We start from the raw sequence: 144,179 nt of genomic DNA, 5'->3' as shown, positions 1-144,179 counted from the left end.
GCAACAAGGGCATACTGCTGACTCATATCCAACTTCTCACCCACTGTAATCCCTAGGTCCTTTTCTGCAGAACTGCTGCTTAGCCAGTTGGTCCCCAGCCTGTAGCAGTGCATGGGATTCTTCTGTCCTAAGTGCAGGACTCTGCACTTGTCCTTGTTGAACCTCAGATTTCTTTTGGCCCAATCCTCCAATTTATCTAGGTCACTCTGGACCCTATCCCTACCCTCCAGCATATCTACATCTCCCCCCAGCTTAGTGTCATCTGTGAACTTGCTGAGGGTGCAATCCATCCCATCATCTAGATCATTAATAAAGATGTTGAACAAAACCGGCCCCAGGACCAAACCCTGAGGCACTCTGCTTGATACCGGCTGCCAACTAGACATCGAGCCATTGATCACTACCTGTTGAGCCCGACAATCTAGCCAGCTTTCTATCCACCTTATAGTCCATTCATCCAATCCATACCTTTTTAACTTGCTGGCAAGAATACTGTGGGAGACTATATCAAAAGCTTTGCTCAGGTCAAGATATATCATGTCCACTGCTTTCCATTTTTGCTGAATATTGGTTTGGGTGGGAGGTGTGTGTGTGTAGGGAGAACAGAAAGATAGCTGAAGGAGGAGCTGCAAGCAGGATGGCTGACCCTGGAAGAAACTTGGGAAGAAGTATTTGGGTCACGGGTGCAGACTGAAGTGAATGTTCTTGATGCTGTGAGCAAAAGAAGCTGTTTCCTACCAGGGCCGGCTCTGGCTATTTTGCCGCCCCAGGCAAAAAAGCCAACCCCCGCCCCCCGGCGGGGAGCGTGGCAGGGGAGGGCGCCGAGCCTGGCCGCGGCCCTGCTCTCCCCAACCGGCCGGAGCGCTGGGAGGAGGGCGGTCCCGCTCTCCCCGGCCGGCCAGAGCGCCGGGGGGAGGGCGGAGAGCCCGGCCACGGCTCCGCTCTCCCCGACCGGCCGGAGCGCCGGGAGGAGGGCGGAGAGCCCGGCCGGGGCCCCGCTCTCCCCGACCGGCCAGAGCGCCGGGGGGAGGGCGGAGAGCCCGGCCGGGGCCCCGCTCTCCCCGACCGGCCGGAGTGAGGGCGGAGAGCCCGACCGCGGCCCCGCTCTCCCCGGCCGGCCAGAGCGCCGGGGGGAGGGCGGAGAGCCCGGCCACGGCCCCGCTCTCCCCGCCCGGCCGGGAGAGGGCGGCCCCGCTCTTCCCGGCTGGCTGGAGCGCCGGGGGGAGGGCGGAGAGCCTGGCCGGGGCCCCGCTCTCCCCAACCGGCCGGAGCGCCGGGAGGAGGGCGTAGAGCCCGGCCACAGCCCCGCTCTCCCCGCCCGGCCAGGAGAGGGCGGCCCCACTCTTCTCGGCCGGAGCGCCGGGGGGAGGGTGGCGAGCCCGGTGTGTCACACCGGCCGCGGCCCCGCTCTCCCCGACTGGCCGGAGCGCCGAGGGAGGGCGGCGAGCCCGCTGCGGCTCCGCTCTCCCCGGTGAGCGCCGCCCCCCTCCAGGTGCCGCCCCAAGCACATGCTTGGTATGCTGGTGCCTGGAGCCGGCCCTGTTTCCTACTAATTGATTCCTTCTGCATTCAGAGACACAGGACTTTGTACATTCTTTGTGAATAAACAAAACTGCAGCAAAAAACCAACCAAACAAAAAAACCCGATCACCAATTTCCACTCCCAACTGGAACACCCACAGAGCCCCAAACATTGACTAGCCACTCAGGGAAAAAGGGGCAACAATATTAAATACATGGAGGAACATTCCATGACTTGCCAGAGGTTAGCATCTAAAATTACATCTACTCTCATCATGTTTCAGCCCACGGCAGCAGGAGCAAAGCTGGACGTTCCCTCCGTGACATTGTCTAATTAAAATATAACCATGCAAATCATTATTGCTACCATTGTTATATAATTGCAACAAATCTTATACAAAGTGTAACACATGGCCAGAAAGGGTTAAACAGTTTGCAGGCTAACTAATCCAAAGCCGACCTTTAAAGACATGTTAGAAAGGTATGCGAATGATAATTAGGGCCATTGCATGCTAAATAGGCTAGAACTTTGAAATGCAAACCTATATTGTTAGAAATGATTCTAACTGTGTACTCACGAATGTTATCCATGTAAACAGACAGTTCCTGTCTGCCACTATAACTATTGATTCAGAGATCAAAAGGGAATATTAACATGTAGATAAATCTTGGGTGAAATAATGTCATTGTCTATGTGTCTCTTTGAAGTTTGCGATACACTGCCTAATGGATAAATTGCCCTATCTTAATTTGTGTAACTAATTACTGGTGATGATTAGAAAACAGAAGGTTAAATCAAAAGCCTATTGTTTTCCAAAGACTGCAGGATCAAGTGGATGCTAGAACACTGTATAAAAAGACCCTTGGGTCCTGATCCTGTTTATCTCAGATCGGCTTAAGCTTCATCAGGGGAAGTTTGAGTCGCAAGATGAGATCGCCATTAAGCTGGTACACCCTGGATGTGATATTGGACATTGACTATAACCTATGAACTAAATTCTAAAGAAACTTTGCAACTACAAAGCTCACCATCGCTGCTATGTATCTGAACCACATGAATTGAACTCATGTCTGTATGCATATTGATCTTTTAACCATATTCTCTCTCTTTTCTTTTTAAATAAATTTTAGTTTAGTTAATAGGAATTGGCTGTAGCGTGTACTTGGGTAAAATCTGAAATATTCATTAACCTGAGAGGTAATGTGTCCGATCCTTTGGGATTGGCAGAATCTTCTCTTTTATATGATGAAATAAGATTTTCAGAAATCTTCATCATATTTGACTTGGGTACCTGGATGGAGGCCTGAGGCTGGGTTACTTTAAGGGGACTGTGTTGTTGGTTTCTGAACAACCAGTGAGGTAATAAAGAAGCTGTTTTATACTAGCTTGGTAAATTTAAGTACACCTCTACCCCGATATAACGCGACCCGATATAACATGAATTCAGATACAATGCGGTAAAGCAGTGCTCTGGGGGGGCAGGGCTGCGCACTCCGACGGATCAAAGCAAGTTCGATATAACGCGGTTTCACCTATAACGCAGTAAGATTTTTTGGCTCCCGAGGACAGCGTTATATCGGGGTAGAGGTGTACTGAAAATATCCCCCAGTTTTGGGGATTATCTGCCCCATTCTTTTCAGTTCACCCTAATTGAGTGACCTCAGCTGGCCCCTACTGGGACCCCGGTCACACCCTGCATTTGCAGCTCCCAGTTGCTGTGCAGCGTCAAGTCTTAGGCACAAAAAGTGAGAGCAAAGAGACTTGGACTGAATTAGAATGGTGGGAAGACTGGGATTGATTGGCCAAGGAGATTGGACTGGAAACCAGGAGGTGTGTGGGGGCTAGCCAATGGGTGGTTAGGTGGAGACAGATTGGATGAGTAGACTGAAAAAGATTGGACTGGTTGGGCATAGACTGGGAATAAGTGGGAAGGAGGTGGAAGAGGAGGGAAGCCAGATCTGACAAGTAATTAGGCTGTGGGGAGTAAGAGGACTGGGACAAGGATGCACAATGGTTTACATGATAATCCAGAATTCATAGAATAGGAGCTAAATTGCTCTGCTCCCTCATCCCTCTATCATCCCATCACCTAATCTCAGATCTTGTTTTCAGTAATTCAGACCTTTCAGAAAGATTCACCTTTGAGCAGCGGCAGCTCCAGGCACCAGCGCTCCAAGCGCGTGCCTGGGGCAGCAAGCCGCAGGGGGTGCCCTGCCAGTCCCTGCTAGGGCGGCAGTCAGGCAGCCTTCGGCAGCATGCCTGTGGGAGGTCCGCCGGTCCTGTGGCTTCGGCAGCAATTCCGCGGCAGGTACGCCGAAGCCGCGGGACCAGCAGACCTCCCGCAGGCATGCCGCCGAATCCGCGGGACCTCCCGCAGGCAAGCCGCCAAAGGCGGCCTGCCTGCCATGCTTGGGGCGGCAAAAAAGCTAGAGCCGTCCCTGCCTTTGAGGCCGACTGTCTGAGGTCTCTGTCTGAAGGTCAATTTTTTTAAAAAAAATTAAGCAAACAGTGTCTCAATTGTTTGATTATAAAAAGAATGAAAAAAAATCCCATTATAAATTTGTTTTGTGGCCTTTATTTAGAATATCTTCATGGCTGAAACAGTTGGAGATAGAAAGTTGAAGTTTGAGAGGAAAACAACCCTTATTGAGAAGTACCTTTGAGCATTCAGGTAAAATATGATTTTAATTTGACTTAGTTATGAGTCTTTGAAGAGGATAATTTAAGAGGTTATGGGATTCGAGGATAGTTTAATTAGCTGCCTCTTGGTTTCAGCCCAGCTCTCTATTGGAGAGCAGATAGAGCTAGCAAAGTGCAGATGTTACTAGAAAATCCTTTCTTGATGCTTTTGCAATGATTACAAATGATGAAGTAATTGTGGACAGAGTCCTTTTTACACAGCAAGCAATAACTGGAACTGTATGGAAATTTTGTGAGGGGAAACCTCACTTGGTTTTGTTGCAAACATGGATTAGGTTTGTCAAGGCTAATGACATTTTCTGTGAATTTGAGCTAAGTTTTAAACATGCCTGATCAGAGCTGGGTTTGAGAAGAAACCAGGAAAAGCTTGCCAGCTTGACAGCTTATTTGAACCCAAAGATCAGGGTTCCTAACCTCACATAGATCAAAATGTGATTTGGGGAATGTGATGGGAAAAAAGTGAACATGTTACTGTTCTCTTCCATAGCATCTTTCACATGAGAATCTCAGTGATTTGAAAGCCTTAATGAATCCTCATAATGTGCAGTTCCTGTAAGGAACCTGGTAGCTTTATCCCCATTTTATACATGGATAACCTGAAGCAGAGAGTGAACTGCCAAAAACCAGGGAGAGCCACATAATAGTAACATATACTTGTCAGTGTTTCCTTTATTTATAAATAACCTGGCTGTGGTTTTTTGCGTTTGTTTATATCCTTTGCTTGTAAACCAAGTGCTACTTTTACAAGTTCAGCTAGGTAAAAATCCTCCTCTCTCAAGACTAAAGCTGAGTGAAGAATGGATTTTTTGGTTTGCGGGCTAAACCAAAAATAGTCTGGAAGAAAAAAAGAATCTTGCTCCATTTCAACTGAAACAATTTTTTTCATCAAATTTAAAAAAAAATAAAAATAAAGAAACCCAAAGAAGTTTGTTTTGAATCAACCGAAATGTTATGGTCAGCTCAAAAAGATTTCCCCCCATAATTCTTCAATTTGATTTGGCAGTTGTTTTTGTTTTTTTAAACTGGCCACATTTGAAATCAAAACACTATTTCAAATTGAAAAGTAAAAAGAAAAATGTTTTTAAATGAAGTGGTCTACGGGGAAGGTCCCAAAAAGAATTTTCCATCTGAAACTATTTGTTGAATGTGACCCGATAGCGTGGTACGCAGCTTCACGGAAAAAAAACCCAAAACAGTTTGTCAAAAATGTTTTAGCTGGCTCCACTCAAGATTGCTTTTAGATTCTGTGACAAAGCTTCAAGCCTGTATTGGTGGGTCCCGCACTTCCGGGCAGATTCAGTGGCCTCAGAAGCTCGCTAAGGCCCTCAATGGGACCTCCCTTTCCCAGTGAAGTGGCAAAAGTCACAGCTTATTGAGCTACTTTCATCCCAGGCCAGTATGGGAGGTGGAAAGGGATGCCCCGCAGTCTCTGTTGCTCCTTAGAGCTCAGTAGGCGCAGTCCGGCCTCTTGCCTGGACCGAGGCCTGCTTCCCCTCTCAAGGGGGTTTCTGTGGGCGGGGGGGAAGAACCCAGGCCCACCACTCCGGGTTCCAGTCCAGTGACCCTAATGGTAGCAGCTGTTGGCGGCTTTGCCTTCACCAATGGAGCTGCTTTGATTCCCTGGGCCACTTCCCCGTGGTCCCCTTCGCCTGGCTTCACCCTTACCTCAGGATTCAGCAACGCTTCCTCTCCTCCAGCTCCTTTCACCTAGGCTCTCCTCAGAGAACTGGAAGAAGAGCTTTTAAGCAATATGAGTAGGACCTTGATTAGTTCCAGCTGTCTCTATTAGCCTAACAGCCTTAACTGACCCTTTGCTGGTTAATTGGAGTCATGTGCTTGCATTAGCCTAATGCCTTTAACTGGTTAATTGGCGTCAGGTGTCTTGATTGGCCTGGAGTAGCCTTTGTTTGGCTACCCAGGGAACAGGGACCTGCTCATCCTGAGGCTGATAGATTTGCCTTCCACTATTCTTTTATAGCCTTCTGGTCTGAGTCCACCACAATTCCTTCTTCATTTGGGCTGCCAGACTGCAGGTCTGATCCATTCATTATGAAGCATGCAAATGCTAGAAAGCAAGTCAATTCCCTCGATAAAAGATCTTAAAGACCTTAATAGTCTTGGTCTACACACAATTTATGTACTAGTATAAGTATTCAAGTTAGGGGTATGATTTTTTTAAGGAAATAGTTATAAGAATTAAATTCCCTAATGCAAACATAATTATACTGGTATAAATATGTATTATACCAGTAGGCCTTATTCCTCTTCCTAGGCAGGAATAGCTGTAATGCATAAAGGTGTGGTATGCCTAAACGCAGTCACATTAAGTAGGGGATGCCACTTCAACTTTACTTGTATAATTAAAGCAATACAACTTGGACGCAGACAAGACCAAAGATTGAAGGGGTTGAGTGTGGAGGGAGATGCTGGCACAGTAAAAAATCACCAGCCCACACAATTTAAATTTTATAAGCAGGCTTCAAATAGCTGATACAAAATTTTTCCACCCTGCAGAGTCAATCTGAAGAGAATGAACTAGGTTGCAGAAGATAGCGCGGAGGCAGACAACTTCTTTTTCTGCTCATGATCAAACTGAAATGGAAAATTTATATGGCAAATTAATGCCATGGGAGTGTAATGAGATTTTATCAGTGGAAACGCTAGTCAAAGGAAAAACAACGGTACGCACCAAACTTTATTACTGATTACTTGTCAGTTCCTAAAATGAATGTGAACTTTCATTGGGTGCACCCACCAACTTGTATTGCAGTGGCTGATCTTAATTTTTTAAAATCACCTTTGCAATTAAACAATGTCAGTTTTCAAGGGATAAAAAATACCACAATAATGTTATCTAGTTTGTGACAAAGTTCCTCCTCTATCTTGGTGGGTCCTGCGCTTATTGGCGGATTTTCTTGCCTCAAAGATTCACCATGTGGGTTGGGAAACAGCCCAGAGACCTTCCCCTCTGGAAGAACCCACAGTCCAGGTCAATTGGGAGGTTTGGGGGGAACCCGGGCCCGCCCTCTACTCCGGGTTCCAGTCCAGGGCCCTGTGGACTGCAGCTGTCTATAGTGCCTCCTGTAACAGCTGCATGACAGCTACAACTCCCTGGGCTACTTCCCCATGGCCTCCTCCAAACACCTTCCTTATTCTCACCACAGGGCCTTCCTCCTGGTGTCTGATAACGCTTGTGCTCCTCAGTCCTCCAGCAGCACACCCTCCCACTCTCAGCTCCTTGCGCCTCTTGCTCCCAGCTCCTCACACTCGCACCACAAACTGAAGTGAGCTCCTTTTAAAACCCAGGTGCCCTGATTAGCCTGCCTTAATTGATTCTAGCAGCTTCTTCTTAATTGGCTCCAGGTGTCCTAATTAGCCTGCCTGCCTTAACTGGTTTTAGCAGGTTCCTGATTACTCTAGTGCAGCCCCTGCTCTGGTCACTCAGGGAACAGAAAACTACTCATCCAGTGACCAGTATATTTGCCTTCTACCAGACTCCTGTACCCCACTGGTCTGGGTTTGTCACAAGTTATAAAAGGCAATGCTAGCATGTTTAACAGTAACCACTGTGCCTGCTGCCGGTACAAGCATAGATGAAGTTAAATATTTAGGCTGGATAATGGTATGGCCAACAACATTGGTAGATAGGAAAGCTGATCACATAGTGGGTCAGAAGGAAACCACCTTCTATCATATACAACAATGGGGGAGAGAAAGGTATGAGTGGGCTTTATATCATGTCTTTTAGGGCCCATCCGCATAGGTCGTCTTGAACTTCAGCATTCTAGGACATGTAGTTGGCAAAGGGCAGCGTGAACACTGTACTGTATTACCATCTATGTAATATTATACTAAATCATGGATGCTGGATCTGGGAGTAATAACTCCACGGATATTAGTGGGATCATAACCACTCTGTCCTTCGTATGAGGCTATAGGGAAGGGGAACTCCACTATGGAAAATGTTGAGAGCCACTGCACTTGACAATGGCAACCACACACTTCATATTATGTGTTTATAGCCTGAAGAGCATGGTGTAGCTCGAAAGCTTGTATCTTTCACCAGCAGAAGTTGGTCCAATAAAAGATACTACCTCACCCACCTTGTCTCTCTTATTACATGGTAAGTTATAAATAGCCATTCTCATGCTAGCTAGATCATTTCATTTTGAGCCCTTCTGAAGATGAAGACACCACTGAACCACTGAGCAGAGATCAGTTTCCAAGTAATTATACAAGAAAGCTCTTCTTAGTATGTCATCTGCAAAGATACAAAGGAACTAGAGGGGGAAAAAGCTGATAGTTGGATGCTTTGGAAATGGATATTAAAGAAGAAAGAACAATTCAAAATCTTTATGTATTTAAATGACTTCCACTGGATCATCTCTGAACTGTCATTCAGTAACTGCTAGTTATAGTGGTAAAATATTGATTATGGCAAGAAAGAGGTTATGCAGTCTATTCTAGGTTGGTCCACAACTCTCGGCCTTCTGAGGCCCAAAACCAGGACTTTATTGTTGATGTAATAGACTGGCTAGTATGTGTGCCACTGCCCTCTACTGGATAGAATCAGAGGTGTTCAACTATACGTCATAAGCCCCATGCTCCACAAGCTGAGACGCTCTTTTAGCTCAAGAGGTAGGGGCCTGTGATTTTTGGAATAGGGCGATAAGATTGTGATCTCTGCTGCCCCTGGTTAGATACTAGTGACCATGGCATGCAGCATAGTGACAACTACCTGTCCAGAAATTCATCTTACATACAGGAGACAAATCCTGACTGTTTGTTAGCTGAGAAAACAATCATGCAATGAGTCATCACATTTATGTTTACCTCACACATTTAGATTAAGGCTTGGGGCAAAGTTACCAGTTCAATAGTATATCCGTTCCCTCTCATAGGAGAGGTTTTGAGGCATGTTGACTGACAAGGCACATGGTCTTCCAGCCCTGTCTCCAGGGACCCTGAGATACACCCCAATTTTTAGCTCAGTAAGTGAAGACCACAGCTTAGGTGTCAGCACCAATGCAGCTACACCTCATGCTGGCTGTGAGTGGCTGAGCTGAGTGTGAAGTTGAATGGTACCTGGAGGTTAAATAAGTAATCTAATCAATAGTGTGGTATCTGACTGCATTGTCAATTGTGGACTGACGTGTTGTTGCAACAGTGTTGGTCCCAAGATATTAGAGAGACAAGACCTGAAGAAGAGCTCTGTGTAAGCTCGAAAGCTTGTTTTTCACCAACAGAAGTTGGTCCAATAAAAGATATTTCCTCACCCATCTTGCCTACTGTGATATTATCAATTATCTTTGGCCAAGATATATGGTATTCTCTAGTCTTCTAGAATGTTGAGGGATTAGTTTGTTTGCTTGCAAACAGACTATGGTTAGGATCATATAGTTAAATGACAGGGTTGCCTGCAGTAGCAGGGGACAGGACTCAATTACCCAGGAATTACTCAGTTCCACTCCTACAACTCTATTAGTACACATGGACTCCGTTTCTTAAAGGAAAGTTAAGAGCACAAACAAGAGAACAGCAAAGCTGCTAATGTACAAGAACAAGAAACTGCAATGAAGACATGTAATTCCATTGTCTTTGCAGAATGAAATGCTGAGAGTTATAGCATTTATGCTTTATGGTAAAGAGTCAATTTTAACGAACTCTTTCCATTAACAATCCTAGGTGGCATTAGTGACCAATAGGAGTTCAGAAATATTTTTTTATCTCAGTGTCTATAACTAGAATGTCATTGGCACCATATTGACCAACAGCCTTTAATTAAATTCAAGCAAAGCAGCAGAGCCTCTAATTGAAGTTTAAAAGGGAAAGTGCTTTATGGACAGATGATATCGCATGACTGCATTTTTCAGTCTTGGAGGACAACATTCGAAGGATCAGCACATTTCAAGCTGAGCCAATCAGACAAGACTCCTAAAGTGACAAACTTCCATGGAGTTATTGACACCAACCAATCACATTTTCATTCAGCTAATTCATTTAAGGGCCCATTCAAAAACTCCATCTTTAAAGGGCAATTATCTTTTTAATCTGTGAACAGTGTAACAAGCTTCTGGGTTATTTTAAAACCAGTTCATTTCAAGGACAGGTTTCCTACCCCAATCTGTTGTATTTAACCATAGTAGACTCAGAAAGGAAAGGTTGGAAAAACTGTTACAAGAGTTTAAAAAAGAATCATCCCAAAATTATAATCTTCAGTTTTAAGCCTTTGGATGTAAAGTGTTGCAGGGCAATTGTGGTCCAGCATCTTGTGGACCCTGCATATATCTGACAGAAAGTAGGCTAGGGAGAGCCATGGAGAGAGAGTGTTTATGGACTGAGAGACACTGAATCAAATTTCATTCATTATTTAACAAATACCTAAACAACCTAAAAAAGCATTTAACTGAAACCTAAGGCTTCCTGCTTCCTCAAGAATACCACAGTGATATCTGTGCCTAATTGGTACTGTGCCTTTAAATTAGGACATGGGCTAGAACCGCTGCATTCAGAACCAGGCCAGAACTTGACCAATTTTGCAACCCAGGTTCTTAAGTCTGGCCAAATGTGAAGACAGATCCAAAGTCTGTAGACATCTAGATGTTGGTTTCCCCCCCCTTTACTCTAATGTAAGTTTCCAGCACCATGTAGTGAGGATCTACTGGGAAATCAGTGATTTGTCTGTAGAGGGGAAAGCCAGGAAAATCTTCCCCAACAGGTATCACATTATCATTAGTAGGTCAGATATGCTCCTGGGCTAAAATGTCCAATAGCATCCCAGCCAGGAATTGTTTTTCCTCACTCCACAGTCTTCCTCTCAATGTTTTTCTGTGGTTTGCATCATTCACTAACTATTACTATGTGTACAGTGTTGCTATGAAACCTGGGCATGGCTTCTCTCCTGCTACTGACATCACCCAGAAATCCCTGGGAATAAGTCAAGAAGAATCAGAAGCTTCACGAAAGGGTGGAGAAAAAGCAAACAGCTGAAGAGAAATAAGAGATGGGCTGAATGAGTCCGGCGGACTGCAAGGGATCTCTTTCCAGCATCTGCTTTTACATTCTTATGGGGCATGACAGCTATACATGGACGAAAAGGCTAACTTTCTAGACTAATGTTGTCAACTTCCCACATTCGGTCTTTTGGGAGGGAAGGGTCCAAAGAATGTATATGGTAAAAAATGGTCTTCTTGCCAGTCCCTTTGTTTGCTATTTTTTAGTTGGAGATCCAGGAGATTAGGGACCAGTTGGAAGAGGGTAGCATCAACTCCATCTTCCTCACCCGCACGGACATTGTTACTTATGTAACCCTTCTGCCCATCTAAGTTGGCAGCAACAAGGGCCGGGTTCTGTATCTAGGGGTTCCGTTTCAATAACGCAATGCAAAACCGGCTCGAGCCCCCACCCAGTGACCTGGGACAATTACATACCACCCCCTGGGTACCTCTAAGAGGCAATACTTCCCCTCTCGCAAGCACGGAGTCTGAGTGTAGCAAAAAATGTTTAATAACATGAGGTAAACGACATCAGCATAAAATTGGAAAAACACCACAAACAGGATTCATAACACAAACCATGAGCAAAACCCACCCCAGCAAATTGGGCTGTGTCCTTTCCCTTTGGTTCTTGAATCCAGCAACCCAGAAATCACCCAGAGTCCCCAAAGTCCAACACCCCCAAAGTCTCTTGGGTCCAGCAACCACCCAAAGTCCCAAAAAGTCCAACAACCCCCAAAGTCTCTGTCCCTGGTCAGTGCAGCCCCAGAGTAAAAGGGGGGGGCACGCAGGGTGTTAAGGGGCACCTTACGTGATCCGAGGCTGGCCAGCCGTCTGTTTCCCCGTGGGGGTTCCGCCGCAGCCTTCACCACGAGCCAGTTCACTTTCCTGCCATCCCACGAACTGCTCCGCTCTACAAGCTGCTCCGCTCCACTGCACTCCGCTCCGCTCCGCTCCCCGACCTGTGAGCCATTCCAGCCGTCCCCACAAACAACTCCGCTTGCCGTTCCTTGGGCCACTCCAACCGGCCCCGCAAGGCTACGCGCCGCTCCTCCAGTCATCCCCACAAATTGCTCCGCCAGCTGCTGAGCAATATAGCTTCAGGCTCCCCCACTAGTTAACACAGCACTCAGTGATCTCAGCTCTTAATAACTTTAGCTCTTTTGTGATTTCAGCTCTTAGCAATTTCAGCTCATAGTATAGTAGGGGAGCCCCAGTGCAGGTGCACCATTGGCCCAAAGTGAATTCAGCTCAGCAGTCTGTAACTAGACTCCTAATGGAATCAAAGTTAGCTCTGACATTCAACAGTGGAGAGAGGAGGTAGTGCAATTGGTGTTTCAAACCCTCAGAGGGGGCCCATATCATCAGATACAAATACCTGTCCCCATCCTCTCTCAATTCACTGGGTTTTGTAACCCATGCCCCTTGTCAAGCAAGTGCTACTTAGGTAATGGTGAAGGACTCACTCAGTCCTTCTGTCATACAACAGTTCCACTGGCCTTGATTCACAGAATCAGGGTAACAAAACTTTATTCTTCCTGCCCCAATAACAGAGAAACTGGGGATCCCACACCAGCCAAAGTAACCACTTTCAGTTGCTGTTGTTTCATGCCAGGCGAGTGGGTGTGCCTATGCAAACAAGATTAGCCCCTGGAGTTCTTTTCCACACTCGCCATAATTCACCACCAGATGTCAGGGTAGAGCTCATCCTGACTCTGCTTACACTTAATCTGTCCTACTCTAAGAGCCTTTTCTCATCTGAGCAAGTGACAGAAGTGAATTGTAAGTGGTACACACCAGCCCTTCCTTTCTCTCTCCCTGCTCATCTCCCCCAGTTCAGAGCCACATTTGGATTTCCCTTCATTTCTTCCCAAGAGCAGCCCCTTCCACCTATTTAAATGGCCATTATTACTCAAAAGAAATAGGACCAGCTTCTTCTCTTCAGTTCTTCTCCACAGAGTTTGGCTAGGTTATGTGTTTAGCCACGGCCTGATGATGGATGTGCTGAGCTGAGACTAAATGAGCCACAGCTAAGTCAAAGAGTTTCGGGGGTGGAATTAGTAGCTACCAAGAGATCCTGTAGAAATATTGTGCATTCTGAATTCTGACTGGAGACAGACTGGTTCACCACAGTCTTCAAGCTGAGATGGGCAACCCCACTGCCAGCTCAGAGCTCATAAGTGTAAAATGCAGTGCAGATGGTTTTTGTTTAGAGCTGGTGAATAAAATACGTTTCCATGAAATTTGGTGCAAATTTTTTTGTTTTTGAAAACAAAAATATTTCTGATTTTGATTCACTCTCCATTTCCGGGGGGAAAGGGATGAAAGGGAAGGGAAGCCCCCCAAAACACCCCCCAACCCCAAAAACGTGTTGAGATGTTTGAAAATTGAAATCAAATAGCATTTTAGTTTGAAATAAAACTTTTCATTTTGATTCAAATGTTTTTCATCAAGAAACTGACAAAAAAAAGTTACCTATCATTTAAGTCAGCAAACAATTTTGAATATACATATGGGGTCACTCTACTCAGTAAGAAGGTGTCTTTTTTTAACTAGAGTCACCATAATAAAGACCCTAATCCTAAAATGAGCTCCCAGCAGCTGGAATCTTGTGTCTGCATAGAGCCCATTAATTTAATTGAGGTTCTGCCTCTACAGAGTTTATTGCAGGATTGGGACGTACATGATTGCAAGCAGAATTAAGCCCCATAATTGGAACGTAGTTACCAATTCTGTGACACCTCCTTCAGTCATTTTTCTATCACTTAATCACCAGCTGTCCTCTTTCTTCACATCCCCATGTCCTCAAGCAGTGTATGAACACACATATATTACTCTGCCAACAAAGTACCCCAGCCTTTTTTCCCCTATGTCTAAACTTGTGATTTATATAGATACATTAGGTGACTAGTTACTGCTGCAGAAAATTTAGGAATTCAGTTCAACATCAGTGGATCAACATTGTATTATATGCTATGTTTTTAAATTGATTTTTTAAAGACACTATCAATCTACTCATTTGGGGGAAGCTTCATAATACATATTATGTACAAAATATAAACCTGTACAAAAGATAAACATGTACAAAAGATAAACCTGGTGTAATTACCTATGAAACACTATCAAAGTGCTCACCTCCACTACTACAAAGTTGCCTGTCTTAAGGTATTATAATAGTCTTGCACGAGAAGATTTGAATGCTTGTTCAAAGCTCCAGTGTCAATTTTATTCTGCTCAGATTTTATACTGTGCTCATCACTGTTGTATCTGAGCTCATCAATGGCACTCCACACAAGTGCAAGGATTCACCCACACCTATCCAATTGCAGGACTATGAACTAGAAGTATTTCTTAAGCCTTTAAACCGTAAATATTTCTTTGATAGATTCCGGATTTTTAAATAAGGCTCTTTAGCATACTGTGAAATTTGAATGCCTCAAAACTAAATTTTTTTGCATTTTGTATTGAATTTAAAAAAAAGTGTCTAATTTGGTAGAATGCTTGAGATTTTGGCTGTTTTATTCCAAAGGAGGATCATTTGGAAAGAAAGTGAGCCATTTAAAATTTCTATTGAATTCAGATGAACATCAATTTATTTTCATCCCTGGCTGGGATGATTTAGTTCAGTGGTTCTCAAACTTTTGTACTGGTGACCCACCCCTTTCAAATAGCAAGCCTATGAGTGTGACTCCCCCTTATAAATTAAAAACACTTTCTTATATATTTAACACCATTATAAATGCTGGAGGCAAAGTGGGGTTTGGGTTGGAGGCTGACAGCTTGCGACCCCCCATCTAATAACCTCGTGACCCCCTGAGGGGTCCCGACCCCCAGTTTGAGAACCCCTGATTTAGTTGGGGATTGGTCCTGCTTTGAGCAGGGGGTTGGACTAGATGACCTCCTGAGGTCTCTTCCAACCCTGATAGTCTATGATTCTATGATATGAAAAATATTTGCAATCTCTCATTGTTTCATGTGAGGGTATCCATTTTATGAAAATTCTGTGAAAATTGACATTTGAGGGCTATGCAGTGGCCTAGGTCAGTGGCTCTCAACCTTTCCAGACTAATGCACCCCTTTCAGGAGTCTGATTTGTCTTGCGTACCCGCAAGTTACACCTCGTTTAAGAACTACTTGTTTACAAAATCAGACATAAAAATACAAGTGTCACAGCACACTGTTACTGAAAAATTGCTGACTTTCTCATTTTTACCATATAATATTATAATAAATCAATTGGAATATAAATATTGTACTTACATTTCAGTGTAAGCAGTATAAGCAAGTCACTGTCTGTATGAAATTTAGTTTGTACTGACTTCGCTAGTGCTTTTTATGTAGCCTATTGTAAAACTAGGCAAATATCTAGATGAGTTGATGTACCCCCTGGGAGACCTCTGTGTACCCCAGCGGTACACATACCCTTGGTTGAGAACCCCTGGCTTAAAACAACTGTGTGTGTTTGGTTAGGTATTAAGTCCTAGTCCTATATACGAAAGTACAATGAAATCATTCTAGTGCCTCCAATGACCTAGCATGGAGTTAGAGGGTGTTGTGCTGCTGGGGTACCATCTTCTGCAGGAGGTTTAAAATGAAGGCTCTCACCACTTTTGATCATTGATGATTCCAAGAAACCTTTCTGCAAGAGGTGTACTAATCAGAGAGTTCTATCTAAATTCCAAATTACATTCATGGTCGGTTATCATCTGCTCTCTTCACTTTTATCACAGGATATGGCATGCTTCACTTCCTGTCCTAACTGGTTCTTAGTGCTGCTGCATCTTCCTATACAGCTGCTTCATTCCAGCCCAGAGGTGGCTGCACTTCAGTGATCTCTAAGCACCAGCATGGCAAGTTCTTTGGGATCCTTTGCAATTAAAGGCACAACATGAATCCAAGACGTTGTTATCCATAATTATTAATCAGCCAAAAAGAGAACCAAAGGAAGAACCAACACACCAGCTCCCATCCTCCTTCCAAGCCTGTTGTGGAACCTATGATGGTAGTTTCTATAGCCAATGCCTTCCTGGACTCTCAGGCAAAGTGACTGGAGCTGCTGCAGTGGGGTAGGAAAAGCCCTGATTGTAACTGATAGCATTAGTATCAAAGTGCATAAGGACCTTCTGGGAGTGTTCTGAATGTTTTGCACCACCAGAGGCTCTCAGCATCTTGCAGGATCAGGTCCTCAGTATGAAGGGGAGGGGGGGAGGGAAATCACACATTTCAGAGGAGAAGTCCTGAATGGTGCTGAATACAAATACACCCTGGAGCTAGTCCCATTGAAGTAATTTTGATTTCAGTGGGAGCAGGCCCATAGCACTGATAGGTATTGAGCACCTCCCTACGGCCCTGATCAAATGTATCTGTATTCATAAAGCATGTCAGTACATGCTTAAAGTTATGCTTTCCTGGATAGGGATAGGCTCAAACATCAGCTGAAGTGCTTTGGGGCCCAGAATTAGCCCATACAGTAAATGCCAGAAGCATTTTACTTTTTTACTTATCAGTTTAAGTAATGAGAAAGGCATGTGTTGGGAAAAAAAGTCCTATTACCGGACACATGACAAGGAGCTGACTCATGGGACAGACGACAAGCAGATGTCCTCGATAACCTTATTTCGGAGACGGCTGTTTAAAGCACTGATTTTGCACAACCACGCTCGTGAATTAGCTCTACTGCCCACCAGAGATGTTAAAAAAAAAGACTTCCCGTGAACAACATTGCTGAGAATGGTTACCATAGTGGCATTTCAGTTAACGGAGAAAACTTCAATTAACAGGCAGCTGGGTTTATGCTATGAAGATTTATGCTTCTTTATTGGATAATAAGGCCAATTTCCCCCTTTTTAAAGCAATTTAAAGTTATGAGGTTTCAAGGTCTGCCCCCGCCCAAGAAGAGTGACTTTGCCTTTGCCTTTCTATAGTACTTTTCATCCAGGGATCACAAGGTGCTTTATAATGTTATTGAATTCTACCACAAGCCCCCATAATATAGACCAGGTCCAATAATATTTCCAGGTCCAATAAGTGGATGCTGCTCCATTGAAATCAATGAAATGGCACCCACCTACACACACTCTGAGTTTGAAGCCAGGTGTATACCTCTCATCCCTGCTCTCTTTATGTCTCTTTATTCTCTAAAGCAGTGTTTCTCAATGACCAGTCTGCGGACCGGCATTAGTCCCTGAGATCTCCCTGATACAGATTAGGAAGGCAGCAAGCCGGTTGAGAAACACTGCTTTAAAGGACTAGAACATGCCATCTCCTCAGGGAAAGGAAAAATGGAGAAAAACATAACTGACTTAGTTCCCAAATGTTACACTTTTGTCTTGGGAGCTTAGTTTGTGGTTTGGAACCAGTGGGGCTGGAAATCATTAATCCTGAATGGACCTAGATCAAGTGAGGAAGAAGAGAGCTGCTAGTAAGTCCAGACGGCTTAATAATGTCATTTACTTTTGATTTCCAACCAGAGCGAGGTGAATAACTGATTCCTCCAGTTCGCTGGCAGCTCTGAAAAATTAACCAACCAGTCTGTTTGGATTCAAGGAAACATTTACTTTTCAGACACTTTTTAACATAAGAGTAAAGGACATGAAGTGCTAGATTGGTGAAAAAGCAGCGACCACCATATCTCCTTTCCAACCTTTAGGGCTGGTCTACACTGCGGGGGGGGGGGGGGTCGATCTAAGATACGCAACTTCAGCTACGAGAATAGTGTAGCTGAAGTCGACGTATCTTAGATCGACTTACCTCCCCCGTCCTCACGGTGCGGGATTGATGGCTGCAGCTCCCCCGTCGACTCCGCTTCCGCCTCTTGCCCTGGTGGAGTTCCGGAGTCGACGGGGAGCACATTCGGGGATCGATTTATCGCGTCTAGACGAGACGCGATAACTCAATCCCCGATAGATCGATTGCTACCTGCCGATCCAGCGGGTAGTGAAGACATACCCTTTGCCCCGTAGTTAAGGGCACTTTCCTGGGATGTGGAAGATTTGGGTTCAATTCTCAGGTGAGTACCCTACCCGCTCAGCTAAAATCCTTCAGAGTGGCGCTTCCTCCTCTGGTGGTTTTGTGAATGGCGCTTAAGCCCTCACAACATTTTTGGGCCCAAACTATGTGGTGATTTCATGTCAAATTTGTCACTAGTTTCAGGTCAATCAAAACTATGCTTTTCAAGAAACAAACATTTAGTGCAAAGTTTCACGCAGCTCCCTTTCCAAGTGGGATTTCAACTTCACCTTGTATGTCAGAGTCTTGAAATCAAAGTCTAATTTTTTTTAGCCACTGTGACTTGGGGATCATAGGACTGGGAGTAAGATCCACAAATGGGCAAAGCTGCCTATGCTGAGAATCTGTGCAAATCCTGTATCTCAGGAAGCTTCCTTAGAGACTTGTGCTATGGTGTTCCACCCAAATGACAGCTCTACCTATCAACAAAATCAGTTGGGACAAAATCAGTACTTGGTCCTGCTAGTGAATGCAGGGGGCTGGACTCGGGGACCCTTCCAGTTCTATGAGATAGGTATATCTCCATATATTATTATTATTATTATTAACATCTGGAGGGATCTGTCGCGAAACCTATGCCACAATACATAGCTTCCTGCAACTTTGAGGGAACATGACAGAGATGGATGTGTGGGCAGAGGTGTTGAAAAAATATATTGCTCCTTATAGAAGTACAATTCCTAATTCGTGCCTTTGATGATGTTGTTCACTCTGTTACCAACCACATTCTGCCATGCTCAGGAAATCCATGAAATGGACAAACACTCCTCTGATCTACGCAAGGTACAACATGGGGAGGATGCTGTATTTTATACAGAAAACAGTATTGGCATCTTCAAAGAGCCTTGCAAACATTAAGTAACCCCACCAGATTTACAATTTCTCAAAGCAATACTCCAGTCTTTTCCCATCCAAAACACTTGCTTAAAGTATTTCCTTTCGGCACAATCACAAACAAAGGAAGTCACCACTTCCTCTGGCAAAATTACCATCCAGCCTACATACAAATCAGATGCCTTACCAACCAGCCAGCTTAACACCCAAACACACGGCTTATCTCCAACAGGCTTCCTCTCATATCCAGCGTACAATTGCACTTCTTTAATTCAGATCTCAGGCTTTTAAGATACAATTATAATTATTTGTATTCCTGTCGCACGTAGGAGCCCCCGTTATGAACCAGGCCGCCATTATGGTAGGTGCCGTAAACACGCAGAGAACAAAAAGACGGTCCCTACCCCAAAGAACTAGTAGCAGTAACAAGACTCCTCTTAGGTACACGTCTGTAGGTACCACGACTCTTAACTCTAACCTTCGCAGGGCGCATTTGAGTTTGTTGTGGATGGCTGTCATGTCAGAGGCAGAAGGGAGTTTGCTGTGGATGGCACGAGTGCACATGGGTGTCCTGGTGGATGGAAAGAGGTGTGAGTTTTGGCTGGTCTGGACAGAGCTGCATACGGTAGGGAGAATGACTTCTCCTCTGACCCCTAGACATGCTCCGTCCGGGGCTGAGCGGTGACTCAGTAGCAGGGCAGTGAGGGAAGCCGGTGCGGACGCTGCCTGTACTGCACACAGATAAAGGCCCTTGCCCTCCAGGGCTGTCTAGTCTGGCACCAAGTCTGTGGCGAGGGCTCAGAGGTGCTATGGGGTAATAACGACAAACAAGAACCTTCATAAACATGGACCCTTGGAAGGATTTTAAATCAGTTCTCCAGCCTCTGCTTGCTGTCCCCTCTCCGATTTCTTGGCAGTGCTGCCACCCTGTGGTACAAGTGAAAGAGCAGCACTTGCTTGAGAGCTGAAGCAGCTGCAGACTTGGCAGCAATAGCCTGTGCCAGGCCCGGGGCGTGTGAAAGCCAATCCGGAACCCTCTGCCCTCACGTATCCTGCTTTTCAGGAAGAGGGCTAACCAACGTGGGGCTGAGGCACCCGGTAGGGGGCCCTCCCCCTTCCCCTTTATTGTTGTTTGCTTAAGCCATCAGCATGTTGCTTTCACTTGAACTTCAGACTTGCTGGGGGATGGATTGGCTCCTGCGCCACTGAATGTATATGAAGTGAATTGCAGTGGGGGTTGTTTGTTACATTACCATAGTGCCTAGAAGCCCAAGGCATGGACCAGCACCCCATTGTGTTAGGTGCTGTACAAAACACAGAACAAGATAACAATCCCTCCTTTCCCCCCACCCATTGCAGGTCTCTTACCACCGGGCACCATGTCCCCTCATGGCCAGGTGTGGCACTGCAGCAACTCCATCTTAGTTTCCCTCACCACACAGCTGTGTGTGGCCCTCAGGACTCCAGCCTTCCAGCCAGGTCATTGATAATCTCACTCCTTCCAGGGTAATACATAGTCCCATGGGCCAAAAGTCTAATGACCCTGTATAGGGTCATCAGTCCCAGCCCCAGCCTGGACTGCTTGCCCCCTCTGGGAGGCTTTCCTACCTCCTTTTCTGGGGATGGTAGGGGACCTAGGCCTGCCTTTTGCTGTGGGTTACAGTCAGGGACACTGTGTTTAAGCAGCCAGGACCTGCTCTTTAGAATCCCTTGCTGCTTTCTCCTGTCTGTCCCCAGGCTTCTGTCCTAGGACGACTCCTCCAGTTCCCTCTCTCTGGAACTCCCACTCCTTGTGTAACTTCCTGCCTATCTTCTATAGGGGAGACTCCTCTCATTAGTTCTCTTTGGCAATCACCCCCATCCCCCAGCCTTCTTATCCCAACTCTCAATGACCCAGCAATTAGCCACAGTGAAGGCGGTAGGTAGCTAGCCTACCTGTTAATCCCTTAGGGTATGTCTACACTGCATTGTAAACCTGGGACTGTGGGACTCGGGCTTGTGGACTCAGTGTTTCCAAGCCTGTGGTTGAACATCCACATTGCACTGTAAACCTGGGTTTACAATTGCTGGACCCGGGTCTCACAGCCGTGATAATGCGTCCGTACTGCACTACACAGACCTTCTGACTCGGGTCTGAAGCTTGAGTTGCATCCACACTGTCCACTCAGCTGACCCACACCCCTTAGCAGCGTCTTAGGACCTGCATCCTGAGTTCTTGCTGGCCTGAGTCAGACTGATTTGTGTGTGGACAGAAAGGGGGCTTGGACTCAGACCTGAGTCAGAGCCTGGGCTCTGAGTGTAGTGTTGGAGAATAACACAGTTCTTACTTTTTTGTTTGGGTACAGCAAGTTACTTTATTTTCTCTCTATTAATTGCATAGAGTGAGAGAGGACACAGGGTTTTTCCTTTCTAGGCAGGTCTCTTAACAGGTAAACAATTACAGCAAGCATTTATACCTTTTGTTACAGACAATGAAAAGCAACAGCTGCATTTTATTTATACATTGGTCATTCTGATATCTTGTTTTTCTCACTTATGTAGACTCTTAGTCTACATTCCATATTGTCTGCACATTATCTACACAAGGTCGCAACAACTTCTCACACAGTTTTTTCCCACTCGCCTCACACAATTCTTGCTTCTACAAATCTCGCGTTATTAAAATTACAATTAGCCTAACTCTTGCTAACAAACTGTCATGCATTGCAAGACGTTTCGGAGTCTTTTTATATCCCAGGTTGGCCTCCCTTGGAAAATAAGGGGCATGTGTGTCTGTAGTTCTGAACATCTCTGTACCATATGCTCTGCCCTGTCACGATAGCACCTGACTACACCACGTTCAATAATCAGTTTATCCAAACATCTCTCCATGGTAGGGAAAAAATCTCATCCTCATTTTACAGAGGGGGAGCTGAGGTGGATAATGGTTGAGATGTGGTCAAGGTAACACAATGGAGTCTGTGGTGCAGCCAGGAATTCCCAATGCAGGTACCTTAACCACAAGACCATTCTGATGGTCTGAAGACAGAGTACAAGCAGGGACAGAGCACTAGACTGGGACCAGGAAATCTGGCTTCTCCTTCTGCTTCTGACACTGTGTGACATTTAGCAATTTGCTTCACATTTCTGTGCCAGCTATAGAATGGGGATGAGACTTGCCTTCTTTTGCAAAGCACTTAGCTCTCTATGGGTGGATTTCAATGCAGGAAGCCTATTAATATCTCTCTGCATGAGGACATTCTTCCTGATACTCAGCCTAAGTTTTCTTTCACTCAGTTTCATCCCATTAATCTTATTTACACCTCCCTGTTGCATCCAAGCTGATTCTTCACCCTCTTTGGGGCTTACTCATTTCAAAACACTTGCACATGATTATCCTATTCCCATTATTCACTGCCTCTTCGTTCAAGGCAGTATTTCTACCCCGAGGGGGGGGGGGGGCTGATTGACATGTTCACTAAAACAGAAAACATCCTCAGGACACCTGAGAAGTCTTGGTTAAGAGGGGATTGGAATGCAGAGTTGGACAGATGCCTGGAATGATCAAGCCCTGTTAAACAACTTCGGACTGGCATTTGGCACACACCTGCAACCAGCTGCAGTGTCTTGACACTCAGGGCCTGGTAATTGATACTTAGAGTGAATTGTCCAAACAGCTGACTGTCCAAACAGCTAAGTTCAATGTGTATCAGAATGCTGAGTTTACAGTATCTTTCATCTTGAGACTGACCTTCCCCCAGCTCTACTATCCACAGCAACACTTCATAGGCACTATGAATTAGAAGATCCATTGGACATCTGTTCCATTAACTGGCTCATGCCAAGAGACCTCTCTACAGAATGTTCTCTAGTGTGTTTTTCTCCCCAGTCCAATATTAATTGGGGCTTCTATCAATTCCCATGGGTTCACTTTCCACCACTCATGATTTGAACTAACTGGCCAGATTCTTGCCTCTGTTTCATAGGTTTAAACCTGGAGTAACGGAACTGAAGCCAGTGGAGTTACACTTGTGTAGAACCGGTGTCAGTGAGAAGTCCCCCTCTGGACTTAAAACTGGTCTATCTGTGAAAGGAACGTGAACCATAACCTTTGCAACATCAGGCAAATCCCCATGGCTACACATTCTCCTGGGAAGTGAAAAGTGACTGCACTTATAATGGATAAAGGATAAAAATCTTCAAAATTAGCCATTGCTTCTTGGTGTCCAATCCGAGATGCCTAATCTTGCAGAAGTGCTGAGCAACTTGTAGTTGCGTGGTCTGGGAGCTTAGCACCCAAATCAGGCCCTTTAAGGTGTCTCAAGTTGGGTTACCAAAACTGGAGGCACACAAAACACTGCCTTAGTTTTAAACTCTCTGCCTCTCTCTTCCCCTTCTTTAGAGAAATCTCACCTACCTGAAGGGGTTAATGTTTGCTAGCACTTCGTGCAAGTAAAGCGCTATATAAATGTCATGTATTAATTATTATAGCTTCCCCTGATTAAAATGTTCATCATTCGGGTTCAACTACTGTACACGGTCTTCACTAACAGAAGCGATCTGTGAAATGGTTACTGTCACAGAAATAGATTTGCACTGGAGCAAAATATGAGAAACCAACATGACGGGTAATATAAATAACACCAATGAATGTAATTGCCTCTGTGTACGATAACAGACGGATATCAAAATGGCCTTGGCTGGTCATTGAGCCAAGACGGCTGGCAACAAATAAATTAAACTACGCTCCTGATATTGCAGCACATTTGGTTGCAAGTATTTCAAGCAACGAAGTGATACCTTTAAAAAAAAAAAAGATGCACTCTTGATCAGAACATGATTGGGACCTGGACAACATGAAATAGACAACAAGAATGGAATTGGTATTCAGTATCCCTTTCTTAAAAAATAAGGCACTAATAACTCAAAGCACTGTAGATGCACTATGTAAATTGCAAGGGATGGCTATAGGGAAGAAGAAAAGAGGTGTACTAGTAAGAAAGCAAAGATTTAGGAGTGCCCAAGTCCTAATCCCAATTTAACACCGCCCTGCTCTGAACTAAATCAAAATTTTCACAAGTATCTGTCCACTAGCTTTGGTTGCCCAACTTGAAACACCGAGGGCTTGCTTTTTCCAAGGCGCTGAGCACCCATAGCTCCCAATGACTTCAGTTGACGTGGCAGGTGCTTGGCAACTAAAAATCAGGCTGTAGATGCCTCAGTTTAGGCACTGGAAAAATGACACCCACAACTAGTGGATACTCGGGATGATGTCAGCCTTTATGTCCCTGTGCATCAATTTACTCACTGATAAAACTGGGAAAATGTGAAGACAGGTTAATATTTGTAAAGTGCTTTGAAGGTGAAAAGTATTCAGCAGTATATCCATATTTGAACAGTATAAAAGCAGCTATTTGCAGTTCACTCAGCATATGAAAGGCTTCTTTCAGAGCAGCTACCTAGCATAAACCTTTAACAAATGACAGAGGGCTTATGCAATGAATGACTTGTCAGACCTTAGTTAGAGTTGCGCTAGGAGATGCTGTTGTAATGTTAATTTGATTTCTGCTTTTGATGCGTTCTACTTGGATAGGTCCACTGTAAAGTGCTACTTTGAGAGATGTTTGGTGTGTGGTAGAATCTAATCTTTAATTGCTGCATTTAGCAATGGTATCATGGTTGGATATTCCTATTGTAGTCCTCAGGGCAGATATGCTTTGAGCAGAGCATTTTTTGTATACTACCATCATTTAAAAACCCCCAAGTACTTAATGACTCTTTCTGTTGCTTTCTGAGGACAACTGTAAAGCATAAACTGTCTACAATGAACAAATACGTCAGACCAGATCAGATTTGTGTGGTATCCCAAATATGACAGCTTAGTTTTGCATTGGGGAGGAAAGAGTTAATGTTGAGGTTCCCATTACATATTGCCACGTGTGACACAACAGTTCTTAGGCAAAGGGTCCCCTGTTCTTTGCAAACTCCTCTAACCTCAGACCTGACAAACTCACTACATCAAACACGTCTTACAGGATATTTATCCATAAAAAGTAACATCTAAGGTATCTACAGAAAGCTCATAACTTGTTAAGATTCATAATCATTACGAGATGTACGTATGGGTTACATTTAAGGAATAATGTATTTATACTGAAAGTATGCGTTATGGACTTGGAGTAAAAATTAGTCACCAGGGGAGACTATGTCTCAATTATGTCCCATTCAGGAAGGAGAGAGTTGTCACCCTGTCCTGTTTAGTTGGTGATGCAACACAATGCTCAACTCAATTGTTTAGCCTTTTCCAATCCCAAGACTTTCAATGGAAATCCATCAGAGGAAATTGAAAACAATTGATATCTCCTGAAGATAAAAAAGGAACATTACATCAAGACTGGAGTTTGTGCTGTCTATGCTTAGAAACAAAAGACTGTTTCAGTATAACAGAGGAGGGAGAGAGACTCTGAATCCTTTCACTGAGGAGACACCTTGAGAAGTAAGGTGTGCTCATGAAAAATTGGATCCTTGTTCCTGTGAAGCCAACCAGCTTTGCAACTGAATGAACTTTGGTGGAGAAAGCCTACTTTATTAGACAGGAAATGTGACTATTAATAAGTGTAGGCCCAGGTTCACATTTCACGATTTTGTTTTGTATTGTAAACTTTTGTTTCCATCCTCTCTAGATTCTAGCAGAAACTCCCTATTCTTTCTTAAATAAACCTTCTTTTGTTTTATTATAAATGCTCACAAGTGCTGAGGCTTGCATGGGAGTGAGGGTTTAAAGGTAAAACTAGTAAACTGGGATACACTGCTCCTTTGGGGTCACAGGTTCTGGGGTTTCTGTGGGTAAACAGTCTCCAGGGCTGTATATCACAAGAGAACAGTTCAAAGGGACTCCTTTCTTGTTAAAGAGCAGTGGTATATTTTCTATATGCATGGGGTATATAAACCACAAACACAATAAGTCAGTGTCGGCCATGTAGAAAAATCTGTAAAAACTCTTCAAGAATCTCTGTGCAGAAAAAGGCTGCTTTCAAATGGGTCTGTTTTCTATAAATTGATCAAGTACTGGAGGCAGCAAAGGTATCTTATATTGCTGTGAGCTACAAGTTAATCCAGTAATACACTCCAAATACTATTTGCTACTGTAGCTCTAATTCTGGTTAGGAATTCAGAGTAAAATCTGAACTAGGAGTCTTACAATTAAACACTATATTTTAAACTGCAGGTGACTATTTAAAATTACTTAAATGAAACAAGGTTTGAGCTAACGTATTATCATGCTTACTAATGAATAGCCAGTATATTGAAAAACCATGTTGGGGACACAAAATGTACCTGGGATTTACATTAGTGCCTGATACTGCAATTATTATTATTAATAAGTTCTTTTCATCTATACATTTCAAAGTGCTTTAATACCATTCTCATTTTACAGATGGGGAAACTGAAGTTCAGGACAGTGACATGACCTGCCCACGGTCACCCAAAAAGCCAGAGCCCGGAATTAAACACCGGTCTCCTGAGTCCCAGTTTGGTGTCCTAGACATTAAACCACACTACTTCCTTTAACACATATATGCTTTGCTGAATTAGAGTCTAAGTTCTAATAAAGCACATGTCTAAAGTTAAGTACATGCTTAACTTATTATAGATCCTATTCAGCCATCTCACTGACTTCAACTGTACAAGTTCGATGAGTAATGATTTGCCAAATCTGCCAGCAGAACTATATCAGTATAATTATACCAGTGTAGTTCTGCTGGTAAATTTTCCCATTTAGACAAGCTCTAAATGGCTCAGGATTATAGATCTTAATGGCCGATTGAATTTCCACATAAACAGATAACAATTCAGAGTACAAACCACAGTAAAAAGGAAGCAATTGCCTCTGATGCAGATGTATCAATGTGTTTTGTTTACAACCACATTAGCGGACAAAAAAAAAAGGATAATGTGCTGAAAAGGCTGTAAGGGAAGATCGGCATAAAGGAATCCAGATAATATGCTTTTTAAAAAACTACTTTTATTTTTAGTAACTATGAGCAGGTAACATTCAATACATAAAAATCCAAGTGCAATCATAATCGAAGTCTGCCCCGAGCCACATTCCTGTCATCGGGCTGAGATGGTTAAGGCATGGGGGGTGAGGGAATAGCTTTTATTGGACCAACTTCTGTGGATGAGAGAGACAACTTTTGAGTTACACAGAGGTCTTCCTCGGGTCTTATGTTGCTCTGGGTAAGCTTGAAAGCTTGTCTCTCTCACCTCCAGAAGTTGGTCCAGTAAAAGATATTACATCACCCACCTTGTCTCTCTAATATCCTGGGACCGACACGGCTATGACAATACCGTAAACAACATTGCTGGGACATGTCAGTTTCCATAGCCAACAGTACAAAAGGGAGCAATGGAGCTAGCACAACATCTGTCTGCCTTTGATCACTCTAACCCCATGCAGCAGGTACCCATTCGCCACTGGCTGCCATGGAAGCAGTCCTTCTGTGTGAGATGGAGCAAGTTTTGAACCCATCATGTCTGGGATTGTAGTCAACAGGGGCGGCTCTATGTATTTTGCCGCCCCAAGCACGGCAGTGAGGCAGGCTTTGACGGCATGCCTGCGGGAGGTCCGCTGGTCCCACGCCTTCGGCGTACCCGCCGCCGAATTGCCGCCGAAGCCGCGGGACCGGAGGATCTCCCGCAGGCATGCCGCCAAAGGCAGTTTGACTGCCGCCCTCACGGCGACCAGCAGGCTGCCCCCCGCGGCTTGCCGCCCCAGGCACACGCTTGGTGCACTGGTGCCTGGAGCCGCCCCTGGTAGTCAAACACCTCAATCACTCTGACCCCACAATACTTCAGCATAACTTGCATGTCAGCTCACAGCAGATTTCTAACAGTCACGCTTTAATCGGACAATAAGCTGGCTGTTTTTTCTACAGGGCCAGCTTACTCATCACTCACACGGAAGAGTGCCTTACACGGCAACTAGTCAGTCCCACTGAACTCAGTGGCAGAATTTGTGGAGTGAGGTATTACTCTGAGAAAGGGTATCAGAACATAGATCATAGAGCCAGTTTCTCCCCTCCTGCCCTGGTGTCAACCAGGAGTAACTCCATCTCACGCAATGGCACTACACCAGTGTAAGGCCAGCATAAGTGAGAAGAGAATCAGGCCCCCTAGAGTGATTCCAGATGCACACTGGTGTAATTGGGATCAAAATGAGGCCGAGAAGAACTAACAAATAGTGAGCTGATATAGAATATTGTGATTTCTTTGTTATTTCAGGCTCTGAAGCTTCTTTATGATGGATTTAAAGGTAAGAGAAGAAAAAAAGTGTTGATTTTTAAATCATCCTATACTCTGTTGGTCAAAGCATGTCTACAATTGCTTCCAGAAGAGGATTTGTAGTGGCTTTTTAATGGATCATGACAGTAATGAATTAACAATGACTTGGTTTCTCAGTATCGCTTCATTCCCTACCAGCTTTAAAGAACAACCTGTTAGAAATACACTGCTAGTGTTAATGCAAAGCTGAATGCACTTGTTAAATCCAAGAGCAGCCCTTACAAATGTAAAATCATATATTAGCTGGGCTTGTTTTAAAAACATGGATATCGCATTCTCCTCCCCACTGATATCCGTGTGTGTTGTCTGGGCTGGTCTAAACACTATTTTTGCACTGATTTCACTTATCTGTTTAGAAACTGATATAGTTACATTGGTACAAAACTGTGTATAGATAAGGCCTGACTGTGATTGCTGTAGCCTGACCCAAAGTTGGGTATATATAATTGTAACTTGAGGATTAACAGGTTCTTGTCCCAAGATCAGGCCCAGTAAGATTATTGTAAAATTGTCATATAATTTGGGAACCCCAATGTGTACATGTGCAACACTCACACCACAGGAACTCTCTCTATATATTTACAAATATATGATTTATTAATAATTTAGCAAAGTTATACACACACTTAAGCTCAACAAGGCAGATAGAGATATACAGAAAGTACATTTGGACGTCCATATTTACACCCTTATCTTTCTTAACCTACTTAACCATTATCTTTCTCATCACCGCCATCGTCCTCATCTTCCCCTGAGGCCATCATGCTGGCCCCTCCCAAGGTCTACATCTCTCCACCCTCCTGCTGCCCCTGGGATGTTACTTTTATAGTAGGTTACGCTGACGCTATCATTTCCTATGCATATTTAATAGAGGTCCTTATTTGTATTTCCTCCCCTTAAGGTGTCCGTTTTCTACAGGTTAGTCTATGTATGATGTTACCCTATTAGCATACACATCAATTTGTTGTCATGGCACCTTTGCGGTCGGACGTTCTGTCCGGAACCTTCCGGATGCTGGTGTCAGCTATGTTCTATGGGTGGCTGGACAAAATTCCCCCTCTTCCATGCTACTTTCAGTTCCCTATAACTTATGAGTTACTTAAGTTTATCTATATCAAAGGTTATAAACATCAAGAGCCTCACACTATCTACTAAAGCCAAATCTTACAGGATAAAAGCCTGTAGGTTCTTTGCATTACTACTAAATATAATAAAGCAGAATAACAAAGCAATTAATATAATACAGGTAAGCTGGCCCACTGGGCTACATTGCTGAGAGACTGGGGAAATCATCAAAGACAGTCTGGGTGCAGCTTGGCTGCTGTGTATTTTATACACATCTCTATGGAGTGCCTGGCTTGTTGAAAATTGACTATTTTCTCTAGTGACTTCAGTACTTGATAGGCTGGTTTGGCATCTCCGGAGCCGGTGAGCAAAATGCCACCCTGGTGGAATTCTACCTGCTTACATCAGGCTTGAATTCCCCCCAAATCTTCTATTTACTTGGGGGCACATCAGAGGCAGTGTAAGCTACCCCACACTACCCTACTCAGTGCACCTGGATCCTGAGCTGCCTCTACATTAGTGATGGCAAACTGAGGCTTCTAATGAGGGGAACAATGCTAAGGACACTTCTCCACTGTGAACATCTCACACAGGCCACCAAACAGCTGTCTGATGATAACAGCTGGACATCACCATATGATGTGAGCCAGATTCACACTAGTTGGAAAAGTTCCCCATTAAGTATCCTTTGCCATCGCAGTGCTTCTGGTACAAGGGCCTGGAGCAGGGGTGATAAGGGTCTGCTGCCATAGGCACAGCTGGTGAGTTCAACAAGCATCCATACCCATACGGGCAATGTCTAGCTGCAAGCTTCCCCCATCACACCCAGGTATGTGGCCTAGACCAGGCAGCATCAAAGCAGATACAGAAAGGGTCACTCATGTAAAATACCAGGGCAAATCTCCAGATAACTCCAGCAGACTCGGGGAAAATTTGGATCAGAGTCGTAGCTGAAGCCAATCTACATTATATACCCAAGTGGGTGGCAAGGTAGAGGGAGGGCACAACAGAAAGGTGTTTATGGTACATCCTCCATAGCATGGCACTGGGCAAGCAACACAAGCAAAGGTCCTATCGAAAACACCGAAAGCCTAAATTTGGTCCATTAAAACCAGTTGCACATGAGGAAAAGCTGCAGAATCTGTGCGTGCATCTAAAGTGTGGGTTGCAGCCCACAGATGCGTGTACATTAACAACTGTCAGTTGGGGAGAGTAACAACACCCTTGCAGAAGCTCTGCACAGGAGTGCAACACGCCCAATCACCTGCACACCGGGCACGTACAATGTCCATTCCTAGAATCAAGACCCCCATACAGGGGGGAGGGATAGCTCAGTGGTTTGAGCATTGGCCTGCTAAACCCAGGGTTGTGAGCTCAATCCTTGAGGGGGCCACTTAGGGATCTGGGGCAAAAATCTGTCTGGGGATTGGTCCTGCTTTGAGCAGGGGGTGGGACTAGATGACCTCCTGAGGTCCCTTCCAACTCTGATATTCTATGAACTATGGAATGATACAGATCAAGCAGTGATGCATGTGCAATCCCCACTGGGCAGTAGGTTATGTGGGCTACAGCCACTCTTGGAATTCTACCTACTCCCCAGAGAGTCAAATGTCCACTGCCAGAATCACAAAGGAGTCCCAGATGACAATTTAGTCTGCAGAAGAGAAAAATGAGGGGGGATTTGATAGCTGCTTTAAACTACGTGAAAGGGGGTTCCAAAGAGGATGGATCTAGACTGTTCTCGGTGGTACCAGATGACAGAACAAGGAGTAACGGTCTCAAGTTGCAGTGGGGGAGGTCTAGGTTGGATATTAGGAAACACTATTTCACTAGGAGGGTGGTGAAGCACTGGAATGGGTTCCCTAGGGAGGTGGTGGAATCTCCTTCCTTAGAGATTTTTAAGGTCAGGCTTGACAAAGCCCTTGCTGGGATGATTTAATTAGGGGTTGGTCCTGCTTTGAGCAGGGGGTTGGACTAGATGACCTCCTAAGGTCCCTTCCAACCCTGATATTCTATGATTCTATGACTCTGAGACCGGCATGCTGCTGAGATATCCAGGTGCACAACCTATCTCCGCTGGACACAGTGCAAAGAGAAGCACTTGCCCAGGCAGCCACCAGACAGGGACACCATGTGCCCTACCCAGACCCCTCCTTTGGGGGACAGATTGATGCACAAAGCTCACTCCCTGCAAACCTCCCACCCAGCCTGCACAGAGATGAATGCAGGAAGCTCCCCTCCCCACACACACTGTGCACAGAATAACCGATATATGTGCACGTCTCCCTCGCCCCCCAGGGCACAGGGAATCTCTCCCTCCACTCCCCTCACCCCCAAGCCGCATGTGTCCATTATTGGCCCCTTGCAATGGCATTTTCCAAACTGAGCTGGGAAAAGTCAGCTCCGGGAAGTGTCAGCAGGAGAACAAGGCGGAAAAGCTGCCTGTTGTCTGTATTGGGTGGGTGGTGGTGGGGAGTTATTTCCCTGTTAGGCAGGCTCAGGCACCTCCAGCCCAGACACTGCCAGTTCCAGAGCGGCAGCCTCCGCTTCTGTCCCCCCAGCCACGAGATCAACCTGGGAGGGTCCCGCCTGCCAGGGCTGCCCGTGGCGGTCACATCTGGCCAGCTGTTGCACCGCTGAATACTGCTACCCCGGAGAGGGTGGCACGGGCAGGGACCAGATTTAGGCACCAGCAGCCACCTCTGTCCAGCTGCTGCAGCACGAGGCTGAACCCGGTCTCTTCCTCCAAGGATTAGCCGGAGGAAGGAACCGATTTCAGCCTCCCGAAGCCAGCTGCCTCCAAACTGCATCGAAACCACCCAGCCCAAGCGCTGCAAGAACCGGCTCCGCGGCACCCCGATTCAGCCACACTCGGGTCCCGGGTCCCCAGATCCTGACGCCTCCAGCAGGATCCTGGTCGAGCGAGCTTTTCCCCTTGTCCCTGGCTGGTTGCGGGGAAGGTCCCCTCCAGAGGTGATGCCCGCGCGGCCACATCTGCCCAGCTGCTGCGCCGCAGCTGGGAGGGAGGGTTCTGAGCGCCGGCTCTGCCCAGCTCCCCTGACGTGTCAGCGGTGCCTATATAAAACCCCTCTCAAGCCCAGCCCGGCGCTGGGACTCGGAGGGAGAGGGGATGAGAAGCGAGGAGATCTCCCGATCTGCGCCTGGGGTCACCTTGGGCTGACAGCTGCTGCGCGGGCTGTGATCGGTGCAGAGAAGTTTACACCGGGGTGGCTTTACTTTCTCCCCGAAAGGCTGGGGGGAGGGAGGGGAGAAACAACTCCACCACCTCTCCCTGCACATAGCTGTAGCTTGAGCAGTGACTAATATAGCTGTCCGGTTTCCTTTGAAGAACAATCGGGCCACGGAGGCAGGCTCCAGAGACAGAATTTACAGATGTGCCCCACAATTACAGATGTGCCACAGCTGTAGACGACTCCCCCTCGCCCTACCTAACCCAAACCTTCATGACCAGTCGCCACCTGGCTCTAGCATTGCTGGCCGAGGAGGACTCTCCCCCACACACCGCATTTTCTTGGAGCGGAGGAGAGAGGGGAAGATGGATGATGACTTGTACGCTGAGGAGAACATAGACTATCTGTTGTCCCACAACAGGTCTGCCAATGAATCCGATGCCAACCAGTTCGCGCAGCCCGCTTGGCAGATCACCCTCTGGGCTGTCGCCTACTCTCTCATTGTGATCGTGGCGGTGGTGGGGAATATCGTGGTGATGTGGATCATCCTAGCCCACAAGAGGATGAGGACGGTGACCAATTATTTCCTGGTGAACCTGGCTTTTGCAGAAGCCTCCATGGCCGCCTTTAACACCGTCGTCAATTTCACCTATGCCATCCACAACGAGTGGTACTATGGGCTGGTCTACTGCAAGTTCCACAACTTCTTCCCCATCGCCGCCGTGTTTGCCAGCATCTACTCCATGACGGCCATCGCCGTGGACAGGTGAGGCCAGTTGGGAGCATGAGCCAGAAGGGCTGCGTGAGTGGGGTGGTGGTAGGAACGGGCCCAGGAGTTGCACTGGTGGGGTTCCCAACTACAGGCAACAGTCACCACCACATCTGTTTTCAGAGCATGGGTGGATTTTTTTTTAACCTGGTCCTTGCTCCTCTTTAGTCAACAGGTCATAAAACATAAGGCTGCAGGCACTAGACTATAAAGACCCCAGTCCAACCTGCCTGGCTATAATTCTGCAGCAATCCAGTTTTGAGGCTCTGGATGGATCTGGGAGAGGGGGGACATCAGGGTATGCAAAAGAGCTGGCCCATGGGGCATGAAAAAAATAAGAGTATTTTTTATTCAGTTTCCTAGCGTTTGGGGCTCTCACACTTTATATGATAAAGTTCTGTAGTTCAGTAGCTCTCAACCTTTCAGGAGTCTGATTTGTCTTGTGTACTCCACCTTTCACCTCACTTAAAAACGACTTGCTTACAAAATCAGAGCTAAAAATACAAAAGTGTGACAGCCACAGTGTTACTGAAAAATTGCGGACTGTTACCATATAATTATAAACTAAATCAACTGGAATATAAATATTGTACTTACATTTCAATGCATAGGATATAGAGCAGTATAAACAAGTCGTTGTATGACATTTTACTTTTGTACTGATTTCCCTAGTGCATTTTCTGTAGCCTGTTGTAAAACTAGGCAAGTATCTAGATGAGTTGATGGAAGACCTCTGCATACGCCCAGGGGTACAGGTACCTCAATTGAGAACCACGGCTGGAGTTCCTTCTGCTGCCTTAGCATTCTGTTGATCTCTTCCCCCCTCCCCCCCACCCAAATATTGCAAGAGAGATAATGGCCCGTTTTTAAAAAGAGCACTCGAGATACCTCCCTCCCCCACCCCGGCCGATAATTCTCTTCAGGAAAATGCTGTTAGCTTAATGAAAAGGGTCTGTTTTAATTGTGCCCCAGAGAAGCCTGGGGCTAGTTTCTTTTTTTTTAATCAGAGGAAATCTATAGTCTTGCCCTCTACAATTTCACTCACTGTCTAAATTAATTTTCCTGATTTCCTCATTTTAGACTAAAATCTATATTTAAAACAGCATGGTAAAATCCAATTACATGAGATATATTTATAGTTGAACATGCATGAGATATCTATGGGCCAGATACGTTAGATCTTAACCATTTTCCTGATTTCAGTTGGAGATAGCCTGTGTAAAGACCTCCAGCATTTAACCCTCTGTCTGGAAAAGGTTCTGTTCAATATTTGCTGCTTTATATTGTTCTGAGACGGACTTGTGCAAATTTTAGAGCTGGGTACAAATGTGTTGACTGAAGGCAACTGGGTTGTTGAAATAATGTTACTTTTATTACAAAGTTGGGGATGGAAAATGCTATTATCTATCACTGTTCTGTTTGTCCTGTGATTTGTACAGCTTATAGTGAGTGATGGATACACCTGTTTTCTCTGTGGCTTGCCAGCACATACCAGCATCTCGCTTACATTTTGTTCTCAGAACACAAATTCAGCAACCAGCCAATGTGGTGCTGAGGCAAGGAAGCAAATGTCCAGACTGGCACTTGGGGTTTAAACACAGGTCAGTGGAGGGATGAATTGTGATCTAGTGGTCAAAGAAAAGGACTAGAGGTTAGGACTTCTGGGGCTGAATTGGGTTTTGCTGCTCTTTAGCAGATCTTTTCACTGACTTGCTCTGTGACTGAGGGCAAATCAGAGCCTTTCTCTGCCTCAGTTTACTCCTTTCTAAAAGGATGATACATTTTATTTGTTGGTACCTCCTAGAAAATGTCGTGGTTCTTTGCTGACACTCGGTATCTAAAATTCAAAATATATATAGAGTGATGTTCTAGAATTTCCCTCTTTCTGTTCTTTTTCCTCATCTGCATGTTCTGCAGTAATTAGAAATGAGATCGAGTAAGATCATTTTTTTGCTGAGGGCATGTTGGCTAACGTATTAGAATTAGACTGACTTGAAAAGTGAAATGCAAACTGTTAATGGAAATTTCTGAAGGCAGTTGACAGTGATGTCATTACTCATTCATCTACAGCTTGTGAAATGTAGTTTAAGATTTGTTAGCTTGTTTTTAATGACGAGGGGATGGGAAGTCATTGACAAGTTTAATCTCTTTATCATGCCGGGCTTGAGAGAGTGAGCCTGATTCTCCTCTCACTTACCCTGGAGTAAATCCAAAGTAACTCCGCTGAACTCAATGGAGTTACGCTGGTGGAAATAAGAGAATCAAACCCCAAATGGTAACGCCACCTGCAATTAGGAAAACATTATCCTAAGGCAGTGGTTTTCAATCTTTTTTCATTTGCAGACAGCTAAAAAATTTTGAATGGCGGTGTGGACCCTTTGGAAATCTTAGTCTGTGGACCTTTAGGGGTCCATGCATCACATGTTGAAAAATCACCCATCTATGGTAATGGCAACCATAGTCTGTGCCCCCCCCCCCCCCGCGTCTGTGGACCACAGGCTGAAAAGCACTGTCTTAAGATCATAGTTGCTCTGCATTGAAAATGAAGATCCCATCACATTTTCCGTAAAAGTAGATGGGTTTTGTTTGCTCTGAGATCTTTGCCCAAATTCCTCCATCCCCAAATATTATGTAGTTCGTGGTTCCCCTCCATCCCAGAAGTATCTGTATTTCAGGGGTGTTGTACCTACTCAGCATCACTGTGGAAAGAGATCCTTTGGGCTGCAAAGCATTATAAATGTGATGCTCTATTAGTAGCTTGATTTTTCAGTTAGTGCAAGGTTCTCAAATACCCATTGACTGCAAGGATAACTAGTTTGTAAAGAGAACCTTCCTAAAGAAAACTGGAAAATCCGCACTACTTGCCAATGAGTATTTTCAGTTAATGGAACACAAGTAGGTTATCGGAGGCCTGGGGCTGAACATCTGATGAATTAACATTCCAGACTTTCATACACACAAATACTATAGAATTATTTCTGGACCCACTTTTGTTGGTGAAAGACAAGTTTTGGAGCTCCGCAGAGCTCATGTTCACATCCTGAAGAAGAGCGTGTCTCTGCCACCCACAGAAGTTGGTCCAATAAAAGATATCACCTCACCCACCTTGTCTCTTTCATATCCTGGGACCAACACGGCTACAACAATACTGTAAACAATCATGGGGTCTTGTCAGTTGCTTAATCTAGCACTCAGACAGTGGATCTAAATTTCAAGAGCTCCTAAGTGACTTAGCAGCCTGCATCCCATTGACTTGTAATGAGACTCAGGCGATGTCTACACTTGAGAACTCAGAGCAGCACAGCTGTACTGATACATCTGTGCCAGGAGCGGATTTACCATGAAACAAACTGTGGGGTGGCACGGGCCCCCCAAAATGCAGGACAAATATCTGACACCCTGCCCCCGAGTCCCGGCCGGCAGTACAGCAGGGCTCAGACAGACAGGCAGGCTGCCTGCATGCCGTGGCTGGTGGCCCCACGCTGCTCCCGGAAGTGGCTGGCAGCTGGCACATCTCTGTGCGCCCCTGGCGGGGGTGGGAGGCAGTGTACGGAGCAGTGCACCGAGACCCGCTGCCCCCTCCACATAAGGGGTGAGCAGAGACTGCCATCAGCAGGGCTAAGGCGGTTTCCTGCCCGCTCTGCCTCCCTCCCTCTGTGCTGCTTCGCTCCCGGAAACAGCTGGCATGTCCCTGCGGCCCCTGTGTGTGTGTGTGTGTGTGTGTGTGTGTGTGTGTGTGTGTGTGTGTATGTGTCCGCGTGCTGCCCCCACCCCTAGCACCGACTCCGCAGTTCCCATTGGCCGGGAACTGCAGCCAATGGGAGCTGCGGGGGTGGTGCCTGCAGGCAGCGGCACGTGGAGACCCCTTGGACTCCCCCCTGCCTAGGAGCCGCTGCTGGAGGGGTGTGTTTGCTGATCGCTTTGGGAGCTGCGCCACCCGAAGTAAGTGCCGCTCCCCTGCCCCCTCCAGCACCCCAACCCCCTGCCCCAGCCCAGAGCCCACACCCAAACTTCCTCCCAGAGCCCGCATCCGCTTCTGCACCTCAATCCCCTGCCCTAATCAAGGTACCTCGCTTTATTTTCTATTACTTCCCATTACTTATAATATAGGAGGAGGATGAAGAAAAAAAGAATGAAAAATAGGGTGGGGGGGGAGAGAGGAGAGAATGTTCTTTTTCTTGGCTGGGTCCTGGGTGGGGAGGGGGCAAAAACGAAGCTGCGCACAGGGCCCCACTAACTCTAAATCCGCCACTGCTCTGTGCCATGTAAGATCTCCCGTGTAGCCGGTCTATGCCGACAGGAAAGAGCTCTCCCATCGATGCAATTAAACCACTCCCAATGAGTGGTGGTAGCTATGTCAGCAGGAGAGCGTCTGCTGCTGACTTAATGCTGTCCACTCCGGCGCTTTTGTCAGGGTAACTTATGTCGCTCAGGGGTGTGTTTTTTCACACCCTGCTCTGAGCAACATAATTTATACCGACAAAAGTGTTAGTCACCTTAGGCTCTCAAGTACCTAAATCACTTTCCAAAAAGGCTCTTGGGCTCTTAAGGTGCTGTTGAAAATTGTACCTTGTAGCTTGCTAAATAACAAATTAAATTTAATGTACAGAAAATCTAGTGCATGTGGCATCAGTATGTATGTTCTTAGGTGCTGCATCTCACAAGAATTGGGCTCAGGCAGTTCAAAGATAACGTCTGAGTTGAGGGAAAAAGAGATACTGATCAAGGAAATCTGCAATGACGATAGGCAAATATAGTAAAGGCCGCAGTATTACGGAATAAGATGCTGAGGGCAGTGAATTATCTGATTCGTTTATTGATGCCAAATCTCACATGAGTTATTGTTCTTTGGAATGTGGATTCAGGGTAGCCTCTGTTTCTTTTTTCCCTTTGGTAGAGAAACATGGATAACGCTGTAAAATCACTTGTTATCTTGCTCTTGGATCTAACATCAGTAATTAGATGAAATGGTGGGTGGATGAAAACATTCAACTACTTTAGCCAGGTATTTCACTCCAGAATTGGGTGCTTGAGGAATCAATTTTGAGTGTTGTGTGGTGTTTCAAGACAAGAGCTTATAGCATGGGTTAAATTAAGTATCTCATTCCAGTAAGGGCTAGGACAAATGCTTCCCATTCAAACCGCAAACATAAAGATAGCCCATGCATCAAGGGTGAAAACATTTACTGGAATTCCACATACCCTATAAGATCGACACAATCAGTGACAGCTATGTAGTCTCAGCAAAGCAGGGGCTGGTTTACAGCTAGGAAAACACACTTGAAATCAACTTATTTTCAGTAGATGCAGGGGGGGAAATAAATACATACAGAATTGAATATGGTTTATATTCCCCAAGTGGAGTGATTCATCTCTGTCAGTAACTTGGATATGTAATCTAAAGGATGCTTGGCGTATTAGCCATCAAGTTGTTCACAAGAACATTGCTTTACAAAAAGCTGTTCAATCTATTTCAAAATGTGCCCTCCGTAAATAATTTCTATAACACACTTGCCAGAGGATGCGAAATTGCCTTCTAAAGAATGAACAAACCCTATGTGACAATCAATCAGCAAACATTTTACAAGCTAAGATGTTTATGTAAAATTCACACATAATAGAACTTAGGTATACAGAATCTGAAACTGGATTGTGCAAGTCGCTTTAAAAAAATTCTTTTACTTGCAAATACACCTCTATCTCGATATAACGCTGTCCTCGGGAGCCAAAAAATCTTACCGCGTTATATCGAACTTGCTTTGATCCACTGGAGTGTGCAGCCCCGCCCCCCCGGAGCACTGCTTTACCGTGTTATATCCAAATTCGTGTTATATCGTGTCACGTTATATCGGGGTAGAGGTGTATAGTGCCTGTTTTTTTCAGAGCTGCCAAATTTCTAGTATAAGTTAACGGGAGCTGCAGGTGCTCTGAAAAAAATCAGGCTGATTATCATCTCCTGTGGAAAATATCTTCCAGTGCCACAGCGTTACAGCAAGGCTTGGAGCTAATTGTTACAGCAGATAGGGGGCCTGCTCCTGAAAGGGAATGAGTGCATTCTTAACCACTGACAAATTTAAGGGAATTGAGACCACTCAGCACTACATAGGATTGGGCAGAAGCATTGCAAGGGCTCCACAGCTACCTCCCTTTAGATTTTTGGTAAGAACCTGCTGCACAAGTCTGATGCTGTGCAGCATTTCATTTCTATGCAACTGGGAGCACAGTAGCACTTGCTATCTGCAGGGTCGTTTCCCAGATTCCAGTTTCAAATTCTTCCAGTGACGGAATTCAATACCAGGTAAATCAGTTGAAATGATAATTACAGACAGAATTATAAACCCCGAGCTAGGAAAGGACAAGCCAGCATGGCTCCTGCCTAGAAAAATCATGCCTCTTTAATCTACTACATGAGCTAAGAAAACCCTGGTTCTCCTTTACTCACTAGTTAATACAGTTTATTTGGTCTTTTTAAAAGTCTTTGACAAAGTCCCTCAGAAATAACTATTAAGGAAATGACATCAGAAGGTGAGAAGTAAACTACCACCATGAACTAGAAACTGGCTGAGACGAAAGGAAAGAGTAGGAATAAGTATGTGGCGTCAATGGACAGTTTTCAGCACGGCTACAGGTTTGTAGCCGGGAGTCTCCAGGCTCTGAACTCAGATCAGTGTTTTGGTTTATTGGTCTGGAAAAGAGGAGAGGTGGCAATGATTGTATGTGACAATAATTTGGATTCTAATTCTGGTGTGTTGAAAACAGTGTTAAAATTCTCATGGGTTTTCCTGGGCCTGCTTGCAGGCTAGGGGACTTTATACAGAAGTGTGCAATCTAGGTCTTCAGCAGTCAGTTTGCAAAGAGCCAGCCTAGTTCGCCAGTGGAGGAAGGCAGGGAGGTAGGTTTCCCCTCCCCTCACTTAACTTCCAGATACTCTACAAGGAAGAACCCGCAATGGGAGGAAAATGGCACATTGCCAATATCACTGCTAGCTCTTCCTCTGACTGCACCTGTGGGGGTCCTGGCCAGACAGGCTTCCTGACTCTGGAGGTTTCTGCCCAGGTCCTTGTTTCGACTTGCTGGGAATGCAACCTGCATGCCCCCACCAATGAAAGCCAGGCTGGGGGAACCATCTCGTGAGAAAGGTAAGAGCTGCAGGAGGAGGTCGCTCATCTGTGTAGCCTCCAGGAGAGTGAGGATTTTATTGGCAAGATGCACCTGTAAACATCTGGGATAGAGGATGCTAGCTAACCACAGATGGACTACAGTGGCACCGGAGGAGGCAGGAGAATCGGTTGCTCTATGGGGAGGAAACTGGCTGCTGGCTCACTCGGGCAGTAGACAGTGCTGCCCCCCACCATCAGGTTCCCTGTACTGGCAACAGGAGGACAGGAGCAGACCCCAGTGGCTGAGTAGGAGCTGCCACCTGGCCCCAAGGCTGGAAGATCATGACCACCACACCCAACAGGAGGCAATGTAGGGTGCTGGTGGTCAGGGACTCCCTTCTGAGGTGGTCAGAGGCATCCATCTGCTGACCTGACATCCTGGGAGATGTGTGCTTACCTGGAGCCCATGGCTGAGACATTACAGAAAGGTTGCTGAGGTTCATCCATCCCTGTAGCCACTACTCCATGCTACACATCCACATGGGCACTGATGATACTGCCTGCTATGACCCTGAGCCAATCAGCTGTGACTACAAGGCTCTGGGAGTGAGCATGAAAGGGTTGGGGGTGCAGGTGGCTTACCCAGTTGAGGGTAAGGGTCCAAGCAGGGACACACGGCTGCAAGATGGTGTTGATGGGAGGGCTTTGGCTTCCTGAACCATGGGATGCTGTTTTGGGAAGGAGGTCTGCTAGAAGAGATGGGGTCCACGTAGTGCTTAATTTGTAATGAAAGAGGTGCCAGGGCTCAAGCAATTTTTTTTGCATTCATAGCTGATGAAGCAAGCCCAATTTGTAAGCACCTAGAGTATAATAGGGTTATAAGTAATAGCCAACATGTATTTGCTAAGAGCAAACCATGGCAAAACAACTTAACCTAACAAATTTCTGTGTATTTGTACGCAACTGATGCACTTTGCTTGCTCCTGTAGTTCTTTCTTGTGACACTCTTTGTGCTGAAGTTTTTGTACCCCTCAAAGACAAGGTATATACCACCTGCTGCTAGCAGGTGTTCAATGAGACTCTGAAATTGGTCACAAATTCCTTGACGATACTATGTACTAGCCAATGTACTATCCAAAGAACTGCAGATCCATCAATGACTGTGCAGGTAACTTCTTGTGAAGTATGTATACTTGACACCTCTGTCTGCAGCTGCTTCTTTAGGTTTAGGTTAGTGGTTCTTCTTTGACCGGGCCACTGGCTTAGTGGATTGGGGGAAGTTGTAGATGTGATGTATCTTGATTTTAGTAAGGCTTTTGACACAGTCCCATGTGACATTCTCATAAGCAAACTAGGGAAATATGGTCTAGATGAAATTACTATGAGGTAGATGCAAAACTGGTTGAAAGACTGCACTCATAAAGCAGTTATCAATGGTTCGCTGTCAGATTGGAGGGATCATCTAGTGGGGTTCCATAGGGGTCTGTCACTATTCAATATTTTCAATTACTTGGATAATGGAGTGGAGAGTACGTTTATAAAATTTGCAGATGATGCCAAGCTGGGAGGGGTTGCAAGCACTTTGGAGGACAGGATTAGAATTCAAAAGGACCTTGACAAATTGGAGAATTGGACTGAAATCAACAAGATGAAAGTCAATAAAGACAAATGCAAAGTACTACCTCTAGGAAGGAAAAATCAAATGCACAACTACAAAATGGGGAATAACTGGCTAGGGGGCAGTATTGCTGAATAGGACTTGGGGGTTACAGTGGATCACAAATTGAATACGAGTCAACAGTGTGAAGTAGTTGTGAAAAGGCTGATGTCACTCCAGGCTGTATTAACCAGAAACTGCTGAACTTGAATTAATATGCAAATTAGACACTATCAATTTAGGCTTGAATAGAGACTGGGAATGGCTGAGCCATTACACACATTGAATCTATTTCCCCATGTTAAGTATTCTCACACCTCTTGTCAAACTGTCTGTAATGGGCTATCTTGATTATCACTACAAAAGTTTTTTCTCTTAATTAATTAGCCTCTTAGAGTTGGTAGGACAACTCCCACCTTTTCATGTTCTCTGTATGTGTATATATATCTCCTCACTATATGTTCCATTCTGTGCATCCGATGAAGTGGGCTGTAGCCCATGAAAGCTTATGCTCAAATAAATTTGTTAGTCTCTAAGGTGCCACAAGTACTCCTGTTCTTTTTTTGTATTAACAGGAGTGTTGTATGTAAGAGATGGGAAGTAATTGTCTCTTTCTACTAGGCACTGTGAGGAATCAGCTGGAGTACAGGGTCCGGTTCTGGGTGCCACACTTTAAGAAAGATGTGGAAAAAATTGGAGAGAGTCCAGAGGAGAGCAACAAAAATGTAAAAAACAAACAAACAAAAAAGTTGAAAACCTGACCTGTAAGGAAAAGTTTTAAAAAAATAAAATCCTGCAGTTCCTTCTGTTGTTGCTGTACTGGCTCTGCAGGACTAAGGGTACGTTTACATTACCTGCCGGATCGGCGGGTAGTGATCGATCTATCGGGGATCGATTTATCGTGTCTAGTATAGACACGATAAATAGATCCCCGATCGCTCTGCCGTCGACTCCTGTACTCCACCGTGGTGAGAGGCGGAAGCGGAGTCGATGGGGGAGCGGCAGCAGTCGACCCCGCGCTGTGAGGACGCGAGGTAAGTCAACCTAAGATACGTCGACTTCAACTATGCTGAAGTTGTGTATCTTAGGTCGATCCCTCCCCCCGCACCCAGTGTAGACCAGGCCTAAATGAAGGGAAAAAAGACACTTATTTCTGTCAGTGAAGTAGCCGGCTCTGACTCTGAATACATATGGGGTGCAATTCCCCCCTGTGCAGAGAGCCAATATAAGACCTATGCACCACTGAAGTTCTATTTTGAGGACTTAGGTGGTGCAAATTTGTGCTGGCCCTGTGCACAGGGGTAAATTTCACCTAGGGAGCATATTTGAGTAGGATTTCCAATAATTTTTCTGAATATTTTGAGGTTTATTAACCTTAGCTCTGTTCCAACTCCTTTGTCCACCCACCCGCACACCCTGCTGTCACACCCGCTTTCAGTTTGACCCCCCTGCTGTCATGGGATGTGCTGGAATTCAGCAAGCAAAATGAGAGGGCCATCAAGCTAAGTGAGAAGTTTAAAGACTCTTCAATGTGCAAACAGCAATCATAGAGGAAACAGTAAATCTGGATAAACCTTTATTCCTCCCATATGGCTAATAAAACTGTTACTGCCTGCAATCGGGAACTGAGGCTACATTTTTTTGTTTGCATTGTTTGAACCAAAATGCACAAATACAGACTGGGGGATAACTGGCTCAGCAGCAGCACTGCTGAGAAGGATCTTGGAGTAGTGGTGGATCACAATCGCTACATGAGTCAGCAATGCGGTGCTATTGAAAAAAGCAAATGAAATGTCGGGTTGCATTCACAGAGGTATAGCATGCAAGTCATGGGAGATGATAGTACCGCTCAACTCGGCACTTCGTTAGGCCTCAGCTGTGTCCAATTTTAGTCACCAATGTATAGAAAGGATGTAGAGAAACTGGAAAGGATCCAGAGGCGAGCGACAAAGATGATCAAAGGGATGGAACGCAAGCCATATGAGCAAAGGCTGAAGGAACTGGGCATGTTTAGTTTGGAAAAGAGGAGATTATGGGTGGACACAATAGCGATCTTCAAATACTTTAAAGGCTGCCATAAAAAAGTTGTTCTCTCTTGCCACAGAGGGCAAAACAAGAGGCAATGGGTTCAAACTACAGCAGAGCAGATTTAGATTAAAACTCAGGAAAAACTTCCTAACTGTAAGAACAGTAGGACAAGGGAACAAACTGCCTAGGGAAGTCATGGAAGCTCTTTCATTGGAGGTTTTCAAAAAGAGGCTGGGTAGCCATCTGTCTTGGATGGTTTAGACACAACAAACCCTGCATCTTGGCGGGGGGTTAGACTAGATGACCCTTGCGGTCCCTTCTAACTCTATGGTTCTATTATTCTATGACTGACTATGCAATTAAGTCAGTAACTGACTGCACCTTTGAAATCCCTCTTCTGAATCCTTATACACTTTTAAATCGGTGTGTGACACATCACTTTTTCTTAGCCATAAAGCCCCCTCTTTTGACTGTTTGGCTTTTAAAAGCACTTTAACAAGGTACGTTTGAGTCATGTAGCAACGTGGGCTTTATTAGGCCTCTCTCTAAAATGCAACACGCCATCTGCACACAAGTAGCTGGGATAATCTTGTGAATCATCTGAATGTCAAATGTGTAATAATGAATTCATGGATGATCTTGCAGATTCTTTGAAAGGCGATAGATTCATCTGGCTGTAATTTGACGTAATTTGTCACCCTTGACATGTTTAATTAGTCATTGTAAGCCTCTGTGTAGCTCCTTTATCATCATGTCTTCATCAGTTTTTATTGTCAATCTGAACACCATGTAGAGCAAAAGATAGCAGTTGCATAGGTGCTGGAACTAGGGGTGCTGGAGGTGCTTCTGCACCCTCTGGCTTGAAGTTATTTCCATCAGATCTAGGGTTTGTAGTTTGGTTCAATGGCTCTCAGCACCCCCACTATACAAATTGTTCCAGCACCATTGAGCACTTGTTCTACAAGCATGTAACACAAAGTGTGTAAAGGCCATGGATGGAGAGGATGGAGTTAAAAGAATCCAAAGAGGTATTAGTAGGGGTAACAGAATTAAACTGATCATAGGACAGAAGGGGCCATATGTTCTAGCTGCTTTGTGCCATTTGCCGTATGGAGCAGCTGTAAACACGGTTTAACCTGCTGGAGCATTGCAAAGTAGCCAGAGGCTACTGGTGAATCTGGACTAAGGGCCATAGGAGAATTCCTAACTTTACAGTAATGTCTACACTGCAACGTAAGCCCAGGATTAGTGGGACTCGAGTCAGCTGGTCTGTGTTAGGGAACCCTGGATTTGAGCGTCTACATTGTATTTTAATCCAAGGTTAAACATTTTCTGACCCGTGCTTAAACCTAGGGCTCCGGTATCCACACTTGCAGTGTGCAGACCCGAGTCAAAGTAACCATATCCCTGAGGCCTGAGCGCCCCACCCCTCCGACATGTGGCCACTCTAGCCGTAGGAACATGGTGCACTGTGGGAAGATTTTACTGCCCGCCCTGCACATTACCAGGAAGCACCTCGCTTTGCAAAAGGCTTGATGGGTTCACTCTCCATTGCAGACCCAGCGTGCTTACAGATTGGTGATCAGGAGAGAATGGGTTAAATGCTCACCTGAGCTGCTGCTGTTTGCCAAGTGTGTGTGCGGGGGGCTTCCATTTTCAATAGTGTAGATTGCAGATTGTTGGGCTAGAGAGGACGACAGAAGTTGTCCCATGGAATCGTGGGGTACTTCCAGATGGCTCCAGGAACTTGAGTCAAGCAGGGCTGCGGCTACACTGCTAAGCAACAGGGCTCGGACCCCAGGTCCTGGCCTGACTTCAGAATGGATCCCCCAGCCCTGCAAGGTCCTGGAACCCTGAGTCCAAATCCAGGGTTAGCGCAACTGTAGTATAGATGCAATGGGGGGGCGGGGGAGAGATGTAGCCTTGAGCCCAGGCTCAAGCATGGGCTTACACTGCAGCAAAGACTTACACTTAGGATAATGGAGTTGAGATTTGCGAGAGAAACAAAGCTGTGTTGGCTGGGGGCTGGAGAAGGTCACTTAACCAGGCTTTCTTCTAAGCTCTGTGGTTCAGCAGGCACCCACAGCAGCCCACCGACCAGAACATCCACACATCACAGAACTAGCTGGGAGTCAAAAAGGGCCCAGCAGGATTACAGCAGCTAGACACTCAGTCTACAGGGCTACAGGATACAGACTAGAAAGGGCAGGGGATAGGGCCAGCTCACTCTGCTAAGTGAAGCTTCTCTCCGCTCTAATCAAGGTTCTGCTATGCTGATTCCTCATCCAGCTCCCCTTCTGCTTTCTGAGCAGAGTCACCCCTCCTCTTTTTGGGGAAGGGGGTCAGCACTGGGAAGAAGGAATCCCTAGATCCTGGCCTTGGCTGGGCACTGCCAGAGGACTTTGCTTCTGAAGCCAGATCACCCGCAGTGGTGCAGCTGCAGTGCACTGTGTCGCACCAGCCCACTGGTATAATTTGGCTGAGAAGCCAACCTCGCTGGCCCAGGGAGAGTCATCCCAATTCCAGAGTGTTTCTGTACTCCAGTAGAGCTGCTATAAGGGTTCAGATGCATCCTACCCTTCCCTGCTGCCAGCGTTGCAAGAAAAGAAAAAAAGGAGGCAAGGCCAGGATGTGTCCCTACTTCACACTGATCCTAGGCTGCATCTTCTACCCCTGGCGGCTATCACGGTATGTCTACAATGCAGCTGGGGGCAAGCCACCCAGCCTGGATAGACAGAGTGGCAATAGCTTGGCTTGAGCTAGTGTGGTAAAAATAGCAGCATGGGCATTGTGACACGGGTGGAGGCTTGGGCTAGCCACCTGAGCCCAAGCCCACCTGAGCCCCTGGGTCTGAGCTTGGATGGCTAGCCTAAGCCACTGCCCATGTTGCAATGTTCATGCTGCTATTTTGAGCAGGTTAGCTTGAGTGGAGCTAGTGCAAATCTCCCTACCTAGGCTGGGAGGCTTGCATCCAACTCCACTGGAGATATACCGTTAATGGCCGGCATAAATTAAAGCCACCTTCCTTGTGATTTTTGGGGAAAATCTAGTTAGGAATTATTTACCAAAAGCAATCTGTTTTCTCCTGGCCACTCTCATCAATCCAGGTAAAAGTGATCTTCTGCAAAAGAAATGGGTTTTAAGAGTCATACTTATATGTTACCACACCATTACCATGGTATCTGAGCATCTCACAATCATTACTGTAGTTATCCTCACAATGTAGTTGTAATGCAAGGAAATGCTATTATCCTCATTTTACAGATAAGAATACTGAGGCACAGATTTATTAAGGTATTTAGGTACTTAACCCCTGGCCTACAGACAGGGCCGGCTCCAGGGTTTTGGCCGCCCCAAGCAGCCAAAACCAAAAAAAAAAAAAAAAAAAGCCGCGATCGCGATCTGCGGCGGCAGTTCCTTCACTCCCAGGCGGAGTGAGGGACCGTCCGCCGAATTGCCGCCGAATACCTGGACCTGCCGCCCCTCTCCGGAGCGGCCGCCCCAAGCACCTGCTTGAGAAGCTGGTGCCTGGAGCCGGCCCTGCCTACAGAGTCTGGGAGTTGCCCAAAGTCACACAGTCAATGACAAATCGGACTTGAACCTGGGTCTCGCGTGACCGACGTTAGTGCCCACCATCTGAACCATCCTTCCCCTCAAATTCTGACGGCAAATCCTTTAATATGTCAAGATGGGTTGAAATTTTAGTCCTACCAAAGCTGACAGCATCCTCCAAGAAAAAAAGAACAATAAATGCCCACTCCCCAAAAATCACTACACCCCAAGCAGAGACGCCTAGAAACGGAGATGAGATGATGCTTCTGTGGCGATCACCAAGGACTTTCATTTTGGCAGTCAGATTCCTAGGGATTTTAAAGTATCACATCAAAGGGAAGAGGACACATGGGACATCATCAGAAGGGGTGGAGAATTAGAGGACAGTGCTGGCATTACAGCAAGATGTGGAAATGCATCAACAAACTCTCTGAAAGCAGGGCTGAGAGAATTAAAGCCTTTCTGCAGAGCTGTCAATTCAAAGAAATCCCTGTGAATGAGGAAGTTACCTGGGCAAACATTACCCCTTGTAAAGGAATTGACGGATGACCTGGGAAAGCGTGAGGTCTGTTTTGTCTGATAGCAGCTGTGAGGAGGGGACTAAATGTTATTTTCAAAGGTGGAATGGAGGAACATGGAGTGAATCTATCAGGCTTCCAGGCTGTCTGCCAGTGATGATCTCCTTCTCCTTGGACTCTCTGATGTAGCTATGAGCCAGCAAACAGCACGTAAACAGTGGAACATTTCACAGAGTAATGAGTAGAGGCAGAAGGTTCTCTACAGCCCAGGGAGGCAGGAAGTTGAATTCCAATTCTGGTTGTGACACTGATCCCCATAGGGCCTGATAGAATGTTGGCTTAAGTGACTTGCCAAAAGCCATAAGTGGCCGCTAAATTCTGAGTTCTGCCAACTGTTGGGTGCCCAACTTGGGACATCTAGGGGCTGATTTTCAGAGGTGTTCCGCATCGGTAGGTACCATTGACTTCAGCTGAAGCCATATGCATTTAGCACTTCTGAGAATCAGGCTCCAAGTATCTGGGTTTAAATACCCAAAAGTATAAGGCCACTTGGAAAAACTTGGCCTAAAACTCTACCTCCATTTTCCTGTCTATAAAATGGGGCTGTTACTAATTGCCTACCTCAAATAAGAACAGCTAATCCTCACTTTTTCTACCAGTATAATTAACTATGATGGGAAAATTAACAGGCTAGGTTTAAAAACCCTGGCTCAAGAACTGAAGCAGAGCAAGGGCAGGAAACTCAAAACTCTGGACAGAATATTTCCAAACAAAAAAAGTGTCTGACTGCAATAATTGAACAGCATGATCAGCAGATGAGCATGAACTTGTTAGGGATCAGCTGTGGGCTGCAGCTTCTTTATACAAATGAGTTAGATAATAGTATTTGCACAGAAGATCTTGAGTTGTAGATGATATAGGAACCATGATGCAAAACAAACAAAAATCCATAATTAAATGGGTACACAATCGGACTGTATTATCACATACGTGTTTTGGGGCTAAAGTGAATCCTCTTATACTAACTGCTTTACTTAGCTCCTGCCCACAAATCTGATCCACTGAATAGGCATGAAATTTTGGCAGTAAAAATCTGTTATAGTTAGTACAGTACAGTGTGCCGCTGCTGAAAATAACCTTTTTAATCTTGTTAAAGCTGTATCTGTCACATATCACTTTAAAATTGTCCGTGGCTTCTGTACACCTGTGTAATACGTTGCACTGCAGCATGTAAGTGCTGTGACAGAAAGTGATGTGTAAAATTGAAAGCAAAAACACTTCATTTTCTTTTCTTTCCCCCCTCTAAAATAACCTCTAGTGATATGCCTTGCATCTACTCAGTTGGGATTTATTTTAACAGTCAGAATCTTTTAAAGACAAAAATGCCTGCAGGGGCATTCAGTACAGCTAATATTCTGAGTGCAAAAAAACAGAGATGTTTGCAAACTTTTCAGAAAAATCTCAGGTCATTTTTGCTGGTATATAACATATTCATTTCTGTAGGGAGGTCAGGAGAACATCCCTGAAAGCAATGGCAAATTGCTGTTGAACGGAAAATGCGGCAACATATTGGCTAGGGAAGAGGTTTGGGGAAACAGCACAAATATCCCCTACAGCCTTCTGCTCTATGAATCAGCTTCAATGAAAGCTCAGTATCAGTCAGATCTCATTGCTTGAGGAAGAAACTAGAAATGAAAGCAGGCAGCATTGATGTTACTTCAGAGAGCAGCTGTACTGTCATTAGCGCTGGCTTTGAAAATGCTATTTCACGTATTTCAGATTGTGTGCCTTGCAGAGACACACAGAGCAGAAGAATGGAATTACACCAAGAATAGGAAGGCCATCCTTAATTAAAAAGCAAACAAGGCTCTAAATTAAGTATGGAGTAGGGATTTATACAGCTGGGAGGAGGGATAGCTCAGTGGTTTGAGCATTAGCCTACTATACCCAGGGTTGTGAGCTCAATTCTTGAGGGGGCCATTTGGGGGACTGAGTTGGGGATTAGTCCTGCTTTGAGTAGGGGGTTGAACTAAATGATCTCCTGAGGTCTCTTCCAACCCTGATATTCTATGACTTTGACAGGCTTCAAGACCCTTATTCTCACCTGTAGCTTCAGCAGCTATATCCCTTTGATAACCACCTTAAGGTGGCTGAGAGATGGAACAATAGGGCCATACTTTGAGGATATGGAAATCAAACAGGGGCAATCTGTTGTGAGTTCTTTGAACCTTAAGATAATGGGTGGCAAAGAGACCAGCAGAATGCAAGAGTTTTGGGGCAACCCCAGTCTTAAACTTATTCTGTTAAATACTAACTATGGAAGTTGTAAAGTGTCAACAGGCCATGCTGTAGTCAGGGATGAGGCTTGTGGTCTAGTCCCTGGGATTATGTATGGTGGGGAGATGTGTATAGATGGCACTTGCAGGCTTCTATAGAGGCCCTTACATGTTTCTGAACTCTGGCTAGATGACATTCCTGGGTTGACTTTGGCACAGTTGGTACCAGCTGATTGTAAGCATTCAACATCCATGTGGACGCTAAAGTCATCAAGCGCTATATCAGGCGCTATCGGCTTTGGAGTCTCTAATGTCACCTCCGTCATCAGAACCAGATGTCGCAACCTAGCCCCATTCTGAGACTTTCATGAGACAAATGCAATGAATTCCATTCCAGTTCTGGGGTAGGAGCATTATGCACCAGAAACGAGTAGAAAGAAGAAAAATGTGAATGGTGCAAAAATCTCAAAAACTAAATCACATCCTCTTTATGTTTGGATGCCAACAATGCATAGCTATCACCTCTACTGTGTGCATGTACTCTTCCCCTGCCTCGTTCTAGAATTACAAACCCATTCAAGGAGCACAGGGTAAGAACTCCAGCTGAAAATAAAGAGATTAGAAGGATAACGCAATTGACACAGAAAAAGAGCTGGAATGTGTGATCTGCATAAGACCTAGGTTACTAATTGAATCTAATGAGAAGACCTAGTTTCTCAATAAAGAAATGTGTCAGGGAGAATAGGAAATGTGTGGGGATTGTTTTGACTCACTGAAGCTTATCTCCAGTAGTGTAAATACCGTGCAAAGAATTCATAGAAAAATTCATTCACAGTCTTGGTGGGAACATGTCCACAGTCACTCTCTGGTTAAAGGTTTTCTCTTTTCCTTTACATGCATATTTATAAAGATCCATGTTAATAAGCGTGACATCTTTTTCGTATTTGCCTGTGGCTCAGAATGCACTGTAGGCTGATAATCCAAAAGGTCTTTTGTGAATCCAGATGAGGCTATGAAGGTACTTTGTCAAAGTAATGAAAATTCTCATTTTTCTCCTTTCTACCCTTTACTGGTGTATAATACAGTCTTCTTTATTGTGGCACAAAAGTCTGGAAAACTAAATCACTGCAGAGAAGAGGGACCAGGCTTGTCGATACAGATAGTTGCTCCAGGGTGGAAATTGGATCCAAGTTCTGCTCTCTAGCTACTGAAGATACGACACTAGGTCTGTTGCATCCATTTTAAACACTTGGTTCAAGAAGAATAAGTAGCTCAGTTGCTAGCAAGGATGAAACTGGCTCCTTACATGCTTTCTTTCAAAGGTATTCCAAATCTTTCATTTCCACTGTAAAAATGTGTATAGGGTACCATGGACAGGGGAAAGTAAAAAGTTTTCCAGAGTTAGAAGGGCCCAAATCAGACCCACTGAGCAGGATTCCTTCAAACTTTGGATCTAATGTTTGGCTCTTAGGTAGCCCTTGGAGATCTACTGTTGAAAAGGAAAGTCTGTAAAATGAGGAGTGTGATACTGATCGGGAAACTGAGCCACCAAGAGAAAGTGTCTTCCTCAAGATCATGCAGCAGGTCACTGGCCAAACTAGCACTGAACCCAGGTCAATGCCATCTTGACTGACTCCTGCTGACTTACTAGTCAGTCTTCAAGTTTGTCCCATGATGAAGCAGCAGCCAGTTATGAACATTTGAGCTGATGGCTCTGACCAATCCCGTGTTATGGCCAAAACCTTCTAGAGAGTGGCCACTGATTTTGAATGCCTCAACTTTTAGGAGCCCTGGGGCTCATCTGCAGAAGTGTTGATTAGCCACAGCTGCCAATGACTTCGGTTAGAGTGGTGGCTGCTCAGTTCTCCTGAAAAAATCAGGCCTATGGTGTCTCAAGCTAGGCACCTAAAAAGCTGTAGCACCTAAAATCTCTAGCCACTCTAGGAAACGTTGGCCTATGACCTTTGGAAATGATACTAGAAAAATCTGAGTGCAACAGATGAGCTGCATGTCGGCAAGCAGAAACTAAGATGCATACACAGACCTCCATGATCATGTGACGCCTGGAGTGCTTGGCATCAAAAAGCCCATTTTGTAATCACACATGTAGAAAAGAAAGCCCCTGTTTCTCATCTGAACATGTGCATTCATAACAAACAATACTGCATAGCATCCATACAGTGCTTTTTCACACCCAGATCTTAACGTGCTTTATAAGGGGGGGATGTGAATATTTGTGAAGGGAGTTAAGGTTACTGTGGTTGCAAAGCAAGTCAATGGGAGAGTTGGAAAGAGAACCCGGGAATCCTGATTCTTGGCTTTAGTCTCAATTGCCATCCTGTCCATATTCACTCTCCAGCAAATGTTTGAAATGTTAGCCTATGTTTTAACAATTGGTGGTTTTGCGGGGTGGTATTTTGTGGGGGGAGAGGAAGAGAATGGTAGTGGTATCTTGTTTTTTCCCCCTCATTGGAATATAGGGGAGTAATAGTATCAGTGCTCCTTATTAATTTATGGCTTGGACACTGGTCCACGTATTTTTAGATTGTAAGCCAGGGGTAGGCAACCTATGGCACACGTGCCGAAGGCAGCATGTGAGCTGATTTTCAGTGGCACTCACACCGTCCTGGCCACCGGTCCAGGGAGCTCTGCATTTTAATTTAATTTTAAATGAAGCTTCTTAAACATTTTAAAAACCTTATTTACTTTACATACAACAATAGTTTAGGTATATATTATAGACATATAGAAAGAGACCTTCTAAAAACGTTAAAATGTATGACTGGCACGCGAAACCTTAAATTAGAGTGAATAAATGAAGACTCGGCACACCACTTCTGAAAGGCTGCCGACCTTTGCTGTAAGCTCTTTGGGTCAGAGGCTGTCACTTTCTATATGTCTGTAGAGCACCCAATACAACAGAAGCTATGCTGTTTTACAATAGCTAGAGGATCTGGTCCTCTCTCTCTCTCTCGGGGCAGGGTTGTCCTGTGTCAAAGCAATATGCACAAACAAGCAGCGGCGTGTCTTGCCTCACTGTCACTGTTATGTTCAGAGGATACAGAGGTCAGCAATCCTTCTAGGCTGTAATCCAGACATTTGGTGAGCAGATATTAAGGGGCTAGAGGGGGGTCAGCTTTGCTATTAAACATCTGTTTCGGTGAAGATATATTACACCTAGCAGTTGCCTCCTGTCTGACACTGGAGTTGCTAGCTGTAGCAGCTGAGTATTTGTTGTCTGGTCCCTTCCTCATGTGCCATAGCGTCACTTGGCTTTGACGATCCACTTTCATTTGTGCTTTTCTCTGAAGGCCCTACTTTTGCTTTGCCAAACTTCAAGCCTTTCCTTGCTCCCTTCCCCCAGAGCTGGTCAGTAAAGACTTCTCTGAGCATGACAGGACACTGAAGTTCTACTAGATTTGCTCTTTTCCTTTTCTCTGCAAGGGGGGATATGATAGAGGTATATAAAATCATGAGTGGTGTGGAGAAAGTGAATAAGGAAAAGTTATTTACTTGTTCCCATAATATAAGAACTAGGGGCCACCAAATGAAATTAATGGGCAGCAGGTTTAAAACAAATAAAAGGAAGTTCTACTTCACACAGCGCACAGTCAATCTGTGGAACTCCTTGCCTGAGGAGGTTGTGAAGGCTAGGACTATAACAGGATTTAAAAGAGAACTAGATACATTCATGGTGGTTAAGTCCATTAATGGCTATTAGCCAGGATGGGTAAGGAATGCTGTCCGTAGCCTCTGTTTGTCAGAGGGTGGAGATGGACGGCAGGAGAGAGATCACTTGATCATTGCCTGTTAGGTTCACTCCCTGTGGGGCACTTGGCATTGGCCACTGTCGGTAGACAGGATACTGGGCTGGATGGACTTTTGGTCTGACCCGGTACGGCCGTTCTTATGTTCTTCTTTCCATTGCAAGTCAGTCAGGCTGTCTGTGTCCTGGTCCCCTTGCCACTAGGGCTTCCCTTTGCCTTCTGTTTAAACTCTCATCTCCACTGGAGACTCTGTGGTCCCCCAGATGTACATCCATGCAGCAGATGGCTCACACAGCTTCAGATATACTATTCATTTCCTTATTCAGGATCAAAAGAAAAACTCCCTTATAGTGCACTGGTTTTATGGGTATCACAAGTATTTGCTGAATAAATAACGTAGCACTTATCACCCATTAATGTCAAAGAATTTTGCAAAGAAGGGAATAAGTATCATTGGGCCCATTTTACATATAGGGGAAATTGAGGCATGACAGTGAAAGGCTCTGGCAGGAGGGAGGCAGTGGGGAAAGGCTCCGGCAGCAGGGAGACCCTGCTAAAAATAGGAGGGCAGACCGGGGAGGCACTGCTTGGATGCGTAGTGAGCCGGGCAGGATACATACCCATAGGTTCATGGCTTTACTTACCTAAGCAGTGTCTCATCGTCTACACTGCTATTTATACCTGTGCTAGGTATAAATACCTGCTGTGTACGTACTCTACACACTGCCGTAAGGAGCATACAGTGTTGACATACCCGGGTTTACACCTACATAACTAAGATAAGAAACCAGCCCTTAGTCTTCTGTCTTGATTTCTACGGGTCCTTGATGTGCTGCTCTTTCGTAGGACTTTACTCATGAAGCTTTTATTTACTTCAGTTGGCAGCTCTCTTGTTTCTATAACAGAAATGAACCATTCCCCTAGCATGGTGTTAAGGTGGCTCTGTGCTGCTGGCGGTCTTTCAGATGAAACCTACAACTGCTTGCAGTCCAATCCCATAATAACAACAATACCTAGTCTTATTTATAACACCTTTTTTGTCTGTGCAGGCATGCAAGATTATTGTTGTTCATCTCCCTGTTTCAGTCCAAATTCCATTTGGGGGCAATGGCATCCTGCTGAACTGAAATTCCCCCTTGAGTTTTATTTGGATACAACATTCTTCTTTGTTTCCTGTCCTAAACTGTTGTACATTGTCGCCGTATGCTGCTAAACAGCTGCTGTATTTCAATGGTTGGTGCAATCATCCTTTATATATAGCATGTGTATTAGTGTGTGAAGCACTTCAGGAGCCTTTGGGATGAAAGATGCTTCATAAATGAAGATTTTATTATTAGATTCATCTTGCCTCCATAGGGGTGAAGATAACTGCCTTCTGTTAGTTATCCAGGAATGCTCTTGATTTCTAGACACAAGGAATACATAACTATACCACCCTGAACTTTATTTTTATTTAATAACCAAATGTACTCTCAGCTGTCCGGATACTCCAGGAATATTTTATCATCATGGTAACAACTGAAAAAAAAACCCCAATAAAATATTTCAATAATGGAAAACAGCATTGCTGACGTAATTTTTTTTAAAGCAGGAAAATATCTGGTCTGATAGGCTGTGCACCTAGTGTCAGTCCAGTCCAATTTAATATGGCAGACATAGGTGAATCCACTCTGGCTGCAGCTAGCGCCAGTGCATGTCTCTATGTGAGGATGGATTTCTATGCAGCAGACTCCAGCCAGGATGCTGATGGCCAGAGAGTGGTAACATCAGCTTGTGAACTGCTAGGTAGCCATTCCTCTGGACTAGAGTATAGGATTCTTGCTAAGCTTTTTAAAAAGTCATGCTTCAGTAGTGTATAGGCTGTGCACTGGTTCTCTGCACAGGAGGAATTTCACCCTAGGTAAACAGTAGGGTTACCACCCTTCCAGGATTGTCCTGGAGTCTCCAGAAATTAAAGATTAATCTTTAATTAAAGATGTCGTGTGATCAAACCTCCAGGAATATGGCCAACCAAAACTGGCAGCACTAGTAAACAGCTGATCAGAATTGTGGGCAGGTCTTGAATTTTTCTTGACCCATCTGGTATAACTGAGATAAATGAACTTTACACCGTAATAAAAATTTTCTCTCTTTACTTTGATATAATCATTACTCAGACCATCTGATTTGGGGGCTTGTGAATATAGCATTTTGAATATAACGAGTTTCAACAACACCCTGTATAAATACAGTGCAAGTTGATAGCAATTAGAACGAAAACAGCTCAGATTTTGTCCTTTTGTATTGAAAGAGAGGATGAGATGTAATTTTCCAGACGCGGTTGAAGAAAAACATACAATCCCCACCCCGTGACATGCACCCTTTCTCTCTGTTTAGTTGCCAAAGCAAATATTAAGTACAGTCAAGGGAGACACAGCCAAGACAGACTATAATAAGCAGTTTTCAAATATGCTGTTTTGGTTCTGGATTCATAGCATCTCTCTTCCCCCATCTGTGGCTGGTAACATTCCCAGAGAAAACAACTGAATTTCCAATTACACACCATACATCATTGGCAGCCTTTGGGATGAGATTTCGCCCTCAGCCAAATGCCAGCAAGTACCTGGGAACTTCCAGTGGAGACAGGGGTTGTTTGGCAGAGGAGGAATCTGTTAGCAAAGAAGCTGATGTGCTGCAGAATTTGTCTTGAGCTGCTTGCTCCTTTCATGGTTCGGTCATGGGATGGGATAAGCAGAGACTAACACAGCTGTGAAACATACTCCTGTAATGTCTTTGAGGTGAGCAGGGTTCAGGGTGTTATTGACAGATTTGTGTGAATAGCTATCTGATTTTTCAGTTCACCGGCCAAACCGAAAAAAATCAGGAAAGAAAATTCAGGGTCGACCTGAAATGAAAAGTTTTGGAATTTTTCAGAAAACCAAAAAAGGTGAAAAAAATTTAACTTCAGATAGAACAAAACATTTTGTTCTCACTTTTTTTTTCACTCTAAATTTTTTTAAATGAAATTGAAGTACATTTCAAAATGAAAAGCATCAACAAATGTAAATGCTTTGTTTAAAAAGATCAATTAAATATTTAGATTTTTTCAGGGAGAGGGAGCTGGATTTCCTGACCAAAACAATTCAATGAATTCAACACAAATTTGTGAAATGCTTCAGTCGACCCAAATCTGCATTTTCAGGGAGGAGGAAAAAAGTTTAGTCCAAAAGATTTTGCCCAGCTCTAATTATTGATCAAGAGGGTTCCCAAGCAACCTTGTAGAAAAAGCCCTGGGGGCCTGATTCTGCTCTGAAACTGCTGTAAATTCAGTAACTCCACTGAAGTTAGTGAGACTGATTTACACCTGTCTCGCCCAACGTGTAGCAAAATGGATGTGAAATGCTCCTGAATCAGAATTCTCCACTGCCTCACATGGAGGGTAGCATTTTACACCTCACTTTGTACAGGTGGAAACAGCTCCTCAAGGGGGAAGGCAGGGGTGAATCGATTTACATTGCTATAAGTGAGAGAAGACACCAGCCCTGCACAGAGCAGGTAACTTCTCATGCAACAGGAAGAGAGTATAACTAGTAACACAGGTTTCACAGGGGATTTTGGAAAGTCATGTAGAGTTCAACTGCTGGTGTGGTTTGCAGAGAGGGGTTGAAATATTCATGCTAATACAACAGATGCAGGAGCCTTCCCCATAACTATACTGAGAGAGGACCATGCTACACTGATTTTTCTCCCTTCCAAGCTGCTTTTAGAGCAATATGCCAAATAGAGCAAAACCCTCTCTACTAAAATACAGCATCCTCAGGACACACAGGGAGCTCAGTATCCTGGTACCGCAATCTGCAGATTTACCTAAACCAAACAGTGCTGCACAAAGGTGTATGTTGGTTTTTAAACAAGCCTGATTGAACATAGTGTTTTACCCGCTGACAGGTTCTCTTCCCTTAAGGTGAAACTAAGGAAATCATTGGAATACGTAACAAAGAGTCTCAACTGTACATCCCTTTAATAGGGCAGTCTCTTAGAGCAAACCAACAGGGCTGTGCACACAGAATTTAATGGGCTGGGACATGAACTAATAGTAGAATCATTAGCCTCCTTCTTAAATAATATTCTTCCTTATCAGAGACTGGAACTTGTATTGTTGAGCTCAATAAAAGGGCTGGTTCAGTTTAAATTCTGGTTTCTGTCTTTGATCATGGCTTGACTTCCATCATAAACCCAGCCTTGTGAATAATGTTTAAATGCTGTTTTGTGCACGACAGCAAAGCCCCCTCTTGCCATGTGCTCTCCATGTAGGAAGGCTCAGGCTGAGACCCATCTCCATTGGAAGCAAGTTGGACGGCTGTGGACCTGTTCACGGAGAGGCCTATATCCTGGCTCCCACAAGCTCCATCCTAGAGTTTGTCAACTGAGGAGACTCACACCCCTTTATCCCTCTTCTCTGACCTGGAGTGACTCCCCTCTCTTGAGGTGAGGGTATTTCAGCCTCCCTACTCTCCCCTCTCTCAATAGGTCACTCCGAGGTCACTTGTTCACTGACAACTGGAGGGAACCCACTAAGGGCTAGATTGAGAAGGAGCCTGGGCTCCTAGCTTGGGGTCATGAATTCCACTGGCCAGCAGGGCACCTAGGAGTTAGGCATTACAATGCTGAACCCTACACGCCCATTATGAATCTATCTTACCACAGAACACCAAGCTTCCTCCAGATACAAACCTGGGCTGGATTCAGACTGGGGAGCAACAGGTGAAAGGCTCCGTATCCTTTTATCCTCCCCTGAGCAGCAGCCCTTTCTCAAAGTCTGCTAGGCTAGAGCTGTGCTTTTCACACACAAACACCTTTGTGGTCCCTTGCGTACACACCAGCAAGGAAGCGATCCTGTTCACTTCCATAGCGGGCTGGGGCACTGGTGCATTCAGACCTCACATTCACCCCCGGGGAGGTGTGCTTAGCCTCATTTTACAGTGGAGTAACTGCGGAAGTGCGCGGGGATTAATGGCCTGTTTTCCAGAGTGGCCGAGTACCCCCAACTCCCATTGAACGCAGTGAGTGCTGGGGATGCTCAACATGTTGGAAAACAAGCCCTGTAACATGCTGATAGTCTGTAGCAGAGCCAGCACTCAGATCACTCAGGCCTGTGCCTTTACCATATGACTTCCTCCTCCTCCTTTGTGCGGACAAGTGAAATGCAGGATCTGGCTGTGACTTATTCTTTCTTTTACTGTTTGTCTAGATATTTATGGCCATCACCAGCACGGTATCTGAGCACCTCACAACCATTAACACAGTCACGTTCACCACCCTCCTATGCACCAGGAACACATTTTATAGATGGGGAAACTGAGGCACAGAACCCATAAAGGTTTGTCTACACTATTTTGGAGTGAGCCTTCCAGACTGGTGGACAGACAGATGGTCTAACAGGACTCATGCTGGTGCTCCATAAAAAGCTGTGTAGCCAGCGATTTGAAGTTAGGGCGTGGGCTCTGAAACCTAGGGAGGGGGATGGGCTTCAGAGGCTCACTCCAAAATGCTGTGTAGACATACCCACTCTGAATTCCATCCAGTGCCTTTCCCACAAGGCTGTCCTTCTGAATCTGCCCTAACTACTTCAACCTCCTTTTTGCTTTCCTGCACTTGCCACCAGGTCATATCTATCCACCCAAGTCCTGCACACCACAGATGTGCTGTACCCTGCCTGTGAAATCTAATTTCCATTTTAATGGAAACGTGCTCATTTTAAAAAAAAGCTGCAGAGATTTTTTTTAAAGCAAAATTGCAATTGACGTGTTTTTTTCCCCCAGTAATAAATTATTGACATTGATTTGGTTTCAGTACATGCCACAATCAGTTATCTGACATCTAATCTTTAGATGGCGGGGAGAGTTGGTCTCTCTTTTCCCTTTGAATCAGATGTTTTCATGTCAGCTGGACTTGAAAATAAATTTAAAATTCATGTCCCTCCTCCCAAGGGAGCCTCTGGAAAAACATAAACCATCAACTGTGCAGGAAGGAGCTTTTCAGGTGAACTCTGCCCCCAAACAACCCACTGTTCATTAGCGAAGGGTGAACATTAACAAAAATTTCACATACAAGTTACAGAAAGGGTACAAACCATCATGCTTCAGGGCATACGTCAACCTCTAACTAACGGGGGTCAGGAGGAAACTTTCTTTGGGGCCAAGTTATTCTAAACTGCCTATTGCAGAGTATCTTGCATCTTTCTTCAAAGTGGCTGGTATTGGCCAAACCAGGGATGGTGCTAGTTATGGCGGAGCCCATACAACTGACTTTGTACAATAGGATGGGTGCCCTCCATGCCTCATGCAACCTAGACATCCTACCTCAGCTCCTGCAGCTCAGAGTGCTTTGTTAAAGCAAAGAGATGGGAGTCCCAGCCCGTGTTTGGTGCCAAGCCTCACTCCCTCACAGCTGGCCTCAAGTCCGATCCCCACTCATCACTCTTTGGAGCAGGGTCCTTGTTTTCCTACACATGTTAGATGCTTTATCAGATGGCTGGTACTATATAAATAACCCTCCTCTGGGAGTGAACACTTTGCCATAGAGAGGGAGAGAGTCAGCTAGTGTTTTAGAGCCAAAAAGACAGGGAGACAATGTTTTGGGTTCTATCCTTGCTTTGGGAGGAAGTGTGGTCTCAGTGATTAAATCAGGTTGTCTGGGAGTCAGGAGTCCTGAATTTCAATCCCTTGAGTCATTGTACAGCACTGGGCAAGTCACCCAACTCCACTGTTCCTCAGTTAGCCATTCAGTAAAATGGGCATAGCAGCACCTACCTTAAAGGGTGTTCTGAGGCTTAATATTTTCTGTGAGGCCCTTGAACAAAATGCACAATAGCAGCGCTAAATATTATTAGATGGTTCTATTGAGTCACCGCAGCCAGAGCGTGCTCAGGCAGGTGTAAACGCGAAGGTAAATGGCTCAAGGAGAAGCGAAATCTGGGCAAGGCTGTGGAAATGGAGGGAATAAAACGTTCGTTCTAGTCCCTTTAATCCCTTCCTGTATGATGTGTTAAACAACAGATGAGAACAAAACGGGACGAGGGAGAGGGAAAGCAGTTAGTGCAGAAGAGAGTTGGCCTTTTTCTTGAAAACTTTGTCCGTATTTTTCAACTCTCATTGAAATGTCAGTTTTTTGACCAGCTCTAATAAAGAATCATACTGAGGGGCTTATTTAAGATTCTCCTTGCCAAGAGATCACAGCCATAGACAGAAGCCATGATGTCACTACTGTAAGATATAGGATCTGAACACTAACAACATTAATAATTAGCATCTTGCGTTGTAGGGTCTGAGAACGCCCTTCCTGTGGTGTTTTATCCCCATTTTAAAGAAGAAACTGAACCATGTGTCAGGGAAGTGAGTTACAAGAGGTCATCCCCTAGAACCACGGTTATCAAACTTTTTGAGCGGAAGCCCCCGCTTTGAGTTACAATTTTTGGTTGAGCCCCCCAACCCAGACAAAAATAAACACACTACCTGCCCCTCCCCCCTCAGGCTTTCAGGGTGGGGGAAGGCGCGTGCGACACTTTCTGGGGGAGGAGGCTGCCAGGAGCGGAAATCAATGTGGCCACGGTGGATGTGGACACTGACTCCCAGCGGTGGAGATGGTACTCCCTCCCTGAGCCCGAGCCGCCTGGTATTGCAGCTCAACGACACCCCCCCCCCAAACGTTCCTCCGTGCCCCCATAGGAGGGCACACCCCACCGTTTGAAAACCTCTGCCTTAATTACTTATGCTAAACGATCTGTTCGACCTTGTCATTAGCTGTGACACTCTGAGTACCTTTCCCAGACCTGAGGAAGAACTCTGTGTAGCTCGAAAGCTTTTCTCTCGTTCCAACAGAAGCTGGTCCAATAAAAGATATCACCTCAGCCACCTTGTCTCTCTACTATCCTGGGACCGCCATGGCGATAACCAAACTGCATACGAAGCCAGTCACTCCGTGGCAGACCTGGGATAGAATGCTCCGGAATTCCCTGCTCTGAGTCCTACATGACACCTCCAGTTTGCGTTTTTCTCCCTGAAATATATTTTGGTTAAGCTCAGTAAATCCCCAAAGCAGAAAAGTGTTGGAAAAGAATATTTTACTTAAAAAAAAAAAATTTAGCATTTGTGGAGTGCTGAAAATTATTTGAGATAGGTGGTGGCTTTTCTGCAACCTCATCCCTGGGAGAAAGAGGTGCAAGAGAGACTGAGATTTAACAAAAACAACGAGGAGTCCAGTGGCACCTTAAAGACTAACAGATTTATTTGGGCATAAGCTTTCGTGGATAAAAACCCCACTTCTTCAGATGCATAAGCTTTCGTGGGTTAAAAAAACCCACTTCTGCATCTGAAGAAGTGGGTTTTTTACCCATGAAAGCTTATGCCCAAATAAATCTGTTCGTCTTTAAGGTGCCACCGGACTCCTCATTGTTTTTGTGGATACAGACTAACCGGCTACCCCTCTGATACAAGATTTAACAGAAGTCCAGAAAAACTAATTTTTGAAAATACCAATAAAACCCAATTTTGATTCCCAGGGGGGAAAAAAGAGCCATCATGTTCCAAAAGCAAACACTGAAAATCAGAAATAATCATAAGAACAAACACCACTCAGAACATACCCAGGAACTGTGTTGATGTTGAATTGCTGTCTCTTGGCAACTCCGGGTGTGAATATCTATATGTACCTATCTATTGCACATTCCACGGCAACGAGCTGCAAGCACAGGATTAGTACTGCTCTGGGTCGTGTCCCTTGGGTCAGAGAAGAGACAGATGCAGTTTGCTATGAATACACAGACGCAGACCAACCGTGTGGTTCTTTCTGGGTCTGTAACTCCCAGAGTAAGAGCTTGTGCTACCTAATGTCACCAAACAGGGTCTTCCCTAAATCCTGGCTTGGGCAAAGTTGGTAAAGAGAAGGGACTGCTAACTGCACTATGCAAGGCAGAGCTGAGATGAAGGAGAAGCAAGGCTAGGAGACAGGAAATTCCCATTCAGATACACACAGATGGAAACTACTGTATAGAGATGGGCCTAACCCATAAAAGCCTGGATTCCCTTCCTGTAGTTCAGGAGTGTCCAGCTCTGGGGTTTTGCTTCAGACCCATCTCTGAGTGCTGCAGGAAAAAAAAAATACTGGCGTGTTCAACAGTTTTCATATAGAAACAGAGAAAGCCTGGTTTACCTCCCACTCACATTGGTGTAAATCAGGAGTAGCTCCACTGAAGTCAACGGGGTTAACGAGGTGTGAGGAGCATCTAGGCGAGAAGATGAGAAAGGGCTGTGCATGTCACACACTGTATTGCAAGGACCTGCCCAGGTGAGACTCAGATACCTGATTCTAAGGGTACAAGGCACCCTGTGATTACAGCTCAAACTGCCATAGCTGAGGTAACTTTAATCTCTTCTAGCTCTGGTCCCAGAGCAGCGAAGCTGCGGCAGCCTGGAACCCTGGGTAATCACTCAAGGAACTAGCCTGTGCTATCAGTACCCGAGTTAGTTAGATTAAAGCTAGCTCAAGTATGTCTACTCCAGCTGTGAAACACACCCCTGATTACAGTATAGACATATCCTTATACATAAGAGCAGGTGAGCGCTTCAGAAGAAGCTATATACCCCCTCCCAATATGTTTCTATAGACGTTTATCTTTAAACACTGTAGAATTTAATCTCTAGAAGTTGTGAGCCGCCCTCCAGAATTCTACCTCCGGGATACAATTCTCTAGGAATGAGTTCACTGACTACTAAATTCAATAGTCCTGCTCCAGAACTTGCCAGAATGTCTGGTGCATGGGCAGGGAGTGGTCAGCTGTGAAGCTGGTAGGGAGAATGTGATACTTTTCTCTCACAAACGCAAGCGAGCTGATAGCCCTGGTTCTACGCTCTTATCGTGGAGTTAAGGAGGTTGCAGGATGACATTGTATTTCTCGTCACATGTTCATGTCAAGAAGGGAAAAAAAGAGGCGGTTGTGATAATTATATCATTATTCTCTGCACAGTGATACAGTTATTTATATAATTACAAGATACTTTAATATGAAATAGTGGTATAATTTTTCTCATCATATCTTTAGACATTTCCATCTAACTGAAATGCTTTCATGGCCCCCATTACCATAGTATTGGAGCACCTCCTAAGCCTTTTATTGTATTTATACGCTCAACACCCATGTGCAGGGAAATATCTCAATTTTCTTTCCGATGGGTTGTTGAGGCCCAGAGACGCTAAGGGTAAAAAAAAATACCTGACTGACGTAGGCTCCTAAATCCCATTTTAAAAAGTGACTTACGGCCAGGTTTTCTAAGGTATTTAGGTGCCTAAAGGTACAGGAAGGCGCCTGGTGGGATTTTCAAACTCACCTAAGCAGGTTTGGCTTCCTTACCTGCTTAGGCAGCAGCGTAAGTCCTCCTAAGCACATACCTGCATCTTGGGTGTTTAAATACCTTTGAAAACCTGGCCCTTAGGCTCCCAGCTGTCTAAGTCCCATTGACATGCCACAAGACTTAAGCCGTAGGAGCCTAAGGGAATGTCCACACTAGAAACGTTACAGTGGCACAACTGTGCCGCTGGGGTTCTTGTTGCTATAGTAAATCCACCTCTCCAAGAGATGGTAGCTAGGTTGATCACAGAATCATACAATATCAGGATTGGAAGAGACATCAGGAGGTCATCTTGTCCAATCCCCTGCTCAAAGCAGGACTAAGACCAACTAAACCATCCCAGCCAGGGCTTTGTCAAGCCAGGCCCTAAAAACCTCTAAGGATGGAGATTCCACCACCTCCCTAGGAAACCCATTCCAGTGCTTCATCCCCCTCCTAGTGAAATAGTGTTTCCTAATATCCAACCTAGACCTCCCCCACTGCAACTTGAGACCATTGCTCCTTGTTCTGTCATCTGCCACCACTGAGAACAGCCGAGCTCCATCCCCTTTGGAACCCCCCTTTAGGTAGTTGAAGGCTGCTATCAAATCCCCCCTCACTCTTCTCTTCTGCAAACTAAACAACCCCAGTTCCCTCAGCCTCTCCTCGTAGGTCATGTGCCCCAGCCCCCTGATCATTTTCATTGCCCTCCGCTGGACTCTCTCCAATTTGTCCACATCCTTTCTGTAGTGGGGGGGCCCAAAACTGGACACAATACTCCAGATGTGGCCTCACCGGTGCTGAATAGAGGGGAATAATCACTTCCCACAATTTGCTGGCAATGCTCCTACTAATGCAGCCCAATATGTCGTTAGCCTTCTTGGCAACAAGGGCACACTGCTGACTCCTATCCAGCTTGTCATCCACTGTAATCCTCAGGTCCTTTTCTGCAGAACTGCTGCTTAGCCAGTCAGTCTCCAGCCTGTAGCAGTGCATGCAATTCTTCCATCCTAAGCGCAGGACTCTGCACTGGTCCTTATTGAACCTCATCAGCTTTCTTTTGGCCCAATCCTTGAATTAGTCTAGGTCACTCTGGACCCTATCCCTACCCTCCAGTGTATCTACCTCTCCCCCCAACTTAGTGTCATCTGCGAACTTGCTGAGGGTGCAGTCCATCCCATCATCCAGATTATTAATAAAGATGTTGAACAAAACCGGCCCCAGGAAAAATTCTTCCATTGACCTAGTGCTGTCTATATTGAGGCTTAGGTTGGTTTAACTACATCTCTGAAGGATGTGCATTTTCACACCCTGGAGTGACGCAGCTAGCTGGACCTAACTTTCTAGCGTAGGCCAGCCCTGAGTGACGGCCTAAGGACCTTGCCCAGAGCAAGGAGTTGAACCTGGAGTCTCCTAAGTCCCAAGGCTATCCCCTAACCATCCTTTCTCCTGCCTGTATTGCTTTTCCTCATCAGTATGCCTATGTGGTATTGCAGAATTACCTCTTTCCCCCACGCTCTCTTTTCCCTCTGTCTCTCACACTCTCTCTGTGTCTTTTCCTCCTCTGTATGACTTGCCACATTTATTCCGGTGTCTTGCCGCCATCAGGAGCACTACAGCAGCCAGTGTCATAGACAAATAGATGACAATTAAAGGGATCTCTTGGCTATTTGGCTGGATTTTATTTAATCATAATGACAATTATTTGCCCATTTCATCATCTGGAAGGTTTTCACAGCTGCGAAGCACTTTAATTGAGGAGGAAAGTTCTCTAGAGTGTGTTGCCAGAAATTCGATTTGAGATGTAAACATGGTTAGTTACGTCTGATTGCAATCAGCTATTAATGAATGAAACTGCATAGCCCAGCAAACAATGGGTCTGCTTTACGTCATGACTTCAAATCCTTTAAAGTTGCACTTGAGCACTGAGTAAGGGAAGTAAATGCCCAATTTTCAAACTCCAAGCCAAAATTTTCATACTTGGATGAACCCACAATAAATCCATAGCTGGGCACCTAAATGAAGAAAGCCTCACCTTCAGAGGGGCTGAATATCCTTCTCTTGCATTAAAAAAAAAATCAATAGGAACTTTTGCTCTAGGAATTATCTTAGGAAGTTCTCTGGCCTGTGTTATGGAGGAGGTCAGACTAGATGATCATAATGGTCCCTTCTGTTCCTGGAATCTATGAAAATGGCAGGTGCTCAACACTTTTGAAAATCAGGTCACTTAAGTGCCTACATTTTGGCACCCAAGTTTCAAATTTTTTGGCTTGAAAGCCAAAAGTATGTAGGTAACCACATTTCAATGGAAATCAGGAGCCTAAATTCCCTTTGAGGATCTGGGACTCAAGTCCTAAATTTTCAAAAGCAACTAAGGATTCCAGGCACCTTCATTCTTGTCTGCCAACTCCAAAGGCCTTAAAAGGGGCCCAATTTTCAGAAATGCTGAGCATCCATTCTCAAATCCGGCCCTTTTAATGCATCTCATGTCGGGCAACTGCAAGCTGGGGCAACCAAGTCCAGGGACACTTTTGACAAAGTCGGCGCTAAAGGGTGGGAAGCTTCTTGAAGCGCCTCCGTGACTCTGAAGCGCCAGTCCCATTGACTGTCAATGGTATTTGTGATGGTGAATCACTTGGATGGCTTCAGAAAAATCTCTTCCTTAAGGTAGATGGAACTTGATAAGTTTATGAGGGGGATAGAATGGTGGGGTTGCCTGTGGTAGCAGGGACTGAACTCAATGACCCAGGAGCTCACTTGCAGTCCAATGTTATGATTTTCCAAAAGTGCTGAGGGATCTGCAGGTCATATTGAAGCTGAAGATGCTCGCCATCTTTCCAAATCAGGCCATTGAGTGCCCAACTTTAGGCGCCCAGGCATAGATTAGCCAGGTGCCTAACTCACATTGGAAGTCAAGGGGAGTTAGGCCCCTAATTCTAAGAGAGCAGAAGGAGTGAGGGAGCTGCCTGCAGGAGACTCGAAGCCTGGAGCTGGCTTGCTGTATGAGCCATTCAGAAACATATGGCGCAGGGAAGGAACCTTGAGCAGCTGGCTCCTTATTAAGGGAGCTGAAGCAGTTCTTGTGGGGTGCTGACTCCAGCAAATCTGTGAGGGAGTAATCAGCCCTGAGCAGGGCTGCTGCAAGCCCAACCCCAAAGCAGGTCACCTCTTAGGAACTGATAAAGAGACTTTTCCTCTCATCCAGGCTCTGAGGTAAGAGCCAGGCCCTGGAACAGACTGTTGGGCCTGAGTTTTCCCTCTGGAGTTTGTTTTATTTGAGTCAACCCAGACCCCAATAAGGGCGTTGTCTGGATGAGCAACACGTGAAGTCTGGGTAAAAGGGCCTAGAAGAGGGAAAATAAAGAGTGGGGCAAGGCAGAGGCACCCCAGTCATGAGGGGGCACACAGGTGGTGGCCAACTTGTTTACAGAGCCTTAAAAAATACCTCCTCTCCCCCATGTGGCTGAAAACAGAGTCCTAGGGTCCAAATTTTCAAAAGTGGCCACTGATTTTGACTGCCTCAATTTTAGGTGTCCAGTTTGAGCAACCACGGGCCTGATTTTCAGAGGTGCTGAGAACCGGTAGCTCCAGGGCCGGTGCTACCATTAAGGCAAACTAGGCGGTTGCCTAGGGCACCAAGATTTGGTGGCGCCAAAAAGCGGTGCCCCTAATTTTTTTTTATGGTGTTTCTGGCCTGGGCTGCCGGCGGCGCGCTGACACGTGCGGCTCAGACTCCCCCTCCCAGCGCAGCGGCCGCTCCATGCAATTATTGTCATTGCCGGCGGGGGCGGCGTGCTCGGGGAGGGGGCGTAGCAGAGGTGAGCTGGGGTGGGGAGCCCTGCGGCAGCTCCCCTCCCTCCCTGAGGCACACCCCCCCCCCGCGGCAGCTCCCCACCCCCCCGGCCCGCCGTGCGGCAGCTCCCCACCCCAGCTCATCTCTGCTACGCCCCCTCCCCGAGCGCAAGGTCGCCACTCCACTTCTCCTGCCTCCCAGGCTTGCAGCACCAATCAGCTGTTTGGCGCCGCAAGCCTGGGAGGGGAGGAGAATTAGAGCGGAGGCGGCGTGCTCGGGGAGGAGGCGGAGCAGAGGTGAGCTGGGGTGGGGAGCTGCCGCACGGCTCCTGGGGGGGCGCCTCAGGGTGGAGGAGGGGGCGGGGAGCTGCCGCAGGGCTGGGGGGCGGGGCGCAAGGTGGAAGTTTCGCCTAGGGCGCGAAACTTCCTTGCACCGGCCCTGGGTAGCTCCTGTCAGCTTCAGGTGAGATTATGGGAGTTCGGTCCTCTTGCAAATCAAACCTCCGGTGTCTCAAACTGGTGCCATAAATACTGAGACACTCTGAATCAATGGCCCCAACAAAAAGTGGGAATAACGTATAGCGTAGCTTGGCTGGCTGATGACAGAGGGACGTAACGGTCAACAAGAATTCAAAAGGCATCCAGAAGGAAGAGGAATTCTTTTGGAGTGGCCCCAGCAAACAAAGCTAGGAATAATGAGGTGAAAATAAGAAAAGGCAAATTTCAGCTGTGTAGGTGGAAAAATTCCTTCCCAGTGAGATTCATTAGATTGTTAAATATTCTGCCCAGGGCAGCCCTGGAAGCCCCACCTACTTGCATCTTTAGAACTAGATTTGAATTCAGGTACCAAATGGCTGACTGAGACTTCAGATGGATAATTATCAGGCTGGATAAACTGTGAGAGACTGATAAGACTTTGTGGTACCCGTGGGCAGAGGTACATAGCTGGCAAGGTGCGTCTCCTGCATGTTTCTACATAAATCTCTCTCTTTATTTTTCCCGCCACTGCGGGTCAATTTCTCGTGGAAGGGCAATACATTGTCCATTTTAATTTTGCAAAAGAAAACTCAACTCCTGCCCATCAAACACCAAATGCAGCAGCTCGGACTATTTGTGAGCTGATGGGCTGGAAGAATTCAGCTCTGACTGCCAGCTTGGGGGGTAGGATCAGCAGCAGTAGGGCTGACAGACCACATAGTAATGCAGGGAATTTATTACAAAAAGCTCCACGTTGCTGTGCCTGTATTTCTGCAGCTGTGAATAATTCCAGTGTAATCCCTTTCCCATGATTCCTCCTCTGTGATGGGATTCTTTACCCTTCCGAGCTGTCTCGGATTCATTTTCATAAACACAGAATTTTGTCTCAGGACCTGAGTCCTGAAAGGTGTGGACTGTTCTTATAGGACACTGACTGCCCTCAATTCTCTACCATCAGTGGGAGTTGAGGGTGCTCAGCACCTAACAGATGTGCTCAGGACCTTGCAGCGTCAAACCCTAAATGTGTTTACAAAGGAGACCAGTGCTAAGCCATCTCAGACGTGGCATGTGCTACCATGCAGTGGGGTCACAGCTCATTTCAGTCCATTAAAACACGACAGCCCCCTGTGGTAATAGCAACCTTAAGTGGTAGCAACCATATAGTAAGCACTAATGTTTTGAGCCATTACTGCAAACTCGAGGTGAGCTCAAAGCAAACTCCTAGATCCAATTTTTTTTGGGGGGGGGGAGGGAAGGGAGGCATTTGCATCAGAACTTGCCTTCATACACAGAGGGTGAAGAATGGCCCCTATCTTCAGAAAGGCCTGACCCCAAACTCCAGATCTGAATCCACCTCCAAATTTGGGGTGGTCAAAGTCTGGATCCAAGTGTTATGGCTTGAGCCTATCTCTGCTGTCAAATGCTGCCAGGTCCATTTTACAGGGGAGTTCATGGACCATCAAGGAGGCAGTGCTTCTTGTTTCTCTCTGACACCTCCTCCTCCCTGCTTTGGGAAACTTAAATGTTGAACAAGGGCTTTGGAGGCGAACACATCCAGTCCGTAGAGAGACAAGGAGAGTATTGTAAGCTCCTTGGGGCAGGGGCTGTCTTTGTTCTGTGTTTACACAACACCTAACACAACACCTAGCACAACGGAGCCCAGGTCCATGATTGGGGCTTCTAGGAGCTGTGATACAAATAATAGATAGTAATACAGATGCAGCCACATAGGGCCTGGGAGTGCATGTGAGGCATGAACACGGGGGCAGAATAAAGAAAAGGAAACCTTGAAACTTGAGCTGTTCTACATTCCAATCCCATAGGGAGGAAAACCAAAAACAAAGGAGAACGGGGGATGGGCGGTGGGGGGAAAGAGATAAACATCACAGCCTTAAAATGGCCAGAACAACAATAGAAGGTAACTTTGCCCAAGGCGTCATTGAAGCGTTGAATAGAAAGGGCCAAGTTTTCCTCTTGGTTATGCTGCTGCGATTCCATTGCAGCCGTTGGGGCAGCGCTACTGGAGAAGAGGGGAGTTTGGCTCAGCCTGGAATGCAGAAGTTGAGGCTCCGACCAGTAAACGAGAGAAACATTTCCCATCTGGGAGGAAAGGGAGAGTTTCTCTTTCCTCCATTTGACACAAGACGTGTGTTGTTTAATAACTTCTTGTTTTACATTGATCAGCCTGTCCCTTCTGCATAACTCATGAATTCCTATGGAGACAGTGGCTTCTCCTGAGGCTGTTTAGTAGCTAGAGAGATTCAAGGCAACTCAGGGTCCATAATACAGAAAATAGAGACTGTGCCTATCTCCTGTTTTATTCTGGGAGGGGTTAAAAGCCCACACTGAGCTACAGAAATATTTACATTTGACTTGTGATATAAGAGAGCTACTTTTACTTGTAGGCAAGTGAAGTGGCAGGAAGCAGAAATCTGGCAGAGTACAGAGTTACTGGATGTACAGATGGTGAGACTCCTCTGCACGTGTCTTTCATTCTCCAAGTATGAGATGACATATGCACCAGTATGCATGCTGAAACCAAGAGTCACTTTCCTTGGACCAGAAAATGACATATTTTCCCCAAGCACTTGAGGCAAGAGGGAATTTTTGCCATGCCCAATTAACCCTTCCAAAATGGCTGGCTAGCAACTACGTTGCAAAATCAGATTTTAGAAAGGAATTTCACCCTCTGGTTTTGTCACAGTAAAAACACCCTGCCTTATGTATTACAGTTAGTTAGTTGTATTACAATATCACTAACCAAGACCAGGCACAACTGCTGGGCAGTGGACTAACATTTACAAGAGATAGTCTATGCCCCAAAGAGATTACAATCTAAATAGACAGGACATTTTTTCTCTCTTTTTCATGGATGAGAAACTAAGACACAGTGAAGTTAAGTGATTTACCCAAGATCACATGGGGAATCTGCGACGGAGCCAGGATTTGAATCCGAGTCTCCTAAGCCCCATTCCAGCCTTAATGCCACCTTTTCCTTTCCCAGAGCTTTCTCGTTTTGCAACACATAACTGAAGCTTTACCTTTTTCATTGCATTTGAGAAAACAGATCATGTGACCTAAAAGATCCCCCTTCAACCCAGCACTCTCATTTTAGACATTCACCTTCTATAAAAGTGGTTCTCAGCCAGGGGTATGTGTACCCCTGGGGGTATACAGAGGTCTTCCAGGGGGTATATCAACTCATTTAGATATGTCTAGTTTTACAGCAAGCAGCTACATAAAAAGTACTGGCAAAGTCAGTACACATTAAAATTTCATACAATGACTTGTTTATACTGCTCTATATACTATACACTGAAATGTAAGTATCAAATAAATCAATTGGAAAATAAATATTGTAATTATATGGTAAAAATGAGAAAGACAGCAATTTTTCAGTAATAGTGTGCTGTGATACTTGTATTTTTTATGTCTGGTTTTGTAAGCAAGTAGTTTTTAAGTGAGGTGAAACTTGGGGTTCACAAGACAAAAACCAGACTCCTGAAAGGGGTACAGTAGTCTGGAAAGGCGGAGAACGACTGTTCTATAAGACTTCACAGTAATATCCACAATATACAATATTTCCTGTTATGGCAGGTATCACCAGTGGCACCATTACACACAGTTTTACACAATATTTCCCTTAGCCTACGTGCACTGATCAGCCTTTGAAGAAATGTTGCACTGTTGTTTTGTGATGTTGTTCCATTTCAAGGGAGCTGTGGCAAACAGACAGAGAAGTTGCTCTCTGCCTTAATCTTGCTAACTAAAGTCAATTCTTGCCCCGAGGACGTGGGCATTAGAGTTTTGGCTGAGATTCCTGAAAAAAGGATTGCCTGCATGCTGTTTGCGACTACTTCTGTTCAAGGACTGGTGTATATTGCATAAACAAACAGTTGCATTAACAATACACCCAGACACTGCATCACTGATTTCTCCTCTAACAGGAAGCCAACCTGCAAGGCATCAGCATCTGCTACTTCAGGGCAGCTAGCAGCAACACTATTTTTTCCTTCAATATTATTTATCTTTACCAGTGATGAGCCCTTTCGCATATTATCCCTGCTTTTTGAGCTCTTATGAAATCATTTATTATTGTAATTATTTAAAGAAAACCACCAAAAACATCTACGAGATATATAGATTTTCCCCCTTTCCTCCTATTTGGCTTTATTCTAAAGAAAAAATAAATAATCAGCAAGTTCCTGGAACAAAACTCTGGGAAATTGCAACCTGCCTAGAGGTATTAATGTTGATTACAAAATATACATTCAAGTAACAGAGGTTTTCAGACACAGAAAGGAGTAATGGCTCTGGCGGCAATTTAGCACCACATTTAACATGAACACATGCTTGACCAGCTCAGCAGACACAAATTATTATTATGGGATTAGGCACAAAATAACCCCTCTTTTTGTATGGCGAAAGTATCAGATGCACTGAGGTTCGGGCTTGACAAAAATTGAATACCTGAAGTCAGGAAAAGGAATTAGCACTATATGATAACATAAATGGCATGTAATTATATACTCACAATGACCAAGGAAGTAAGGGAAATGAACAATTAAAACAGTCAGATCAGCAGCACTCAGCCTATTTCCCCCCTAAACTCCTTGCAGCATGAATCCTCCAAGGAAAACCATGTGATTATTACTTATATACCCTGGGAGACACCTCAAAATTGTCAGTGATATCTGTAACCCATGCCTATGAATTGCAGCCACAGGAAGGGCTGAGACAGTTACCCTATTCCTATTCCCAGGGGGGCATTTGAAGAGGAAGGATGGTCCAGTGGTTAAGGCAACAGGCTATAACTCAGACCATGTTGGTTCAATTCCCAGCTTTGCCATAGTCTTCCTGCTAGAATCTCAGGGTTGGAAGAGACCTCAGGAGGTCATTTAGTCCAACCCCCTGCTCAAAGCAGGACCCATCCCCAACTGAATCATGCCCTAGGTCTGGCTTGTTAAAGGGATTTAATTACCTCACTGCCATTGATTTCAATGGGAGTTAGGTACCTCAATACCTTTTAAAATCTGGCTCCTTCTCACTATGGTGTCTCTGTGCCTCAGTTCACTATCTGTACAATGGGGATAACAACATATCCCTACCTCACAGAGTTGCAGTGTGGATAGAAATTATTAGGTGCTCCAATACTACATTGATGGGGGTCTTAAAGTACCTACAGATTCATCCCTTTGTCTCTCTGCTGAGTTTACTCATTACTGCCAGTTGGAAAGATAACTATATGACATGTTAGGAACTGGATTAAGCAATCACTTTGTACTGGTCACCAAACAGCTGCCAGATGTAGTGCTGGGTGCACCATTTGTTGAATGTCGCCTCTGTTCCAACTGTGTTGCAGTGGTTGTCACATTTATTCCTCACTCAAAATTATGCAAAGAACTTCTGCAAATCATTCTTCATCCCAAACTGGCTAGAACTAGAAAGGGAAATCAAGCTCTATGCGCTTCCGTGGGAAAGAGCCTCCCCAAAATGGTAAAAAGCTATTAAAGGAGGAGTTTGAAAAAAAAAGACGTGAGAAAACACCAGTTAATTGAGAAACCACCAACTTTATGCCATCAAATCACTATCAAACAAGCCAAGAAGCAGTACTCTTTTGGTGGTGGGGGGGGTTGTATTATGGGGGTGTCTAACATGTGTGTATTGCATCCTCCCTCTGCTGCTTGGTCCATATAGAGGCTAACAGAGATAGTATTTCAGCTCAAATAGTGCTTTAATGCTGCAGGTCATGGGTTCAAACCCTATGAGTAGAGATCATTACAAAATAAACAGATCTCAGCTATTCTTGTTCTGCCAGATTCTGCTACCTGTAATCCATGGAGAAGATTCTTTACTATGTTAACAGTCTCATTGAATAAGAATCCATGTTTTTTACGTCCCATATTGCGTGGCTACATTTTTAAAGCCCTTCTCTCTCTCTCTATGTTACAGGTACATGGCTATTATCCATCCATTGCAACCCAGATTGTCAGCCACAGCCACCAAGGTGGTCGTCACCGTTATTTGGTTCCTGGCTTTATTGCTGGCGTTCCCGCAGGGTTATTACTCGATGACAGCAGAGCTTCCCAACAGGGTGGTGTGTCTGGTGGACTGGCCAGAGTATGACACCAGGGCGTATGAAAAAACGTGAGTCTTTCCTTTTCCTACAGTGAAAAGCAAGGCAGAGAGGGAGGCTACACAGTATAGAAAGGATGCATTCCACAGAGGGAAAAAACAATGTGAAATATACAGGCACAGAAGCAGGTGGGGAGAGATGGTAAGGGGTGCAGGCTCCTGGCAATCACAGGACATTTGGTTGGGGGGGATAAACCCATCTGATTTCAATGCATGCCACCTACTCAGTGCTGTGGGAGGGTTCCTACCTTCCCATAAAAATATTCCCACTATTATTTTCCATGATGAAAATGTCTTCCTGCTCCTAAGTTTGCTGAGCCCCTGAAGCACGATTCAGTATCATGGCAATATTTTAGCCCGTATACACTGTAGCTCTTCCTTTACTTGAGAATCTCAGAACGCATCAAGGAGGTTATCATCTTCACCAGCTGAGGAAACGGGCACAGAGAACTGAGGGGACTTGCCCCAGAGGCAGAATGGTGGAGCCATGAACAAAACTCAGGTCTCTTGACTCTGCATCTATTGACTTAACCACTGGACCATACAGCCTCTGATATAACACAAGCCTCCAATTCCATTTACAACCCAGCATATAAGTGTACAAGTAGTTACCAATTTTCTTTTTTTAATTCTAGAAAGGATGTAAGTAAACCCTAAGAAATCCCATGGTACTGCATCCATTGTATGTTTACTTTACACAACAATAGATTTATTATCTCTTTCAGACAAGGTACAGGCACTTAAGGTCAAGAACTTTTAAATATTCTCTCTCATGGACCCATTCTTAGGCAGTTGAATAGGAGGGAGGGAAATGAGGTCAGTACAGAACAATAGGTTGGTTTTCTCTGAAGGCCTTCCATACAAATATTGACCACGCTTGTCCGCAAAAGAAAGTCTCATTTGCTGATCATGACGAAGATGCTGTTGCTGGTAATGTATTTTATCCCCGTTGAACTAATTGGGCCACAGTTATCCATGCTCTAATTCCAGAGCTACACCAAAGACAAATTTGGCTCATTGCACCAATCTGCAATTCAGTAGTCCTATGCAGGAACAGTAAATTTCCATTTTGCAGAGAAATTCCCCACTTTTGAAATGTGCTTTTGTTGTGATTCAGAATGAAACCTCAAATTTCAAAGAATCCATGAAATGATTTTTTTTAAACTGCTTCAGGTTAATTGAAAAACGTCATTTTTATTTAGATTTTTTGGAATGTTATATTATTTTACATTATATTATAAATTATAAAAATACCTTTTGAAACAAATGTTTCAAAATGAAAAATCAAAATGTTCCATTTGGCTGAGATCAAAATGTTCTGTATGCTTCATTTAGATTTCCCCCCCCCCCAAACAAAATTTTAATTGGAATGGACACATTCCCACAGAACATTTAGACAAAGCAACATTTTCCAATGGAAAAATTCTGTTGGAATTTTTTTAATTAATTTTCTACAATTTAACTTGTATGATCATCTTGGGAAGAACAACCAACTAAATGGAGATAAAAACAAAAATAAATAAAACCAACGTGGATTATTGGTGGCCAGATTCTGATAACTCATGGGTAAAGTGCTATTCAGAGCGAGGAAGGTTCTCATTGATTGCATTTGTGGATTAAGGAACTGTTCAGCATAAGGTCCCTAGGTAACTAAATCCTATTGTGTGTCATCTTGGAATACATGGAAATATAAATTAAACTGGATGTGGTACTACCGATGATCAAAATGCTACACCAGAGCCATTGCTGTGCCTGGCTGCTTTCTATCCTCTAAAGCTAGTTCTTGATGGAAATTTCATTGAAGGGATGATAGGACACGATATTCTGTCTCTATGGATGCAGATGGATTCTGCATTGCTCTTAAGGCATTATTTATGCTTGCAGTTTAATACAGCTTTGTTTTGTATGGCACCTTTCATGTGAACTGTGTCTTAAAATGCTTCACAGAGTGAGTACACTTCCAGAATGAAATGGCAAAATGGAGCTATGTCAGAAAGATGCTGACAAAATGGAGGAAATTCAGGGACAAGTAACTAAAATGATTAAGGGTTTGGATTGAAGGAGGAGAGATGAAAAGAGTTTGGTATGGATGGCTTGGCTAAGCAATGACTGAAAGGGGCTCACGCTGAGGTAAATACTGAGGCGGTAGAAGAATTGGCGAAGGTGGGCCAAGGGTGGAAAGCTAGGAGTAATGGCACAAAGTTAGGAAAAGGAAATACTTCATTGTCATGAGGAATGTTAGACTGTGGAAAAGCCTCGCAAAGAAGGCCATGCAAACTTGGCAAAGAACCTAAAAGCGTACAGTGCTGTATAGAAGAGTTCTGCGTTGGCTGGGAGGGATGGAACAGCTGACTGAAAAGGTCCTTTCCAGTGCTCATGTCCATGATTATGTGGCAACAGCAGCCATTTCCCCAATATACCTGACCCTCTCCTATTTTGTAATGCAGATATGCTCCCTTGTAGTGCATGGGCTCCTCCAGGATGCTATTGTGGCATTATGACCTTGCCCTGCAGGGTTTAAGACCTGCTGAAACTAAGCTCACAGAAATTCAGATTCATAGGACACCTAAAAGAGCTGGATTTGCTTATAAAACAAAAATTCTGTGGAGGAGCCAATAGGTTTATATTAAAAACGACTCTGAAAATCCTATAGAATTCAATAGCGAATGAAATCCTTCTTAAGGGTGTTTTGAACCATCTTGTAAAATTTTATAGCAGGGATAGGATTCTCTTTTAAATTCGCCAGCATGGGTAAGAGAAAGGAGATGGCTCCCTATATAAACTTCTGCAGGAATTTTCCATAAGGCTTGAGCAATCTATTTCTAAACCATCAACCCAGCCCTAATTAGTACAAATCAGCCCTTTGGCCTTACGCTGCCCCATCCTTGGGACCAATCCTGAAGAGGGTCAGACTCAAGGTCAGAAGGGACCATTGTGATCATCTAGTCCAGGGGTTCTCAACCTTTTTTTTTTTTTTCTGAGGCCCCCCACAACATGCTAAAAAAATGCCATGGCCCACCTGTGCCACAAAAACTCTTTTTCTGCATATCCAGTAGATTAAAAGCCAGGGCTGGTGTTAGGTGGTAACAAGCAGCGCAATTGCCCAGGGCCCCACACCTCAGAACTAAGTTGCTCTGGCTTTGGCTTTCAGCCCTCGGTGGGGCTCGGGCTTCAGCTTTTTCCCCTGGGCCCCAGCAAGTCTAATGCTGGCCCTGTTCTCTAGTTTATTTTGGTGTACCCCCTGAAACCTACTCATAGCCCCCTAGTAGGCCCCAGGCCCCTGGTTGAGAACCACTTATCTAGTCTGACCTCGTGAATAATACAGGCCAAAGAACTTCCTCCAACTAATTCCTAGAGCAGAGATTTTAGAAAATCATCCAATCTTGATTTAAAAGTTGTCAGTGATGGAGAATCCACCATGACCCTTGGTAAATCGTTCCAATGGTTAATTACTCTCACTGTTAAATCGTTCCAGTGGTTAATTACTCTCACCTTATTTTCAGTGTGAATTCGTCTAGCTTCAAATTCCAGCCATTGGCTCGTGTTAGACCTTCCTCTGCTAGATTGAAGAACCCATTATTAAATACTTATTCCATATGTAGATGCTAATAGACTAATCAAGTCACCCCTTAACCTTCTTTTTGTTAAGCTAAATAGATTGAGCTCTTTGAGTCTATCACTATAAGGGATGTTTTCTGTGTTTTCTTTAACCATTCTCGTGGGTCTTCTCTGAACCCTCTCCACTTTATCAATCTCCTTCTTGAATTGCGGACTCCAGAACTGGACACAGTATTCCAGCAGTGCCAAATACAGAGGCAAAATAATCTCTCTGCTCCTACTCGAGATTCCCCTTTTTATACCCCCCAGGATCATATTAACTCTTTTAGCCACTTGGTCACACAGAGCTCCAGACTGCCTCCTTAATTTTCACTTAAGCCACTTGTTTGAGTGCGTAATATAACCATCCCAAACTCACGCCAAAAAACAAACACTTTAACATCAAATCACCCAAGTGCTCTCTATACCTGTGTGTATTATAAAGCCTGAGCAAGACTGGCAGATGAAAGATCTGGTAGGAGTTTTTCTAGCATGAATATATTTTCCTCCCACTGAGGTTCCTTCTAATTATTTCTAGCATTTCAAAAGGTTTTGGGTGACCCCACTGCTTTGACAGTGCTACAGCCGTTTTTGTTTTGCCCTTTGATGTCAGGGAGGCTGGCTGTTTCACTTCCCTTCTGTAGAAGCTTAATCAGAGGGTGAGTAAAATGTCACGAGTTCAAAAAGACACTAGCAATCTAAAATCCAGAGGAATGATCAGCTAGGTTTCAGGTTGCTAAACTCATTATCAAACTGGTTGGTTGGCTGAAGCCAAAGCAACTATTTCTCTAAGAGCCATTTAAAGGGTATCAAATCCTGATGCAGCACCCCAAATCAGAGACAGGTAATGACGCAGAGTTCATAGTAGAGATGATCTAGTCAATTATAGTGGCTGGGGAACGTCAAACGTTGGGAGGTTCAGATAATTAGTATTATTTATTATTTGTTTTTATGCACCTAGAGTCCTGATTTAGGCCCCTTGTGTAGGCACTGTGCAAATACATAGCGAGACAGTCATTGCTGAGAGAGCTTGTGGTCTAAATAGACAAAATGGAATGGGTGGGAGGCAAAGGGACTCGCCCAAGGTTAATGGCAGAACTGGGACTAGAATCCAGATGTCCTGACTCCCAGCCCAATGCCCTATCTACTTGACAACACTATCTCATGCTAGTTCACTGACTGAATCCTTTGAGAAGTGCCACTGTGAGGCAGATTAATCTATCGATGTGCTATATGAGCTAACGTATCTATATTATTGCCATTGCATAGATTATATTACACATGCAGCTCCTTACACATCATAATCTCTGGATTTGTGACAGTGAAAAGTTTGGGGAAGCCATGAAGCTTTTGGGTGGATTGTCTTGGATGGCTGGAATTACATGTGGCCTCAGCGTACAATTCATGCAGAAAAATAAATTAAGCATAGCTCTCAATATTTCCTTAGCTACATTCTTTCGGCTCTACAAGCCGCAGACAAGTACTACAAATAGGTGAATTTATCTGGTCATGGTTCTATAAAGAGAGACAATGTCTCTCGCTCTGAATGCCAGACACTGGGAAATTTGTTCTCTTGTCAATCTGTCAACCGGAAGGCTCAATGTGCCCCCTGTGTTTCATCCCCTAATTGCATTTTGTTAGTTACAGTGACAACACACTGGCTTAGAGGCCCTGGGCAATTTTCTTATGAGGATGGTGAGTAGCAAACAAGTTACTAAGGAGGAGAATGTTAATTACGCCTTTCATGATAAAATTAGCCACTGCTAAGATGAAAATGCTCTGAAATCCCAAGCACAGCTATTCACAGTTATACCAGCTTTGGCTCTACCTGCTACAGCAGAACTTGGTTGCATAATGTATAACAAGCTGTGAAATTATTATTATTATTATATATTCGTATTACCGTAGCACCTAGCAGTTGTAGTCATGGACCAGGACCCCATTGTGCTAGGTGCAGTACGAACACAGAACAAAAAGACGGTCCCTTGCCCCTACAGCTTCTGATCTAAGTACAAGACAAAAGACAACAGGAGACAATAGGATAGACATGGAAGCACAAGGAAAGAATGCTGGTCAGCCCAATAGGCGGTGGTCTCACCACCGCAGCTTCCTAACCTTCGTCAAGCTTTTTGTAGGTATCACAGCAAAGAAGAGTTTTAAGGAGGGGTTTGCAGGGGGATCATGAGGCGCTTTATGGGGAGCTCCTCCCAAGCATGAGGGGCAGCATGGGAGAAAGCAGGAAGGTGTAACATGTGGGAGCTGGAGGCTGGCATTGTGGGCTGAGAGGTGGGAGTCAACATCTCAATAGCAAATGCAGGATGATACGTAGAGTGTCTCTCTCTCTCGCACATGTGCTACAGCATCTGTAGAGCAACATTCTCTAGAAACAGTTGTAGGGCCACAAGCCATTTCAAGGCTTCCTCTGTGACATTGGGGATATCATCCAATTCACTTTTGGATCCATATTTGGGGCACTGCGTTGATGTGTTTGATGGTTTGGATGATCTCACCATAGTCGCACGAAGGGGAGTCTTTGATCTTCAACTGGTGCATCAAGTAGTTGCATCTTCCATGGCTTGTTCAGACCCAGCTCAACCCAGTCCAAGTCTGCGTGGCGGGTCGAAACTGGGAGGGTGGCTTGTTGGGACAGTAATAGTGTGCTTGTTTTGGCCTGGTAGATGAGATGTCAGGCATTGTTGGGTACGTTATCCATAACATGTTGGATGGGAAGTTCTGGGTCGGCTTTGGCGTGTTTTAAGTTCTCGTGCTGTGGTTATATCTCGACAGATAATAGGTAAAAGGATAGAGTCCCCTATCCTGTAATTATGGCCTACATTAAAAAAAATAATAGGTAGGGTGGGGATAGCTCTGTGAACACTTGCTGGAATTGGGCAGTATTTGGTGACTTCACTTCATGGGATTATGGCCCTGATATGTCAAGGGAGCCTAAGGCAGTGAGGTTCCCAAATCCTTTAGGCTCCTTTCAAAAACCCAGCCTAAATACACAGTATCCCTGGCATAGAGTAATGAAGGGAAGCAGAGGCAATGCATGGGGGGCAGGCGGGATCACATCCCCCTGCCCCCACATTTGATGCTTGGCTTGAACTGACATGAACACTGCTGAAGCCGGTTGCCCTCACCCTTCCCCCCAACTATTCTCAGGCTTGGGTTGTGTCTGCAGGGAAGCTTGCCCTGCCACTGCCCACACTATACACTCTTTGTGCAAAGTCGAGGAGCTCAGGCTCTGATCACAAACTCATCTGATGGGGGCGGGAGGAAGAAATTGAAAGCAAAGATCAGCTTCCTATGAAACGCCGCCATATTCACCTCCAGCCTGTCGTACATTTTCAGTGACTGACTTATTGGCAGGCGGCACATAGCTGGCTTGTTACTTTATTCAGGAGCACGCACAGTAGTCTAATTACGCCAATGGGTTTTCAGAATTTGGCAGGTCATTAACTTAAGTCTTCAGACTCAGCTTGGAGGCAGAGTGAGGATCCAATACTTGTTAACAGCTTGGGGGCCTTAATCACCACATCACTGAACAGATTATTTCTTGCATTAATAAATACCAAGAGCGAGGGAGCCTGGACTCAGAACAGCCTCATTTCTCCATGAATCCTTTGCCTTTGATGAAACAAAGCGCTTCCACAGGTTACAGCTGGGACAAAATCCTGACTTCTGTTACACAGGCAAGTGTCCATTGACTGCCCTTAGGAACGGGGACAAGGCAGTAGCAGCCTTGGATACTGCTTGCCCGACACTCCACTCCCTTTTTAATATCATGGTGTAGGTAATAGAGCAGAGGTTCTCAAACTGGGGTACATGGTAGAATGTAGTCTGGGGGGGATGCATGAGATGCATTAGGGAAGGGGGGGAACAACTTACTGCGCGCATTCAGAGCTGGGTGGCTGGAGAGCAGTGACTGCTGTCTGGGTGCCCAGCTCTGAGGGTAGCATCGCCAGCAACATGCCACTCTTACTTCTCCGCTGCTGCTGCTGCTGACGGCAGCGCTGCCTTCAGAACTAGGTGCCCAGCCAGCAGCTGCCGCTCTCCACTCTGCCTTCAGAGCTGGGCAACCAAGAGTGGCAGCTGATGGCTGGGTGCCCGGGGAAGATGAACTACTACAGACACAAAGGGGGGGGGAGGGGAGAGCAATCAAATACGTTTGAAAACCACGGTATTAGAGGATAAGGGAAGTCTCAAAGGTCCAGAGACTTAGATAAACCCCAAAATATAGGTGCCAGTCTAAAATGAATGAGGATTTTATGCTTCTAGGTGCACAATGATTGATTCTGTTGCTCTTTCTAATGCATGGTGAGAGACGCTGCACAATGCATTGTTTTAATACAGGTCATACACCTAGAAGCAAAGAATGTATGCGATAATTACAGGATAGGGGACTCTCTCCTGGGAAGCAGTGTAGCCTGACTTAGGGTGCACTAATAATATTAATTTGGATAATATGGGAATTTAATTTATTAATTTTATTATTAATAATAATTAATTATTAATATTAATAGTATGGGTTTTAGGCTCACCAATCTGTTTAATCAGAAGATAAAGGTTCTTGTCCCGAATCAGGCTCCACAGAATTTACAAAGGACCCTCGGGGGTATGACAGGAAGCTCACACTGTGACAAATATAGCCTTAAAGACTTTTTAGTAAAATCAATAATAGTAAGTAAATGGTAAAATACTCAGAGTTACAAAGTTACAATTGCATTACTGCTATTTAAAAGATACATATGATAATATAGTATTATATGCAACAAAGCTTTGGTTAATATACTCACACCCTTCCTTGATAACCTGGTGGTAAGAGACACAAGACCAGCCTTGCAGTTCAGGTTTCTCAATTCTTGAGTGAGGGATGCAGTGCTTAGAAAAAGCTAATGCTACTTAGGGTTTACTTGACTAACAAATTTAAAATCAAAACCTAATAAACAAAACTAAGAATAAAACTTAGGGAAACCAAGCTTAGCCTAGTTCCCTTGAAACTTAAAGTTTAAGAATCAGGGGATAGCCATGTTAGTCTGTATCCACAAAAACAACAAGGAGTCTGGTGGCACCTTAAAGACTAACAGATTTATTTGGGCATAAGCTTTTGTGGGTAAAAACCCCACTTCTTCAGATGCATGGCAAAGTTTAAGAAGAACAAGTATAGCCTACTAATAGTAGTAGTCATCGTAAATAGATAGAATAGATAGAGAGATAGAGTAGAAATAGAATGTAAGTGAGATCGATAGAGCAGAGTGCTCTAGCGAGGTGGGTCACCTCTTTTATAGGGCACAAGTGCCGGAAATCCTTCCTCCTATGCTTCATTCCTCACCCACAAAATGTTAGGGTACGCGTACCCCATAGGCTAGTATGTTTGTGCGTATTGATGACATGTACATACGCACATAAGTTTCCTTATGGTGTACCTGTTAAGTCTGTGGGTACAACATTGAAAAAACCCCTATGCCATTCTCTATTGTCTATTGGTCTAGATAAAAGGTCATAGACATAGGCATGGGTACTTATCTATTTAGGTAACAAGGTATAGGTCAACTTTACTTTCTGGGTAAAAGGTCTTAATATAGATATGCTAACTTTGCCTTAGCTTAACATACAGGATATGGCCTGTAGGTCTCCTGCATTACAGCCAAACTTACTTTAATATAAATTTATAAACCTATTACAATAAACCAAATACTTAAACGATAAGAAAAGATATATATAGGCAAGCAAGCAGGTTAGTCCTATAAACTACAGCAGTGACTCTGAAAAAGACCAGGGGCTATAGTGGATAATCAACTGAACATACGCCCCCAGTGCGACGCTGTGACCAAAGGGGCTAATGCAATCTTTGGTTGTATAAGCAGGGGAGCAGAGAAGGTATATTACGTCTGTGTTTGGCATTGGTGCGACTGCTACTGGAGCCAGTTCTGGTGTCCACAATTCAAGAAGGATGTTAATTGGAGAGGGTTCAGAGAACAGCCATGAGAATGATTAAAGGATTGGAAAACCTGACTTATGAGAGATTTAAGGAGTTCCATCTGCTTAGTTTAGCAAGGAGAAGGCTAAGGAGTGATTTGATCACAGTCGAGAAGTTCCTGTATGGGGAACAGAAATTTGATAATTGAGGGCTCTTCAATCTAGCAGAGAAAGGTAAACAAGATCCAATAGCTGGAAATTGAAGCTAGACAAATTCAGACTAGCAATAAGGTGCAAATTTTTAACAGTTAGAGTAATTAACCATTAGAACAATTTACCAAGGGTTTGTGGTAGACATTTTTTAAATCAAGACTGATGTTTTTCTAAACTATAAATTCAAGTTCAAAACAGGAATTGAGGGAAGTTCTATGACCTATGTTTATTCAGGAGGTCAGACTAGATGATCAACGTGGTCCTTTCTGGCCTTATAAACTATGAATCTTTCCACAAAACACGCTGCATGTGTTAGTGTGACAGCAAAAAGCACATGCTTTGCTCTTGCACCTGTGACTCTGCATTGTTACCTCTCAGCTTGGACACAGAGTGAATTCTTTGATAATCTCTGCAGAGAGGTGTCAGAATATAAATACCCCATGTGTGCTAATCTCTACCAGAGACTTCAGAGTAACAGAACACTTTCTCCAGTCTGCCTCAATTCCTCGCATGGTAACCACTTTGGATATCGTCAGCTTACAGCGTGGTGATCTTATCCAACTAGGCCCAGGGTCATGCACACACTTCCTTTCCGCCTCCCCACTCAACTTCAGTTATCAGCACAGGACATGCACAAGTGTACAATAGTCTGTCTTCTGGGGGCGAAATGATGGAGTACTGTTTAAAAGGAAGCAATCAAGGCAGTATCTTGGGGCTTGTCTACATGGAGAAATTGACCAGCATAGCTATTCCATAATAATTATTCTGCTATAGCCATCCCAGAATAGCTCCCCTTGTGGACACTACTTCAGAATAATAACGTCACTTTGGTGGCAGAGTGATTATTCCAGAATAAAATCTCTTTTTCCAGAATAGCGTCCACACAGGGGAGCTACACTGGAATAGCTACAGCAGAATAGCTATTCTGGAGTAGTTATGCCAGTCAGTTTCCTCTGTGTAGACAAGGCCTTGGTGCTAAAAGCAGAGGATGGAGTCAGGACTTCTGGGTTCTTTTCCTGGCTCAGCTAAAAGGACTTCCCTCAGAACTCATCCATGACTCAGCTTCTTCTGTAAAATGGGAATATTAATTAACATATAAGTGTTGGGGAGTTTAACACCCTCAGATGAAAGGTATTGCGTAAGACACTATGCAGTTACCTGCTGTGGAGCCAGCTCAGTAGCTGTGCTTGGAATTGCTACATAATTGAGGCCCTAATCCAAGCCCTGAATCTAAATTATCCTCTCAGTTGGGCCATTAAAAATGCATCGACTCAAATAGAATTAAACTAGCGTTACAGAAGAATGTATTTCAGTGACTCTCTTGCATCTCAGCCTGGGAGTGCTGCTATACCAGTGTTCTCTAGTTATGAAGGAGGGGCAAGGATGCGAGTGAAACAAGACTTTGGATGATTAAGGAGCCATGTTGACTGGTTCCAACATGAGTCCTATTGAGCCGAGAGATTTTGCTACATAGCTTGAATGGGAGATCCTCAGGATTCCAGTAAAGATACAGAGGACACCCTGTCTTTGGGTGGAAAAAAAATCTGTCGGGGAGCAATCCGCATATCTCCAGGTTGAACTACAATCAAATGCAGGCTGCTGTCATCAGAGGCTTCCTACACACTGCTCTGAGTGCTCGCAAACAAAATGAGACTTCCCAATTATGTGTTGTTCATACTACAATGTCATAAGAACGGCCATACTAGGTCAGACCAATGGTCCATCTAGCCCAGTATCCTGTTTTCCAACAATGACTGGTGTGTCAGAGGGAGAGAACAGAACAGGGTAATTTATCGAGTGATCCATACCTTGTTGTCCAGTCCCAGCTGCTGGAGGACAAGTTTGGGCTGCTTTTCCGTGCAGATTCTTTGCAACTCTGTTTTCCTGGGAGAATTGGGAAAATTTGAGCATCCTTTTCAGGGGCTGGCTAAATCCATTCTCCCCACTATTTCTTTCAAACAAAAGCCTTTCTGATCCTGTTTAGAATTCATTCCAGGCACTCTGGCACTCTTGATGGTTGTCTAGCGTCTCGTCAGCTGAAGAAAAATATCCAGCTAAGCGCTCTAGGCCTCTGGCTTTGAATTGGCAGAACCATCTTGCCTGGCATTGGGATCACCCCCGTTTAAAACCTAAGTATCTTCACTGAGGCTGTCAGGAAATCAGTGACGTTTTGCGAACGTGTCACATTTTTCTATCAATTCCTTGTACAAATATCTAGGGTTGATATTGCAGAAAATACAAGTCCTAGGACAGCAGATTAACCTGCTGGGAAGGGCTCTCTGGGTCCTCTGCCCAGGCTAGTGCACCCTGTGATGGCGGAGCAGATGGAATCTAGCTACCAGTGTTTTGGTGAATCCTGCTGTACGTCCAAGCAGCTTTAAGAGGCTGGTTTGTACAAGCCATTTGTCCTGCAGCCCACCATGCAATTGCACTGAAAGGTTCTTCTCCGAAGCACTGCTGTTCATCTCAAACTGAACTAAGTGCATTTCGGTGTATTACCCTAATGGGGCAGCAAACAGCAAATCACTCCAGCGTGATTCAGTGCACGATGGAGCAGCATTTTCCCCTGAATGAGGCAAACCTTTGAGTCTCCTCAGCTGCAGGAAATCAACCAGGTGGCTGGAAAGGCATTAGAAGCAAATTAATTGGCACAGCTAGATAATAATTGGGATAGATAATAAAACAGAAAATATCATAATGCCACTATACAAATCCATGGTACACCCACACCTGGAATACTGCATGCAGTTCTGGTCACCCCATCTCAAAAAAGATACATCAGAATTGGAAAAGGTACAGAGAAGAGCAACAAAAATGATCAGGGATATGGTCAGGGATCAGCTTCTATATGAGGAGAGATTTAAAAGACTGGGATTGTTCAACTTAGAAAAGAGACAACTAAGGAGGGGTATGGTAGAGGTCTGTAAAAATCATGAATGGTGTGGAGTATTCCGCCATTCACATAACACAAGAACCAGGGGTCACTCGATGAAATTAACAGGCAGCAGGTTTAAAACAAACATAAGGAAGTACTTCTTCACACAACGCACAGTCTACCTGTGGTACTTGGTACCAGGGGTTCATGTGAAGGCCAAAAGTATAACTGGGTTAAAAAAAGAATTAGATATCTTCTTGGAGGATAGGTCCATCAATGGCTATTGGCCAAGAAGTATGCAGTGTAGTTGTGTTGGACAATGTGGGTCTTTCTCTCACCAACAGAAGTTTGTCCAATAAAAGATATTACCTCATCCACCTTCTCTCTCTGATTAGCTAAGATGATCAGGGATGCCATCTCATGTTCTGGGTATCCCTAAATCTCTGACTGCCAGAAGCTGGGACTGGAGGACAGGGGATGGATCACTCAATAATTGCCCTGTTCATTCCCTTTGAAGGATCTGGCACCGGCCACTTTTTAAAGACAGGATACTGGGCTAGATGGACCATGGGTCTGACACAGTATGGCTGTTCTTATGTTCTTACCAGGGTCTCCAGGTTGGCATGCCGAGCACCGAATATTTCATTCCATTTCATTGTCAGTTTACACCCTCTGCCAAAACTAGAGCTGCACTGAAAGCTGGACTGGGAAATCCCAAGCTTCCTCATACCAGAGCTGATCACTCTTGCACCTCTGTGAAGGATCTCTGGTTCATCTAAGCCAGCATTCTGCCGCCAACAGTGGTCAGCGCTGGATTCCTTTGAAGGTGGCATATAAATTATACAATGAACCTAATTGCAACACTACACCATGGGGGGGAAGCGTGGGTGAGGGGGCAGATTTCTCCCTGAGCCCAGATGGTGATCTGTGCCCTCAGATTATACCTTGGAAATGTAAGGCTTGATGACAAGTGCCATTGCAGATGCTACTCTGACTCATACAGGGTGAAACTAATCTCTGGTGCACAGTATTGATAATTTGCCGATAATTAATAATGAATTGATAACCAATAATTGATTACAAATTTTAACTGTGATTAGAGGTTTAAGGAGAGGGGTTCTCTCAAGTGTGGATTAGTTCATCAACAACAACAAACCTTGGATAAATCCATTTTGATTGGATTTATTGATTTAACAGCAAAGCCAACTCACACACAGAGAGGCATACAGTTACCAACAGCTCCTGTAGCTCTCTGAAAGCCTACGTCCAGGCTGCATGGTTCTATTTCCTCGTGAGGTTTTAGGGTAAGTATAACCTTTCTTTCCCTTCTTATTTATCACTCTAACCCTTAACCAGTTCCTTCTTTGGGCACATACTTCTTATCTTAGGTTATTTCCTCCAGATAGTTATTCATTGTTTATCCCCGTATTTGGGCAATTTTATCCGTTGCATCTTTCACACACATCTGGCGGTTAATATAGCAAAAATATCCGCACAGCTATTTTTAACAATACGCCACAGATTACTGCTCAGCAAAACTTCAGTTCTTACAGTTACCTTTACTACAAGCCAGCTTGGGACTTCTGCTCCTGGGCAAGCCTTAAATTCTATCTTAAATGTCAACAGAAGGCTGGCAGTACTAGGTCCTCCACCCCACGGAAGCCTCACATAAAGCTTCATGCATCTTCCCCAGGCTCTGCATGCTGCCAAACTAGTCCCTTGGCCTGCTCATGCTGGGGCAGAGCAGGTCACCTTGACAGTGGCCTTGGGAGTGGCTACAGACTGTTGTTATGTGGATCTACTAGCCCCAAGTCCATGTGCAACCAAGACAGGGAAATGTGACTACTATCAAGTTCTTAGACTGAAAAAAAAACCTGAAATGGGGGGGGGGCGGCAATGAGAGGAGGTGGTATACAGGGGGTGAGGGGTCACATGGCAACCTGATGTAAGCAGAGTCAGGATGAGCTCTACCCTGACATCTGGTGGTGAATTACGGTGAGTGTGGAAAAGAACTTCAGGGGCTGACCTTGTTTGCATAGGCATGCCCATCCCGCCTAGCATGAGCCCACAGCAGCCCAAAATGGTCACTTTGGCTGCTGTGGGATCCCCAGTTTCTCTGTTATTGGGGCAGGAGGAATAAAGTGTTGTTACCCTGATTATGTGAATCAAGGACAATGAAACTGTTTTATGACAGAGGGTCTCACCATCACCTAAGTAGCACTCGCTAGACAAGGGACATGGTTTCCAAAACCCAGTGAATTAAGAGAGGCTAGGGACAGGTATTTGTACCTGATGGTATGGGCCCCTTTTGAGGGTCTGAAACATCAATTGCACCATCTTTTCTCTCCACTGTTGAATAGCAGAGCTAATTTTGATTCCATTAAAAGTCTAGTTACAGGCTGCTATATTGAATTCACTTTGGGCCAATGGTGCACCAGCACTGGGGTTCCCCTACTACAAGCTGAAATCACTGAGTGCTGTGTTAACTAGTGGGGGAGCCTGAAGATTTATTGCTAAGCGGTTGGCAGAGTAGAGCAGTTTGTGGGACGGTTGGCGCAGCCCACGGGACGATAAGCAAAGCAGAGCAGTTTGTGGGACGGCTGGAGTGGCTCATGGGACAGCTGGAGGAGCGAAGCGGCTGGTGGAGTGGAGCGGAGCGGCTCGTGGTGAAGGCTGCAGCAGAACCCCATGGAGAGGTGAGGCAGTCTGCCTCAGACCATGTAAGGTGCCCCTTAATACCCCGCGTGCCCCTTCTTCCCCCCGCATTTCCACCCAGGCTGGCAGGGGGTAAGACTCTGCAGATAAACTTTTGAACTCTGGGGCTGCATTGACCAGGGACAGAGACTTTTGGGTGATTCTTGGGTTGCTGGACTCAAGAGACTTTTGGGGTTTTGGACTTTTGGGATTTTGGGGGTGGGTCTTTTGCTCATGGATTGTGTTACGAATCCTGTTTGTGGTGTTTTCCCAATTTAATGCTGATGTCGTTTACCTCATGTTATTAAACATTTTCTGCTACACTCAGTCTCCGTGCTTGCGAGAGGGGAAGTATTGCCTCTTAGAGGCACCCAGGGGGTGGTATGTAATTGTCCCAGGTCAATGGGTGGGGGCTCAAGCCGGTTTTGCATTGCGTTATTGAAACAGAACCCCTAGATATTGAACCCGGCCCTTGTTGCTGCCAACTCAGATGGGCAGAAGGGTTACACTAGTGTCCTGGTTCTTGACGGGGGGGGGAGCCTGAACTTTGCCTCCCTCCAGTGGCATAGAGCCCTGATGGAATGAATAAGGTTTAATCTGCAGTTCACCTGGATGTGAATGAGTGGTGAGGATTTCAGCACCTGTCCTTGGAAGACAGTTTTGCTGGTCATAGATTCTAAGGCCAGATCGGCCCATAGTCTGACCTCCCGCATAACACAGACCAGAAGACTTCCCTGAAGTAATTCCCATTTGAACAAGCGCAGATCTTTTAGAAAAACAGCAAGTCATGATTGAATTAAAAACCTTCAATGAAGGAGAATCCACTACAACCCCTGGTAAATTATTTCAATGGTTAATTACCCTCACTGTTAAAATTTGCACCTTCTTTCTAGTCTGGAGTCGTCTAGCTTTGTCTTCCACCATTGGACCTTTCTCTGCTAGACTGAAGAGATGTCTGATCAAATTTCTGTTCCCCAGATAGGAGCTTATGGTGATCAAGTCACCCCTTAACCTTCTCTTTGTTAAAGAAAACAGATGGAACCCCTTGAGCCTGTCATAAGTCAGGTTTTCCAATCCTTTAACCTTTCCCATGGCTGCTCCCTGAACTCTCTCCATTTCCCCCTGCACTGGAAGGTCTATATGTGGTGATTGTGAACTGTTAAGTTTTGATGCCTGTATAATTAGAATTATTATTCTGCTCCCTGGTGTATTGGATACAGCTTTCTATAAACATGAAGGAATAGGCATTATCTTTGGGTACTGCTGCTCTTTGTTAGTTCATTTATGTATAAAATAGACCTAAAACCTGCCTCCTAGAGGGATGCACTAAATGATTAATACTGATTGATCTTGGCCAAATGCTCCAATTGCTTGCATGAACGATCTGTAGGAATGCAAAGCAATTTGCAATGGCACATGCTGCTCAGAGCAAAAAGGCACCTCCTTAGTTCCACACAGGCCTGTCACTATTGCAGAGATGCGGATACATCAGGGAACAGTGCTCATTTAAAATATTGTCTTAATACGTTAAAGATTTTAAGTCTAATTCTCCCCTGGAAATCATTGCTGTTATAGTGGCGTGGATCTGAAATAATGTAGCAAAAGAATCAGGACCATTCATCCCCTGCTGGTTTTAAGTTCCCTGCACTGTTACCATCTTGTGTCCCTGATCTCCCTTGGAATTGGAGGGAGGGATAGCTCAGTGGTTTGAGCATTGGCCTGCTAAACTCCGAGTCATGAGTTCAATCCTTGAGGGGGTCATTTAGGGATCTAGGGCAAAAATCTGTCTGGAGATTGGCCCTGCTTTAAGCAGGGGCTTGGACTAGATGACCTCCTGAGGTCCCTTCCAACCCTGATATTCTATGAGTTGGGTTTTGGCAGGCTGCAAGGCCTGTGGGTCCCAGTTCTAACACTGCCCTAGTAATGGGAAGCCAGTGTTAATTCTAGATGCTGTTTTGCTTTTCCTAAAATAACTTTGAAGAGGCAGGTGGCTGGGCTGGTGTCAAATGCCACTCTGACACTGTGGAATGACTTGGGTTTCTTTAAGGAAGGAAATGCTGTCACTGCTAGCTTGTTTGCAGTCCCAGGGCCGAGATAATGGGCAGAGAGCTTGAAATGAGGAGGAGAGAGAAAGTAAGGAGAGGAAGAAAGACAGAGGCAAGACAGGTGGGGACAGAGCTCCAGTACTGCCATACTGGAGCACTCTTGATCATAACAAGTCACAGATACTACATCATTTAGTCTTGCCGTGTTCATGGCACTGAACCATGGCTACAGAGTATTCTTGAATCATGCTTTGGTCTTTTTTGGCCCAAACCGGGTGCTTAGTTGGAATGCGATTTGGTCCTCTCTCCACTGAAAGATCCAGCCATGTACTCCCCAAGACTGGGGTGACTGTCTTGTAACCAGGTTCCCCGTTATGGAAGAAATTGAAAGAATAATTGGAACCAAAGAGATATCCGATGCCTTGCATTGGTAGCTGGAAGCACTCTCTCCAACAGAGCAGAGTTACAGCAGGTCTGAATTTGGCCTTTTGTGCCTGACAGTTTTCATTTCTCAGAATCCAATTTAGAGACAAATCCAGATAAACAGACTTTGGGCTGAGGCTCTCTGTTTGGGCACAGAATCTTCCTGGCATAGACCACACAGCATCTTTGTCAACGTACTCTCCTCTGCTGCAGGTAGTATTGGCCAGTGGCTCTGCGTAGCCATGGAGATGCCTTGTTAATGCACAACATGAGCCATTAAATTTTATGGTGCATTTGCTAGGATAACTGCAAGAGAGCATGAATCATAGTTACGTACCATGACCACAAAGAAGGCTATCAAAAATCAATACGTTATTTGCTTTAAATTAAATGATCTGTTTGGTTTTTTCCCCCTCCCCATTAATAGTCATTTTTCTTGTTCTTTGGGTTTGTATATTCTGAGCACACAGAAAATCTGAAAAGGGAAAACAGCTAGCAATGCAATTTCATTCTAGCCAGAACTAGTCTACAACATAGACTGTTAGGGCATAGTCCTGTCAAGACTTTCTTACAGACCTTTACTCAAAGGAGAAATCCCATTAACTCCAGTGGGACTACTGATGTCAGTGAGTTTGCAGGATAGGGCTTCTATAAGGCACTATTCATCTCAGAAGTAACTCAGGAGGAAGTTAAACAGCAGCTACTAAAGTCAGACATTTTAAAATCAGCATCTGAGAGTTTTAAAAGAGCTGGCTGAGGAGGAATCTGGACTGTTAAAGTGACTTTCAATACATCTTGGAGTGCTGGGGAAGTTCCAGAAGACTAGAAGAAAGCTAATGTTGTGCCAGTATTTAAACAGGATGATGTTTTTCTAAAAGAGCATTCCTGTTTGAACTAGAGCATAATTCATAGATGTTCTTTACAGGACTGTCTTATGCAGGAGGTCAGACTAGAGGATCACAACAGCCCCTTATGAATCTACTTTTCTTTTGCTTTTGTTAGATTTGGTGATATTTATCCTTATTGAAAGGAAGCTGCATTAGGGTAGATGAAATATTCTTTGGGCCACAGAACAAGAAAGGCTGACCGGTGGTTAGTGCACTCAGATGAAAGACTCTGCTCTGAGACACAGTAGGGACTTGAAGGTGAGCTCCTACATACCAGGTGCTCTAAACATGGGACTATTTGGGGGTGGGTCTCTCTCCTTCCCTACCACCTGGGTTTTTCCAGGAAAAGGTCTCAGTTTCATCCCAGTGCAGAGAGAGTGAGTGTGTGTGTGTAAATGCACACCTCTCTCATTGAGGGCCAGGATGGTCTAGAGCAGTGGTTCTCAAACTTTTTCTTTTGCGGACCACTTGAAAATTGGTGAGGGTCTCGGACCACTTAATGATCTTTCCAAATGTTGTTTGTACCGTTAGCTAACTATTGTAAAGCGCTTTGGTTAAAAGCGCTATATAAAAAAACCACAACAATAATTAACTTTTTTTGTTCTACAAATAAAAGCACACAACTCATATTTTAATATCAGTAGTCTTACCTTTCTAATGCGATGGATGTGCCCCTCTCCCCCGCCGCAGCAGCCTCCAAGCTGGGGCTGGGAAGGAGGGGGGTCTCTCCCGCACCACAGCAGCCCCTGAGCTGGGGCTGGGAAGGAGGGCCATCTCTCCCCGGCAGCTACAGCCCTGAGCTGGGGAAAGCCACCTCTTTCTCTGGTCACCGCAGCCCTGCACGTCCCTAATTCCCCCCACCCCCTCTTCTCACCCCACTGCCCCCTCCCACCTACCCCCTATTCCCCCCAAGGCCACCACCTCACCTTACATGTGCGTCTTCTCCAGGGTCCAGGCACCTAATTAGTGGAGCTGCCCAAGCGTGGCTCCATTAATTAGGTGGGTAGCCCTTTATTTGCTTGTGTGTGGCCACCCAGGTGCGCAACTTAGAGGGAACTATCCAAGGACCACCTGAATGGAACTCGCAGACTGCCACAGTTTGAGAATGTCTGGTCTAAGGCAGTGGGCATGGAAAGCTTAGCTTGACTCAAAGACCAGGGGCCTACATTTCCAGAGGCGACTAGTGATTTTGGTTGGCACCGTTTCTGTGCGCTCTGCTTCAGACACCTTAAAAGGGACCTCATTTGCAGAGGGTAGATGCTCACCTCTCTGGAAAATTGGGCCTCTCTCAAGTTAAGCAACCAAAAAGTGAGCCGCCTAAACTCACTAATTGAATTCTAAAAATTTAGGCCTGGCTGTATCTATAGCTGTGATGGAGAGGCAGCTGGGCCAAACCTGAATGGAGCTGTGACCCTGCATACCAGGTCACAACACCTGGAGTGGGGAGCTGAGCCCAGGCCTACGGGCCAAGAGCTGCCATAGGAAATAGGGGTGCTGCCACGCCTCCTGCCTTGAAGTAGTAACAACAACTCAAACACATGGTTTCTGCCTTCAGCACCCCCACTATAAAAACTGTTCCCGCATCCCTGGGAGCAGCCGCTGTAGGATGAGTGCAAGGTGGGCTCACTGTCCAACCATCAAATGCCTCCCTCAGTGATCATTTTTCGAAGGGTGGGGGGGCCCTCAGTTTCAGATTTTGCCCCAATCCTGAAAAACCTCTGTGCAGCCCCAGCTATCAGCTAATACAGCCCTCAGCTGCAGAGCCCTGGCACTTTAACTCATGCTTTTAGCTGCAAAGGTCCCCAGTTCAATGCCCAGTCTGTCAGCTAAGAAGACAGCCGTCACACCAGTATTCTTAAAAAACGGCAATTGGGATTTGTTTGTGCCTTTGAAAATAGCTGCTTCCTGAGATAACGACACAGCTAAAAGAGGCTAAACCTGGCATTTTTATGAATGAAAATTCACATCTGTGCAGCATGTGCACGCTATAAAACCATCACAATGCAATTCCTGTGGAAACAAAAAAAGAGCTCTGCTCTCTGGATCCCAAATCCATTGTAGACAGGTTTTTTCAACCCGCCTCACTCAACCAGGCTTAATATTTGCCTCCAAGAAAGGAAGGAGGGAGAGACAGAGCAAGTGCACTCACTAACTCTCAGGCGAACTGAATGATTCTTCTCTGATGAATAGAGCCCTGGAATAATTTTCTGTGAATGCACATGCTGTTCCACTTGCTATTTTTTTTTTTTAAGATAATAGCAATATAGAAAGAGTCCCATGTTAATTTCTAGCAGTGGCTAAGTAAACACCAAATAGCTGAATCTCCAAGCTGAAATGCAATCTGCATGCTGGCCTGTGCATGCAGAAAGAGATGGAGGGCCACTGCGGGCTTTTTTATAGGACTTTTGCTGGAACAATAAAGACATTCAAGTACTGCAACTGAAATCCTTCTCATCTTTGCCCAGTGCCGTATTTCCTCACTATCATGACTGTGCATTAGCGTCATGGGGTTCCTTTCACTGGTCAGTGTATTTTTTAGCTTCTGTGTTGACGAAGGGTGCCTGGCTTCCTACTCATCACCCTCGGAACTCTGCTTAAACTCAGACCTGGCTGCTAGAGAGGACAGTTCAATTTCCTTAGATTCTCTGCTGAGAAATTCACCAAGCGAGTTTCACCCAGGTCTAGTCATTTACACTAGTCCCCATTCCTCAAAAGCAACGTAACATTCAGAGAAAAGACGCAGGAAATTTCAAATGGCTACCTGTTGTCAATCCTGAGTAACATGGATCTGAAAACTCACGACGCTCTTGCTCCAAAAGGAGCCAATTCCCCCCCACACACACACACACTCCTTCTATGGCTCCTTTTTAAAAGGGACACCTCATTTGTCTGACGTCACTCATAGAGTCAAGTGCATCCTCCCTTGTTGCACTGGGATATTTCTGCTGCCACTGAGCAATTGGATTCAGCAATTTGAGACTGCTTTAGACCCTGCATTTAAAGGGGAACGCAACACAACCATAATTGTGGTGCCGCGAAGACGCTTCTGTAATGAACCAAATAGAAAACAGCCCTACAAAATCCAATGTAAATTGGATTAGTACTTCATGGAGATGAGGCCAAATGAGATTCCACATACAAAATGAGTAGAAAATGGTCCTCTAATTGATACTGCACCAAACCTATCCCTGGAGCAGCTCCGCTGGAGCTAGTGAAGGTACACCAGGGATGAATCTGACCCAGTAATTACGTGCTAAACCCTGGAGTTATTATTCAGTCAAAGCTCCCATTAAGGCTTAACAAGAGTCTTGTCCAAGCAAGAATTGAATATGGCTTACAGTGTTTGGCCTAAAAATACTTAGACAGTGATACAGCACCTTCTGTCTGAGGAGCTCTGATTGAGGTCTATAAAATCATGACTGGTGTAAAGAAAGTAGATAAGGAAGTGTTGTTTACTACTTCTCATAACACAAGAACTAGGGATCACCAAATGAAATTAATAGGCAGCAAGTTTAAAACAAGTAAAAGGAAGTATTTCTTCACACAACGCACAGTCAACCTGTGGAACTCCTTGACAGAGGATGTTGTGAAGGCCAAGACCATAACAGGGTTCAAAAAAGAACTAGATAAATTCAGGGAGGATAGGTCCATCAATGGCTATTAGCCAGGATGGGCAGGAATGGTGTCCCTAGCCTCTGTTTGCCTGAAGCAGGGAATGAGCGACAGGGGATGGATCACTTGATGATTACCTGTTCTGTTCATTCCCTCTGGGACACCTGGCACTGGCCACTGTCGGAAGATAGGACACTGGGCTAGATGGACCTTTGGTCTGACCCAGTAAGGCTATTCTTACGTTCTTATGAGCTCAGAGTACTTTGTAGACACTTAAATCTCCCCCACGAGGCAAGTGAGCATTCTACTCAGAGGTGGAGAGACTATGGTGCACAGGTTAATGGGAAGATTGTGTGCTCCCCTCACTGCTCTCCAGATACGCCGTGCTGAGGGGCAGTAGGCAAGGGCTCCACCCACAGTTTCTGAGGCACTGATCACAGCCCCACAGTGGATACAGTACTAACAATTCTAGGGTTACGCGCTAGCTAACAATCTTGATGTATGACGTCACAAGCTGCACAGGGTTAAAGAGGAGCAACATCTAGTTTGTGGCAGTGGAGAAAAGCAGGTGTTACTCTAAAACACGTAGCAAGCGACATCGGTCATTCTCTCCCTGAGCAGGTGGGGAGGGGAATCAGCCGACCTCCGTAGTGTACAGTCACCCCTGCTCAGAGCCAGCACGAGGTCTATTCACCATTTAAGCCCTCATGGCCTTCTGAACAGGGATGAATTTCACCCAGGCTGAATGCTGGGAAGAAAGTTTGCCCTAAGTGAATTGTTGAAGGACATGTAACACATAGGCAGGGACAGACCCCAGGGACCCAATGACTAAAGACAATGAGAAATTTGGCAGAAAGATGCCATATATGGAGTGGAGGGTGACTGGATATGTTTTCAAATGACGGCTTGTGATTAGAACACGAGGATGGATCTGCAGGAGTGTTGTACTAAAAAAAGCAAATGGCACATGCTGCCTAGCTACAATGGGCTGATCAAAAACGTGTTTGTAAAGGCTTGGATGAGCACACAGCGAAGAGACTCTGCTTTACTGATGCATTGCCAGTTTAGCTGAATCTTTGCATGCTTGATTTGCGTGGCTGTTCATTAAACACCAACACAGTCATAGCAGAGGGTTAGCGACCACCTGGGAGAGTCGATTAACCCTAGCTAGTGGTTCGTGCCCCCAGAAATGCCCTGTGTCAAGATCATGGGTGCTATTTTGCTAGCCCGGGTCTTTTTAAGAAACAAAGTGCTTTGCAGCCGCTCCCTGTTGCTCCTTCTTGTTAGTTTCATTCCTTCACACAAACAGGACCAGGCTACGTTTTTGCAGCACTGCCTTTGCTAGTCCACTCCCATGTGGTGAGAGTGTTATTTAGGAATAGTTTGAGGTTTTTGACATTGTCCGGATCAGCTGCAATGATACATTCATTCGTTACAAATATGTGCATTTTACCAGTTAGGTTTTGGTGTCCATGCTTTAAATGCAATCAGTAGCAATTGTGAGATAGATCCTCAGCTGTTGACTTCAGTCACAGTGTTCACCCACTGAGGATACCTTGATCAAATGGCCTTAGATCTGCACCAAAACTCTACCCCACTTCTGGAAATGGCAAACCAGTTTTCAAACTATCCGAGTAGGTGGATGTTAAGGGGGAAGCAAATTTCAGCTTGAAAACAAAAATTTAGCTGCCACCTTAACCATGGAGCAATTAGTGGTTGCTCCATACTTTGTCTGTCAAGGAGCATCACCTGCTTCCTGGACTATGGGAGAGCTCCTTAAAATATCAGCCACACCTCACTGATGTGTTGGAAGGCCTTTGGCATCAGTAAATCAAAAGGTGAGAATGAAGATGAGAAAAGGTAGCAGCTGGCTAATGCAGTCACTGTTTATTTTAAACCCACCATCGTTCCCAGCGGTGAGTTCTGAAATATGACGGCTTGAATTTCCCCCCCCCTAGAAAAGTATAAGAAGGAAAAATAAGTGGACGTTGTGGAGGCTTGAACTGCACTATTCAGTCTCCATGAATATCTAGGCCACTGTAATTAGCAAGTTCTAATTGCATTACACTTCTAATGACAATTAAAATTCGCTTCTACTGACATTAATGTCCTGAAATGTAAGTAATAGATGTGTGACAGCCTCACAGGAATCCGGAGAACAGAATGCACTGCTGAGTTCATGAACCCATCTTCCTCCGTGCTGTATTAATTACTTTATGTAGCTGCTAAGGCTGGGCAACGAGAGCAGAACACTTGACATTCTAAGCAAGCCTGCATTGACTGTCTGGGGACTTTTCTAAACAGAGAGTCAGACCATGTCTTCACTACCACTTATGTCGGCAAAACTTATGTTACTTGGAAGGGGGAATCCAGGGCACAAATTGTGGCCTTGCAGCTCAGATCCCCTCTATTTCCTGAACCCCAAATTATGCCCTCCCCCCACCCCAAAGTTCCTGGGGGCCACTGCTCCACACCTCCAGAAAATCAGGGTTGTATTCCACTTCAGAACTTTGTATTCCACACAAAGCGCACGCTGCATCTCTCATCCGGAAGCAATGTCCCACATGTTCGGCCTGCTGAGATTTGGCTCCCACGTAAAAACGTAAGAAACAGTTTGCTTAAAACCTTTACTCATTTCTTACCTTTAGGTGTTTGCTGCAATGCTGAGATTCTGATGCCATTACTGCGTGGCACCTGAGGTTTAATTAACCTCTGCCACAAAGATGTGTTTAGGAATAATAATGCTATGTATAATTCATGCTGTCGGGAAGTTTGCTCACTGCTTTGAGCTTTTATTCAATCATACAATTTTCTGTTATGTAAAACACACACAGTCATTCCGAACCTACAGGATAACATCTGGCCCTGAAATTAACCACATTGGTATGGAACTTGGGTGATTACAGACTGCAATCATGATCCATTAAGAGTGTATGCCACGCAGACTTGACAGCAAGCTGCATAAAACACAGCAGCCACTTGCACAGACATAGCACCAGAGTCTCTACGGCGGAGTAGTTGATTTTCACACCCTCCTGACACGGGTGTAAATGACTTACTCCCCGTGCAATGCCGTGAAGGAACAGGCCGCATGGTATATTAAAAACAAAGGTGATCGGCCAGAAAAGATTCAATAGCCCCTGCCAGGTTATAAGAGCCCCAGAAGAACATGGAGCTATCTGTGGCCTCCAGCCAAGCTATCCATTTTCAAATATCCGCCAGGCCAACCTTGTCAGGCAGCTGTACCAGTTCACTAGCTCCTCAGCTGATGTAAATTGGTGTCACTCCACTGAGGTAAATAGCTGCACCAATTGACAAGCACGGAGAATCTGGCCCCAAGACATGTTTGAGCCAACAGAATTCTACTGCTTCCCAGTTGTTTGGAACTAGTGCCCTCTTATACGGCACAACATTTGAGACGCATTTGTTTCTGCGCCTCTGTTCTCCTCAGCGTAGAGCAAAGTGCATTCTTGATAGGCTTCCCGTAAAGAGCTAAACGTGGCAGAATTCTTCAGAAGCTCGACAGAGTAAGTATTTCAGAGAGAACAGCTCTCTCTGCTGCTGTAGTTTTGATGAGTGCTCACTGGGATACTGGATAAAATTTCCAGCTCAGCTAAGCTTATTAGATCAGCTCCAAAAGTTTGGAGCTTCATAATAAACGTAATGGAGCAATCACCTTTTTGATAAATTCTGCTTGAGCAAAACACCAGCTCATCCTATGCATTGTGTTAGGCCACACCGATCTATGTGATTGGAAACAAAATTGTGCTTCACAAAGAGCTTCGAAACCACCCTTCGTGAGCCAGACTCTGATACCTTTACTCAAGTTGAATGGCATCTTACTCCACAAACAGTCCCAATTAAGTGCTTTTGAAAATCTCATTATGTACCCCATCTCCATGTTTAGATGCCTAAATCCTTTTGAAAATCAGGCCCTTAGTCAATAACATGGCCCACTCTTTGCTGTACCGTAGACACATGTGTTTCATCTGCAAAGAAATGAATCACTAATAAGCCTCAAACATTTTCCCCTGGCGTTTCATCAATCTGGCCTAGATTGCCTTCCTTGTTCTTTCGACTCCACTAGCTTGCTCCAGACTGCCTCATGAATCTCGTGGGACAAGGTGGGTGAGATGATCTCTTTTATTGGACCGGTGGTGTGAGAGACAAGCTGTCAAGCTACACAAAGCTCCTCTTCAGGTCTGGGAAAGGTACTCCGAGAGTTACAGCTAAATACAAGGTTGAACAGATAGTTTAGCATAAGTAGTTAGCGCATATTCTAAGAGACCATTCAAGGTGAAGTGTAGCCATAGACAAAAAGGGGGGTCAGAGGGTAACAGATTGTTATAAGAAGCCATAAATCCAGTGTCTTTGCTAGGCACTATAAATCATGGTCTTAATAAAGTTTTTATTTAAGCCCCTAGGCTCATCTTTTGAAAGTGTTGTGAATGTTTCCTTTGAGGATGGGAACTGATTGATTACTCTATAGCTGACCTCTTTGTGAAAAGAGATCCCCCACAGGAGATAGGGTGTTTTTGACTTTTATCACTTTCCTGAGCAAGTTCATTTGAGAGTGTAGTGATTGTCTGGTTTCACCCACATAGTTATTGGGGTGTTTAGTGCGCTGGATGAGGTGCACCACATGTTGTGATAGGCTGATGGAGTGCCCTTGTCTGGTGAAGGCCGTTTTGAGTGTGTTAAGGTGTATATCCCGGACTTTCTCCTTGGAGCACATTTTGTCATATCGGAGTGTCATAGAGAACAGATTTCATGGTGTGTTTGGGGTGGGTACTGGATCTATGAAGGTAGGTGTGGTGATCTGTGGGTTTCTTGTATAGGGTTGTCTGTAGGGTTCCATTGCTGAAGCTGATCGTGGTGTCCAGGGAGTTGATGCTGCTGTTGGGAGCGTTAGAAAGAGAGTTTAATGGAGGGGTGATGGCTGTTGACGTTGTGGTGGAAATCTCTGAAGGAGTTTAAGTCGTCTGTCCAGAGGATGCAAATATCTTCATATATCTTAGGTATATCATTGGTTTCGAGGTGCATCTGAATCTTGTGTCTCTGTCATATATTTTTCCCCACTTCAGTGGAAGTTGTAGGGTCTTGGGGCATCTAAGGATCAGGCTCCAAGTTACTAAGAAGGAGCTAAATGATTTCAATAAAAGGACCAAACTGCATCTTCATCCAAACATCTGAACAGAATCAGGTTTGAAAAAGTTCAGTGAAGTTTTTTTCCTTCTCCACAGTTTCTGTTTTTCTTGGAACTAGTTGGGATTTGGAAATACTCCAAGAAATGGTCTCTTTGCAATAATTCTGCCTTGACTAGTGGAAGAGCTGGAAATCTTGCAAAAAAGCCTGTTATCTTATTTCCAGTCCAATTTTGAAGGCTCCAGCTTATAAGATAAATTCCAGATAAGCATCTGGAGTTTCAGCCTCCTGCACGAATCCAACTTCCCAATGAGTTTGAAGTTGTCCCACTGCTAAGAAATTTACACACTGTACATCCCAAACACTGTGAATGATGGACCCAAAGTGAGCATTGTACAAATTATAACAGCGATGCACTTGGACATAGTAGAGACCAACCTCGATGTGGTTACATAAGGAAATGACAATCCCTGTTTGTCTTATCAGGAGAAAAATCTAATTGTCACTCGCTTGTAAAGTGCATGTCACATCCCCCTCCGGTGGCAGGTCCACAAGGAGGATCAAGGCCTACTGCTGGCTAATGGAGTTATTCCTTTAGCTGAAGTGGTAGAAGGCTGTGCTGAAAGTCCAAGTTCAACGCTTGCCCAAGACCAGTGGTGTGGACAGTCAAACACAGGCCTCTTCCTAACACCTGCAATTTCACTAACTGAGATAACCAGACATCCTCAGCACAATACTGCTTACCAAGGGGACGAATCTTTGAATCACATCAAACTCCACATGATGTCAGACACTGGTTCAAAGGAGCAGTGGGTGCATTTGTACGATACCAGCAACAAAGATTGTATTTACCTGCTAAGGAAGGTATTTTCTGTAATTTAGCGCAATGAGAAGGGACGGAAGCTGGGGAGGGGGGAGGCTGCTGAGAATAGGGGAGTGAAAGAAAGAGGGAATTCTGTTCTTGCATTTAATACTGAGCCTCTTTCAGGTATCCTAATGGTTCTTCGACTGCCTGGCTAACTACTGAAAAAGGCCCAATTCAGTAACGCCCTTAAACACCTGCTGAAGTACTTTGCTGAATCACAGCCTTTAAAGTGCCTGATTCTGAAGCTGATGGGAAGAACTCAGGATCGAGCCCAGGTTTAAGATGGCTCCATTAGTTCCTATGGCTCAGAAATGAAATACACCTCAGAACTGTCTAGCAATTACCGGGGGGGAGGCACAGAACAATCACCACGAAGGCAAGTCCGGATTAATGCAGGGGCTTTAGGGGCTGCAGCCCAATGCCTTGGGCTCAGGGGGGCCCCGCAGGCCAGATGCAGCCCGCTGCTTCTTTTCATCCGGCCCATGGCAAGTCTCCACGCCGCGGGCCGGACACCAGTCCCCAAACCTCGGCAACCACTCCCCCCCCCCCCCGCCCCCGGGCCTGGATCTGCAAGCGTCAGCTCGCTGATGTGCCCCTTCGGCCCCTAGGTGAGGGGCATTCAGGGAATTTCTGCAAGCTGCCCCCGACCCCAACGCCGGCTCCACAACTCCCATTGGCCAGGAACCGTGGCCAATGGGAGCTGCAGGGGCAGTGCCTGTGGGCACATGCCGGCCAACTCGGGGAGCAGACCAGCACCTAACCAGGGCAGGCAGGGATCCTGCCTTAGCCCTGCTGTGCCGCCGCCCAGGAGCCGCCCGAGGTAAGCGCCTCCTGGCCAGAGCCTGCACCCTGCACCCCCTCCCATACCCCAATCTACTGCCCCAGCCCTGAGCCCACTCCCACCCCCCAGGGGCCCCACAAAATCTAATAGCCCTGGGCCCACGGGAGAGTTAACCCGGCCCTGCACGAAGGTGCTAAGTACCTCCGCTTCCAGGGGAACTCACAGAAGCTCAATGCCTCTGATTCAGGCCCTAGTCCGTCCCAGAAAGGGCCCCGGGAATCTAGCCATTGGGCAATTCCCACTTCGCCTCAGAGCTCACAGCTGCTGTGCCCGTCAGGCTAGGAACAGCCTGCCTCTATCTGCAACGCTCCCTTGCCTTCTGAAATCCAGGCTCAAAGCCACAACAGAAAACTCCCCGCCCCCCGTGGGTATCTGAGGCTGTGACACAGAGAGGTTCCGGTGAAGGCTGTTGCTCTAGGAAGGCAGATGATAATTCATGAGATTTGAAGAATGTTTCTCATTCGATTCCAGGCTCTTCCCGAATGCTGGGATTTTACTGGCAGAGCTCACTGTGCTACAAGGCTAATTGCTCAGGGTAACTTTCTGCTCTAGGATAGGCAAGCCAGGGCTGGACTGTATCTTGCTCTCTCTGTAACACGAGACCTGAGCACACAGGAAGAGCAGACTATCAGCTACGATTAAGGATAATAAACCTCTTAAAGCAGAACCGTAAACCCACGAGAAGCCAGGGTGGAGTCAGGCTCTGATTTACCTTGTGGCCAACTTAGGCCTGGTCCCCATTAAGCCCCCACTTCAGACTAAGGTACGCAAATTCAGCTACGTTAATAACGTAGCTGAATTCGAAGTACCTTAATCCGAACTTACCGCGGGTCCAGATGCGGCAGGCAGGCTCCCCCGTCGATGCCGCGTACTCCTCTCGCCGAGCTGGAGTACCGGCGTCGACGGCGAGCACTTCCGGGATCGATCCCAGAACATCGATTGCCTGCCGCCGGACCCTCCGGTAAGTGTAGACGTACCCTTAGAGCTGAAAACACTGGTCGATGCAGTTTTCACAGCCCTAGGTTCCCACCAGGACCCAGCAATTCCCTTTCTCCCCCGATCCTACCCTTACCCCCATAATTGCTCCACAGGTACAATTCATAAAACAAGTCTTAACTAGGTACAGATTATATGCCTTGCACATGCCATTTCTCCTAGTGTCTTCGAGGGGTGGGTGGGGGAGACACTTCCCCCAGCCTTGGGAGACGTGGGGAACAGCTGAGACCCATAACAGCTCCTCCCCCAGTTCAGGAAGATCTGCGGTAGGGCTGGAGCTGCTAAAAAAAAAAAATAGCTGAACAGTGGTCTGCCAAAAATGCAGTTTAATCAAAATCAGAACGTTTCACGGGAACATGTCAATTTCAACAAGATTTTCCATGGGAAAAAAATCTAAAAAGAATCATTTCGACTGTCTCATTTTGATAATGTCAAAAGGTTTTAATCAAGTAAAAACCTTTTGTTTCAACTTGAGTGTTTCGATGCATTTCAGTTGGAATATCATAACATACTGATTTAAATATACTGTATTCAGTATTTTAATTGAATGTAAAAGTCAAATCAGAATGTATTAAAATGATCAAGTTAAAACTACATGTTTTGACATCTTTGAAACAAGGTGATTTGATTATCCTGAATAAAAATAGTTCTGAATTATTGTTTTGGGGGAAATTTTAAAATTCTGGCTTTTGTTCCAATTTGGAACGGAAAAAAATTAAGTGTCAGAATTTCCCTCAGAACAGAAATTCCTGTTTCCAGCCAGATGTATTCTTAGAGCCCACAAAGCACTGGCGTTCTCTAGCATCCATACTCTATACGTTATGGGGCATTTTATCCAGTGTGGACTGCTGGCTAGCCTGACCTATTTTTAGCTACAGAACAAAGGCCTAGGGGGTGTCTATGCCATTGCCGCCAGTACAGCAGCTGCTTTGGTAGGAGTAGGCTGTTTCACCACTCCAGTGCTCTGTGAGAGGAAGACCAAAACCCCAACCTTCAAGCAATACAGCAGGGCTTGGCGGGATTTTTTTTTTTTTTTAATTGGAGATATCCCATCTCCTAGAACTGGAAGGGACCTTGAAAGGTCATCGAGTCCAGCCCCCTGCCTTCACTAGCAGGACCAAGTACTGGTTTTGCCCCAGATCCCTAAGTGGCCCCCTCAAGGATTGAACTCACAACCCTAGGTTTAGCAGGCCAATGCTCAAACCACTGAGCTATCCCTCCCCCCAAAATAATGGCTAATGGCTCTGCAATCTCATCCACCAACTCCTTTAGCACCCTCGGATGCAGCTCAAAGCAGGACCAATCCCCAGACAGATTTTTACCCCAGTTCCCTAAATGGCCCCCTCAAGGATTGAACTCACAACCCTGGGTTTAGCAAGCCAATGCTCAAACCACTGAGCTATCCCTCTTCTCCCTGAGAACCCAGTTTGTGCAACCCTGACAGGGTTTGGTCACTTTAGCTGGGGATATGAGAGCAGAATTTTAATCAGACTCTGTACAGCTGTGTTGGGATATGTAAGAGTTAAGTAAAAACCTACTCCAGGTGACTGCTATCATGGTATTAGGAAGTGAGGCACAGGCAAGCACCATGTAGTAGGGAGAAAGGCACAGGCACACAGCCATCCTTTTCCCTTCCCTTCTGCTTGTTAAGGATAGAGAAGCGTTGCAGCTGCATAAGGAATGTGGTTGTTTAAAGAATACCCCTTGAGTAAAGAAGTGTTATCTCCTGCTCCCTTCCTTTCCCAGCTACATAGATGAGCTCAGGGTCATGGCCCCTTCCTCCCTCCCCTGTGAACTGCTGATTAAGGGAACATGTGACTACAATTACTTCAAAGAAATGTAGTTTCACTGTAAAAATTTCTGTATAACATGCTTAATGCTGTAAACAGGGGCGGGTATAATGATATTCAGTATATAGCTATTAATATTCATTATATGGGTGTTCGTATTATAGAATAAGGGTTTTGGGGGTGTTGTAGTAAGTGTGGGTATTTACATATTAACGTAAATAAAGAAGTGTGATGTAATTAACTCAGTACTTACTCGACAATTGGGTTGAGGGGAACAAATACCGCAGTAAAGAAGCCTGTCTACTCAATCTGCCTCTGGGTCCCCCTGCTCTTCTTCTAACAGGCTGATTTCCATTTCTCTTTGTAATATTTGAGCTTAGACCCCAGGCAGTATTTATGGCATAAAGAGCATTTCTCTGTGCTTAGATACCTCAGTGACAGATACTTTATAAATACAGATGGATGGACAGAGAGTCACAGACAAGACACAGATGTGCCTGTGAGAGTATACAAACTGGTTTGCTATTCAGTTTTGCGCACAAAGAAAATTACTGGTGGGCAGTTATTGCAATAAATGCGTGACAATAGTGCTGGGAAGAGACCGAAGTCTATCCCTTGACCCCAATCATCTGACCTGACTCTGGGATATGAAAGGTCACAGGCCAGGACTAGCCTCTGATGCCACTGGCTGCTAACAGAGTTATCCTAGTTTTCATTAATCCCATTTAAAGGCATTTCACTTAAGAAAATTATCATTAAAAAATTCCTGCAAAGCCATACTTGGCATCCAGTGACCCAAGCAGGGTACGGATCACTTTCTTTTCTCGCCCATTTTTGGATGCACTGTTAAGAGCCAAGGCTGAGTTATAAATCGCACACAGAGCCATGGTGACAGGGTGCCGGGTTTAATAACATCCCACCGCTTCACTAGTTTGCAGCTAGCAAGCAAGCAGCTTTTTCTCTTCCAGTTCATTCTATGTTTAATTACTTATTTTTCTAGAATCCCACATTAATAAACGCGTCTGAGCCTGTCAAGAAATTACACCCTGGGCTATCCGGAAGAGTATTCATGGGATCACACTCAACCCAAAGAGATGGGAATTCCTAGTTAATTACCAGTACAGCTTACTACTTGACACTGCCAAGATGTACCAATCTCAGACATGTAACCACATCTCCCAGCCTCTCAACTCCACCGACTTTTCAGATTTAGAAAAAAAAACAACTACCGTAATGTCTCTTTTAGACTCTGGGGCCTTTGGTGCAGAGACTGTCTTTATTTCTGTTTTTGCCAGGTACGCTATAGTTCTTCTAATGATGAATCACCTCTTTAACAATTCACTGCTCAACTGTTGGAATATTTCCCTTGGTAACACAAGAACGGCTGTACTGCGTCAGACCCGTGGTCCATCTAGCCCAGGAGCCCATCTTCCGACAGTTGCTGGAGCCAGGTGCTTCAGGGGGAATGAACAAAACAGAGCAATTTATCAAGTGATCCTTTCTCTGTTGTCCGGTCCCAACTTCTGACAGTCTGAGGTTTTGGAACACTGAGGGTCTGAGGGTCCCAACTTCTGACAGTCTGAGGGTTAGGGACACCCCGCATGGGTGTCCCTAACCCTAAGGTAAGTCTACATTGCAGTCAGGGGTGTGAATAGCAGCTGGTGTAAATGTACCCGTGGTAACTATACAATAGCTAGCTGCTAAAAATAGCAGCGAAGACGCTGTAGTGTGGGCCGCACAAGCCGTCTGTCTCCTCTAGGTACATACTCGCTAGGGCAGCTGGTACTGAAGCCGGTGCTAAAGCAGCCCCACTTCTGATTTTAGTGAGCTAGCTATTGTACAGCTGGGCAGTCCAACTACACGAGCTGCCATTCATACCCCGGACTGCAATGTAGACCTACCCATAGTGCCTTGTTTTATAGCATTTCCTATTCAGTGGGGAGTCAGTGTTCTGCTTTGTGTCATTGTAATGGTGCTTCCCGTGGAGATTATCAGATGAAAGGCCCTACAGCTGAGTGCTTCCTACATGCTAATTAAGTCACACAACGTCCCGACGATGCCCGAATCAAAACTCTGATCTGAACTACCCCCAACTCTGAGTGGGTTCAGGATCTGAGCCCTGATCGCAGACTTAGAGCTGACTCCTGTCTCTATAATGGACCAAATCAAAGCCCTGCCTATTGGAGCACCTCCCAGCTTTGAGCTGCTGGATGGTGGTTTACTAGACTTGAGGCTCGGCTCCAGCCCAGGCATTGCTCTCTGTTTTCCCGAAGGATAAACTGAGGCACAAAGAGGGGGAGACCAACAATTTAAGAAGTGGCTGTGGATTGCGGGTGCCCAACTTGAGGGACTTTACGCCTGATTTTTAGAGACGGGAGCTGCCATTGCTCAGTATCTTTGAATCAGGCCCAGGCGGCCACGTCAGGCACACAAAACCTGAGACGCTCATTGAACATGGTGCCTTTGGAGGCCACGGATACGCGCTGGATCAGGATCAGAGCTGGGGATTAAACCCAAGAGTTCTTGAACTAACGACTAGACCACACTTCTCCTTTTTTATTCCTCTCCTTGCCCCATCCCCATGAGGCAGGGACTCTGGTGATAGACACCCCTTTCCACTGCAGTCTGGTTCTTCTTCTCGGTATTCTCTAATCATAGAGCTTCACAAAAACTCTCTGCTTGTCCCCTTCACCCCTTGTTAGTGTTATGCAGCAATACCCTCGAGGCAGGGAAGACCTGAAACGCAGCTGCCTTAAAGCTGCTGTCTCATCACACCATCCAGCGTGACATGGTCATGCTCCCAAGCCGCTCTGCTGGCCTTCCTGCAGCCTGCATACATAGTGGACCCAAACCTCTCCTCTTGCACCGACGTAAATCAGAAAGTAGCCCGTATAGTCCAACTGGTGTGAGAGTTGGATCAGGCCGGCTGTCCATGTATTCTCCTTTAGCATTAAGCAAGATGCAGATCCCTAAACTTAGCCATGCACAGGAAGGCCCAGATCCTCAGAGGTATTCAGGCTCCCATCTTACATTGAAATCAGTGGAAGTTAGGAGCATAAATTATCTTTGAGGACTCGGGCCTAAGCGTACAGCACCAACCCCCCTGTACACTGCACCACATCCCTCATTCTTAATTCTTCAAGTCAATTGCTCCTGGCAACAGATGCTCGATTGACCCTCCCCCGCCCCCCCGGAGACTAATGCACATGTATCATTACAAGCTTTCCCCATTTTTCCCAGCTGATCCATGCGCCTCCTCCTTAGACATGCGGTGGGGAAGGTGGCCTTCGTGACACAGCTGCTCACCCATTAAGAACTTGATCAGGACCCCCAAAGTATAAACTGGGCGGAGACATCCAAGTCATGTCACATCCGCCACTGAACTGCCATCAAGTGAGCTCATGGCTTTATTTATTTTACTTATAATTTTGCTGGGGCACTTTGAATTGCCCAATGGATTTGCAACTGAGGGAGTCAGGCCAATCTCTTCATATGTTTTGCAACGGAGGGTTTTTTGTTTTGTTTTTTAGAGTTGCAATCTTGTGCAAAATAAATTCTTATTCGCCCAGGGCTACGATCACAGTGCAGACCTGCAGTGATTAGTCTTCTGCCACTAGAGGGAGCTTCTAGCTTTGCTTTCGTGATCTATTGCCTTTCTGGAATTGCTAATGTATTGGGGGGATGCGTGGGAAAGGGGGTGCTGCTGGAAAGCCTTTGAAGCAATAACGACCATAGAAATACACCATTATGTAGATGACATCATTTTATGTTCCCATTTCTGTACCCTCAGGAAAAATCCGATGCTTTCAGACAAAGCTTGAGCGAAAGGGCAGTCAGAGGAGCCTCTCTTTGTTTTCAGATGGAGTGGTTAAGTTTATAGCTTTTTTAAAAAAAAGCCATTACATTTATCAACCTGGAATAGGCCCAAATCTCCTGAATTACCCTGCTGTAGGTTTCAGAAGAGCCTAAATCTCATTGACTTTCAATGGGACTTCCACTCCCGCACCATCTAGGCACTTTGGAAAATCCTCCCCTTGATTAAATCTACTGCTGGAAATAGAGTTACTCTATTCCATTCTATATAGGTGCTTAGACTGTGCTCATCGCCGCTGTATCTGAGTGCCTTCCAGCCAAGCATTAAACCAGAGTGACTAACAGCTCTGGCTTTATACCATTGTATTCGAGGACATTACTTGCCCCAACGGGCCTGATTTTTAAACTGACTTTTAAAACAGCCAGTGAGACTTCAATAGATTTTCTCCTGACATTCACTGAGTAACTGAACCAAGGGCCCTGTGCCTTTTAGTGGTTAGAATAAGACTGGGAGTGGGCACTTCTGGCTCTGTTAGCTTTGCCAAAGGATTGCTGTATGGTGAGACTTGAAGGCAGCTCGCAGAGCCAAACCCTACCCATGCATACCTGTGCATGGCTCCCATTAACACCCAATGGAAATCACACACACCTGAGGGAAGGATTAAGGATAAATTCCTCATGGTGCCTGTTTGCAGTTGTATAACGGATCTAACATAACCAATGCTACTTGAGAGGAGTGCTGAGAGATTTAAATACTTGTAATGCACTTGGTAATCTTGAGGTCATGTTTAGATACCAAACACAGTGAGTGACAAGAGCTAAAGCAATATCTGGTTTCCAAAAGCTGAAGTCCTATTGCACCATCCGAGACCAGGGGCAGACAATGTAAACAAGGCAATAGATACTGGAGAAATGCTTGAACTGGACAGCAGCTTCCAGGGAGGCACCATCTGTTTTGTTTTTTGGATTCCAAATATCTTTGCTGTCCAAATATATGATTTTGCCCTTGAAGGCATGAGAGGAACAATGTTAGAAGGCAGGAAACTGCAACCATTGTAAACACAGCAGAGCATTTGGGAAACTCTTGTGGGGAGAAGCATCTTGCACCAACTGTAAACTAGAAGAGGAACCAGAAGCAAAATTTCACTAAGTAATGTTTGAAAATGGGGCGTAAGAGCTCTGTTCTGTTCATGGCATACACAAAGAGAACTTAGATAAAAAAATATTCTTGCTGGAAGGTTGCAACATAACACACAAGAACCCCAAAACAGAGAGACACAAAACAGGCTACTCCTTAAAACAGAGAGCCACAACTAACCCAGTCTTACTCGAGGCTGGCTTTTCTGAAGACTGCCTTTGATAATTGCATGCTTCCCTACAGAACCCCCGAGCCTTCAAGCAGGAACAGGAAAACCCTCTGCCTTTAAAGCTTGCAGTTCCAACATAGTCCTCATATACCACAGGCTCCTAATTAGCATAGGCACTTCTGAAAATTTCACCCCAAGCAGCAAAATACAGATCTGAATTTCCCCAGAGTTTGGGGATACACAGCAATCAGGAAACAGATGGTTACAGATTACTAACACAGGTTTAAAAAGAAAAAAAAAAGCTGGTTGAATTTTCCTCAGTGTCCTATAGAGGAAGTATGATCTTGTGGCTAAGGCATTGGACTGCAATTCAGGAAATGTGGATTCAGATCCTGGCTCTTATGTGGCCTTGAGTAAGTTACCTGGTATCTCTATACCTCAGCTCCCTACCTGTAAAATGGGGATAAGTCTTCCTTTCTCCCTGATGTGTATTTAGATCGTAAGCTCTTCAGGACCAGGGCTGCATCTTACTATGTGTATGTACAGCACCTAGCACAATGAAGTACCAATGTTAGTTGCTACTGTAACAAAGAATAATGTTAAACCCTATCTCTACACTGAGTTCTCTTATAGCTCAAAGCGACAGAGAGTCCTGTAGCACCTTATAGACTAACAGAAGTACTGGAGCATAAGCTTTCGTGGGTGAATACCCACTTCGTCAGACGCATGCCTTATAGCTCAGTGTTTATTTCCCTTTATACCAAGCTTGGCCTAAAGAAACCACCACATTCTGTTTCAAGTGACTTGATAACTAGCTCAGTCCCCCCTAGGTAAGTGAATTCTCAATTGTGTACTTCTTCCAGTCTCAGTTGATAAAGGGATGTAGAAGAGAATAAGTCAAAGTCTGGGGCCATTTTTTAAAAACGTCTTTCAAATTTGGAATGTACAGTGTTTTGAGGTCATCTGTGGATTAGCTAAACCTCTGTGTAGGGAAGGCTGGGGGAGGGACGGGCTTTATAGGCTTTTTGTAAGAGGTAGAGCTGGTCAAATTTTTTTCCAATGGAACAGTTTTCTGTTGGAAAATGCTGATTCCACACAACCAAAATGTTTCATGGGAATGCATCATTTTATCAACATTTTCATGGAAAGTCAATGAAATGTTTTGTTTTGAATTATGGTACATTACATTTTGACTTTATAAATTATAAACGTCAAAATGAAATGTGTTGGTCAGTCAATGCAAAACTTTTTGGAATATTTCATTTTGAAAAAAAAAATTGAGATTTTTGACTTTGTTCCGATTTGGGACAAAACCAGATTTTGAAATACCAGAATCGCCTGTGGGACTGAAGGGGAGCTCTGGTAGACTGGATCAGAGAATGGGGTTTCAGGAAGAAGGTGCTGTATGGAGGAAGGTGCAAAGACAAGTAGGATTCTGCGTTCTAGGGAAGGAAGTGCCGAGTCCAATTAGAACACAGTTTGTAAAGTGCATTCTTTCCTTTTTCTTGGAAAGGTGCTAATGTCGGTCACAACTAAAACACAGCAACTCAGTTCAGCATGGAACGTGGCATTGCTTCCATGGGGAACTGAAAACAGGCAGCAACATTCCAGTTCTGCTTGTGAGCTCACTCAAATGTTTGCATGGATGCCACTTGTAACATTTTGACAGCAAGAACGATAGCAAGGAGATGGAGATCTCCTTTCTGGACAGCTGCTTATTCAGGCTGGCTCTGTGTGTGTTCCCATCGGGGATGGGGATGGCCTGATTGATAGCCGGCTGGGGTGTGAAGCCCTTTATTTGTATGGGATAATAGGATCTCTCTTCAATAAAACGATGATGACATGAAGCAGTGTCAGCTCTAGAAACAGCTCATGATTCACTGCTTTAAAAAAAATCACAGCTCAGGAGGATGCCCCAACAATAATAGACTTCAGGAGGTCTTGAGATTAGCTGCAGCTGAGAAAAGAAATTGACTGGACTCTGGAGACTAAACTGATTTGTAGACTGCTCACATCTAGTGGCCCCAAGCACAGAAATTAAGTAAAGAGACAGCCTCCATCCCAAAGAATGTGTGTCCGGGATTGTCAAAAGGGCATTGGATTTCAGTGGGAATTGGAGGCCTAATTCTCTCGAGTGGTTTTGAAAAGCCCAGCCTTCAAGGTGTATGAAAAGATCCAACAGGTGGAGGAAGCAAACTAACAGGTAGTTTAAACTAGGCTGTCACAGAGCACTCCCTCATCTACCCAATGCACCACACTGCCTGGCCCATTTGAGTGGTCTCTAACTCACAACATACACACTCTATTCGGCACTGGTGAGGCCACACCTGGAGTATTGCATCCAGTTTTGGTCCCCCCACTACAGAAGGAATCAGTAGCGTAGCTAGGGGGTTCAGGGGAAGCAGCCGCTTCCCCTCAGTTCATTTTTCAAAAGCGGCGCCTGCCGGGCCGCCGCTGGGGTCCTGCAGGCAAGTGGGGGGGCAGCACGGCCGGACTCCGGAGGAGCCATTGGGGGGAGCGGCAGGCGCGGCCGGAGGAGCGAAGGGGCCAGCTCCTCGGCCATCGCGCCCCACGTGGCCCCAACATCGCCGCCGCCACCTGCGGCGGCTCAGGGCTCGGCGGCCGAGCGCTCCGCAGCTGGCGGGCAGATCCCCTCTCCCCGGCAGCTTCCTGCTTCCGGGCCGAGGGAAGCAGGAAGCTGCCGGGGAGAGGGGAATCTGCCCGCGCGCTGCGGAGCGCTCGGCCGCCGAGCCCAGAGCTGCTGCAGGAGGCAGCAGCGCTGAGCGTGGGGCGCAATGGCCGAGGAGCCCGGCCGCTTCGCTCCTCCGGCCGCGCCTGCTGCCCCCCCAAATGGCTCCTCCGGAGTCCGGCCGTGCTGCCCCTGCCCCCCCGCCTTGCCTGCAGGAGCCCAGCGGCGGCCCGGCAGGCGCCGCTTTTGAAAGAAATGCTGGGCTGCCCGGGGAAGCAGGAAGTTGCCGGGGAGAGGGGATCTCGCCAGCTGCTGCCCGCCCCACTGCTCCGCTCCCCCCAGCCCCTGGGAGAAGGAAGCAGCGCCCGCCCCCGGCCACCTCTCCGAAGGGGGGCGCAGCGTGGCCGGAGGAGCCTGGGGGGGGGAGGGCGCGCGGAAAGGCCGGAGGAGGAGCCAAGGGGGGGCGTGGCCAGAGGAGGAGGGGGGGGCACGCCTTTTTTATGGTTGCTCCCCCTGCACTCAGAAGCTGGCTACGCCACTGGAAGGGATGTGGACAAATTGGAAAGAGTCCAGCAGAGGGCAACAAAACTGATCAGGGGGCTGGGGCACATGACTTATGAGGAGAGGCTGAGGGAACTGGGGTTATTTAGTCTGCAGAAGAGAAGAGTGAGGGGGGATTTGATAGCAGCCTTCAAGTACCTGAAGGAGGGTTCCAAAGAGGATGGAGCTCGGCTGTTCTCAGTGGTGGCAGATGACAGAACAGGGAGAAATGGTCTCAAGTAGCAGTGGGGGAGGTCTAGGTTGGATATTAGGAAACACTATTTCACTAGGAGGGTGGTGAAGCACTGGAAGGGGTTCCCTAGGGAGGTGGTGGAATCTCCATCTTTAGAGGTTTTTAAGGCCCGGCTTGACAAAGTACTGGCTCGGATGATTTAGTTGGGGATTGGTCCTGCTTTAAGCAAGGGGTTGGACTAGATGACCTCCTGAGGTCACTTCCAACCCTAATATTCTGTGATTCTATACCTTTAACCTTCAGATTCCAGGCACTGCAGAACACAGTAAAGGCATGTGTCAGGAGGAGCACGGCACCCAGCTTTTTCTACCACACCCAGCTGACTCTCTGAGCTCCCCCTTTACTTCCAGTTCCTGCCAATTGGGTTTTCCCCTTATTGGGCTAATCATTGTCCCACAAACGTCAACAATCCCTATCACAATAAGTTAACTCAGGGGTCGGCAACCTTTCAGAAGTGGTGTGCCGAGTCTTCATTTATTCACTCTAATTTAAGGTTTTGCGTGCCAGTAATACAGTTTAATGTTTTTAGAAGGTCTCTTACTATAAGTCTATAATATATAACTAAACTATTGTTGTATGTAAAGTAAATAAGGTTTTTAAAATGTTTAAGAAGCTTCATTTAAAATTAAATTAAAATGCAGAGCCCCCCCGACCGGTGGCCAGGACCCGGGCAGCGTGAGTGCCACTGAAAATCAGCTTGCGTGCCGCCTTCGGCATGCGTGCCATAGGTTGCCTACCCCTGGGTTAACTGATTCCAGTTAAGCCTGCAAACTTCTCTGTCACTCAATTATCTCAGTGACCTGGGTGCTACACTATACCCAGCCTTAACATTTTTCATGCAATGTTTTCACGAGGGTGCCGAATGCTTTGCTGAAAGCCGATGGCCAGACTTTCCAGCAGTATTGAGCACTCACAAATCCCGTTGACATCAATGAGAACTGCTGGTGCTCAGCACGTCTGAGAATCAGACCCGAAATATCCTGCATGTTTTTCTGTGCACTCAACAGCATTTTACCATGACAAACTTTCAGGTATCATTTCTGCGTGACTGTGCTGATCTACATCTTGCCGCTCCTGGTGATAGGATGTGCCTACACGGTGGTTGGCATCACTCTGTGGGCTAGCGAGATACCCGGCGATTCTTCTGACCGCTACCACGAGCAAGTGTCCGCCAAGCGAAAGGTAAGCAGCTTTCCGACCTCATGGCAGAATGATTGGGGAGTGGGTGTGCAAAGGCAATTGAACAAACTTGGGTCTATGGTTATTTACTCTCTCTCAGCCATTCTTTAAATGGAACATAACATATACACAGTGGCCAAACTTTTCAACAGTGGCCACCAATTTTGGATGTCTTTTTTTTGGGGTGCACAACTTGACACCCAGAGTCCTGATTTTTAAAAGGGTTGAGACTTTCAAGTACATATGAAATCAATGGGAGCTGCAGTTGCTCAGCGCCTTTGAAAAATCAGGTCCAACCAGATGCCAGCTGGATACCCAAAAACTCAGGCGCAAAAACAGGAGAGGTAAATTTTTACAATGTGGCACTGAGTGCTCTGATACCGAATTCAAATTAAGGTGTGTGTTATATTTTGGAGAGACTGGATGGCTCAGATAACTGGTAATGGGATCATGCTCGGGACGGAGCCATCATTTCAAATCCAGTCCCTGACAGCAGTGGCCAAAAGTCATTAATACAGGGCAAGGAGGAAGAGAGGAAATCATAGAATCATAGAATATTAGAATTGGAAGAGACCTCAGGAGGTCATCTAGTCCAACCCCCTGCTCAAAGCAGGACCAACACCAACTAAATCATCCCAGCCAAGGCTTTGTCAAGCCGGGCCATAAAAACCTCTAAGGATGGAGATTCCACCACCTCCCTAGGTAACCCATTCCAGTGCTTCACCACCCTCCTAGTGAAATAGTGTTTCCTAATATCCAACCTAGACCTCCCCCACTGCAACTTGAGACCATTGCTTCTTGTTCTGTCATCTGCCACCCAATATGTTTCGGTTCAATCCATTTCCTAAAAACAGGTATCCAAAACCCCCACCATTCTCACAACAAAAATAATTGGCTCCCCTGGTTGAAAATCACAATAGAAAGACCAAGGGTTGAATGAAGGAGAAGACCACTACTTACTCCTTGAAGTGGTTCCTTCCACGGCAGAGTTGAAGCACATGTCTGCCTTGCCTATCTGTTTTCCTGTGGATAAACAGAGGACTTCTCTTCCCAGGAGGGCCACCCCACCATTCTCCCCCATAGTTGCTCACACTGGCTTCAGTTCTATTAGGTATGCTTTGCTCAAAGGGTACAGTGTAAACTTCTGCTATAACCAGGTCTCACTCTCATACAGGTGGTGAAGATGATGATCGTTGTGGTGTGCACGTTTGCTGTCTGCTGGCTGCCGTACCACATCTACTTCCTCTTGCATTTTTTTAACCCCGATTGGTACCAGGAGAAGTTTATCCAGCAGGTCTACTTAGCAGTCATGTGGCTGGCCATGAGCTCCACCATGTATAACCCAATCATCTACTGCTGCCTCAATGACAGGTGAGTTATGAGCTTGGCTACTGACTGAGTGCAATAAAGGGAAGGTGTGGGGGATGGTTCGGGTACAGAAGAGGACCCTAGACATGGTGGTGAGTTGCAGCTTAGCAGGGAGCTAACACATCAGGGGTGGCTGTTAAAATTACTCAGAAAATTGTTTGGGTTTACCTACAGCCGGAGCGTACCAAATTAACAGCTACACCAAGGCTTCTCCCTACCACAGTTTCTTAAATTAAGGGGCTGATTTTTCCCAAGTACTGAGCACCTACATCTTCATCGGAAGTCAATGGGAACTGCAGGTATTGAGCACCTCTGAATAATCAGGCATTACATTTTCAAAGGCTTTAGGCGGCCAAAGTCAAATAAAAACTCCAAGCTCTTTCCAGCACAGTTTTCCCTTGTCAACAGGGCTACAGCAGAGACTGTAGATCAGACTCGCCAGCGTATACATTTCTTATAGCTCCTCTGGGATCCAATAGTGCAGTCTAGTGGAGAATAACGGCGCTCCCCATCTTAGTTAGATGAAAATCCCTGCGAGAGCTGGGGTATATCCAATCTTTATTCAGTTAAAAAAAAAAGAAGGGCATGATCAAATCGCTTTAATGATTGTCAGCTTGTATTTTATTAAATGAAAAAAGTTCAGCATGAAATAAGTTCTCATTTTGACAATTTGTTTTTCCTTTAAAAGGAAACACTTTCCATTTTTCTCCATGGGGGTGAAAAACTGCTTGGCTGTTCCCCACTTTCTCTTCCTTATCCCCTACTTTTCCAGGGGCAAGAAGGAGGAAGAAAAGTTAAAGGGGGCAACCCCAACATTCAAAATGAAACATTTTCCTGTCAAACAATCTTTTGGCAAATCTTAATTCCTGAAATTTCAAAACAAAGCAATCCAGTTTTGAAATATTTTGCAAAAATACCAACAAATATCAGCAGGCTCTAATCCATGCCCAGAAAGCAGATAGCAGCAGTATGCCTGGAATGAGATACCCTCTTACTGCCCATCTGGGTCTGTATTTGTAAAGGGACCCATCACCATGGCATGAGTGGCAGCCTCTGGGTTAACAGATTATACCAATCCTACCCTCCCACCATAGTTATAATCCCTGCTTTATATAGAGACACATGTAAGTGCATTTAAATAAAATTGTTACTGTTCTAGCAGATACAAGATTATAAAACTGGGCCAATCCTGAAGTGTCTAGTCGGTCAAACTCCTGTGGCTCAAGTGGGTATTTGGATGGAGTCAAGTTTTCAGGATTTGATCCAATGTTAAACTTGTATATAATGTCATAGGTTCATGCAAATTGAGTATGGCACACTTCAGGCTCCCAAGAGTTTGCAATCTAAACTTGGCGAGAAACACATAAAACATTGGTAAAGCCCTTAATCAATATTACTACGTAAATGGATGCATAAAGGCCATCAAGGGCTCTACCCTTGGAAATAAGAACTTGAAATGCGAAGAGGGACTGGGTAAATGAAAACTTTTTCTGAATAAATTTGTCAGTTATATGCCCCAACTGCAAAAGAGTTTTGCAAGCCTCTCTCTTTTACCAAGTATAATAGCAAGGCAGTGATGGTGGATTGACTGTTGGCAGTGCAGTCCAGTGGTTACACTGGGGTGGAATAGGGATCACAACACAAAACACTGTTCTCAGTTTTGCCACTAACTGGTGTTGTGATGCTGGGGGAAGTTTGATGTCTCTGTCTCTGTTCTCCTACTGGAGATAGGAGCATAGTATGGATTGTTTTATTCACTGAAATAATTATTTATTAAGCACCAAAATGAAGAATACTTAAGAGATTTTAGATCCTGTATTAAAAGGTGGTGTATGATAATACCTAGTTCTTACGTAGCACTTGGCATCCAAAATATCTCAAAGTGCTTTTACAATGGACAAAAAACTACAAAGTGGGGAATAACTGGCTAGGCGCTTGTACATCTTAGAAGGATCTGGGAGTTATAGATCACAAATGTGAAGCAGTTACTAAGAGTCCACAATGTGAAGCAGTTAATAAAAAGACTAATGTCATTCTGGGGTATATTAACAGGAGTGAGTGTCGCATGTAAGACACAGGAGAATTGTCCAGGTCTGGTCGGCATTGGTGAGATCTCAACTGGAGTACTGTGTCCAGTTCTGGGCACCACACTTTAGGAAAGATGTGGGTGAACTGTACAGAGAGACAGAGAGAGTCCAGACAAGAGCAACAAAAATGAACAAAGGTTTAGAAAACCTGAACTATGAGGAAAGGTTAAAAAACTGGGCATTTTAGCTTGAGAAAAGCAGACTGGGGTGGGACCAGATAACAGTCTTCAAATATGCTAAGGGCTGTTGTAAAAAGGACAGTGATCAATTGTTCTCCATGTCCACTGAAGGTAATGCAAGAAGTAATGGGCTTAGGGTGACCAGACAGCAAGTGTGAAAAATCGGGACAGGGGTGGCGGGGTAATAGGAGCCTATATAAGAGCCCCAAAAATCAGGATTGTCCCTATAAAATCGAGACATCTGGTCACCCTAAATGGGCTTAATCTTCAACAAGGAAGATTTGGGTTAGATATTAGGAAAAGCTTTCTAACTCAAAGGGTAGTTAAGTGCCGGAATAGGCTTCCAAGGGAAACTGTGGAATCCCCACCATTGGCCGCTTTTAAGAACAGGTTGGACAAACACCTGTCCAGGATGGTCTAGGTTTACTTCAAAGTGCCTCAGTGCAGGGGGGATGGACTGGATGACCTCTCGAGGGCCCTTCCAACCCAACATTTCTAGAATTCTCTGATATCCCAATGCCCAGAAGGGTAAACCGAGACACAGAAGGGAAGTGACTTAAAGATCACATGGTGAGTCAGCAGCAGAGCTGGGAACAGAAGCAGGCAGCATGGTCTAGTGAACAGAATATTGGACGATAGGGGTATTAAGGTTTGAGAGTTGGTCACACTTCTTGCATCAATGCATATGCTGGGTGACTCCTCCTATGGATTGCACTGAAAACATTCTGTAACCAGCTCAGCACATGCTAGGCCTAACATCCCTGCCCTTGGCTGTCTCCTCAGATTCCGCATTGGCTTTAAGCACGCTTTCCGGTGGTGCCCTTTCATCAATGCTAGGGAATACGAAGGGCTGGAAATGAAGTCTGCCAGGTACCTCCAGACCCAGAGCAGCATGTACAAGGTCAGCCGGATTGAGACAACTGTATCCTCCGTCACCGGCAACACTGAGGAAGACATTGAAGAGAGCAACAAAATTAAGCGCCTGTCCGTGGATATGACATCCAACGGCTCCTCCCGCAGTGACTCTAAAACCGTCTCCGAAAGCTTCAGCTTCTATTCCAACACGCTCTCCTAAGCTGCCATCCAACTGAGCAAGGGTCAGAAAATATTGCTTATACCTACGCCCCAGGTCTCCATTAACCATATATCCAGGTGTGCCTGTATTCACCTTTTCCTGATGAAGATGCTATGCCTTGGTTGCGACAGTAGCCACCTCTCAACAGTGTGCCTGTCTGACCCAGTGTAATTACATCGATTAACATCAACAATATCTTCTCTCTCTATGGTATCTTGCAGTCGTTTGCTGGGCTGAATGCTTAATCGATGCTGTTCACTGAAAGCAGATCTTAATTTATGATACAGCATTACAGAAAAAAGATGGTAGGTATCAGAACCTGGCTTTCAGTGCTACTGTTCATTCTCAAGCTATGCTCTGCCATTGATCGGTGTCTGAATGCAATATAAATTTCCACCGGGGGGGCTTTTTCCATCTCCTTTCCCCACTATTTTTGTTGTCATATCTCCTCCCTTACTTGCCATTCACTTGTTGCTGATTAGCAAAATGGAGAAATGGTATCAAAAGAGGAAGATAGGGCTGGTGACTTATGAAACAATCAATACACCTCCACCAGCTTAGTAGGCAACACTACAGCAAAGGCTGCCTCTCTTGCACATAGTATGTTAAACACAGAGGATTTCAGTTCCTTTCTGGTGAAGGAAAGATTGAGCTCTTGAGGTTTATTGCTACCATGCCTTTCTTTTTATTCTCCACTACTCAGCTTTCTGTCAAGGTATACTCCTCCTTCTCCCAAGGATCCTATCTGTAGTGTAGTCCAGCAGAGTTTACTGGATTCAAGTTAAAATTGACCATGTGACCTGTTCAGCTTCTTTTGCTCTTACCGCGAAAAGGTTCTAGCACAACCTTTGATTTCCTCTGGGTCTCCTAGACTCAACTCTTTGCATGATCCTAACCTCATGATGCAAAGACTTCAAGATCTAGGACTACAGAACCAAGCCAGAACCTCAGGTGTTTGCTCTAGCTGGCTGGCTCTGGGGGGTTTCAGATATACCTCAACCCATTGGCCTCGCTCTAATTCCTACACAAAGCTAATTTGACACTCTAGAGCTTGGAAATGCCTTTGTTTAAAGTTCTATATGGGGTTTGTGGCTTCTATCATCATTATCTGGATAGTCCAAGAGACGCACAATACCAAATTCACTACTACGTTCTTCCCTTTTTAACCCAACCACCCCCAACACCCACCAAATTATTCTTAGTATATAAAGGGAAATACAACAAGAAACAAAATGTCTGGGTTAGCCCTAATTGTCAGGAAATAAATATAGTTTGCAAACAGGCCCTATACAGTCAGCAGTGCACCCCTCCCAGCCCCTCAAAACATGCTTGGGTACTGGTCCTATACATGGCCTGGGTTTTCCTTGGATGTTTCCTACTTAAGTGCTGAACAGGCCTGACTATGCTTCATTTGGGACACGAGAGCAGTAGGAGAGTGCCAAGAGACATCTGTCTCCAACACATGCAATTGGACAGTAGAGATGGCAAAAAGCATCTTTTGAATTAATGAAACCTCATAAGTGTGCATGTGGGGCTATACCAGGGATAATGAGAGAGGTAGCAGTAGATAGTGCATGTAGTCAGATGTAGGTTTAACAATGCCAGCGGAAAGTAATTTTGTAAATAAGCATGGAATCAGGGTTTAAGAGGAAAGAATATCATGTATCATCGAATACAAATGTCTGATGTAACTGAAAGCTAAAAGGAATGTCTAACACATTTACAAAAACAAAACCTACTAAAAAGGAAGTGATATACTTCTATTGTGGAAGATGCTTTCCAGTGTATGCCTTGCATTTCAACACCATTACTGTAGAACCTCAGAGTTACGAACTGACCAGTCAACCACACATTTCATTTGGAACTGCAAGTACGCAATCAGGCAGCAGCATAGACCAAAAAAACCCCCAACCAAACACACACAAAAAAGCAAATACAGTATAGTACTGTGTTAAATGTAAACTACTATAATAAAGGGAAATCAGTATTTTCCTTCTGCATAGTATAGTTTCAAAGCTCTATTGAGTCAATGTTCAGTTGTAAACTTTTGAAAGAACCACCATAATGTTTTGTTCAGGGTTATGAACATTTCAGAGTTATGACCAACCTCCATTCCCGAGGTGTTCATAACTCTGAGGTTCTACTGTAGTTGCAGCTTGTAAAACTCTGATTCATTGTAAGAGACTGAAATACCTTGCAGATACCTGGGTGGGTCTAACTGTGGGGTGCCTATCCTTTGGTGAAATCCCCTGAAATGTATGAAATTAAGTCAGAGATTAAATTTGGGCGGTACTTTATTATACAGCCTGTGAACTGACCACAGGAAGATACAGCTGTTAAATAAATCCTCATCCCAAACTGTTTTTATAGATGGTAGAAATACCTTTATTTAAGTAAGGATACCAGTAGTAAGTTCACAGATTTCTCCAATGGTTATTGCTAGGCAGAACTGGCAAAAGCCATGATATACTTTTTTAGTCTACATTCTGCTAAGCACTGCCTCTGGAAAACAGCTCTTCTGGATATCATATCAGCCTGCCATTCTTTATTGTGATGACCGTATAAGGTTATAGGGTGCCACACTTCATGCATACACTTGCTACAGTACCACCTCCCATATACTATCAACATCTCCTTTCATCCAAGTCCTGCGTGAGACGATCTCTCATGCTTCCTGTCTCGTGGGACAAGATCTCACACTCGTTTTCCTGCTGCCGCCGCCTTATTCTTCAAATAATTTTCTAGTAGCTTGCATAATGTGGGAAAAAAGGAAGGGTCACAGATGGAAGAGAGGATTTTTTTTTTTTTTTTTTTACATGCAGACTTCAAACCCACTGCTTGAAGTCTGACCCTACATTTACACTACTTGGTATCACACTGTCGTACAATATTCAAGTACCCAATGCACAGCATGAGCCCGGTAAACTGAAATGCCTTAGTGGGATAGTAACAATGTAGTTTATGTTGCAAGCCATGAGTTTTTGCTCTGACAAAGTTCTGTGGAATTTATCTAATTGGAGGTTTTTAAATGGATGTTGGATAATACCCTTTTTTGCAAAATTTATCAGAGCTGCACTGCATTAAGAAGGTGCTGTAAAAGCAGGAGTGCATTTTTATGCCAGTTCAGAGTGAAACGCTGGTTGACTTATTCAGACAAGCAGCCCCAAAAGAAATGTTAAATCCAAGTAAAACCAAATGATTCAAAGTAAAGCTCTACGTGAGTACATACATGAGTAAGGCAAGCAAGATTTGGCTTATACTCCCAGCATTATATACACAAATTTTGTGCTGGGCCGGTACCTACAGGTTGACCTTAAAAAAAACAACACACACCTAACCACCCTACATTCCTGCAGGCTTTATGCTATAGATGTTCCATACTTACAAGGCACACAAGGAGAACAAGAATTATTGGTTTCTTTTATCAGTGGCCTACTTACAGTAAGTTTACAACCAACACAATATGTTAAAGATGGGAGAGCCCTAAGGACATGCATAGGGTTAATGAAGTCGCCATAATTCACAATATAAGATACTTCTTGTTCATACTGTACAACTTTACAAGCAACTCCGTTCATAAATAAGTGTTTTTACTTGAAGTAATAACGCAGTGAGAAAGTAGTAAGTAATGTTACAGTTTTTGTGACAAAATTAAAAATGATGGAACACACAATCATCAATATACGTATGCTGTAACTGTTTACAAAGAGTTTTGACTGGTTTACAAGGTTAGGTCAGGGGGTCATTCTTATTAACGTGTGTGTAAACTATATCATAGGTCAGGGTCAGAATCTCAAAATGAGGCATCCTGCAGCACCCAACTGATCATTCCAAAAATGGTTTTATCTGTACTCTTGAAATAAAGTGGGCCAGATGCTTAAGTGGTGTAAATGGGTATAATGCCAATTACTTCAATGGAGCCTCAAGCATTTAGACCAGCTCAGGATTTGGCCCAATGAGTAGGACATTTCCAAAGACTAAGCCACCAAAGGTATTTCTTTCTATTCAGTGGGGAGTGGGTTAGTAAAAACCAAAGTGTTCAGTATAAAATGGGCATAGTTAAAAGCTAGAGGGAGTCCAGAGCCGAACTTTCCCAAAAATGGAAGGTTATTTGCATTAGGGGGTTGGCCTCAGCCTGTTGTAGAGACTCTGTAGAATTAGGATCTGGAGTTCGCCTTTTGGTTCAGGTCCACATCTATTAGAAATAAATAGGATGTACGTACATGTATGCAACAAGTTAGCTAGCTCAGAGGACCCTCTTGTGCAATAAGATAGGGATATTGGCATGTAAATCTTCTACGCTGATTGAAGAGCTCATGAAAGAGACATGGGGAACCTCCTCCCCCCCTCCCCCCCGCAAATACACTGAGTCTAAATACTATTACACCTTTCCTTTCAAATAGTGTAACTGTAGTGCAGAGTCCTTGGGCTTTATCTGTTTCAGGTTTACTTTCACTTCTTTTATCAGAAATCCAATTCCAAAGCATGGTGATTTCTTTCCGGGCTTTCTGCAATGCTGAATAATAATATTCTGAGATAGTCACATAGGAGATCTATTCCTCCCTTGTTACCCATACATATTACTCCCACCAACATTAATGGGAGCTGCATGTTCTCTCCTGGGACAGCGAAGAGATGCACGAGTACAATAAACAGCAGTATATTTACTAATTAAGCACGCTACACACTGGAGTGTCAGGACGAATACAGCTTTTTCTAATTTATTCAAAATCTAAGGCTGTCAAGCAGACTTGACTCCAAAACACCTCAAACCACCCCAAAACATTGGGAAGGGGAGGGGATTTCTGCAAACCAAACCTAGGTTTTCAAGCAACCCCTATATTTTTGTAGAGGAACCAAACCAAAATACTGTGTCTGAACACCCCAAAACTGAAATCAGCATCTAAAATATTCTCTTTTGGGAACAGGTATAATGAGTCCCATCCCTGTAGGGGCTGGCGTATGGTATCCAGTTGTGCATCTGATGACAGACTGGTGCTGAAAATTGGTAGCACTTCTACCTTGAACCTGGTTCCCCCATCTTGCCTGGGCCTTAAAATAGATAAGTACAATAGGCCAGATTCGTGGAGTTCAGGGGCTGTTCTTCACGGCCAGGCCTCACACACAGAGGCCCAACAAGATGACATACAAATCACAATGCCAAAGTGAAGCAAAGTCACAACCTCATGATATAAAGACGTCATTTCAGATCGTCAAAACCAATGTCTGCAGAACCACTCCGGAACACGGTGCGTTTGCTTTAGCTGGCTGTCTCTGGTGGCTTCAGATAGGCCAATGGACTGACCCTTAACTTGAGTTCCCACACAAAGCTGATTAGATCTTTTAGCCCCGACTGTGGGCTATACCAACTCACTAACACATTCTTCCCTATATATCCCCAGACACCTGCCATGTTACTGTCAGTAATCAACACACATACAGCAAGAAGAAAATTATTAGCTCCGTTTTATTTGCCACAGTCTAGAATAAGTTTGCAGAGAGGGGAAATGGGGTAGCTCAAGTGATAGGTGTAACCCAAACTGCCTTCACTTGTGGCCCATGCAAGAGAAATGCACTTAGCCAGAGATCATCCTGTCCAGTGCACAGAGCTATCATGGTCTTCAGACTACCATTACCAGCCACACAATGATCCAAAACCAGCTGCTTGGCTCATCTTGAGGCATTAGAGTTTCTACCATGCTGTCCCAACAGGTCCCATTCCTGTATGGAAGAGGAGTGTCTGCAGTCTGCTACATTTATGCAACATAGGTGAAGCCCACTAGCTCTTGGCAAACTGCCCGCAAGGCCCTGAGCTGGGAAAGCACAGTTGCCTCTTAGCTAGAATAATCTTGCAGGATTTTATAACCACAGCGGGCTTCATGGACCTATTCTACAAGATTCAATCTTCTTCCTGGCATTAGAGAGAGACATCCAGACTCAAATCTTTTAATGTCATGTTCATGATTTCCCCGCCCCACACCCTATATAAAGAGTGTCACAGTCCAAGACTCAAAAGATTTATCACCTTGTCAGTCCATTCACAAAATCCACAGGCCAGTATTTTAAACTATCTGAAATGGTTTGCACGCAGATGGCTGAATCACAGTAAAACCTCTAGATTGAGCTTCATGATGCCCTGGAGAAGGGGGTTATAAATCTGAACAACAGCTGGAGAAAGGTAAAAGATCATACTTGGCTTTCCCTGAGAGACTGTTTTTTTTTTTTTGTTGCCTTCCTCTGAAGTGTGGGGCATGAGTCACTTGCTGGTTTGAACTAGAGTAAATGGTGCATTCTCTGTAATTTGAAGTCTTTAAATCAAGATTTGAGGACATCAGTAACTCAGCCAGAGGTTATGGGCCTATTACAGGAGTGGGTGGGTGTGGTTCTGTGGCCTGCAATGGGTAAGAGGTCAGACTAGATGATCATGATGGTTTCATTCTGGCCTTAAAGGCGATAGTCTGAGTCTAAGCTTTCAGCCCTGGACAAAGTGATTCTAATTCTGTGCAATATGATACATTCAGAAAAAAAAAAAATCACAGTGTGATGTACCAATGGCTTGTGATGTTCAATTCATGGTCCAGCTAATGATTACAGTATTGTATGACGTGCATTCTGTGGTAATGTCTATGTAAAACAAAAAAATGTTGATTTTGTTTACTGTTAAGTCAAAACATATTTTCATAAATAAACGTTTATTTCGTGAGGCTGTGTTGCAAACCGGCTGCTGGATAAACAGTGATTTTAGCTGCGTGGGGGTTGTTGGCAATGCCAGTCAAGAACTGGAAAGGTGGGTGGGTGAGAGGTATTCTCTCTGGGTTTGAACGAAGGGGATACACAAGAGCAAAAGGAGATGCTGCAGAACTCACAGAGTCCCAAGGAGTAATGATACATCTGTCATTACTTACTGTAACCTATGAACAGCTAGGGGAAGGGAATCAGGGTAACCACCATCTGAGAGCAGATCAACATTCCATTAAGTGCAACACATCTAACATTTTTAAATGGAATGTACTTACCAGCTCCTTTCTTTACATGAAGAGCTTACGTAGGACAACTGGGAAGACCCTTCTGGCAGTATCCTGTAACAACACAATTATTTTAAATTATGTAGCGCCAACAAGCTTAGACGTATAAGACCTGACAGAGCATATAAGCAAGTGCATGAGACCAATAGGACAACTCACGTGCTTAAAGTTACACATGAACTTAAGGGCTTTGCCGGATTGGGGACTTACACAAATGAAAGAGTAACACCGCTAAGATGCAATATAAATACAGGACCAAATCCAGCCCTAGTGCGAGTAGGGACAATTCCCATCGACTTCAACAACAGTTGCGTCTATTTATGCCGGGGCTGAATCTGGTCCTTCGCGTCGCAGGTGATTCCATTAAAATGTTAATACCGTGATGCTAATCAGCGCTCAGGTTTCATGGGGGAAGGCATCACTGTGAACTCACTGCATCACCCGAGCCTGCTTAAGCTTCTGTAGCCTTCTCAAGCACACCGGACATGCTCCTGGCAATCGATCCCGGCTTGGCATGAATATATCGTCCTCCTGCTAGTATGGTCACTTCTGTGCTTGTATCATGACATGTATTCTTACAGTTACTTCTAAAAATGGGACCACAACCAGGGCTGGCCCTAAACCAAATGGCACCCCAGGCGAAGAGGGTCTTTGGCGCCCCCCCCCCCCCATTTGTTAAACTTTAGAATACCTTATTTTTTATTGCATTTGTAGCCCATTTCACAGCTTTGATGCATGATTTATCCCAGTCACATAAGATAAATTTGCACACTAGGATCTGTAAATCTGTATTTACAGAAAGTCTCAGAAAGTCTGGAAGGTTCCACAAGAGTCTACATAGGCCCGAAACATTCTAGGAGGTTAGTGAAGAATGAATCCACACACGGAATACCTGAAATATTTGACTTCAAACATTCTATTTTCCCATTGACCACTAACAACAAAAACAGCCCCCTGAGCCTGGCGTCCCCCAAGCCCGGCACCCCAGGGTCACTTGCCTCTAAATCAGGCCTTGACCACAACAGTCAGTGCAGTCCTGCATATTTAAGTGGTTTTCTGTAGATGTACCACTCATGACTATTTCCATTAAGGGGGAAAACATCCCCATCCTCATACCTAAAGACCGCATAGACTGTATTGCAATCAGTAGCTCACTATTCCTATCACACACACACCCCTTTTAATTATCTCCAGCAGATTGTAATTTACAATTTTTAATTGAACTAGTGCTGCAAAGGCAAACTTGATTGGCATCTCCGCTGAAGTCCCAGCCGCACACATGCTCATATACCGAGCCTTCGGCAGATCCCTTTTCATTACAGGTCACTACATGGGGGGAGGGGGGGGGACAGATCCTTAATGTATTTTTGCCATGGAACAGCTTTGGGCTGGCCGTGCTACGAGAGAACATCACAGCTGAGGGGAGATTACAGCTCCTGGATGCATGTTCTTCATTAGCTGCATGTCAGGTGGGGAAAAGGGGACTGTAGGAATGATTCTCCACCTTATGTGATTGGAGCTCGCTTTGAGTGAGGGGAAGTGAGTGCAGGAAGCCAGAGGCAGATCCCTGCTCAGCTGTCACCCAGCCCCAATGCAAGTTAGAGCTGCTTCTGGGTGGCTCTAACTTACACCGCTTGCATAAAGAACCTTATGCTGCCAGAGGCTATGGGGTAGTGGAGCTCCAACTCGCCTGCAATATGTCACACTCCCAATCCCCTTATGGCAGAGCTGTCTCGAAGAGCTTTACATTCTCCACTGGCTATCTACAGTCATTTAGGACACTTTGCATCACTTTCAGAATGCTTGGTGCAAAGCAGCCATGCTGGGCCATAGAATCCAGCCCTACGTGCTCTGACAGAGCATCTTGCTTTTTTGGTTTTGATCTTCTCACTGGCGATACCTCTACCCAGTGGTCATGCTCAAATGCTGGAAGAATTCCTCCTTAAGAGGCCAGCCTAGGTTTCTCTCATCCCACGCTGGCCTCAAAGCAGAATTCAAATTCCCTTTCTTCTCAGAGGGACAAGTTATTACCCAAATTAGCTGGGATGGAGCAAATTTAATTAGTCTCAGCCTATATGAAAGCAAAGGTAATATGGTGTAACTCTGTCTCCCTCTAGTGCTAAGGCCATGTATAGTGGTTTGTGTGTCTGCTAAATCTAATGGATGTGTGTCTAGATTTTTTAAAAGGTATTTAGGCACTTTAAGTTGGAGATAGGTGCCCAGTGGGGTTTTCAGAAGGCTTAGTTTCCTAGTTCTCATTGAAATCAATGGGAGTAGGCACATCTGAAAATTTCACTGGGCACCATCTACATTTTAAAGTGTCTAAATACCTTTAAAAAGCCAGCCTGTGGTCCTTTAGCTCAAGCAATAGGAGCTTTTCCTCTGAGGTCCAGAGAGCCCAGGGTCAGTCCCCCCGGATCAAAAGCATTGTGAACACCTGGTTCCTTCCAGTTTAGTGACAAAACGGCTTAATCTAGTTCCCCCACTATACTGAATTCAATTCGATCCTCAGAGGTCTTCCTTCCTGTCCAAACTTTTATAACTTTGGCCAATGTATCACCTTATCAATATGGGTTATTCACACCCCATATATTAATATGCATTACACACACAATATCAATATAACAGTATATTGTATATGTATTTCTAGCAGTTGGCCTGTCTTTTTATAACCCGGTTCACATATGCTAAGTATCCCATAATACTTTGCAAAGCTGAAAATCATCTTTGGCATTAGAAAATGCAAAATTTATCAAAGGCAAAATACATCATTGTTCTGTCCCAGTACAAACTGGGGAGGTACCTTCACTGAACAGTACCTCAAATGCTTGTAACCAAAACTTAGTTAAGGGAGGTACAGAACAACAAGTTAAGGAACCGGTACAAACGGATGGGTTGGATTTTAGTGATGTGTAAAGAGTTTTGTAACCTGTACGATCATCCTATAAATACTACTAGTTGAAATGCGTAACTTTGGAAGCACACCTTCTGCATAAGGTGAATTCAACAACTCTACATGAGATGGATTTCCAGAAACTGGTATCATATTGAGCCTTTCTTCCTGTACTATACTACTATTGACTTTTAGCAATAAACCTGTTGATATTTGTTATTTAGTCTCTTGAATATATTCCACACCTAACGAAACCATGGTCAAGCAACTGACCATACAATTTATCAACTGTACATTCCTTTGGGTTGGGCTAAACTAAGCCTGGAGGCTCTAGCTCTCAGCAAAAGGCTCCTGAACTAGAGCATCTGTCCCTGTAATGCAAGATTGTTCCCTAGCGTGAGCTCATCAACCACAAATAACGCCCTGTGGGTCACTGAACAAGAGTCAACGCTTTCCAGCTGAAGCCATATGGGTATCAAAGTAGTCACTGCTCTCACAATCTTACCATTCCTATCTTGCTGGCAAAGGGTATGATGCATCTCCCTCTAGCGGCTGGTTCATTAGAGGAGAACAGCCTATTATGGCTACCAGTTAAGGGACTTATTCCTTTAGTTCAAGAGATAAAGAGCTGCACACTGAGAATCCCTCCCTACTCATGCCCTAGGCAGTGGATCATTAAATTTACACACTAGATGAACCATCTCCAAATCAATTCATCAATGGTGGCAACACTTGAATGATAGGGCGCTGATGGGGGTAGGTTCTGCAGCAATTTATTCCCACTTGCCCTGGGCCAGACACACTTTCCATTCAGCATCACCTGCTTCTCAAGTGATACTCCACAGGCATGTCCCAGATCTCTGTCTTGGATCACTGTTTACTCAGGCTATGGCTACACTGCAGAGCTTACTCTGGCCCAGCTGTACCGATGCAGCTGCACTGCTGTAGTGCTGCTACTGTAGACACTCTCTGCCGATGGATGAGAGCTCTCTCATTGACTTAATTACTCCAGCCTCTGCAAGAGGTGGTAGCTATATTGGTGGGAGAAGCTCTCCTGCTAATATAGCACTGTTCACACCGGCGCTTAGGTCAGTGCAACTTGGGATGTGAATAAGCCACCCCCTTGAGCAACGTAATTTATACCGACTTAAGCTGTAGTGTGTACGTAGCCTTAGTCTCCCCTTGGTTCCTTCTCTTTATTATTCTCTTCTCTATACATCCCAGATTTTGCACCTAAAACCTCGCCTACTGACTGTTGGGATATGCTACACAGCGGGTCACAGGACATGTCAGCCCAGAGACAGGTGAAATATAAGTTTTCACACCCAGAAGAATCTAAAGTCTGATTCTCCAGTGCCTTGCACGTTTATACAAATCTGAATGGGAGTATTGGACACCCACACTGGACTGCTGCAAATGACTGTACACCGCGCAGAGCAATGGAGGGAAAAAAACGGCCCTGGAATTGAATCATAAGGCAGGGGAACGCTAGTTCCCAGTTATTTTTGGAGCACGCTGAATAATGCAGAAGCCTCAGGGGTATCATAAATTGACCTGGCTCCAGCCCACGTTGGCAGTGTTCTAGAGTATGTACCATATTAGAGGATTCCTTTTGCAATGCAGACATTTGCAGGGCAATAAATAATGCATTTGCTGACTACTTATCACTCCACCAAATGACTTAATAGATAGCGTTACTGAACTGCACAGTCAGCCATCTGGGGTGTTCCTAAGTTTTGCTTTCAACTGTGCTATGAAGCCCTAAACTTCTCAAAGCCTTGTTCTGCTTGCCTGATCCCAAGGCAATATGTTGTTAACCCTTTCCTGCACTGAGTGGGTGCCAGATAGAAGCACCTCTCCCCATTTCAACAGAGGCCCCTAGGCACGTTGAACAGGGACTGTGCTCCAATGGATTTCTGCAGAGCCCTGCGAGAGAGCCCCCCTCGGGGTAGAAAAGCAATTAAGCAATTCCTCCCCAGGGCTGTCTTCAAGAGGAAGGGACAGAGCCGTTGAAGACTGACCTAGTCAAGAAAGCGTTATGACCAACAGTAGCAAAGGCTGCTGACAGAATTAAAATGGTTAGCCATTAAAGACAGAAGAGTCTCTCTTGAAAATCTTTACTCCAGTTGATCCTTTTTGCATCAGCTCCTACTTAATAATCCTACCTGAAGTCCATTGGCTGAGATCTGTTTCTGAAAGACAGATTGAATGAGTCAGATTTCCTCTGAGGGCAGGTTACCCCATCCTTACCCGCTTTTTGCGCTGTCCACTGATACAGCTGGGATTGGAGTATTATGGAATGTCCCATCTGTTATGTTTCCTGGCATACACCGTAGAGAGCCAACTCTCTTGGATGGTTTAGACACAACAAATCCTGCATCTTGGCAGGTGGTTAGACTAGATGACCCTTGTGGTCCCTTCAAAACCTATGGTTCTATGATTCTATGCTAGATAAAAACAAAATACTCTTGATGGAAGGTTGCAATGTAACATGACTTTGTTTCTTAGAATTCAGAACAATACGACACAAGTACCCGCAACCAGAGAGGGAGAAAACAGGCTGCTCTCTAAACTCATCCCACCTTACTTAAGGCTGGCTCTCTGCAGAACTGACTGCTGAGGACACAGATCCTCCATTTCCCCCCAGAGCCCCCTAGCTTGGAAGCAAGACCAGGAAGACCCGCAGAAATTTAAAGTGACAGATCGCATAGTTTTAATACCCCCACATGATCCAGTCTGGCAATCCCTACATTCTGATCAGCAAGATGTGAAGTGATCCAGAGACCATCACCTTACTCTGCCTGTCCCTATGCCCTCTTCATTTCTCTCCTGCCCCTTGTTAGAAGTTTAAAAATGTCTCTCCTGCCTCTTCAGGGACATGGAGAGTCTGGGCTTTTTAAGTGTCTTTCATTCCATATAACTGATTCCCTCTGTAGTTAACAGCACCATTCTGCCTCTGGGAGATCACCAACCATTCAGAGCAAAACATTAAATATTTCATAGAAGACGAGAGGGAAGGATTTTGTAACAAACCCATCTCAGAAGGGTTCTTATTGGAGCAGAACTTGCTGGGGGGTCTGAATTTAATTGATCACTGCTTCTTTTTCAAGGATGATTGAGAAAGAAGAAATTTGAATGACAGCTCTTAACTCAACAGTCCAGCCCCCAGCCAACTCATTCAGATTAAGGAGGAGCAAACCCAGAGACTTCAGGCTTTGAGGGGGGAGATGAGATTTTCACCCCTGATATGGCTCCTATACACCACTCTAACCGTGGAATGAGAACATAAGAACGGCCATATTGGGTCAGACCAAAGGTTCATCTAGCTCAGTATCCTGTCTTCCAATGCCAGATGCCCCACAGGGATCAACAGAACAGGGAATCATCAAGTGATCCATCCCCTGTCGCCCATTCCCAGCTTCTGGCAGACAGAGGCTAGGGACTCCCCTCAAAGAATTCTAGTAAATTGGGGAGGCATGATTTCCCTTTACAAAACCATGTTGACTCTTCCCCATCAAACTATGTTCATCTCTGTGTCTGACAATTTTTGTTCTTTACTATAATTTCAACCAGTTTGCCCGGTACTGAAGTCAGGTTTACCGCCCTGTAATTGCCGGGGTCACCTCTGGAGCCCTTTTTAAAAATTGGCGTCACATTAGCTCAAACTCCTGTTGGCTTCAGTGGGGAATTTTTGCAGGCAGAACAATTATAGGATCAGGCCTACGTCTCGAGCAAACGCTAAGGCTATATCTACACTGGAGCTGGAGGGATAAAATCCAGTTCATGTAGACGCACCCACACTAGCTTGATCAGAGCTAGGGTGCTAAAAATAGAAGTGTAGCCCCAGCTGAGTGAGTGGTGAGGGGCTAGCCACCCTGAGTACGTTCCTATGGTCTCGGACAAGATTGTACTCATGGTGGTTAGTCCTGCTGCCGCTCACACCACCCCAGCTACTTTTCGCATGCTTGCTCAGCCAGAGCTAACACAGGGGTGGAAATTACCCCTCCAACTCCACTGTAAATGCACAGTAAATAAGTGCCATGTTTAGAGCTTCGCGGGAAGCGGAATTGCTGTTCTGTGAGATAATTCCTTCATTTCGATCCTCATTTTCATTCTGAATTGGAACAAAGCCAGAGTTTCAAAATTTCCTGCAAAATTAAACCTTTGAGAAAAAAATTCACTTTAGGTCAATCAAAATGTTCCTTTTTAAAAAAAATTATAACTTATCAAATACATTTTGGAACAAAATGGCACTTCAATGTGAAAATCAAAATGAAATGTTTTGACGTTATCCACACGCTGTGCTTGGATTATTTTTTCTACAATGAAATTTCATTGAAATTGGCAAATTCTTGCAGAAAGTTTAGATGTTGATGAAAGGGAATTTTCCCTACAGAAAAAACATTCCATTGGAAATTTTTCGACCAGCTCCAGACATGCTGTATAGTTTACGTTTATATGCCAATAGGTATTTCCAGAGAAAGCGCTTGTCTATATTGGGGATTAACCGTCATTTTAGCCAGTGAAGGCCATCCACCAATGCAAAACTCTAGTGCAGACAAGGTAAATGGCAATTTGCACTGCTGCAGCTAACCTCTCTTTCAAACAAGGATTCTCTGCACCTGTGCGAGCTCTGCCTGCTAGACATTTGCAGAATGGCAGCAACCTTGTTCCCTGACTCCAGGTACCATCAGTGTCAAAGAACACTGAGCAACTGTACTTGAACTGGGGGTTGCTTCTGTTTCCTGGGAGCTGACTGGCTAGTCTTGGGATAGAAAGAACAAGACACCCCGGGCCCATGGTGTTGTGGCGGACTCTCAGGACCAGAGTCTGAGGGACCCAGGCCCGAGCTGCATTCACACTGCAAAGTTATGGAGTTTGGACTCGACCCTCAGTATGACTCAGGTTCCAACCCGCTCCCTTGCTGGCCTGAGTCAACAGAATTGTGTGTAGACAGAAGAGGGGGTTGATCTTGAGCCTGAGTTTGAGCTTAGGCTTCTGCTGCAGTGTAGACATACGCAAAGAGGCCCGATTTGCAAAAGAGCTCAGCAGCACCTAGCAGCTCTTATTACAAACACATGAGTAGGAGTATGTACCTAGAAGTCTGAAACACAATTCTGGTTCGATGCTGAACGGAAGCTGCATTATGCACAGATATTTGTTTCCCTACATGGTTTCCCTTAAAAGTGAAGTCCAAGAATGGCACGTCTCTTCAAAATTCACTGTTTTAGATCCAGGATACAATCGTTTGAGGTATATATTTTATTTAAATCAATGTCTCACCATGTCTATACCCAGTTTTTAAACACATACTCCTACGTTGAGTAAAATGTCTGGGTTGTGCTTATTGGAAAGAATTATCAATTAAGCCTCCACTGCAAAACTGATATGATTTTGCATCCTATGAGCTCATTGGAATTCACACTACATCAGCCCTGCCTGGTTTGAAGTCTATGGAGGAAGAAAGTTGCATTCTCAATGAAATAATTACATTCAGGAGCGCAGTTATTGTGCCATTCAGAAAATATTAGAGTTTGTCTAGTACTTAAGAACATAGGATTTGCAGAACCGATCTCCTGGTTGTGTAGCCTGATTATCCCAAAGAGCTTCCTCACAGCAAAATACATTCAAGCGATGGAATAGTCTCCCAATGGAATGGGATTGGAAACCCCATCGCTTTGGGCATTAAGTACAGAACAAACAAAGCACTAGAAAATGTATTGTAGGAAACTACCCCTTAGCCAGAGGGATGGTCCCTCCACCCCACATCTCTACAGCTAGTATAGGCCTTGCTTAAATCGGGCTCCTTGAAACGGAATGTTGAATGCCCTCAAGTCTGAACGTGCTTAGCTCGGGTTGAGGCCACTCAGCACCTCACAGGATTCGCTCCTTAGTGCATGAGATGTGACGAGATCGCTCAGAACCCAGGGTAGTGTGACTGGCACAGGTCTCAGAAACTCCTAAGTGAGAGGACGCATGGTCCAGTGGATAAGGTAAGGACAATGGGACCTAGAGTCAGGAGAGCTCTGCCAGTTTGCTTGGGAAAGTCTCTGCTCCTCCATCTACAAAAATGGGGATAATGACACATCCTTCTTGTTGAGGGGTGTTTTGAGATCTCCTAGCTGAAAAGCACGAAATAAACTGCGCAGGGGAGTCCTAGTAAACAGAGCACAGGGCTGGGACTCAGGATACCTAAATTCTATTCCCAGCTCTGTCCCTATCCTGCTGGGTGACCTCGAACCAAGTTGCCGTGCCTCAGTTTCCCCATCTGTAAAATGGAGGTAACGAGACTGACCTTCCTAGTAAAGTGCTTTGAGATCTGTTGATGTAAAAGCTAAGGATTATTAGTATTGTTATTACATTTCAGGAAGTAGAATGTCTCTGACTTTTAACTGAGTGATCTCATATTATGAGCATTTGCAAGGCTTGAAGAGCCACACCTTGGAGGGATAAATAATTGCTAAACCACTGTGTGTGTGTGTGTGTGTGTGTGTGTGTGTGTGTGTGTGTGTGTGTGTGTGTGTGTGTGTGTGTGAGAGAGAGAGAGAGAGAGAGAGAGAGAGAGAGATATTAAGATTGATATAGTGAGTTGCATATAACCCCTTAAGAGTGCCGAGAAGTTATATAAATACAGGGAAGCTGTCAACCTGTTTGCTTCTCTTATCTAATCTGTCTCCTAGACTGTGAACCCCCTAGCAGGGGGTAGCGCATCAGTGCTCCATGGAATCTCTGCAGAGAGCAAACAGCAGAAGGCTCTTCTCTCCATGCAGATTCTGCTCAGCTCTGAAAGGATGAATTGTTTGCTTCCTCCCGGGCCAGAAAGGCAACACCTACATGTGTTTCCTTTTGCAAGCCTGCCAGGGGGAAGAGATTCGCACTCTGGCTAACGAAGCTCCTGCAACGAGCACGTTCATTTGGCAAGAGGTCACCGGTGTTGAGAGAGAACGAAGGGGGCAGTCTTCTACGCTGGAAAAATTTCAACTTCTTTGCTGCTGCCAGGACTGGCATGCCATGTCACAGGTGTTTTTAAACAGCTGCAGAGCTGAATGCATTGTTAGCTAGAGGTTGTAGCAGGGGCGTAGCCACGGGTGGGCTTGGGTGGGCTGCGGCCCATCCGCTTAGCATTGAGGCCCACCCAAATCCGAGCAGGGGTGTACTGCTGCCACAGCAGCCCGGAGCGTCACTCGGGCACCTGAAATCCAGGACAGAGCTCTGCGCCTGCCCTTCAGAAAGCTACGCTCCGGCAGCTCTGCCTGGCCATTTTCTGAGCCGCCCCATGTGCGTGCCCAGCTTGGCAGGTGAAGCCCTGCGCCGGGGGCACCAGGACTAGGAAGAGGGCGAGGCGTCGGCGGAGAGGCTGAGCTAGCAGTGTCTGTCATTGCCTGTCCACCTGAAAGTCGGGGCCCACCCAAATTTCCACTCCTAGCTACGCCGCTGGTTTGTAGCCTGATATACATCCGGTATGGTTAGTCAGGTTTTGTTAGTGGAGATTAACAAGCCAGAGGTCCTGGTTTCCCAGGGAGTGATTTCTTCCAATTTGCCCTGCTAATAGATTGTGACTTTTCTTCACAGATAAGGACCACACCATAATTACCCAGGCTTTCTCCCCTCCCAATTAATAATAATGTATGGAGATATACCCATCTCATAGAACTAGAAGGGACCATGAAGGGTCATCATGTCCAGTCCCCTGCCTTCACTAGCAGGACCAAGTTCTGATTTTGCCCCAGAACCCTACGTGGTCCCCTCAAGGATTGGATCAGTGCAAAGCACACTCTGTGTAAAGTGCTAAAACAAGACCTAGGCAGCACCTGAGTTCTATTGTGAAGGCCTACATGGGCCAGTGAATTTCACCTGCCACCCCATGGTGCACATCTTCAAAACCAGTAAAGAACTTTAGTTACTGCAGTATGATGCTGTCCTCTTAAGGCCCAATCCCACAAAATGCCAAGCACCCTCAATTGCTATTGAAGTGAGATTTCAGCATGCTCAGCATCTCCACAAGGCACTCACCGGATCAGGCCTTACACCTGTCCTGGAACAGAGATGGTCAAAAAGCATGCAAGGCAATCTCTTCTTCTAGGAGACTCCACCCCAAACCAAAGCTTAATTCCCAAGGAACAACTCTGCCTTATGAATGGACTTCCGACAGAGGCTAAGGGAGAGAGCAAACTCTCTTGCTGCTATCCAGCTTCCTTCTCCAAGAAGCATTGCCTTCGTATAGGACTTTGTATAACCCAAAACTTTCAAACGCTACCACCACCGAATGTCTTCCCAAAACTGAACATTTGCTTGCATGATAAAAAAAAAAAAAGAACTTTGCAGCTTTGTAACAGTGCCACCTAGTGACACCTGCCCTAATAATATTTACTAGTCACTTTCCAGTATTTCCCTGCTGTGTATAAAGCTGTACACACATACAAACAGTCCCCGCCCCTCAAAAATTACAGTCAAAGAATATTTGCTTTAGCATTATCAAAAGCCCCATGTGTTTTACCACTAAAGTATAACTTCATAGCATGAAACAGTTTTATGTAGAGTTTGAAAAGGGACAAGTCAAAAATGTTTTACAAGACTGACTTGCTATGCATTACAAATTCATTCTCTCTATTAACAACCAATAGGCCACTTTATTCAAATGTAACCGAGCAGAGTTGAGCATTCAGAGTCTTGACAAGTCTGGATTTGTCATTGGCTTCTAGAATAAATGGGCACCGCTGAACGTTAAAGCCCACATATACATTTAAGAAGATATTAAATACTGCAATGCTTATTTTATAGATGTCAGGAAGAAGAATCAGTCTTCAAAGGGTGAGTAACTTGTGTTAGATTTAGAACACAAATTCACAGCTGGTGTGAATCCATGCAGCTCTGATGCTCAGTTCAAGCTATGTGAATATGCCAATTTGCACCAGTTGAGAACCGAGCTAATAGCTTTATAAATCAGATATGCAGGCACAGAAACCGGAGCTGTCACATTACCTATAACTCTGGGTTTATTATTCACAACACAGCAAAATCCCTTTCAGGCACAGACCATGTTTTTGTTGTGTGTGGACAGCTGTCTACATAATAGGTGCCTTTGATCACAAGTAGTAAATATCAGAAAAGTTTAAGGATATGCAAAACACTTCCGTTAGCAAGGGGAGATTAATTTTATGTGCTAGTTTCAGAGTCTAATTTTGGTCTGTTAAATTTGGGCCACATTTTCAAAATGACCTTTACCCAACCTCTGAATTTCTGTGCTCTGAACTGGATCTGTAGCAAATGCGTGTGCTCTCAAAAGTATCTGATGTTACCTGTGAATAACACAAATGGAACAGAGGAATTTCGGGTCAGCTCTAATTGAAGGGAAATTGACAAGAGCCAGGAGCATGGGACGGGGATGAGTAGAGAATTATTTTAACACCCGAACATTACAATGTGTTTTACAAATATTAGCTAAGACTAAGGATGCACCTGGCATTGGCCACTGTTGGAAGACAGGACACTGGGCTAGATGGACCTTTGGTCTGACCCAATTTGCAGAGATTCAGATGCTAAGAGCCCCAGCTTCAGTCCCTGGGATCTGATGGCGCTCAGCACCTCGGGGAGGAGGGAGAGAATAAATCAGGTCCTGGGGGTTAATTGGGCTCCCAAGAACTTGAGGCATCCCAAAATAGGGGACGCTTTTGAAAATTGTTGGCCTAAGAGAATTGCTCAAGGCTACACAGCAGGTCAGTGGCAGAGAAGGGCAGAGAATTCAGGAAACCAATACCCTGTGCTTTCAAACCATTAGATCACAGGCAAGGTACCAGAAGGGAAGAGCTTCTGAAACCTAATCTAAGATACTGTAAGATTAAATCTAAATGCAAGAATTATTGGCCTGAACAGAAAACCCAGGTTCTTCCTTTAGAAAAATGAACTGCCAAAATACCAATTCACTTCTTCTATGAGGGCATTTTGGTCCTAAAGTACAGTTGTATAAAAACAAATAGACTTTGGGTTTACTATTATGTGGCCTCGACCTTGATCTCTGGATGATTTTACATTGTGTGAAACTAAATGTTGGCATGCAGAAACGGCAGAGAACAAATAGACACAGATGGGTTGTTGGCTGACAGCTTATGAGAAACTCCTGAGAGAATTGTTTTGTGCAAAGGAAAAAAGGTTTTGTTTTTGTTTTTTTGGTTGTTACATTTCCGACAAAGAGACTACAAAAGAAAATCATATTTCAATTGCTGAAAAGTAATTTATATCCATGGGAAGATTAAAGACGTTGCCAGAATCCGTAAAAGAGTGATTTAAAGAAGCAACAAAACAAATTAACTTGGTGTTTGAACTAAACCATCAATCATATCTAGGAACTGTCAAAAACAAGAGTAACACAATTTTGACTGAAGCCAAACTGCATGGAAAATTTTAACAGAGAAAAATGCATAGGGATTATTTTCTACATGCTTGGAGAACTAGCTCCAATTTAGCAAGTTACTGTGCAGCCACTTATTCACCTTGAAACTTCATCTTCCTTATTTCCGAGCAGAGTCCACTTCTACTAATTATAAAAATTCATACCCACCTACCATCAGTTCATTTGCAAAGTTACTACCGAGCTCCAGAAAACATGACTGATCCCAGTAGAGAATCACTAGCAAGCAGTGGGCTGCTTCTATTTTGGTCCCCAGATCCCATTGTGTTTGTGGGTACTTACACTGTTTATTGGTACCTGCATTGTTATGTGCCCTTTCTGTGGATGGAAACTGACCAAAGAGATACCAGCTTCATGCCAACCTGATTCACAAGGGCGTGGGGTTCCTCCAGACTCATTTAAAAAAAAAAAAAAAAATTTGCTGCCCCGATCCTGCTATGGGCCAGATTAGTCATTGCCTTATGGTGTGTCTTGGTCTTAACCTCTCCCAGGGTATCATCCTCTTTATGCCAGGCATAGAACTGAATCCATCAGCTCTGTCTTGCTTCTGCAGCAGTCCTAGAATTGGCCAGGGGCAGATGGAGACATGGCCAAGGGTGACCTGTGTCCTAAAGGCCACTGCACCATGGCCACAAGTAAGAGCAGCCCATGGAACTGCCCTACCCTGCACTGAGAGCTGACCCAGCCCCCAGTAACTCCTTAATAGGGAGATCCAACCACCTGCCCTCTGCCCCCATATTAACACAGGGATAGAGCTGCTGCTATGGGATCACAAGTCTAGTATCCTGCCTCCAGCACGGGCCAATATCAGATGCTTCTAAAGGAAGGGGGAAAACTAATGCATCTAAATCAATTACACAGTGCTATACATGTTGCTGTGCCTGGGTGGAGAATTCCTCCCTGGCACCTCCAATGACCAGCTACATAAGAGCTAGTTTACATTATTTTATCCTGCACGCTGCAAATGGTGTGGGTCATAAAATTATCCAGTCCTTTCAAATCAAGCAAAACACAGCCAATGTGTTGGAGTCTCGTTCTTCACTTTGGGTATGTCTACACTACGAGAGTAGTTCGATTTTACTTAAATCGAATTAGTGGAACCGATATTACAAAGTCGAACGTGTGTATCCACACTAAGAACAGTAATTCGACTTTGAGAGTCACACTAACGGGGCAAGCATCGACATTGGAAGCGGTGCACTGTGGGCAGCTATCCCACAGTTCCCGCAGTCCCCGCTGCCCATTGGAATTCTGGGTCGAGCCCCCAATGCCTGCTGGGGAAAAAAATGTGTCGAGGGTGGTTTTGGGTAACTGTCGTCATCCAACCGTCACTCCCGCCCTCCCTCCCTGAAAGCGCCGGCAGGCAATCAGTTCGCGCACTTTTCTGGTCAGTGACAGCGCGGACGCCACAGCACTGCGAGCATGGAGCCTGCTGCAACCATCGCTGCAGTTATGGCCGTTGTCAACACCTCGCACCTTATCATCCACCTTTTTCAGAGGCAGATGCTGAGAAATCGGGCGAGGAGGCTACGGCAGCACGGTGAGGACATTAAGTCTGAGAGTGGCACAGACTTCTCGCAAAGCACGGGACCCCGCGCCGTGGATATCGTGGTGGCAATGGGTCATGTTGATGCTGTGGAACGGCGATTCTGGGCCCGGGAAACAAGAACGGACTGGTGGGACCGCATCGTGCTGCAGATCTGGGATGAATCACAGTGGCTGCGAAACTTTCACATGCTTACGGGAACTTTCCTGGAACTTTGTGAGTTGCTGTCCCCTGCCCTGAAGCGCAAGGACACCCGGATGCGAGCAGCCCTGACTGTCCAGAAGCGAGTGGCCATAGCCCTCTGGAAGCTTGCAACGCCAGACAGCTACCGGTCAGTCGCGAACCACTTTGGCGTGGGCAAATCTACCGTGGGGGTTGCTGTGATGCAAGTAGCCAACGCAATCGTTGAGCTACTGCTCTCAAAGGTAGTGACCCTGGGAAACGTGCAGGTCATCATAGATGGCTTCGCCGCGATGGGATTCCCAAACTGCGGTGGGGCTATAGATGGAACTCGCATCCCTATCCTGGGACCGGAGCACCAGGCCAGCCAGTACATTAACAGAAAGGGCTACTTTTCAATGGTGCTGCAAGCACTGGTGGACCATAGGGGACCTTTTACCAACATCAACGTCGGATGGCCGGGCAAGGTTCATGACGCTCGTGTTTTCAGGAACTCTGGTCTGTTTAGACGGCTGCAGGAAGGTATTTACTTCCCGGACCACAAAATAACTGTTGGGGATGTGGAGATGCCTATAGTGATCCTCGGGGACCCAGCCTACCCGCTAATGCCCTGGCTCATGAAGCCCTATACAGGCACCCTGGACAGTGAAAAAGAACTCTT

At 45.1% G+C, this 144,179-nt stretch overlaps 1 protein-coding gene across 1 annotated transcript; it reads left to right on the top strand.

Moving 5' to 3' along the window:
- The first annotated feature begins 32,860 nt into the window (after positions 1-32,860).
- On the top strand, positions 32,861-121,466 carry TACR1 (tachykinin receptor 1). The gene is made up of 5 exons (XM_065399663.1): positions 32,861-33,405; positions 74,892-75,086; positions 116,610-116,760; positions 117,932-118,128; positions 121,175-121,466. Exons 1-5 carry the CDS (start codon positions 32,861-32,863, stop codon positions 121,464-121,466), a joined length of 1,380 nt encoding a protein of 459 aa, XP_065255735.1.
- Positions 121,467-144,179: the final 22,713 nt, after the last annotated feature.

This window comes from Emys orbicularis, chromosome 2 (genome assembly GCF_028017835.1).
Source record: "Emys orbicularis isolate rEmyOrb1 chromosome 2, rEmyOrb1.hap1, whole genome shotgun sequence".
In the NCBI taxonomy this organism is placed as follows: Eukaryota; Metazoa; Chordata; order Testudines; family Emydidae; genus Emys; species Emys orbicularis.
Note: the sequence above shows the minus strand (reverse complement) of the source record. Positions and strands in the feature narration are given on the sequence as shown.

What these genes read in the sequence shown, in the direction of transcription:
- TACR1 (XM_065399663.1), top strand. Translation starts at nt 32,861, where the DNA reads ATGTGCCACAGCTGTAGACGACTCCCCCTCGCCCTACCTAACCCAAAC. An exon ending in ACGGCCATCGCCGTGGACAG is followed by an intron (nt 33,406 to 74,891) that starts GTGAGGCCAGTT and finishes TCTATGTTACAG; the next exon opens with GTACATGGCTATTATCCATC. An exon ending in AAGTGTCCGCCAAGCGAAAG is followed by an intron (nt 116,761 to 117,931) that starts GTAAGCAGCTTT and finishes ACTCTCATACAG; the next exon opens with GTGGTGAAGATGATGATCGT.